Genomic DNA, 144,179 nt, shown 5'->3' on the forward strand with positions numbered 1-144,179 from the left:
TATTGTCAGAAGTATAGTCAGTTTGAAAAAAATCTCAGGAATACATTTCTAGCTGTTAGCATGTTATTTTGCCCTCAATTTCAGGTCATTAATATTGAGCTTCTAAACTTTCCCTATCATTTATTTTGTTCTTTGATTTCTATATACTTATTTTCAAAGTTTGTAATGTGATATAATATGATGTAATTCCAGTGAAATATAAAGAGTTCATCAAAACTTTGTCTTGCTTTCCTTACCTGTCACCAAGCTATACTAAGTGAAAGATATTAAATAATTGCTGAAGTATGTTTGGAGGCTAATAGACAAGAATTACTATGTTCCTCACTTTCTAAGTTCCTAGATGTGCCGCTGAATATGAAACCATGGTGGCTGCCAATACTTACAACTATTTAGAAATACAGAATTCCCCGCCATCCAGTGTTTAGGACTCCATATATTCCCTGCCGAAAGCACAAGTTCAGTTCCTGGTTGGGGAACTAAGATCCCACAAAACAGGTAACACAGTCAATAAATTAAAAACAGGAATAATAAATAAAATAGAGATACAGACAGATAAGACTATAAAAGGATATTTTGAGGTCATGCACGGACTGCTCAAATTTTTTACATTCACTTTTGTAAACCCAAGAAATTTGATTCTAACCTTACTCACATGGTTTTTCCATCTTCCAACTCTACCTTCTTTGGTCTCTTGATTCCAATTTTATTTATAAAATAATGTGTGTGGGAGAAGGCATCTTACATCCTGCACTATCTCAGACAGAATTTCTATTGAACAGAATTTTTGATATAATCCAAGCTTCATAGAGGCTGTAAACTGTAGAGGAGCACATGGTTACCTATTGCTTTATGACATGTTGTCACCCTAAACACAGATGGTTAAACACCTATTTAACTGAACTGCATTTTTCGGTGATTCAGAAATTGGGGAAAGTACAACAGAAGCAATGACTCTATTTAATGTTTCAGGTCTCAACTGAGATGACTTTATCAACAGATGAATGAAATAATTTGTTAAAATTCAGTGTATTTGTATGGCAAATATTCTCAGAATAATAAAAATAAAAAGACACATATAATGTGTTATGACTGTATGGCAGTCTCTTTGAGCTATTCTTATATTAGGAGGCAGGGCAGTGACAAACAGGAATTGTGAGTTTTAAGTAATCTTCCTGATTTTATGTCCAAATCAGTGATAGACTTCTGTTTATTGATATTATTCCTCAGCCCTATTTATAGGAAATTTTCTCAAGAAAAAATTCCTCCAGGTTTTTCTCTAATGAGTAACTCTGGGAACTGATCTCTAAGGCCAAAATGATTTCTTCCTCAAAATCCTTCTGGTTACAAGACAGATAAAGATTGATAATGCTCGGCTTCTAAAGTTCATTATGTTTACCTGGTCTCATCAGTGTATTCCAAGGCCCTGGCTTCTTTGCTCTTTCCCATCTACTCACCAATATCACTGGATAGAATGGATAATTCCAAGGTCATTGTTTATAGAGATTGGGGTAGCCAGAAGCAAGTGTTGAAGATGTCATTTGGCAAATGGAGTAATGAGATCAGCTTTCAAAGTGGACGATAGAAAGTTCAAGTTCTGCACTTGGTGGACTGCATAAGGTTGACAGTCTGTTTGATTTGTGTATCTCTTTCCAATGCAGTATGTAAACTAAGCCAGCTGAAAGAAAATATCTAAATGGTTAAGACAGCTACTGTATGTAGAACTATCTAGTTGGAAGTTAAAGAGATAAGCCAGAGTTAGGAAAATAAGTTGAAATTAAAAGTATAACTTGAGAGTTTTCTGTTTATAGATATATAAAGCACAGAACTAGAAGACAGAGAAGAGGAGATGCACAAAAGTGGATAATAAGGAGGAAGAGCACTAACCAGCCAAGGAGACAGGAAAGGAGTCAACATGGTGGCTCTCCTGAATGCAGTTTTTTTTTTTTAATTGGAGTATATTGCTTTACAGTGTTGTGTTAGTTTCTGCTGTACAGCAACATGAATCAGCTACATGTATACACTTATCTTTTCAAAATTTGTTTCAGATGCCGATGGCATGGATGCTGATGGCATGGACATTAGTAATAGGGGGTAGACACAGTGAGCCTGTTAAGCTGCTGATGAAATTAATAATTAAGAAATTATTAATGTGATGAATATATTATGAACTTCGGCAAAATGAAACACAGTTGAAAGGTGGACAAAGTAGATTGCATTTGTAATGGTAATTAGAAAGCTTGGATAGATGTTGGATTGCATATAGATATTCCTTGGATGAAGCAGATACAATACTACTACTAAAGCAGAGAGCAAGAAGTGAAGAAGACACACACTGGAGATATTGGAGATATCAGCTTCATTCTCCTAGGGAGAAGTGTGAGGTCTGAGATACCAAAATAAAAGAAAATATTTGAGTGTTAATACCAACAGTAGGAGAGTCCTGGTGGTCCAGTGGTTAAGAATCTGCCTGCCAATGCAGGGGACACAGGTTTGATTACTGGTCTGGGAAGATCTTATATGCTGCTGAGCAGCTAATTCCGTGCACCGCAAGTCTTGATCCCAAGCTCTAGAGCCTGCGAACCACAACTACTGAAGCCCCCATCCTCTAGAGTCCATGCTCTGCAACCCGAGACGCCACGACAGTGAGGAGCCCGTGCACCAAAATTAGGGAGTAGCCTGGGCTCACCACAGCTGAAGAAAGGCCGTGCATAGCAGTGAAGACTCACTGCGGCCAAAAGTAAACAAAATTTTTTTAAAAAAACACCAACAGTGAAGAGTCAGACTCAGAAGGAACAAAAGCAATACCGCTTCTCATCATTCCTCTCTTTTGTATTCCTTAGAACCACAGTAATAAACGAGTAGAATACCTAAATGACAATCATCTTTCTGTGCAGATCAATAGCATGTGACCGGCGCTCATTCCTTAACTGTCATTGCCCAATTTCCTTCCATTTTATATAGAATATTCCCAGAACTGTCCCCAAGATGAGAAGTTGTATCCATAGCTCTGTCACAGGAAGTGAAAGATAATTTTAGAGAGTGCAATACTAAGTGAAGTAAGTCAGAGAAGGAGAAATATCACATGACATCCTTTGTATGTGGACTCTCAAAGGAAATGATACACATGAACTTAATTGTGGGACAGAAAAAGACCCACAAACCTAGAAAGTGAACTTACAGGTACCAGGGGAAGGGATAGTTAAGGACTTTGGTATTGTCATGTACACACTGCTATATTTAAAATGTATAACCAACAAGAACCCATTGTATAGCACATGGAACTCTCTCAGTGTTATGTGCTGGCCAGGATGCAAGGGGAATTTGGAAGGGAAGAACGGATACATTTCCATGTATGACCTGAGTCTCTTCACTCTTCTTGTGAAACTACCACAACATTGTTAATTGGCTATATGCCAATTAAAAATAGAAGGCTTAAAGTTTGGGGGAAAAAAAAGAAAATGTAGGCCATTGAGACCTATACAGTCTGTGATTCTTAAACTAAGAAAGAAGTACAGTAAGGAAAGAAAATAGGAAAGATGGGAAAAACAAAAATAGAACTCAAGATAGGACTTCCCCAAGGAGAATTCTGTCATACTGCAGGTATAGAAAGATCCTCCCAAACCCCAGGGACATTCTCTCTCAGGGTTTGTCTGAAGATCTGTGCAACATAAAAGACAGGCAGAATTTCAGAAAGAAGAGGTTTGGGAAGATGAAGAGCTTATATACTCAGTCTCAATATAAGTTGTCACTTCAAGTATATTTTTACTCTTTATTTTTCTTAATGTTTTTCTACTATTTATTTTACAGGAGTGTCAACATGGTAAGCTTTCTTAGCGGTGAATTTGAACACTCAAACAGGTAGGAGAATGAGCCAGGAGACAAGCTGGGGTGTTGCATTTATTGTCTATCTTCTTGCGAGTATTCAAGTTGAATGCTCAGGATTCAGGGCTAGTTTCCTATCTTATGATGGACTCCCCATTGTGTTTGTGGAATATGAAGGCTCTTTACTATGTACATTTTTATTGCCTTTCTCTAAGTGTTCTCCAGAGTAAATATGTGATTTTTAAATATTCAGGATGCAGTGAAATAAATCATTTGGTACATAAAGTCTGTTTACTATTATCTTTAGATGTTAGGAAATGGTTCTCTTCCCCAAGGATTTTTTAAACAGTTTTGTTTTGAGGGTAGAGAACCAAAAATGATGTCTGGCATATCATGCCTCTCTTAACCGGGAGTGATAAAGTTTAATATTATACAAAACATACATGGTTATTGAGGAAAGCTACTCTGAACACCTGGAAGCCAGGCTTCAATAAAGGTGAATTAATGGTTAGATATTTACTCAAAATTTTTTCTAGCTATAATGGTGAGAATCCCAGGGGATTGCTAGAAATGTTCCCTACTCAATTCACTTTTGAATTCTAGTCATATCAAATCGTTTTGTTCTCCTTTCAAGGATTTCCCAAACTTAAAATGTTTCCTTTTTATAGAAAGCATTCCACGGTTTGCATCTCTATTTCAATTTCCTTAGAGCTCTTACTGTTCTTTCCTTGTTGATTGCTCTTAAGTAAATCAAATGAGTTCTTACTTTGTTAAGAAAAAGCAGCGAAGTGGAGTATTTAAAAATTTACCCTCTGTTAGATCTTAGGATGATAAAACACAAGTGTTGTTAGAGAAGATGGTAGGCTGGCAACATGCTCTGAATCCCTGGAAGAAAGAAAAATATTGATAAATCTAACTTTTAAAAAGTATTTGAGTAACGGCCGACAAACACCATGTAACTTTAATATTTAATAATCTAGAGTCCAAATATTGTACAACCTGTGATGCTGGGACTATTTAAATAACAATGCTCTCTCTCAAAATATTATTGTCTGGGTGAGAAAATTCTCAGCAGGATAACTCTGGTTCCCATCAGAGATCGCATTCCATATATTATTTTGTCTTTTCTTTCAAGTGATGCTGAATCGAACCTCAGTCACTGAATTTCTCCTCCTGCCAGTGACAGACATCCAAGTACTGCAGCCTGTTCTCTTTGTGGTTTTCCTTGCAATTTACATTGTCAACCTGGCTGCGAATGGAGCCATCCTGAGGGTTGTCATCTCTGATCCAAGACTCCATTCTCCTATGTATTTTTTCCTGGGAAACCTGTCATGTCTGGATATCTGCTTCTCCACAGCGAGTCTGCCAAAGATGATGGAGAACATCCTCTCTACACACAAAGCAATTTCTTTCTCGGGATGCATAAGCCAGCTTCATTTCTTCCACTTCATGGGCAGCACTGAGTCCATGTTGCTGGCCGTGATGGGCTTTGACCGCTTTGTGGCTATCTGCAAACCACTTCAGTATACTCTTATCATGAATCCTCAAGTCTGTATCCAGATGGCTGTCACTGTCTGGATCATTGGTTTTTTCCATGCCCTGCTGCACTCAGTAATGACCTCTCGCTTAAACTTCTGTGGTTCCAACCATATTCATCACATCCTCTGTGATGTTAAGCCATTGCTGGAGTTGGCCTGTGGGAACACTGAGCTCAACCAGTGGCTGATAAACACTGTCACAGGCACCATTGCCACGGGTTCATGCTTTCTAACATTCCTGTCCTATTTCTATATTATTATCTATCTTTTCTTCAACACCCATTCTTGCAGCATGCTTCATAAGGCACTATCTACTTGTGCCTCCCACTTCTTGGTAGTTGTTACTTTCTTCGTCCCTGGTGTTTTTGTTTACATTCATCCTGCCTCAAGTAGCTCCATGGACCAGGATCAGATCAGTGCCATTATGTACAGTGTGGTCACTCCTGTGCTAAATCCACTGATCTATACTTTGAGGAACAAGGAAGTAAAGGGGGCCTTGAGGAGGGTGATGTGAAGGAGGCTCTTCCTTGAAGATATCTGAAGAACTCTTCGGAGGCATAAATAAACAGGTAATGAGAAACTGGAGATAGCGAGTTTATACTTCTCAAATTCTTTACTCTTTGCGAAACAGAGTGCACGTGTGCTAAGTTGCTTCAGTTGTGTCTGACTCTTTGCAATGCTTAGACTGTACCTTATCGGGCTCCTTTGTCCATGGGATTCTCCAGGCAAGAATACTGGAGTGGGTAGCCATTTCCTCCTCCAGGGGGTCTCCCGGCTCAGGGATTGAACCCACGTCTCTTATGTCTCCTGCATTAGCAGGTGGGTTCTTTACCACTAGTCCCACCTGAGAAGCCTCTAAAACAGAAGGAATAGTATAAAGAAAAAATAAATGAAAAAGCTCAGTAAGTTGTGTTCAACAGCGCATTTCTAGGGAATATAACGGAAATTTGAATAAATGTACACTATTCATGGAATCTTAAAGTTGAATTTGTTTGGGACATATTGGTTGATACAACTGATCTGTCATGTTTGTGCTCTTAAATAAAATCAGGTACAGAAATTTGGCTCAGTTACTCATACATTGTATAGCTGGAAAGTGCTTAGGCCAGTTTATTTGTGTGTTTCCTGCAAGTTAACATATTATAATGTGAACAATAAAATTATTTTGTTATTATATTTTAAGGATTTGAATTTAGGATCATGGGCACAAATGGAAAAGTAAATATTAACTCACACATGAGTGAAAGGACATTTTTAATCAGTATGTCGTGATTTCTTTTTCTCTAAGCAGGGAGGCAAGTAATTAAAACAAATATTGCTGTTAGTTCTAGTTAACAGAGGTACAGTAACCAATGGTTTATCTAAAGAGTTTTGTGAACTCTGACTGCAGTGATGTATTATAAGTCAACTTACAACCTGTCAATGATTCCTGTAAAATATTGTCAAAAGGATAGTCAGTTTGAAAAAAATCTCAGGAATACATTTCTAGCTGTTAGCATGTTATTTTGCCCTCAATTTTTGGTCATGAATATTGAGTTTCTAAACTTTCCCTATCATTTATTTTGTTCTTTGATTTCTATACTTATTTTCACAGATTGTAATGTGAATAATATGATGTAATTCCAGTGAAATATACAGAATTCCTCAAAAATTTGTCTTGCTTTCCTTACCTGTCACCAAGCTATACTAAGTGAAAGATATTAAATAATTGCTGAAGTATGTTTGGAGGCTAACAGACAAGAATTACTATGTTCCTCACTTTCTAAGTTCCTAGATGTGCCGCTGAATATGAAACCATGGTGGCTGCCAATATTTACAACTGTTTAGAGATACAGAATTCCCCAGGGTCCAGTGTTTAGGACTCCATATTTTCCCTCTCGAAGGCACAGGTTCAATTCCTGGTTGGGGAACTAAGATCCCACAAAACAGGTAACACAGTCAATAAATTAAAAGTAGGAATAATAAATAAATAAAGTAGAGATACAGACAGATAAGACAAGGCTATAAAAGGATATTTTGAGGTCACGCACGGACTGCTCAAATTTTTTACATTCACTTTTGTAAACCTAAGAAATTTCGTTCTAACCTTACTCACATGATTCTTCCATCTTCCAACTCTACCTTCTTTGGTCTCTTGATTCCAATTTTGTTTATAAAAGAATGTGTGTGGGAGAAGGCATCTTACATCCTGCACTATCTCAGACAGAATTTCTATTGAACAGAATTTTTTACATAATCCAAGCTTCATAGAGGCTGTAAACTGTAGAGGAGCACATGGTTACCTATTGCTTTGTGACACACTGTCACCCTAAACACAGATGGTTAAACACCTATTTAATTAAACTGCATTATTCGATAATTCAGAAATTGGGGAAAGTACAACAGAAAAGCACTGACTCTTTTTAATGTTTCAGGTCTCAACTGAGATGACATTATCAACAGATGAATGAAATAATCTGTTAGAATTCAATGTTATTTGTATGACAAATGTTCTCAGAACAATGAAAATAAAAAGACACATATAATGTGTTATGACTGTATGGCAGTCTCTTCGAGGTATTCTTATATAAGGAGACAGGGCAGTGATGAAACAGAAGTTGTGAGTTTTAAGTAATCTTCCTGATTTTATGTCCAAATCAGTGATAGATTTCTGTTTATTGATTTTTATTCCTCAGCCTTATCTATAGGAAATTTTCTCAAGAAAAAATTCATCCAGGTTTTCGGCTAATGAGTAACTCTGGAAACTAATCTCTAAGGCCAAACTGATTTCTTCCTCAAAATCTTTCTGGTCACAAGACAGATAAAGATTGATAATGCTACATTATTTTTACCTGGTCTCATCAGTGTATTCCAAAGCCCTGGCTTCTTTGCTCTTTCCCATCTACTCACCAATATCATTGGAGAGAATGGATAATTCCAAGGCCATTGTTTAATAGAGATTAGGGTAGCCAGAATCAAGTGTTGAAGACGTCATTTGGCAAATGGAGTAATGAGATCAGCTTTCAAAGTGGAAGATAGAGAGTGCAAGTTCTGCACTTGGTGGACTGCATAAGGTTGACAGTCTATTTGATTTGTGTATCTCTTTCCAGTGTAGTATGTAAATCAAGCCAGCTGAAAGAAAATATCTAAATGGTAAAGACAGTTACTGTAGAACTGTCTAGTTGGAAGTTAAAGAGATAAGCCAGAGTTAGGAAAATAATTTGAAATTAAAAGTATAATTTGAGAGTTATCTGTTTATAGATATATAAAGCACAGAACTAGAAGACAGAGAAGAGGAGATGCACAAAAGTGGATAATAAGGAGGAAGAGCACTAACCCGCCAAGGAGACAGGAAAGGAGTCAACATGGTGGCTCTCCTGAATGCAGATTTTTTTTTTCTTTTTGGAGTATAATTGCTTTACAATGTTGTGTTAGTTTCTGCTGTACAGCAACATGAATCAGCTATACGTATACTCTTATCTTTTCAAAATTTGTTTCAGATGCCGATGGCATGGATGCTGATGGCATGGACATTAGTAATAGAGGTAGACACAGTGAGCCTGTTAAGCTGCTGATGAAATTAATAATTAAGAAATTATCAATGTGATGGATATATTATGACCTTTGGTAAAAAAAAAAAAAAACACAATTGAAAGGTGGACAAAGTAGATTGCATTTGTAATGGTAATTAGAAAGCTTGGATAGATGTTGGATTGCATATAGATATTCCTTGGATGAAGCAGATACAATACTACTACTAAAGCAGAGAGCAAGAAGTGAAGAAGACACACACTGGAGATATCAGCCTCATTCTCCTAGGGAGAAGTGTGAGGTCTGGGATACCAAAATAAAAGAAAATATTTGAGTGTTAATACCAACAGTAGGAGAGTCCTGGTGGTCCAGTGGTTAAGAATCTGCCTGCCAATGCAGGGGAACACAGGTTTGATTACTGGTCTGGGAAGATCTTATATGCTGCTGAGCAGCTAATTCCGTGCACCGCAAGTCTTGATCCCAAGCTCTAGAGCCTGCGAACCACAACTACTGAAGCCCCCATCCTCTAGAGTCCATGCTCTGCAACCCGAAATGCCACCACAATGAGAAGCCCATGCACCACAATTAGGGAGTAGCCTGGGCTCACCACAGCTGGAGAAAGGCCATGCATAGCAGTGAAGACTCAGTGCGGCCAAGCATAAACAAATAAAATTAAAAAAAAAAAAAAAAACAACAGTGATGTGTCAGACTCAGAAGGAACAAAAGCAATATCACTTCTCCTCATTCCTCTTTTTTGCATTCAATAGAACCACAGTACTAAATGAGTAGAATACCTAAACAACAGTCATCTTTCTGTGCAGATCAATAGGATGTGACTGGCGCTCATTCCTTAACTGTCATTGCCCAATTTCCTTCCATTTTATAAAGAATTCTCCCAGAGCAGTCTCCAAGATGAGATAGTGTATCCATACCTCTGTCACAGGAAGTGAAAGATAATTTTAGAGAGTGCAATATTAAGTGAAGTCAGTCAGAGAAGGAGCAATATCATATGACATCCTTTGTATATGGACTCTCAAAGGAAATGATACACATGAACTTACATGTGGGACAGAAAAAGACTCACAGACTTAGAAAATGAACTTATGGGTGCCAGGGGAAGGGATAGTTAAGGACTTTGGTATGGTCATGTACACACTGCTATATTTAAAATGTATAACCAACAAGAACCCATTGTATAGCACATGGAACTCTCTCAGTGTTATGTGCTGGCCAGGATGCAAGGGGAATTTGGAAGGGAAGAATGGATACATTTCCATCTATGACCTGAGTCTCTTCACTCTTCATGTGAAACTACCACAACATTGTTAATTGGCTATACTCCAATTAAAAATAGAAGGTTTAAAGTTTGGGGAAAAAAAGAAAATGTAGGCCATTGAGATTTATACTGTCTGTGATTCTTAAACTAAGAAAGAAGTACAGTAAGGAAAGAAAATAGGAAAGACGGGAAAAACAAAAATAGAACTCAAGATAGGACTTCCCCAAGGAGAATTCTGTCATACTGCAGGTATAGAAAGATCCTCCCAAACCCCAGGGACATTCTCTCTCAGGGTTTGTCTGAAGATCTGTGCAACATAAAAGACAGAATTTCAGAAAGAAGAGGTTTGGGAACATGAAGAGCTTATATACTTAGTCCCAATATAAGTTGTCACTTCAAATATATTTTTACTCTTTATTTTTCTTAATGTTTTTCGATTATTTACTCTATAGGAGTGTCCACCTGGTAAGCTTTCTTAGCGGTGAATTTGAACACTCAAACAGGTAGGAGAATGAGCCAGGAGAAAAGCTGGGGTGTTGCACTTATTGTCTATCTTCTTGCGAGTATTCAAGTTGAATGCCCAAGATTCAGGGCTAGTTTCCTATCTTATGATGGACTCCCCGTTGTGTTTTTGGATTATGAAGGCTCTTTACTACATACATTTTTATTGCCTTTCTCTAAGTGCTCTCCAGAGTAAATATGTGATTTTTAAATATTCAGGATGCAGTGAAATAAATCATTTGGTACATAAAGTCTGTTTACTATTATCTTTAGATGTTAGGAAATGGTTCTCTTCCCCAAGGATTTTTTAAACAGTTTTGTTTTGAGGGTAGAGAACTAAAAATGATGTTTGGCATATCATGCCTCTCTTAAGCAGGAGTGATAAAGTTTAATAATATACAAACATACATGGTTATCCAGGAAAGCTACTCTGAATACCTGGAAGCCAGGCTTCAATAAAGGTGAATTAACGGTTAGATATTTACTCAAAATTTTTTCTAGCTATAATGGTGAGAATCCCAGGGGATTGCTAGAAATGTTTCCTACTCAATTCACTTTTTAATTCTAGTCACATCAAATCATTTTCTTCTCCTTTCAAGGATTTCCCAAAGTTAAAATGTTTCCTTTTTTTTTTTTTTTTTTTTGACAATGGGACTTTATTTATTTTTTTGAATGTACCTTCTTTTTTTTTTTTACTTTAGTATATTAGGAACTCATGTACACCTGTGGTGGATTCATGTCAATGTATGACAAAACCAATACAGTATTGTAAAGTAAAATGTTCCCTTTTTATAGAAAGCATTCCACGGTTTGCATCTCTATTTCAATTTCCTTAGAGCTCTTACTGTTCTCTCATTGTTGACTGCTCTTAAGTAAATCAAATGAGTTCTTACTTTGTTAAGAAAAAGCAGCAAAGTGAAGTTTTTAAAAATTTACTCTCTATTAGATCTTAGGATGATAAACACAAGTGTTATTAGAGAAGATGATAGGCTGGCAACATGCTCTGAATCCCTGGAAGAAAGAAAAATATTGATAAATCTAACTTTTAAAAAGTGTTTGAGTAACGGTCCACAAACACCATGTAACTTTAATATTTAATAATCTAGTGGTCCAAATATCGTACAACCTGTGATGCTGGGACTATTTAAATAGCAATGCTCTCTCTCAAAATATTATTGTCTGGGTGAGAAAATTCTCAGCAGGAGGACTCCGGTTCACATCAGAGATAGCATTCCATACCTTACTTGCTCTTTTTTTTCAAGTGATGCTGAATCGAACCTCAGTCACTGAATTTCTCCTCCTGCCAGTGACAGACATCCAAGTACTGCAGCCTGTTCTCTTTGTGGTTTTCCTTGCAATTTACATTGTCAATCTGGCTGCGAATGGAGCCATCCTGAGGGTTGTCATCTCTGATCCAAGACTCCATTCTCCTATGTATTTTTTCCTGGGAAACCTGTCATGTCTGGATATCTGCTTCTCCACAGCGAGTCTGCCAAAGATGATGGAGAACGTCCTCTCTACACACAAAGCAATTTCTTTCTCGGGATGCATAAGCCAGCTTCATTTCTTTCACTTCATGGGCAGCACAGAGGCCATGTTGCTGGCCGTGATGGGCTTTGACCGCTTTGTGGCTATCTGCAAACCACTTCATTATACTCTGATCATGAATCCTCAAGTCTGTATCCAGATGGCTGTCACTGTCTGGATCATTGGTTTTTACCATGCCCTGCTGCACTCAGTAATGACCTCTCGCTTAAACTTCTGTGGTTCCAACTGTATCCATCACTTCCTCTGTGATGTTAAGCCATTGTTGGAGTTGGCCTGTGGGAACACTGAGCTCAACCAGTGGCTGGTCAATACTGTCACAGGCACCATTGCCACGGGTTCATGCTTTCTAACATTCCTGTCCTATTTCTATATTATTATCTATCTTTTCTTCAAGACCCACTCTTGCAGCATGCTTCATAAAGCACTGTCTACGTGTGCCTCCCATTTCTTGGTAGTTGTTCTTTTCCACGTCCCTGGTGTTTTTGTTTACATTCATCCTGCCTCAAGTAGCTCCATGGACCAGGATCAGATCAGTGCCATTATGTACAATGTGGTCACTCCTATGCTAAATCCACTGATCTATACTTTGAGGAACAAGGAAGTAAAGAGGGCCTTGAGGAGGGTGATTTCAAGGAGTCAGTGACTAGAAGAAGTCTAGAGAACTCTTCTCAGGCATAAATCAATAGGCAATGAGGAACTGGAAATATGGAATTATACTGCTTGTCAGAGTGTTTACTATCTGTGAAACAAAAGGAACTGTATTAAAGAATAAAAAATGGAAAAGTCCAGTAAGTCATGTTAAATAACGCATTCCTACATAATATAAGGAAAATTTGAATAAATGGGACACTGTCCATTGAATTTTATTGTTCAATTTGTTTTGGAGATATCAGTTGATAAAAATGACTTGTTATCTATTTTTTGTGTTCTTGAATAATATCAGATACAGAAATTTGCCTCAAGTACTCATACATTGTATACTTGGATAATGCTTAAGTATGTTTACCTATGTGTTCCCTGCAAGTTAACATATCATAATGTGAATAATATAATTATACTGTTTCAGGGACTTCTCTGGTGGCCCAGTGGTTAAGACTCCAAGCTTCTAGTGCAGAAGATACAGGTTCAGGCCCTAGTCAGGAAACTATGATCCCACATGTTGCATGGCACAGCCAAAATATAAAATAATTTTTAAAAATCATTACACTTTAAACTGTTTTCTTAAACTGGTACACATTAAGGACTTTAATTTAGGGTCATGGACTCCACAAGAAAGTCAATGTAAATTCACATATGAGTTAAAGGACATTTTTAAGCAGTATGTCATGATTTCTTTTTCTCTAAGCAGAGAGGCAATTTATTAAAATAAATAGTAGTCTGAGTTCTAATTTATACAGATAGTGTAACTAATGGTTTAGCTAAAGAGTTTATGAACTCTGACCCCAAAGATATTTAATAATTCAATTGAATAACCTGTCCAGGATTACTGTAAAATATTGTTCAAAGTGGAGTCCGCTTGTAAAAATCTCAGGAATACCTTTCTAGTTCATTATTATGTGATTTTCCCTTCAATTTCTGATCATGGAAAATTGAGTTTCAAAATTCTTCCTTTTTATTTAGTTTTTTCATTCCTACACTTATTTTCACAGACTGTAACATGGTATATTATGATGTAATACCAATGAAATATGCTGCAGCTGCTGCTGCTAAGTCGCTTGAGTCGTGTCCGACTCTGGGCGATCCCATAGACGGTGACCCACCAGGATCCCCCATCCCTGGGATTCTCCAGGCAAGAACGCTGGAGTGGGTTGCCATTTCCTTCTCCAATACATGAAAGTGAAAAGGGAAAATGAAGCCACTAAGTCGTGTCCAACTTTTAGCGACCCCAAGGACTGCAGCCCACCAGGCTCCTCCATCCATGGGATTTTCCAGGCAGGAGTACCGGAGTGGGGTGTCATTGCCTCCTCTGATGAAATATGAAGAATTGATAAACATTTTTTGTCTTGTTTTTCTTATCTGTCACCAAACTTATACCAAGTAAAAACTATTAAATAGTAGTTGCAGAAGTATTTTTGGAGCTAACTGACAAGAATTACTATGTTCCTCACTTTCTAAATTCCTAGCAATGCCACTGGACCTGAAACCATGGTGGGGCAGCGCCTAAAACTACTGAGAGATGCAGAATGATGCAGCAGCTCAGCGGTGAGGAGCCTGCACTTTCCCTCTCGAGGGTCCGGGCTCAGTCACTGGTTGGGAAACTAAGATCCCACAAGCCAGGCAGCACAGCCAATAAGTAAATACAGTGAACAGAGTACAGACAAATAAGACTGTAAAAGAATCTTTTGAGCTGATAGACCATTCAAATTGTTTACATTCACATTTGTAAATCCAAAGGATTTGGTTCTGATCTTACTCACGTTTCTTTTGTCTTCCAACTCTACCTTCTTTGGCCTCTTAATTTCAGTTTTGTTAATAAAAGAATGTATGTAAGGGGAAGATATCTTACACTCTGGACTGTCTCAAAATTTCTGTGAACAAACTTTTTGACGTTATCCAACCTACATAGAGGCTGTAAACTATAGAGGAGCACATGATTAGCTATGGCTGCATGATACACTGTCACCCTAAACACAGAAGGTTAAACACTTATTTAATTAAACTGCATTATTTTGTGATCCAGAAATCGGGAAGAGTACAGCAGGGAAGTACTGACTCTGTTTAATGATGTTACAGGTCTCAACTGAGATGACTTTATTTATAGATGTATGAAAATAATTTAATCAACTGCAATATATTTTCATGACAGAAATTCTCAGAGCAATAAAAATGAAAGGACATATGTAACAGTTTATGCCTCTTCCAACTATTCTTACTTAAGGAAACAAGGCAGTAATGAGGAAGAATTCGTGAAGTTTTAAGGAATCTTTCTAATTTTATATCCAAATCAATATTCAGCTTCTGCTTAATTGTTGATTTTATTCCACAACCCTATCTATAGGAAATTTTCTCAAGAAAAATTTTCTCCAGCTTTTTCTCTAATGAGTAACTGTGGGAACAACTGAGATCTAGTTTCTTAGCAAGTTTAATAACTTTTATCTTTTTAAAATTGAATTATGGTTTATTTACAAAATTATCCTACTATCAAGTGTACAGCATAGTCATTCATTATTTTTACAGATCATGCTCCATTAAAAGTTATTACAGGATAATGGCTATAATTCTGTCTGCTACACAGTGTATCCTTGTTGCTTCTCTCTTTTCTTTTTTAATGGATAAGCAACAAGGATACATTGTATAGACAGAGAATTGTATTATTATATACCTTTCCTTTTTCTTTTTATTTATTTCTATTTATTTATTATTTTGTAAGGCTTCCTTCATAGCTCAGTTGGTAAAGAATGCGCCTGCAATGCAGGAGACCCTGGTTTTACCCCTGGGTTGGGAAGATCTGCTGGAGAAGGGATAGGCTACCCACTCCAATATTCTCAGGCTTCGATTGTAGCTCAGCTGTTAAACAATCTGCAAACGATGCAGGAGACCAGGGTTCAATCTCTGGGTTGGGGAAGATCCCCTGGAGAAGGGAAAGGCTACCAACTCCAATATTCTGGCCTGGAGAATTCCATGGACTATATAGTCCATGGGGTCACAAAGAGTCGGACACGACTGAGCAGCTTTCACTTTTTTTTTTAAGTTTTATTTTTATTGGAGTATAGCCGACTAACAATGTCATGTAGGTTTCAGGTAGACAGGCAAAGGGACTCAGCCATACATATATCTGTGTTCATTCTTCCCCAAACTCTCCTCCCATTCAGGCTACCACATAGCACTGAGCAGCGATCCATGTGGTAGAGATCCGTCTCTCTCTCTGTCTGGCCCAGTTATATTTCTTTGCACTTTGCTGACATGGACAACCTGCTTTTGACTGCCATGGCTATTGACTGCTACACTGCCATTGGCCATCCCCTGCACTATACACTCCTAATGACTCCTTGCAGATGTGGACTGCTGGTGGGTGGGTCATGGGGAGAGGCCCACTCTGACTCATTGACCCAAAGCTTGATGCTAACTTATCATTCTATACTAATCTAGAGATGCCTCACTTTTTTGTGATTTTAAACCTCTCTTAAGGCTTTCCTGCTCTGATGCCTCACCTCAGTGAGGACCTGATGATGGTTCTGACAGAACTCTGAGGAATCAGCCCTCTCTGCTGCATCATAAGCTCTTATGCCTATATTTTCCTTGCTGTAGCTCAGATCCCATCAGCACAGGGCAAAAAGAAAGCCCTGACCACATGCACCTCCCACCTCTCCATGGTCATCCTCTTCTATGGCTCGGTCTTTGCCACCTACCTGAAGTCCCCAGGCCACTGGGGAGTGGAAGAAATGAAGCTGGCTTATGCATCTGAAGAAACTTTGTGAGTAGAGAGGGAGTCTTCCAGCAATTTTGGCATCCCTTTCAAGATGTAAAGATTGTCAAGGAAGGACAGAAATACAAACATGTGAAATCAGAACAATAACTTAAACAATGAGCACACAATAATTATTCATTTATATTATATTCATGGCATACTATAACAAGCAATTACTGTGATGAATATATAATGAACTGCAATGCAACAAGAATGAACTGTGATAGGTGGACAAAGTACATGGCATTTACAACAATAATTAGAATGCTTGGATCCATGTCAGATTGCATATAGGTATTTCTTGGATGAAGCAGAAAGAATATTGTTACCTTACTACTGCTGCTGCTGCTAAGTCGCTTCAGTCATGTCCAACTCTGTGCGATCCCACAGACGGCAGCCCACCAGGCTCCCCCGTCCCTGGGTTTCTCCAGGCAAGAACACTTGAGTGGGCTGCTGTTTCCTTCTCCAATGAATGAAAGTGAAAAGTGAAAGGGAACTTGCTCAGTCGTGTCCGACTCTTTGCAGCCTCATGGACTGCAGCCTACCAGGCTCCTCCATCCATGGAATCTTCCCTGCAAGAGTACTGGAGTGGGGTGCCATAAGGGTACAGCAATAAGTGAAGATACACATTGGAGAGACCAGCCTCAGTCTCCTAGAGATAAATGTGAGCTTTGAGGATACCAAAATTAAAGAAAATATTTAGATGTTACTACCAGAGGTGAATAGTCAGATTTAGAAGGCACCAAAGCAATACTACTTCTTCCTATTCCTCTTTTTGGTTTTCCATAGAATCACAGCAATAAATGAGTATACTATTTTAATGATGATCAATTTTCTGTATGGATCAATGGGATATGACTGGCCCTCATTCCTTAACTGTCCTTGCCCAATTTCCTTCCATTTTTCCATGCAAGTCCTCAACATGAGAAAGTGTATCCAAATCTCTGTCCCAGGAAATGAAAGGTAATTAAAGAAATCCTGAGGCCCTTGAAAACTGTACTGTCTGTGGTTATGAAACTAAGAAAGAAACAGAGTAAGGAAGGAAAATAAAGGAAAACCTGGAACTCAAGATAGAAATTCCCCAAGGAGAATTCTCTTATATTGCAGGTATAGAAAGGTAACTTGTTTATTCTTTCAGTAATCCCCCCAAACGCCAGGGACACTCTCTCTCAGGCTTTGAATATCTAAAGATCTGTGGATCATAAAAGACAGGCAGAATTTCAGAAAGAAGAGGTTTCAGAAGATGAAGAGCTTATGCTGTAAGTCCAGTATAAACTATCACATCAAATATTTTTCTAGTCTTTATTTTTCAAAAATTTTTCTACTAGTTACTTTTCAGAAGTGTCAATCTGATAAGCCTTCTTAGTTGTGAATTTGAACACTCAATAAACAGGTAGGAGAATGAACCAGGAGACAGGCTGGGGAGTTGCCCATATCCTCTGTCTTCTTGCCTGTATTCAATGTACAAGTCAAGGATTTAGACCTGTTTCCTATCTTACCATGAACCTTGTCTTTGGGGATTATGAAGACTCTGTTGCCTGCATTTTTATTGCCATATCTCTAGATAGTCTCCAAAGTAAATAAGTAATCAATAAATATTCAAGATGCAATGAAATAAATATTTGGTACAGAAAATCTCATTGCTATTTTCTTTAGATGTTAGGGAAAGATTTTGTCCCCAAGTGATTTTTTTAATGTAATTTTGTTTTGCAAGTAGTGAATCAAAAACGATGTTTGACATATGAGTATCTTGATCAGGAGTGATAAAGTTTAACAGTATACAAAATATACATGGCTATCAAAGAAGGCTACTCTGAATTCCTGAAGCCATATTTACAAAAAAGATGTGCAGCGTCCAGCACAGCAGGTGAGAAAGACCTGAAACCCGGGGTTGGCGGGGGTGGGAGGAGCGCGTAATGAAAGATAGATATATATAATTTGGCAAGCTGGAAGTCAGGGGGTCTTCCTGCTCTCCACGGCAGGAAGACAAAATATCTCCTTTTAGCTCTCACTTTTATTGGCAGAAGTCACATGTGATCATTCAGTTCAGTTCAGTTCAGTCGCTCAGTCGTGTCCGACTCTTTGCAACCCCATGAATCGCAGCACGCCAGGCCTCCCTGTCCATTACCAACACCAGGAGTTCACTCAAACTCACGTCCATCGAGTCCGTGATGCCATCCAGCCATCTCATCCTGTCGTCCCCTTCTCCTCCTGCCCCTAGTCCCTCCCAGAGTCTTTTCCAATGAGTCAACTCTTCGCATGAGGTGGCCAAAGTACTGGAGTTTCAGCTTCAGCATCATTCCCTCCAAAGAAATCCCAGGGCTGATCTGCTTCAGAATGGACTGGTTGGATCTCCTTGCAGTCCATGCGATCATTAGGAAATAGCTATACTGGGGGGTTTGACCAGCGCACCATCAAGAGGGAATAAAATTAAGGCTCTGCTGTTAATCAGGAACATCTTGCTTTGTTTCCATGAGGACGGACACAGGGGCAGCCAGTGAAGCGCAGCAGAGAGCACATCCAGCTCCACATTGCCCACTGGGCATGCTTACTAGGGCAATCTCGGGGGGGGGGGGGGGGGGGGGGGGGCGCGGTGTGCCGCACACTCCTGTCATGGGGCAGGTTCTGATATCTGCCCTGCCAGGCTGCAACAAAGATGTAATAAAGGTTAGATAATTTCTCAAAATTTTCTCTAGCTACAAACGTGATAATCCCATGGAATCTCTGGAAATGTTCCCTAGTTGACTCACTTTTTTATTTTAGTCAAATCAAATCTTTCTCCTTTCATAGATTTCCCAGACTTTGAATGATTCCTTTTTATAGCAAGTGCTCCAATGTCTGCATCTCAATTCAGATTTCCTTATAGCTCTTATTATTCTCTCATTGTCTATTTTTCTTAAGTAAAAACTTCAGATGGTTTCTTCCTAGGTCAAGAGATAGCACTGTGGTGGAGTGCTTAAAAATTTACCTGCTTTTGGAGTTGATTTAGGATGATAAAAGGCAAGTTGTATCAGAGAAGATGATAATCTGGCTAAATCCTAGATGAAAGACAAATATCAATGATAAATCTAATTCTTAAAATGTTTGAGTAACAGTCCATAACGAACACATGACCTTATTTAAATAGCAATGTTTCTCAAAATTTTATTGTCTAGATGGGAAAATCCTCAGCTGTGGGACTCTGTTCCCATCAGGGACTGCATTCCATATGTTATTTTGTCTTTTCTTTCAAGTGATGCTGAATCAAACCTCAGTCACTGAATTTCTCCTCCTGGGAGTGACAGACATTCAAGTACTGCAGCCTGTTCTCTTTGTGGTCTTCCCTGCAACTTACATTGTTAATGTGGCTGGGAATGGAGTCATCTGATGGTTGTCATCTCTGATTCAAGACTTCATTCTCCTATGTATTTTTTCCTGGGAAACCTGTCATGTCTAGATATCTGCAACTCCAGGGTGACTCTGCTAAAGATGCTGGAGAACTTCCTCTCTACACACAAAGCAGTTTCTTTCTTGGGATGCATAAGCCAGCTTCATTTCTTCCACTTCCTGGGCATGTTGCCGGCCATGATGGGTTTTGACCGCTTTGTGACTCTCTGCAAACCACTTGGTTAGTCATCAGGTCTGTGTCCAGATGGCTATCACTGTCTGGATTATTGGTTTTTTCCATGCCCTGCTGCACTCAGTAATGACTTCTAGCTTAAACTTCTGTGGTTCCAACCATATCCAACACTTCTTCTGTCATATTAAGCCATTGTTGGAGTTGGCCAATGAGTGCCTGCTCAATACTGTCACGGGGACATTTGCCATTGGCCCATTTTTTCTAACACTTCTATCCTATGCCTACGTTATTATCTATCTTTTTTTCAAGACCCACTCTTGCAGCATGCTCCATAAAGCACTGTCTACTTGTGTCTCCCACTTCATGGTAGTTGTTCTTTTCTACGCTCCCGTAGTTTTCACTTATATTCATCCTGCCACAGGTAGCTCTGTGGAGCAGGAACGGATCATTGCCATTATGTACAGCGTGGTCACCCCTGTATTAAATCCACTGATCTATACTTTGAGGAATAAGGAAGTGAAGGGGGCCTTGAGGAGAGGGATCTGGAGAAGACTCTGACCTGAAGTCGAGAGAAATCTTCTGAGGCATAAAGGGGTAAAAAGAAAATTGATATGTGAAGTCATACTGCTTTTCTAATTGTTTACCATTTGTAAAAACAGAAGGAAGTATATAAAGGAAATGTAAGTGGGTAAGTCCAGTACATTTTGTTAAATAATGCATTTCTAGATAATAAAATGGAAACTTAAACAAACAGACATGGAATCTTAATGCTGAATCTGTTTCAGGGATATCAGTTGATGAAACTGATTTGTTATTTATTCTTTCGTGTTCTGAATAAAACTAGTTACAGAAATTTATCTTAGTTACCCATGTACTCTGTAGTTGAATAGTATTAAGATCTGTTTACCTGTGTGTTCCCTATAAGTTTACATATCAAAATGTGGACAATAAAAGATTTTTGCTGTAATATTTTAAGGTATTGAATTAATGGCCCTGATAACTAAACCAGAAAAATAAATGGTAACTCACATATGAGCCAAAGGATATTTTTAAGTGATAAATCATATATGTCATGATTTGTTTTTCTCCAATCCGGAAGCAAGTAAGTAATGAAAGCAAAAAAATATTTTGAGTATAATTAATAGAGATAAAATAACCAATGGTTTATCTAAAGAATTTTGTGAACTCTGGCTCTAAATATGTTTTATAAGTCAGTTGGACCACCTGTCAAAGATAATTGTAAAATATTGTTATAAGTAATATTGTTATAGCAATATAAGTAATACTTATAACAATATAAGTAATATTGTTATAATCGCAAAATATTTACAATTAATTAAAATTAAAATTGTAATATTTGTAATTAAAATTATACTATTGTTATAAGTATAACAATATAAGTAATACTTATAACAATATAAGTAATATTGCTATAATTGTAAAATATTTTATAAGTTTAAAAAAAAATCTCAGGTATATCTTCCTTGCCCATTGGTATATTTTCCCCTCAATTTTGGGGCTCTTGAAAATTGAGTTTCAAGACTTTCCCTTTTAATATATTTTCTTTTTTATTTCTATATTTACTTTCACAGATTACAGTGTGATATAATATCATGTAATATCAGTGAAATATGAAGAACTCATCCAAAATTTCTCTTGTTTTCCTTACCTGTCATCAAGCTTATACTAAGTGAAAACTATTAAATAGTAACTGCTGAAGTATTTTCGGAGTTAATAGACAAGAATTACTATGTTCCTCACTTTCTAAGTTCTTAGAAGTGTCGCTGGACCTGAAACCATGGGGAGTGCCAGCACTTACAACTATTAGAGATACAGGATTCCCTGGTGTCCCTGGAGTGCTTAGGACTATGCACTTCCACTGCCAAGGGCTGGGGTTCAATCCCTGGTTAGGGAACTAAGATTCCACAAGATGGGCAGCACAACCACAGATAAATAATAATAATAATAAATAAGTAAAATAGAGATATATGCAGGTTAGAATATTGGAGAATATTTTGAGGTTATGGACTGATCGTTCACACTGTTTACGTTCACTTTTGTAGATCCAAAGAATTTGGTCCTAATCTTACTCACATGGTTCTCCAACTCTACCTTCTTTGGTCCAGTTTTGTTCTAGTGACAAAACAGTGACAATTCCAGTTTTGTTTATAAAAGAAAGTGTATGGGGAGAAGGCATCTTAACCCTGAACTATCTCAGACCAGAATTTCTATGGATCAGAATTTTTTACATAATCTAACCTTCATGGAGACTAAACTATAGAGGAGCACATGGTTACCTACCACTGCATGACACACTCTTACCCAAAACACAGACGTTTAGACACATTCAATTAAGCTGCATTATTCTGTGGTTCAGAAATTGGGAAGAGTACAGTAGGGAGGCACTAACTCCATTTAATATATTTCAGGTCTCAACTGAGATGACTTTATCAGTAGATGTATGAAAATAATTTTATAAACTTCAATATGTTTTATGACAAAAGTTCAGAGCACTGAAAATAAAAGGACACATATGATCTATTGCAGCTGCATATCAGTCTCTTCAAGTTATTCTTACATAAGGAGACAGAGCAATAGTAGAAGTTTTGCTATTAAGTAATTTTACTAAGTTAATTCCAAATCAATATCAGGCTTCTGTTTAATTGTTAATTTTCATCCTCAACCCTATCTATAGGAAACTTTCTCCACAGAAAATTCCTCGAGGTTTTTCACTAATGAGTAACTTTGGGAACTGAGTCTCTAAGGCCAGAAAGATTTCTTTTGTGGCCAAACACTTTCTGGTCCAAGAGAAATGAAGATTGATAATGCTCAGCTCCTAAATGCATTGTCTTTAGCTGGTACATCAGAGTATTCCAAGGCCCTAAAATTCTCTCTTCTTTCCCATCCACCTACCAGTAACATTGGATAGAATGAATATTTCTAAGGTCATCACTTATGGAGTAAAGATTAGAGAAACCGGAGGCAGGGGTTGAAGATGTCATGTGTCAAATGGAGTAATGGGATCAGATTTCAAGTGGACCTATAGAGTTCAAGTTCTGTACTTGGTGGGCTACGTAACATAGAAAGTCTCTTTTGATTTGTGTATCCATTTCCAAGGCAGTATATAAATCAACCAGCTGAAAGAGCATATCTTAAATGGTAAAACTGCTATGGTAGAAATGTTTAGTTGGAAATTAAATATATATGTCTAGAGTTAGAAAAATAAGTTGAAATTAAAGTTATACTTTGAGAGCTATGTGTTTATAGATATATGAATCACAGAAGACAGAAAGGAGGAGAGGCACAAAACTGAATAAAAGGAGGAGCAGCAAGCTGCCAAGGAGACTCAAAACAAGTCTGCAATGGAAAGTGAGAGCTGGGTGGGTATTCTGAAAGCAAGGTTTTCTTGGTTTTTGTTTTTGTTTTAAGTGTTTGACGTAAGAAAAAAGCATCAAGTCTGTTAAGTGTTACTGAGAGGTCAAGTAATTTAAAGACTGATAATTGAACTTTGACATTGACAAGAGTGAATTCAGTGGAATGGTGAGACCAAATGTTTGATTGAATTAAGTTCAAGAGAAGATTAAAGGCAAATGGTTTGAAAAGTAATTGGCAATAAGTAGTGGAGACACTGAGCTTTTTTAAGACTGCTTAAAAATCAGAGAAGTGGGCCATCATCTGAAGAAGGCTACAGGAACTCACCAGGTTTAGGGTGTGCTCTATCTGAGGCCAAAATTTTAAAGATGGTTAGAAAACCCTCATTACTTTGAGATGTTAAAACAGTATTTAGGTAATTTCAGTATTGAGCCACACTTGTCTTGAGACCTAAGGTAAACCATATATTCTCTAGAGTTCTAAATATATATACATATATATAATAGTATAATTCTCTCATTTATACTAAAATTGAGAGATGGATATAATATAAACCTAGAGGTGGATATAATAACAGTGAGACTATTCAGTAATAGTCAAGGAGACATAACCTGAGACATCTGAAATGTGAAAATTACAGCCTTGTCTGAGCTGAAGAAGTAATAGTCTAAAGCGGTAAGTGAATAAGGAAATGGCAACCCACTCCTGTATTCTTGCCTGGAAAATCCCATGGACAGAGGAACCTGGCGGGCTAGAGTCCATGGGGTCCCAAAGAGTGGGACACAACTGAGTGACTGAACTGAAAGAGATAAAGGAGTACAAGAAGACTTAATCTTGTAAAGTGGGGAATCTTTCAGTTCTCCATGAGAAAGGATAGAGAAAATGAAAGCAAAAAAGAGCAATACAGATGATAAAAGAATATATTTTGCTATATTTGAATTCTACATAGCACATTAATGACATCCGCATCATCTGCTGCGGGGAATAATAGAAAAGCACATTCTCATGTCCCACCTCAGAACTCTTCAATCAGAACTTCTGGGTGGATCCCAGGAACCTGGGACTTCACTGACTCAGCAAATGATCCTTAAGCATGCTAAGGTTTCAGAATCTCTGTTCTCACGTATTTAAAAATGCTTGCAGCCATAAAATTAAAAGATGCTTACTCCTTGGAAGAAAAGTTATGACCAACCTAGATAGTATATTCAAAAGCAAAGACATTACTTCGCCGACTAAGGTCCATCTAGTCAAGGCTATGGTTTTTCCTGTGGTCATGTATGGATGTGAGAGTTGGACTGTGAAGAAATCTGAGCACCAAAGAATTGATGCTTTTGAAGTGTGGCCTTGGAGAAGACTCTTGAGAGTCCCTTGGACTGCAAGGAGATCCAACCAGTCCAATCTGAAGGAGATCAACCCTGGGATTTCTTTGGAGGGAATGATGCTAAAGCTGAAGCTCCAGTACTTTGGCTACCTCATGAGAAGAGTTGACTCATTGGAAAAGACTCTGATGCTGGGAGGGATTGGAAGCAGGAGGAGAAGGGGACGACAGAATGAGATGGCTGGATGGCATCACGGACTCGATGGACTTGAGTCTGTGTGAACTCCGGGAGATGGTGATGGACAGGGAGGCCTGGTGTGCTGCGATTCATGGGGTTGCAAAGAGTCGGACACGACTGAGCGACTGAACTGAACTGAACTGAACTGGCTTGTAGAAGAAAAGTGTTAAGTCTCTTTATCCTGAGTCAGTTAACACTGGAACATTTAAAGTTTACATTTAAAGAAACAAGGGAGAAATGATATATCAGTGGAAAAGAAAATGTAACTGTGCCTATCACAAGATTCCTTATAAGGCTTTGATTATAGATGCCACGCACTGCAAAAATGTTGAAGAGCATCTACCTTACACAACTCATTATTAGCAGACACAAATAAAACTTTTATTCAGGTGTAATTGATTATTTCCAAGAAGCAGAGTATAGTTCATCTCTTCACAGTAGTTGAAGAGCATTTTCTCCTCTACTCACACATGAGAAATACATAGATGGCTTCATGTTTTGAGAGCAACTACTGAACAATAATCCTGGGAAACAACCATATACCCATGACCTAGGTGGTGCTTAAAATAGTTTAAAGAACCCTCATCCCTACTGGGCTTCCCAGGGGACACTAGTAGTAAAGAACCTGCCTGCAAATGCAGAAGATATAATGTATCTTCAATCCCTAGGTCAGGAAGACCTCCTGGAAGGCATGACAACCCACTCTGGTATTCTTGCCTGGAGAATCCCATGGACAGAGGAGCCTGGCATGCTACAATCCATAGGACTGCAAAGAGTCAGACATGACTGAGCGACTTAGCACGCATGCACTCATGCATGGTCCCTAGTCCCAGGAATTTATACTATAATTGAGAAAAGGAGAATGAATGCTGCTGAGTAATGGAAAATCCTATCTTACTGATAGGAGGATGAAGATGCAGAAGTTCTTGATAAAGAGGCACCAGTGGATATGTGATGCAACATGAAAGAAGATATTAGAAAGATGTAAACCAGGGAGAATCAGGCCCAAAGAAGAAAGCCCTAAAATTTATGGCAGATGCTGACAGCTTGGAACTTAGCAACTAGAGGTAGAGACAGTGAAGCCTGTTAGCTGCTGATGAAACTAACTGGGAATGAGTTGACTAGCAAAAGCTAAAAATGAATGACAATTTAAAAAGTGAGAAAGAGTCTGAAGTGAAGGACATTTCATAGGAAATAAAACTTATCGTACTTGGTCTCAACCTGATGAAGGAATTAGATGAATCAATGTTTCCAACCCATGTTACCAGCACAGCTTTTATAGGAAAGAAATTTTATTCTTGAAATGGAGAAATACTTTTGGGGGAAGACAACCCATCATCCTCTCCTACCTTCATTTACCATTTATTTCATTTTCTGACATACACCATACTTTGTATTCCAAGCACTGGAGAGGAAAATCTGATTCAATCTCAGCCATAATGAACCTATCATTTTGTTAGGGAGACCAACATTAACTAAATAACTTCAATATTTGAATAAATGTGATTACATCCTCCATATTGCAATTGCAGTAAACCGCCAGGGTGCCATGAGAACACAGAATAGGAAGCATTGTCTTAGACAAAGAGGCAGTGGAGGACTTTCCTAAGAAAGTTAGAGGTTAGAAGGATGAGCAAGAACTGACTTAAAGCAGAGAATGAACGTGCTGTATGTAAGGTGGTGCAGTGCAGCCAGTGTTGCTGGGGAACAGATGATGAGTGGACAGTGAGACACCTCGAGGTCAAAACCAAATGAGCTTTCTAGACGTGACAGGGTATTTTTCATAACAGCAATGGTTCTCTGGAGATTCATTTTTTTAATTTAATTGAAGTATGGTTGATTTACAATATTGTTTTAAATTCTGCTGTACAGCATAGTGACTCAGTTATACATCTTTTATTTTTCATGTTTTTTTCCATTATGGTTTATCAGAGAATATTGAATATGTTCCATGTCCCATATAGTAGGATCTTGCTGTTTATCCATCCTATACATAATACTTTGCTTTGCTAATCCTAAATGCCCAATACTTACCTCCTCCACCTGTTTCCTCCTCTTCCCCCTCCCCCTTGGCAACAACAAGTCTGCTCTTTTTTGTCCCTGCTTTTAGGAGACTTTAGTTCCCTAACCAAGGATTGATCCCTGGCCATGGCAGGCAGTGAGAGCAATGAGTCCTAACTACCGGGCTGCCAGGGAACTCCCACAAGCCTGTTCTCTAGTTCTGTGAATCTGTTTCTGTTTCATAGATATGTTCCTTTGTGCCATGTTTTAGACTCCATATATAACTGATATCATGTGGTATTTGTCTTTCCGTTTCTGATTCACTTCACTTAGTATGATCATCTCTAGGTCAATCTATGTTGCTGCAAATAGCATTATTTCATTTTTTAATGACTGAGTAATATTCTATTGCAATAACCTCAGATATGCAGATGACACCACCCGTATGGCAGAAAGTGAAGAGGAACTAAAAAGGCTCTTGAAGAAAGTGAAAGAGGAAAGTGAAAAAGTTGACTTAAAGCTCAACATTCAGAAAACTAAGATCATGGCATCTGGTCCCATCACTTCATGGGAAATAGATGGGGAAACAATAAAAACAGTGGTAGACTTTATTTTGGGGGGCTCCAAAATCGCTGCAAATGCTGATTGCTGCCATGAAATTAAAAGACGCTTACTCCTTGGAAAGAAAGTTATGAGCAACCTAAATAGCATATTAAAAAGCAGAGATATTACTGTGCCAACAAAGGTCCATCTAGTCAAGGCTATGGTTTTTCCTGTGGTCATGTATGGATGTGAGAGTTGGACTGTGAAGAAATCTGAGCACCAAAGAATTGATGCTTTTGAACTGTGGAGTTGGAGAAGACTCTTGAGAGTCCCTTGGACTGCAAGGAGATCCAACTAGTCCATTCTAAAGGAGACCAGTCCCGGGTGTTCATTGGAAGGGCTGATGCTAAAGCAGAAACTCCAGTACTTTGGCCACCTCATGCGAAGAGTTGACTCATTGGAAAAGACTCTGCTGCTGGGAGGGATTGGGGGTAGGAGGAAAAGGGGACAACAGAGGATGAGATGGCTGGATGGCATCACTGACTCGATGGACATGAGTTTGAATAAATTCCGGGAGTTGGTGATTGACAGGGAGGCCTGGTGTGCTAGGATTCATGGGGTCGCAAAGAGTCAGAAATGACTGAGCAACTGAACTGAATTGAACTGAATATTCCATTGTGTTCCATGTTTACAACATCTTCTTTCTCCATTCATCTGTCACTAGGTATTTAGGTTTTTCCATGGCTTTGTTATTGTAAATAGTGTTTCTATGAACATAGGGGTACATGTGACTTTTTTCATCATAGTTTTGTCTGGGTATATGCCCAGAAGTGAAACTGCTGGGTCATATGGCAACTCTACTTTTAGTTTCTGGAGGAACCTCCATACTGTTTTCCACAGTGGATGCAGCAATTTGCATTCCCACCAACAGTATAAGAGGGTTGCTTTTGCTCCATGTTCTACCCAGCATTTATTATTTTGTATACTTTTTAATGGTGGGCATTCTTACTCATGTAAGGTGGTACCTCATTGTAGTTTTGATTTGCATTTCTCTAATAATTAGCAATGCTGAGCATCTTTTCATGCACCTACTGGCCATTTATAGGTAGAATCCCATTTTTTACACAATGAAGTGACATGATGAGATCTTCTTTTTTGAAAAGACCATAGTATGGAGAATGTATTGGATGGGGGCATGATCCTTGTGAAAACAACTAGGAGGATACTGACTCTGTAGGTGGTTAGGTATTTATTGAGACCTTTCTATGTGCCAGGCATTAAGCTAAGTACTGAAACACAGCCTGTGCCTTGAAAGACTCATGGTCTTGTGAAGAAAACAGATTAACAAGCAAGTAGTTAAATCACCAATTATACAAAGTATCATTAAGAAAACTCTTCACACTTTAATACCTCCAGGAAATCTCTGTTGTTTCTCTTATTCTCTTGCCTTGATGTTTCCTTAATTTGACCATCTTTTGTGAGGTACACCTCTTGTCTTCCCCACTGGTATTTTGTTTATCCATTCTTTCCATTGGTGGTATAAGTAAAACCTATTGCCAAGAGAAAGGATCCAAGGTTTTGTCCATCTGTAGCTAACTAAGTGAATCCTCTTTATGCTGATTCTTTTCCTGTAGCCCATCAAGACCTGAAATGAACTGCAGCAAGAACCCTGACTTTGTCCTCTCAGGACTGTCCAGTGACCCAGACAAGCCACAGGTCCTCTTTGGTTTCTTCCTGGCCCTCTACTTATTGAGTCTCTTAGGAAACTCGCTACTGCTGCTGGAGATTGGTGCTGAAATCCACCTCCACAGCCCCATGTACATCTTCCTCAGCCAGCTCTCCCTGGTCAACCTCTGCTCCACTACCACCACAGCCCCCAAAATACTGGAGACTTTGTGGACCACAATTATCAATCTTCTTCTCTGAGTGTCTAGCCCAATTATATTTCTTCGCAGTTTTTGCTGATACAGACAACCTGCTTTTGACTGCCATGGCTATCGACCGCTACGCTGCCATCTGCCATCCCCTGCACTATGCACTCCTAATGACTCCTTGCAGAGAGATGTGCACTGCTGGTGGGTGGGTCATGGGGAGTGGCCTACTCTATCTCTCTTGTCCATGCCTTGTTGCTATCCTAGCTCTCATTTTATACTAATCAAGAAATTCCCCACTTTTTCTGTTATTTCGGACCACTCTTTAGACTTTCCTGCTCTGATACCCACCTCAGTGAGGACCTGATGATGGTTCTGACAGGAATCGGCGCTCTCCTCTGCATCATAAGCTCCTATGCCCATATTTTCCTTGCTGTATCTCGGGTCCCATCAGCACAGGGGAAAAAGAAAGCCCTGGCCACATGCAGTCCCCACCTGTCCACGGTCATCCTCTTTTACAACTCGGTCTTTGCCACCTACCTGAAGTCCCCGTCAGCTCCTCATGCCTCTAGGGAGCTGGGTGCTGCTATCATGTATGCCCTGGTAACCCCGACTCTCAATCCTTTTATGTATAGTCTAAGAAATAAGGAAGTGGAGAGATCCCTGAAAAAGGTTCTGGGCATAGAGAGTTCATAGCATTAGGAATAATTCCAAGAAACACGTGTTTTAGGGAAAAGAAAAATCACACTCTTCACCACCACACAGATAAAGTGAGTCAGTTAACACCAAGGCTTTCACATGTCACACTGTGTGATAAGGTATATAGGATATAATACTACATAGAAATTTGGAGAACTAGCTTCCAGGTCCCACTCTAGGGGCAAGCTTCTATATGTATTCCAGCTATAGGTATATATATTAATTGTTATCTATATTATTATCTCAAAATATTATATCAGTTATATGTAAAAGTGAAAGTGAAGTCATGTCCAACTCCTTGAGACCCCATGGACTGTAGCATACCAGGCTTCTCCATCCATGGGATTTTCCAGGCAAGGATACTGGAATGGGTTGCCATTTCTTTCTCCAGGAGATCTTCCTGACCCAGGGATTGAATCTGAGTCTCCCAAATTGTAGGCAGAAGCTTTACCATCTGAGCCACCAGGGAAGTCAAAGGAAGTATAATATACATTACACTATATTATATAATTAAGTATATTATATATATATAATATTCTTTAGAGTTGATTTGATGAGCTGCTCTTTAAATTGCCTTCTAAAGATAATACTATTGAGATGTCATCATCTATTCCCATCATTACCAACATTTTGCTCACTATTGCCATTTGTATCACCAGTTTAATAATGAAGATCATCACCATCAGCTTTAGCCAATATCATCTTTTTGTCATCAGAGTCACCATACAAATTACCATCTTCAGTTCTCTCCCCACCAGTAACACCAGTATCATCACACAAGTAAGTGAATAGAAACTGGTCCTATGCACTTTTTCCCCTTTTAATGCCTTATTTTTCAGAATGTTCTATTAATTTGTGTTTTTGTGCAATCTTGATAATTGTGGGAAATATCATCATGGCATGTTGGATAAAAATGTCTTCATAAATTTGAAAGTGTAATAAATATTTGTCCTGGGGATACAAGATTACATAACTTACACAGCACAATATATATGGGCTCCCTAGGTGGTGCAGTAGTAAAGAATCTGCCTGCACAATATATACACAATGTCTAAAGTTTTCTTTAAAATTTTCCAGGAAAAACAAAAGGCATGGTAGATAGTAGGCACAATACTGGCAAAACATTGACATCAAAGCTGGATGACAGGTGCATAAGGGTCTGTTACATCACCAACTCTACCTCTCTGAATGTTTGACATTTTCTACAACAGAAAGCTAAAATGACAGTCCCAAGATCTCCATCTATTCCTCCCCCTTACTTGCCCCCTCTGATAACCATAAATTCATTCTCTACGTCTGTGAGTTTCTCTCTGTTTTGTAAATAAGTTCATTCGCATCTTTTTTAGGCTGTATGCAATATTATATGATATTTGTCTTTGCTGACTTACTTCACTCAGGATAATAATCCCCAGATCCATCCATTTTGCTGCAAATGGCGTTATTTCATTCCTTTCAATGACTGGGTAATATTCCATTGAATGTATGTTCCACTTCACCTTTATCCATTCATCAGTCAATGGACAGATGGGATTGACATGTACATACTGCTATATTTAAAATAGATAACCAACAAAGACCTGCAGTAAAAAAAAAGATAAAAATAAAGCAAAAAGTTAAAATGAATAAGTGAAGTGCATTCAGCTTTAAATATTTTTAAAATCTCCGTATACTTAGACATTGCAATCAAACCACGAAGAACACATTAAATTAAATTTTGGAAATAAACAGTGCTTGTGAAAGAATGGAATACAACTGATGGAATACAACAGTGAAAGAATGGAATACAACTGAAAATTCCCAATGACAAAAGAATATTTAAGAATGTCGTTTTTAGCCATATTATAAAGCCCCAAAGAATAAAACATTGAATTGGCCACAAAGTTCATTCAGTTTTTGTTTTTTTTTTTCTGCCAAACCAGTGTGTATTTGTTGATCTAGAAAGAGAATTGTCCTAACAGTTTTCACTGGAAAATCCAATTATAAACTTAATGACCCAACTTCTGTTATTTATACATATACATAGAATGCAATTCTGATGTCGTAAAACAATGCTATAAATAAACAGCATTTCTAGATTTCTTTTAGTGATACTATTTGTTTGTGGTTTATATAAAATATTCATGACCTATTCAATAGAGAAATAATAGAATTTAAAATTTAAAAAAATTCATCTAACACTTAAAAATTGCCATACTTGCCTCACTTTTAGAAGAACCATGGAAAGATTAGAGGGGAACAAGAGAAAAAACAAAGATATGCTTTTTCAAATATTCTTGGAAGACTTCTCAATGGAGAAATCTGCACTTCCAAAAGAAAATATCAACCCCATCCTTTGTAAGCCAAGTGTGTCAGTTTCCTTATGAGAGCTGCCTCCTCAGTGCTTAATGAGCCAACTTGCTGCAAAGAGGGTAGATTCGAGGGTTGAAGATGGTGGTGACCATCAAATAGAGCAGGGTAATATGGTTTTTCCAGTGGTCATGTATGGATGCGAGAGTTGGACTGTAAAGAAAGCTGAGCACTGAAGAACTGATGCTTTTGAACTGTGGTGTTGGAGAAGACTCTTGAGAGTCCCTTGGACTGCAAGGAAATCCAACCAGTCCATTCTGAAGGAGATCAGCCCTGGGATTTCTTTGGAAGGAATGATGCTGAAGCTGAAACTCCAGTACTTTGGCCACCTCATGCGAAGAGTTGACTCATTGGAAAAGGCTCTGATGCTGGGAGGGTTTGGGGGCAGGAGGAGAAGGGGACAACAGAGGATGAGATGGCTGGATGGCATCACTGACTCGATGGACGAGTTTGAGTGAACTCCGGGAGTTGGTGATGGACAGGGAGGCCTGGCATGCTGCGATTCATGGGGTCGCAAAGAGTTGGACATGACTGAGCGACTGAACTGAATAACCTGAATGGGGATGAGAATCAGAGACTGTAATGTAAATGACCATGAGAATTTCACAGCATGTGAACATTATAGCTAGGTAAGAGGACCATGAGGGTGAGCCTTTCTCTTGCTGACCACAGCAAGAACTGCCAATACAATCACTACAATCCAGGCATAAAATATCAGAATCAGTCCAAAAGGAATAGTGAGATAACCACACAATGAATGAATGAATGTTGTCACCTGGACCACTCACTTTAGGATCTGAGCAGGCCAGTCTTAAAAAAGGCATGAAGTCACAGTAAAATTGGCTAATGTGATTGGGCCGCTGGACCTCTGCTAGGCCATCAGGCCCACAACCTAGCCATATACCATGAAGCCAAAGAGCCAGGCTATGCCCACCAGCCCCAAGTACTGTCTGGGAGTGAGTGGCAGCAAGGGTAACGATTATTCAGTAGTGATTATATTCCTTGACCACCAGTCAGGAGCATCCAGTTGTCCCTAGAGAGCCAAAAATAAAGAACTGGGTCAAGGAACCAGTCATAGAGATGAATGCCTTCTGCAGGAAGTCCTCCAGCACTTTTGGCATCACTTTATACATACAGAAGAAAGGAAGGAAATATAAATACATAGACTCAGAAACATCACTTACACAATGAGCACACAATCATTGCTATTCACTTGTATTATATTCATAGCATATACTAGAACAAGAAATTATTAATGTGATGAATATACAATGAACTTCTGCATAGTAAAAATAAAAGTGATTTGCAATAGAAAGATGGACAAAGTACATGGCATTTACGATTGGAATTAAAGCTTGGATAGATGTCAGAACACATATAGATATCCTTTGGATAAGGCAGATAGAATATTTTTACCTAAAGGGTATATCAAGAAGTAAAGATATACAATGAGAGACCAGCTTCATTCTCCTAGAGGGAAATGTGAGCTTGCTGCTGCTGCTAAGTCACTTCAATCGTGTCTGACTCTGTGCGACCCCATAGACGGCAGCCCACCAGGCTCTCCTGTCCCTGGGATTCTCTAGGCAAGAATACTGGAGTGGGTTGCCATTTCCTTCTCCAATGCATGAAAGTGAAAAGTGAAAGTGAAGTCTCTCAGTCGTGTCCAACTCTTCGAGACCCCATGGACTGCAGCCTACCAGGCTCTGCCGTCCATGGGATTTTCCAGGCAGGAGTACTGGAGTGGGGTGCCATCACTTGGGAATTCCAAAACTAAAGGAAATAATTTCGTGTTAATACCAACATTGAAAAGTCAGATGATCCAGAGAGATGATCTGGGGTGGGAGATGGGAGGGCTGTTCAGGATTGGGAACACATGTACACCCGTGGCTTATTCATGTCAATGTATGGCAAAACCAATACAGTATTGTAAACCAAAATAAAGTAAAAATAAAAATTAAAAAAAAAAGAAAAGAAGCAAAGCACTACTACTTTTCCCTATTCCTCTATTTTCCATAGAGCCACAGTAATAAATGAGGGGAATATTTAAAGATAATCATCTTTCTGTATGGATTAAAGAAATATGACTGACCCTCATGCCTTAAATGTCATTGCCCAATTTCCTTCCATTTTATAGCTTTTCCAAGGAAGGTCCCAAGATGAGAAAGTATATCCATACCTCTGTCCCAGGAAATGAAAGATAATTTAAGAAATTTTGAGGCCACTGAGAATTGTACTGCCTGTGGTTCTGAAACTAAGAAAGAAACAGGAAAGAAAAGAGGAGAAATGAGAAAAATGGAACTCAAGATAGGAATTCCCCAAGGAGAATTCTCTTCTATTGCAGGTATAGAAAGGTAACTTGTTTATTCTTACAACACTCCTTTCAAACCCAGGGGACACCCTCTCTCAGAGTTTATATATCTAAAGAACCATGGATCATTAACAAAAGGAAGCATTTCAGAAAGAAGAGGTTTGAAATATGAAGCACTTATACTGTTATCGCAATATAAACTATCACTTCAAACATTTTTCTACTCTTTATTTTTCATAGTTTTCTACTGTTTATTTTTCAGAAGTGTAAACCTGGTCAACTTTCTTAACTATAAATTTGAACACTGAATCAAATAGGAGAATGAAACAGACTCAAAGTTGCCCATAGTCTCTGATTTCTTGTTAGTGTTAAATTTACATACCAAGGACTTAGAGTTGATCTCCTATTTAATGATGGACATTGTATTTGTGGATTCTGAAGGCTCTCTACTACCTACATTTTAGTGCCATACTCTAAAATATTCTTCAAAGTAAATGAGTAGTCTCTAAAGATGTAGTGAAATAAATTACTTAGTACAGAAAGTTTGATTGCTGTTTTCTTTAAACGTTAGGAAAAGGTTTTTTTCCCCAAAAAGAATTTTTGATACACTTTTATTTGTGGGTAGAGAACCAAAAATAACCTTTGGCATATCATGTGTATCTTAAGCAGGAGTGATAAAGTTTAAGGTGATAAGGTGAAGTCGCTCAGTCGTGTCCGACTCTTTGCGACCCCGTGGACTGTACCCTACTAGGCTTCGCCGTCCATGGGATTTTCCAGGCAAGAATATTGGAGTGGATTGCCATTTCCTTCTCCAGGGGATCTTCCCAACCCAGGGATCGAACCCGGGTCTCCCGCATTAGAGGCAGACGCTTTAACCTCTGAGCCATATACAAAATCCACATGGTTATTAAGGAAAGCTACTCTGAATTCTTTGGTGCCAGCCTTCAGTCAAGGTGTAATAAAGGTGAGATAATTACTCAAAATATTCTCTAGCTATAAAGATGAATGTCCCATGGGATCCCTAGAAATGTTTCCTAGTTAATTCATTTTTTAATTGAGGTCACATCAAATCTTTTTCTTCTCCATTCACGAGTTTCCCAAACTTTGTGAACATGCTCAGTTATGTCCGACTCTTTGCAACCCCATAGACTGTAGCCCTCTAGACTACCCTGTTCACAGAATTTTCCAGGCAAGAATATTGGAGAGAGTTGCCATTTCCTCCTCCAGGGGATCTTCATGACCCAGGAGTTGAATTCATGTATCTTGCATTTATAGGTTGCTTCTTTACCATTGAGCCACCAGGTAAGCCACAAAACAACAATGTTCTCCCTCAAAATATTATTGTCTAGATGGGAAATCCTCAGCTGGGGAAATCCTCAGCTGCAGAATTCTGGTTGCCATGAGAGATATCATTTCACTGAATTTCTCCTCCTAGGAATGACAGACATCCAAGTACTGCAGCCTGTTCTCTTTGTGGTTTTCCTTGCAATTTACATTGTCAATGTGACTGGGAATGGAGTCATCATGATGGTTGTCCTCTCTGATTCAAGACTCCATTCTCCTATGTATTTTTTCCTGGGAAACCTGTCATGTCTAAATATCTGCTACTCCACAGTGACTCTGCCAAAGATGCTGGAGAACTTCCTCTCTACCCACAAAGCAATTTCTTTCTTGGGATGCATAAGCCAGCTTCATTTCTTCCACTTCGTAGGCAGCATAGAGGCCATGTTGTTGGCCGTGATGGGCTTTGACCGCTTTGTGGCTATCTGCAAACCACTTCGTTATACTCTTATCATGAATCATCAGGTCTGTACCCAGATTGCTGTCACTATCTGGATCACTGGGTTTTCCCATTCTCTACTGCACTCAGTAATGACCTCTCACTCAAACTTCTGTGGTTCCAACTGCATTCATCATTTCTTCTGTGATGTTAAGCCATTGCTGGAGTTGGCCTGTGGAAACACTGACCTCAATGAATGGCTACTTCATTCTGTGACAGGGACCATTGCCATAAGCCCATTCTCTCTAACCCTTCTCTCCTATTTCTCAAGATAACGAATTCCCTGAGGAGAATTTTTTTATATTGCAAGGAAAGAAAGGTAACATGTTAATTTTTATAATAATCTTCACAAACCCATGGGACACTCTCTCTTAGGGATGATATGTTTAAAGATCCGTGAATCATAAAAATGGTCAGAATTTCAGCAAGAAGAGGTTTAAGAAGATGTAGAGCTTATACTGTAATCCCAATATAAAGCATCACGTCAAATATTTTTCTACTCTTTATTTTTCAAGTTTTTTTATACCATTTACTTTTCAGGAGTGTCAACCAAATAATCCTTCTTAACTGTGAATTTGAATACTCAACCAGGTAGGAAAATGAACTAGGAGACAAGCTGGAGAGTTGTCCATATTATCTGTCTTCTTGCCTGTACTCAATTTACAAGCCAAGGATTTAGACTTGTTTCTTATCTTATAATGAACCTTGTGTTTGTAGATTATGAAGGTTCTTTACTGCCTCCAATTTTATTGCCATATCTCTAGATAATCTCAAAAGTAGATATGTAATCTCCAAACATTTATGATGCAGTGAAATAAATCATTTAGTACAGAAAGTTTCATTGCTATTTTTTTAATGTTAGGAAAAGGGTTTTTCTACAAATGAATTTTTGATACGATTTTGTTTTGTGTAGAGAACCAAAAATAATATCTGGCATGACAATTATATCTTAAGCAGGAGTGACAGAGTTTAACAATTTACAAAATATACTTGGCTATTAAGGAAAATTAGTAATAATTATTAATTTCCCTGATGTGGGAAAAATTGAAGGTGGGAGGAGAAGGGGATGACAGAGGATGAGATAATTGGATGGTATCACTGGCTCAATGGACATGAGTTTGAGTAAACTTTGGGAGTTGGTGATGGACAGGGAGGCCTGATGTGCTGCAGTCCATGGGGTTGCAAAGAGTTGGACACAAGTGAGTGACTGAACTGGACTGATTAAGGAAAATTACTCTGAATCCCTTGAAGCCAGTCTTTCATAAAGGTGTAATAAAAGTTAGATAATTTCTCAAATCTTTATCTAGTTCTAAAGCCTAGAATCCCACAGGATCCCTAGAAATGTCCCCTAATTCATCTTCTTATTTTAGTCACTTAAAATCTTTTGTCTCTCCTCTCAGGGATTTTCCAAACTTCAAATGATTTCCTTTTTATAGGGAGCACTTTAATGTTTGCATCTCTATTCAGATTCTTATAGCTCTTATTATTCTCTCATTGTCTATTTTTCTGAAGTGAAACCCTTCAAGTGGTTTCCTACTAAGTCAAGAGACAGCAGTGAGGAGTGCTTAAAAGTTTACCCTCTGTTAGAGCTGACTTGGGATGACAAAAGGGAAGTTGTATCAGAATGTTGAAGTTCACAGCCAGATAAGATGGTAGGCTGGCAACATGCTCTGAATCTCTGGGTGAAGGAAAAAATAATAATGATAAACCTAATGAAGAAAAAATGTGGTTAGGAAACAGTCCATTACCAACATGTAACCTTAATATTTATGAAGTTAATGGTCCAAATATTATACAACTTCTGGTGCTGTAAATGTTTAAAATAAAAATACTCTCCCTCAAAATACAGTGTCTAGGTAGGAAAATCCTCAGCAGGAGGCCTTTGGTTCTAATGAAAGTGAAAGTGGCTCAGCCATGTCCAGCTCTTTGAATTCTCCTGGCCAGAATACTGGAGTGGGTAGCTATTCTCTTCTCCAGGGACTCTTCCTAACCCAGGGATCCAACCCAGGTCTCCCACATTGCAGGTGGATTCTTTACCAGCTGAGCAACCAGGGAAGCCCATAGGAGATAGCATTTCATTTTTGTTTTTTCTTTTAAGTGATGCTGAATCAATCTTCAGTCACTGAATTTTTCCTCCTGGGAGTGACAGACATCCAAGTACTGCAGCCGGTTCTCTTTGGAGTTTTCCTTATAATTTACTTTCTCAATTTGGCTGGAAATTGAGCCATCCTGATGGTTGTCATCTCTGATTCAAGACTCCATTCTCCTATGTATTTTTTCCTGGGAAACCTGTCATGTCTAGATATCTGCTACTCCACGGTGACTCTGCCAAAGATGCTGGAGAACTTTCTGTCAACACACAAAGCAATTTCTTTCTCAGAATGCATAAGCCAGCTTCATTTCCTCCACTTTCTGGGTAGTACAGAGGCCATGCTGGTGCCCGTGATGGCCTTTGACCACTTTGTGTCTATCTGCAAACCACTTCATTACACTCTTATCATGAGTCATCAGGTCTGTACCCAGATGGCTGTCACTATCTGGATCATTGGGTTTTTCCATGCCCTGCTGCACTCAGTAATGACATCTCCCTTAAACTTCTGTGGTTCCAACCACAGCCATCACTTCTTCTGTGATGTTAAGCCATTGCTCAAGCTGGCCTGTGGGAACACTGAGTTCAACCAGTGGCTGCTCAATAATGTCACGGGGACTTTTGCCATGGGCTCATTCTTTCTAACCCTTCTCTCCTATTTCTACATTATTATTTATCTTTTCTTCAAGACCCATTCTTGTAGCCTGCTTCATAAAGCACTGTCCACTTGTGCCTCTCACTTCATGGTAGTTGTTCTTTTATTTGGGCCTGTTTTTTTCATTCACATTCATCGTGCCTCGGGTAGCACCATGGACCGGGAATGATACATTGCCATTATGTACAGTGTGGTCACTCCCGTACTAAATCCACTGATCTATACTTTGAGGAACAAGGAAGTGAAGGAGGCATTGAGGAGGGTGATCAGAAGGAACCTCTAACTTGAAGAAGTCTATGATATCTTCTGAAGCATAAACAGGCAATGAGACAGTTGAGATGTGAAATTATATTGCTTTTCAAATTGTTTATCAAATATATAAATACATATAGATAGATAGATATAGATACATACATACATACATACATACATATATATATATATATATATATATACGCACATGCTAAATCACTTCTGTCATGTCTGACTCTGTGACCCTTTGAATTGTAGCCCTCCAGGCTCCTCTGTCCATGGGATTTTCCAGGCAAGAATCCTGGAGTGCATTGCCATTTCCTCCTCCAGGGGATCTTCCTGACTCACAAACTGAATCCACGTCTCTTACATCTCTTGCATTGCCAGGAGGGTTCTTTACCACTAGTGCCACCTGGGAAGCCCATCTATGCATGTGTACCTGGAAAAGACTTGTCTAGTGTTCAACAATGCATTCTTAGGTAATAGAAAGGAAATGTGAGCAAATGAAACATCAACCATGGAAGTCTAATGCTGAGTTTGTTTTTGAGATACCAGTGATAAAATAGATTTGCTATATATCTCAACAAACTCTTCTCTGGATTTATAGAAATTTGCCTCTATTGCCCGTGTAACGTGTACAGTTTTTTAAGCCTGTCTAAATGACCCCTCCAGATTAGCACATTTTAATGTGAGAAGTAAAATTACTATGCTTTCAGATTTTGAGAATTTTAATTGAGGACATAATTACTCAGTTAGAAAATTAAATGTTAACTCACCTTTTAACATACTATTTAAGGGGAATTTTTAAGAGGTACGTCATTTCTTGTTATCCAAGCAGGGAGACAAAATAATAAATAAAATTATATTGTAATCATGAATAAACAGAAAATAACCAGTAATTTAACTTCAAATAATTTCAATATTTTTAGAACTCAATGGTCAAACTCTCAATTACTATGAAGTGTTATTAAAAATGGAGGCAGGTCGAAAAGACATCTCAAGAACATCTATCTTATTTGTGGTTTATTTTTTTTTCTCAACTTCTGGTCATGGAAAATGTTGATTTACAGAATTTTTTCTACTCTTTTGTTTTGCTTTTATATTCTACCCTTATTTCAACAAACTGTAAAGCAGTGTGACTTGATGTAATATAAGAGAAATATTAAGAATAAATAAATTATTATATTCTTTCACTTCTCTGTTCTTGGTCTTATACTTAGTGGCTTTAACTGGTAACATTTTCATTATCAGAGCAGCTTTCATGGTTGGCAGTCTCTGTTTACCCATATATTTCTTCCTGAAACATCTCTCCTTCTTGGACCTATGCTCTGTTTCTGTGACTGTACCGAGGTTCATTTGCGACTTGACTATGCACAGCAGCGATATTCCCCTCTGGGAACGCGTATCGCAGTGCTGTGCTTTCCCTCTCTGTGGTTCTGCTGCGATGGCCATGCTCACAGTGATGCCTTATGATCGCTGCGTGGCCGTCTGTCTGCCTTCCTCTGCGCTCTGAAATCATCATGAATGAATGTCAACATCTGTACTCATGAAATCTTAGTCATTTGGATCAGTGGGGTCATCTCTGAAGTTATGCATACATTTGCTACTTTCTCCATCACTTCTATGGTGCCAATATCATTTACAAACTCTTCTGTGATATCTCCCAGTTCCTAAAACTCACTTGTTCCAATGAGTATGTCAGTAAGCTGGGGGTTACTGGCTTCCTGTCTTTGATGGCATTTCTTTGCTTCATTTCCATTTGATTCACCCACCCACCCACACACACACACACACACACACACACACACACACAGTCTCTGTTGTGTTGAGGATCCCATCTGCTGAGGGCAGAGCAAAGGCCTCTTCCACCTGCTGGTCCACCAGCTATCATCTAATTTGTTTGTCTCTGCTGGTGTCTTTTGAGTTTCTAAAGCCACATACTGACTCTCCAACTGCATTAGACTTTACTTGAAAGTGAAAGTCGCTCAGTTATGTCTGTCTTCTTGTGACCCCACGGACTAATATAGTCATTGGAGTTCTCTAGGCCCAAAAACTGTAGTGGATAGCCTTTCCCTTCTCCAGGAGATCTTCCCAATCCAAGGATCAAACCCCAATCTCCCACATTGCGGGCAGATTCTTTACCAGCTGAACCACAAGGGAAGCCCAAGAATATTGGAGCAAGTAGCCTATCCCTTCTCCAGTGGATCTTCCTGACTCAGGAATCGAACCATTCTCCTTCATTGCAGGCAAATTCTTTACCAACTGAGAGAAGCCTACTATTTTTATATTGTTTTTTATAATATTTTGCTTCCAACACTTAATCTGATGATCTAAAGCCTGAGAAACAAAGCCATGAAGGCAGCTCTAATAGTTTTCAAGAAAAAAAAGCCTACCTCTTTTGCTGAGTCACATCTATTCATCCTCACTGAGAAACAAATCAAAATATATTGGAAAAATATGGCAGAGTCAGTCAAGAACTTAAAGCTTAAATATAACTCATTATAAGGAAAGTCATACCAATGGACTGTCTCTGAGCAATAACATATACATAGAGTTATCTAAAAACTATTCTTGTAAATACAGTAGATTTAAATCTCACTGTACAATGCCAAGTATGGTGAAAATATAAAATTTTTTAACTGTGAAGACTCCAACTTAATTATCCTTTCTGACTCATTTCTTTTTTTCTCTCTCTCTCTTTTGGTTTTCCTGTTTAATTTTTTTTATTTTCACTTTGACTCATACTTTATCTCAGGTTATTATTATCTCCTATGCTTTCTTTGCTTGGTACACATCTGTCTTTTCCTTCACTTTTAATTTTTTTGGGTTCCTTTGCTTTAGTCAAGACTCTTATTAAATAATGTATAGACAGACTTTGGTTCTGTTTCAGCTCAAGGGTCCCTCTTCAGTAATAAGGTAATTCCTTCAAAATTTCTGTACCACATGTTGTCTAATTTTTATTCCATTGTTTACTGTGCTTCTAATCTCTTATTTTCTTATTGTTGTCTTTGTCATATGTCATTCACCTTTGTCATATGTTCTTTTTCTTAGAGGACAATGATTGTAAGGGCATCTGTAGAATGCTTTCTGGCTCATTTCTGTCAAAGAAGAGAACAACTCATTCTTTTTTCTGAGTTACAATTAAGTTTGGAATATTATACAGTACGTAAGCACGAAAGAGAACCATCTGGCCCTCAATGTTTTCGTCTGTTTCCACCTAATGTTCTATTAATCTTACAGGGCTTCAGCTGGTAAGACACATGGTCACCAGGGAAAAGTCTGGTTATATCATTTGTGTTGCATCCTTGTCTTTCATGTGAGTGAGAAGGTGAAAAAATACAAACAATACATGACTCATAAAATGCTTATAGGAATAAATACAAGCACAATTAAACTAATATGTTTTTTAAAAGTACATTTGAAAAATAAACAAAAAAAAACATGTCAATATAATATACAGTGACCAAAATGTAAAAGAATGGATGGTATAAGTATAAGCAGCAGCTAAAATGCAAGAAAAGGCAGAAGAAGCTAGCTGACAGATTCAAGAATTTCTCACAGAATGAGAAAAAACATTTTTTAAAAAAGCATGTAAAAGAGCTTAGTTTTCATAAAAGATATGAAAAAATATTCTATATCTGTCTAATAATGGTTCCAGAAAGATCTACTTTCCATGCAATTGAGGGAATGTGTGACAGGCAATATTCAGAGAAATAACTTTAAAGGCTTTTTTCCCAGAATTCATAGAAATGTAGATCATCAGGTTTCAGAAGCACAACAAAAATTGGCAAGTACAAGTAAAATGAATATAAATGTAGTTATATCATTCTGAACCTATAAAAAAATGAAAACAGAAATTTTAAAAATCTTAAAACAGAAAAAATATTTTAAAATACCAATGTTATAGCCTAGAAGCTTTATTATTTTACCTTTTCTGTTTAGTTCCATAATCCAGTGGAAAACAATATTTGTGATGGCATAAGGTGGATGTCATTGTTCACTTTACTTATCGATATCCAATTCACTACAATAATTAATTGGAAACAAACTTTTCCCCCCAAAGAATTTCAGTTGGTGCCTTTGTAAAAAGTTTAGTAATTGTATATGTATGGGAGTCTCTTATCTGTTCAATTGATTTATGTATTTATGTTTATTCTATTAAGCTCTATTAATTATTGCAGCTATACAGTTTTTTATATTAAGTCTGTAAGTTTTCTTACTCTGCTTCTTCACATCTTACGGTCTACTCCAAGTCTTTTGCTGCTTATCCACATGTTTTAGAAACAAGCTTTTAATTAAAAAAAAAAAAAAAACAATTATGGTGTTGACTGAAGTACATTGATTCCATAGATCAAACTGAACAATCTTCTTTAAAAGTTTGCATCTTTTAATTTATATAAACAGGGTAATTTATGAACAGGGTATTTTTTCTGCATTTCTTTAGGTTTTTAAAAATTCTGTCAGAAAAGATGTATAATTTTGAACATAGTAATTTCAGACATCTTTTATTTGCTTTATCTTTATGTATTTGATGATATTTTAAGTTGTGATTTTAAAAATTTAATTGTCTAATTTTTGTGATCAGTATATAGAAATCCAGTAGATTTTTGTACATTAACCTTATATTCATTGATCTTCCATATATACATGTACTTTCTAATAGATCTTTATAGATTCTTTTAAATTTCTATTATACATTGTTATCTGTGAATGAAGAGCTTTATTTCTTAATGTCCAAAATTTAAAACTTTCATTTCTTTTCTTTGCTATTGGGCTGGTAGGGTCATATTAGGATCTAATTATGGTTCAGTTATTCCTAACAATGTAATCATGAGCAAATGGCTTATTTTTTCTGAAACTTTTGTTTTCTCTGTAACACATGGATGTGATACTTAACCTTGAGAAACAATTGAAATGATGTTTGTGATCTGTTGCACAGATCTTTGCAACGATCTACTATTTTGTCCCATAAATAGTAGATTCTAGTGGAAAAAATATAGTCAGATTCTGAATACTGTAATATTGTAATGGTGATTAAGTCACTTTACTACTAAAAGATAAAAGTATCTCAAATGGCTCTAGAAGAGTGATGTCACCAAGATGGCAACATAGATTGTTCTCAACTTTACTCCCTCTCTCAAAAAGAACAACCAATGAGTATTCATGGATAAGACATCACTGAGAAAATTATGGACCATGGAATTGAGGCCAAAGCACCACAGAGGCCAAGACAAACTGCATTAGAACGGTGAGAGGAATAACTACCTGCTGAATGCACTGACTCTCCCCCAGGTCAGTGGAGTAGGTTTGAACAATCTTGAGAAAGAACAACAAAGCTGGACATATTACTCTCCCTGATTTCAAATATTACAAACCTATAGTAGTCAAAGCAATATGATAGTGGCATAAAAATGGATGCATAGATCAATGAAACCAAGGAGAGTACCAGAAATAAGGGGTTAAGTTCTAGACAATTAGATGTGGAAATTTTTCTCCAGGAAAATAGCATCATTACTTACCAAAACTAATGCAGCTCCAACAGTTGACCTTGAGGATAAAAATCATATACTAAGGACAGAGAGTTTTACGCCATAATGACTCACCACATTCTCACCAGACTACCTACCTGGACTTCATTTACATCAGAGAAGAATGAACTTCTACTTGTTTATAAGTCCATATTGGCAGTCTTTAATGGCTGAATGTGATTCCTTTATGAACTCAAGAAATGATATACCACAAACCTTGTTATTAAAATGATAAATATCAGACTAGAAACAAGGAAAACTTAAGAGGTTGGGACAAAAGTTCTCATTTAGATAGAATTAAAATTGAGATGCTTGTCAGATATCCAAGGGTAGATGACATGTGGATAGTCTTAATATTTCAGTCTCTCTATACAAAAGACAGAAAAAAGATTGCTCAAAATATGTGAATATATATATGCATATATATATATATACATATATTAAGGGTTATGAAATGTTATGGTCATATGTTCACCTCTTCAAAATAATCTGACTTAAGGAAGCAGAGCAGTAACCAGAGAGAAATTATGAGTTTTAGTCTTTCTGATTTTACTTCCAAGTTATTCTTAATAGCAGACCTCTCTTAATTATTGACTTTATTCCTCAGCACCATTTATAGCCAACTTTTTCTATGGAAAATTCCTCAAGATTTGCCATTAATGAGTAACTCTAGGAACAGTCTCCAAGGACAAGAAAGATTCCTAATACTAACCAACCCTTTCCAATCCCGAGACATGAATATTGTTAATACTCAGCTCCTGAGCTACATCTTTGCTAGCTATGAACATCACCTCACCAATGCAGGCAAAGAATTCTGGAATCTCTGGACTATCCTACTTGCTTAATAAGAGCACTGGATAGAAGACATATATCAAATGATAGAACACATAGATCAACTCATGGGTTGAAGATTATGAACGCCAGTAGATAAGTGTGGAAGGTAGCATTTGACAAATAGAGTAACAGGCTCAGACTTCAGAGTGGAACATAGTGGATGAAAGTTCTGTGCTTGAAGTCTACATCTGTATCTGTTTCTAAATCCATATGTAAATCAGTTGAGCTGTAAGAAATGTCTGAGACAGTAAAACTTCCAACAGACATTCATACGGACATATCTAATAGGAAGTTAAATATACGAGTCTAGAGTTTAGAAAAGAAGATGGATTGGAAGATATCTAGTTAAATGTTCTCTTTTAACTAGTTATCTAGTTATGACAGAAATAGACTCACACACTTAGAGAACAAACTTACGGTTGCTGGAGGGGAGGGATAGTTAGAGTGGGATGGACATGTACACACTGCTGTATTTAAAATGGATAATTAACAAGGGCCTACTGTATCGCACATAGAACTCTGCTCAATGTTATGTGGCAGCTTAGATGGGAGAGGAGTTTGGGGGAGAATGGATACATGTATATGTCTAACCCTCTCCAGTCAGCCTATTGCTCTTAACATTCCATTGAAATCACTCTCATCGATGTCAAAGTTCAATTTTCAGTCCTTAAGTTACTTGATCTCTCAATAAGACTTTTCCCATCTGACTTCTCTTACTTCAAATACTCTTTATTGCTGGCTTTCAGGACATCCTTACAGTCTCCTAGGTATGCCATGATCTCACTCATGGCTCCTTGGTCTCTTTGTCTGGCTCCTCCTCTTTCTTATTATTCATTTTTGGACCTATTCTTTTATTTATAGTTTCAGACTTCAAATGTCTATAAACAGATGGCTTTTTAACTTTTAATTTTGTTTTACTGTATAGCCAGTTAACAATGTTTGTGATAGTTTCAGGTAAACAGCTTGACTGAAGATGGTTTATAAAAAGGATGGAAGGTAAAATAACAAATTTGGAGAGTAATGGACAATACGTGATGGAGACGAGTAGCTTTTTGAAGGATCTGTCATAAAGAGTGGAGAAGTGGAGGAGTAGCTGAAGAAGGCTGAGGGGAAACAATAGGATATTAGGGTATTGTCCATCTGAGGCTGAGATTTTAGACAGTTAGGACGTCACGATTTTAGATAATTAGGACCTCATATATTTTCGATGCTGAAATATGATTCTGATAACCTCAGTTTTAAACCACTCCTGGTCTATCTGAGACCCAACACAAATGATTATTTTTCAGATGAATTATCAGGAGGTGGATATAAAAGCAGAAAGGTTATTCAAGCAAAAGTATCAGGAAGATTCAACCTGGGAAAGGATGTAAAAATGTGAGCAGTATGGTCAAAGAGAACATGTGCTCAACTTCTTGACTGTTGGTTTAAAGAAATTAAATATATATATGATGCTACACTCAGTGAATTTATAATATAATTGATACAAGAAAATCTATATGTCATAAACATTAAAAAAAATCTTAAGCTAATATTCAATTAAGGACTAGATTATCCTGTGTGTATATCAGTGTGTGAAAGCATATGTGAGAATATTCATGAAGTTATGACATGATCAGCTCAAGGAGAAAGGAGACTAAACAGTGATAAAAAGTAGAAAACCCACTTATTGGTAAGTGGGTACAAAGATAGAAATTCTCAATAACCAGACACAGACAGGTATAAGTGATGCATTTTGTGTGCATGCTCATTTGCTCAGTTTTGTCCTACTTTGTGACCCCATGGAATGTATAGCCTTCCAGGCTCCTCCATCCATGGAATTTTCCAGGCAAGAATACCAGAGCGAGTTGCCATTCCCTTCTCCAGGGGATCTTTCCAACCCAGTGATGCAACCAGCACCTCTTATGTCTCCTGCATTGGCAGGTGGGTTCTTTACCATTAGTACCACCTGGAAAGTGATGGATTAGAAAATAAGACATTAGAGATATTTGAGTAAGGGAGAGTCAGGCCAAAACCAGGAAGCTATACATCTTCTGAAATCAATAATGCTGGTAAAGCTGCTGATGAAACAACTGGGAGCGAGTTGTTGAAAGTACAAAGACGGTAACTGTGAAAAAGTTGAGAAAAAGACAAAAATGAGGATCATTTTGTAGTTTAAAAAAAAAGTGTTATACTACTAATATGGATTTTAGGGATGAAATAAAAAGATGAATCAGTGATTCTAGTCTTATTAGGAGAATATTTGGAGGAAAAACTTTTGTTCATAAAATATTGAAATGGAAGGAAGAACTTTTCAGCAATTGGGGAAAAACACATATGACCCTCTCTGGTCCTTGTTATCAATTAATTTATTTATTATTCATCCTGTGACAAACACTGCTTCATGGATGCTGACACTGGGGACACAAGGGAGAAGAAAACCAGATACAGTTTTTGCCTTAATGCACTTTATGGCCCCATGAAAGAGTTCAACACTAACTAAATATCTTAAATAAATATTTTAACAAAATAAATATGAACAGCATTGTCCATATGACACCTAAAGCAATTCTATGAAGGTGCTACATGTGGTAGCATATGAAAAGTAAGTTTGACTTAATCAAAGAGGCAAGAGAAAACTTTCCTAAGAAAGTCACTAATTGATCTGAGACTATGAAACGATGAACAGGAGTTGACTCAGAATGAAGCAAAGGGACATAGTGCACAGGAAGAAATGCAACGCAGCCAGAGTGGCTAGCGAGCAGAGAATGAGGGGACTGTAGTGTAAGGTGAAGCTGCTGAGACATCACGAGGTCAAGACAGACTGAGCTTTGTTAGATAGGGTGGGGATTTTTGTTCCTTCACAGGCCCAAAGGTTCTCCAGACATCTGTTTTTAAGCAAATAACAGACATGATCAGAGTCTGTTTTTTGAAAAGATCACTCTGGCGGCAGTGTGGAGAATATATTGAATGAGGCAAGAGTGGGACTATTCAAGCAGCTCAGAAGTTAGCAGGACTCAAGTCAGTAACAATAACTTAAACTAGAGTAGTGACTGTGTAGACAGATGGGTAGGAGCGTTCACCAAGCTCCTATGATGTGCCAAGCACTAAGCTAAGTACTGAGATGCAGTCTTTGCCTTAGTAGCCTTATGTTCTTGTAATAAAAACTGATTCATAAACAAGTACCTATGCCATCCAATAATACGAAGACTAAGAGAACTCTTTCACCCTAAAAAGACTCCAGGAAGCTCCGGGTGTTCCCTTCATTCCCTCATCTTTGTGCCTCCTCACTTAGATCATCCTTCAGAAAGTGCAAATTCTGACCCTCTCATTGCTGATTGTTTCTTTTCTTCATTCCTCATATTTGTGGTATAAGGAAACCAACTGATAAGAGAACCATCTTAAGGCAAAAACTGTATCTGGTTTTCTTGCCCCTTGTATCACCAGTGTCAGCATCCATGAAGCAGTGTTTGTCACAAGATGAATAATAAATAAATTAATTGATAGCTACAATACACTTCAGTAGCTAACTGTAGTGAATCCTCTTCATGCTGATTCTTTTCTTGTAACCCATCAAGACCTGAAATGAACTGCAGCAAGAACCCTGACTTTGTCCTCTCAGGACTGTCCAGTGACCCAGGCAAGCCACAGCTCCTCTTCGGTCTCTTCCTGGCCCTCTACTTGCTGAGTCTCTTAGGAAACTCGCTACTGCTGCTGGCTATTGGTGCTGACATCCATTTCCACACTCCCATGTACTTCTTCCTCAGCCAGCTCTCCCTGGTCGACCTCTGCTTCACTACCACCACAGCCCCCAAAATGCTGGAGACTTTGTGGATCAGCAATGGATTGATCTCTTTCTCTGAGTACTTGGCCCAGTGATACTTCTTTGAAGTTTTTGCTGATATGGACAACCTGCTTTTGACTGCCATGGCTATTGACCGCTACGCTGCCACCTGCCACCCCCTGCACTCTGCACTCCTAATGACTCCTTGCAGATGTGCACTGCTGGTGGATGGGTCACAGGGAGTGGCCCACTCTGTCTCTCTTGTCCATGCCCTGTTGCTATCCCCGCTCTCATTCTATACTAATCAAGAAATTCTCCACCTCTTCTGTGATTTTGGACCACTCTTTAGACTTTCCTGCTCTGATACCCACCTCAATGAGGACCTGATGATGGTTCTGACAGGACTCTTAAGAATCAGCCCTCTCCTCTGCATCATAAGCTCCTATGCCCAGATTTTCCTTGCTGTATCTCGGGTTCCATCAGCACAGGGGAAAAACAAAGCCCTGGCCACATGCAGCCCCCACCTCTCCACAGCTCGGTCTTTGCCACCTACCTGAAGTCCCCGTCAGCTCCTCATGCTTCTGGAGAGCTGGGTGCTGCTGTCATGTATACCCTGGTAACCCCCACTCTCAATCCTTTCATTTATAGTCTAAGAAATAAGGAAGTGAAGAGATCCCTGAAAAGGATTCTGGGCATAGAGAGTTCATGGCATTCGGAATAATTTCAAGAAACAAGTGTTTTGGGGGAAAAAATAATCACATTCTTCACCACCACAGTGATAAAGTGAGTCAGTTAACACAAAGGCTTTCACATGTCACATTGTATGATAAGGTATATTGGATATAACACTACATAGAAATTTGGAGAACTAGCTTCCAGGTCCCAGTCTAGGGGCAAGCTTGTATATGTATTCCAGCTATAGGTATATATATTATTTGTTATCTATATTATTATCTCAAAATATTATATCAGTAATATGTCAAAGTGAAAGTGAAGTCATGTCCAACACTTTGCCACCCCATGGACTGTAGCATACCAGGTTTCTCCGTCCATGGGATTTTCCAGGCAAAAATACTGGAGTGGGTTGCCATTTCCTTCTCCGGGAGATCTTCCTGACCCAGGGATTGAAACCGGATCTCCCGAATTGTAGGCAGACACTTAACCATCTGAGCCACCAGGGAAGTCAAAGGAAGTATAATATACATTACATTATATTATATAATTAAGTATATTATATAATTAAGTATATTATATATATATATAATATTCTTTAGAGTTGATTGGATGAGCTGCTCTTTAAATTAGCTTGTAAAGATAATACTATTGAGATGTCATCATCTATTCCCATCATTACCAACATTTTGATCACTATTGCCATTTCTATCACCAGTTTAATAATGAAGATCATCACCATCAGCTTTAGTCAATATCATCTTTTTGTCAGCAGAGTCACCTTACAAATTACCTTCTTCAGTTCTCTCCCCATCTCCCTCTTAGTATCATCATAAGTAAGAGAATAGAAACTGGTCCTATGCACTCTTTCCCCTTTTAATGCCTTATTTTTCAGAATGTTCTATTAATTTGTGTTTTTGTGCTTTCTTGATATTTGTGGGAAATAGCATCATGGCATGGTGGATAAAAATGTCTTCATAAATTTGAAAGTGTAATAAATATTTGTCCTGGGAATACAAGATTACATAATTTATATAGCACAATATATATGGGCTCCCTAGGTGGTGCAGTAGTAAAGAATCTGCCTGCACAATATATACACAATGTCTAAAATTTTCTTTAAAATTTTCCAGAAAAAAAGAAAGGCATGGTAGATAGTAGGCACAATACTGGCAAAACATTGACATCAAAGCTGGATGACAGGTGCATAAGGGTCTATTACACTACCAACTCTACTTCTCTGAATGTTTGACATTTTCTACAATAAAAAGTTAAAATGACAATCCCAAGCTCCCCATCTATTCCTCCCCCTTACTTGCCCCCTCTGATAACCATAAATGCATTCTCTAAGTCTGTGAGTTTCTCTCTGTTTTGTAAATAAGTTCATTTGCATCTTTTTTTAGGCTGTATGAGATATTATATGATATTTGTCTTTTCTGACTTACTTCACTTAGTATGATAATCCCCAGTTCCATCCATTTTTCTGCAAATGGCATTATTTCATTCCTTTCAATGACTGGGTAATATTCCATTGAATTTATGTTCCACTTCACCTTTATCCATTCATCAGTCAATGGACAGAAGGGATTGACATGTACACACCATTATATTTAAAATAGATAACCAACAAAGACGTACAGTAAAAAGATAAAACTAAAGCAAAAAGTTAAAATGAATAAGTGAAGTGCATTCAGCTTTAAATATTTTTAAAATATCCATATACTTGGACATTGCAATCAATCCACGAAGAGTACATTAAAGTAAATTCTGGAAATAAACAATGCTTGTGAAAGAATGGAATACAGCTAGTGGAATACAACAGTGAAAGAGTGGAATACAACTAAAAATTCCCAATGACAAAAGAATATTTAAGAATGTCATGTTTAGCCATATTATAAAGCCCAAAAGAATAAAACATTGAATTGGCCACAAAGTTCATTCAGTTTTTTTTTCTGTCAAACCAGTATGTATTTGTTGATCTTGAAAAAGAATTGTCCTAACAGTTTTCACTGGAAAATCCGATTATAAACTTAATGATCCAACTTCTGTTATTTATACATATGCATAGAATGCAATTCTGATGTCATAAAACAATACTATAAATAAACAGTATTTCTAGGTTTCTTTTAGTGATACTATTTGTGTTTATTTTTCTATATAAAATATTTATGACCTATTTAATAGAGAAATAATAGAATTTAAAATTTAAAAAAATTTAATCTAACACAAAAATTGCCATACTTGCCTCACTTTAAGGAACCATAGAAAGATTAGAGGGGAACAAGAGAATAGACAAAGATATGTTTTTTCAAACATTCTTGGAAGACTTCTCAGTGGAGAAATCTGCACTCCCAAAAGAAAATATCAACACCCTCCTTTGTAAGTCAACTGTGTCTATTTCCTTATGAGAGCTGCCTCCTCACTGCTTAATGAGCCAACTTGCTCCAAAGAGGGTAGATCAGAGGATTCAAGATAGTGGTGACCATCAAATTGAGCAGGGTAATAACCTGAATGGGGATGAGCAGCAGAGACTGTAATGTAAATGACCATGAGAATTTCACAGCATGTGAACATTATAGCTAGGTAAGAGGACCATGTGGGTGAGCCTTTCTCCTGCTGACCACAGCAAGAACCGCTAACGCAATAACTACAATCCAGGTATAAGGTATCAGAATCAGTCCAAAAGGAATAGTGAGATAACCACACAATGAATGAATCAATGTTGTCACCTGGACCACTCATTCTAGGATCTGAGCAGGCCAGTCTTAACAAAGGCGTGAAGTCACAGTAAAATTGGCTAATGTGGTTGGGCCACTAGACCTCTGCTGGGCCATCAAGGCCACAACCTACCATATACCATGAAGCCAAAGAGCCAGGCTATGCCCACCAGCCCCAAGTACTGTCTGGGAGTGAGTGGCAGCGAGAGTAACAATTATTCAGTAGTGATTATATTCTTTGACCACCAATCAGGAGCATCCAGTTGTCCCTAGAGAGCCAAAAATAAAGAACTGGGTCAAGGAACCAGTCATAGAGATGAATGCCTTCTGCAGGAAGTCCTCCAGCACTTTTGGCATCACTTTATACATACAGAAGAAAGGAAGGAAATATAAATACATAGACTCAGAAACATCACTTACACAATGAGCACACAATCATTGCTATTCACTTGTATTATATTCATAGCATATACTAGAACAAGAAATTATTAATGTGATGAATATACAATGAACTTCTACATAGCAAAAAAAAAATGTGATTTGCAATAGAAAGATGGACAAAGGACATGGCATTTACAATTGGAATTAAAGCTTGGATAGATGTCAGAACACATATAGATATCCCTCGGGTAAGGCAGATAGAATATTTTTACCTAAAGGGTATATCAAGAAGTAAAGATACACAATGAGAGACCAGGTTCATTCTCCTTGAGGGAAATGTGAGCTTAGGAATTCCAAAATTAAAGGAAATAATTTAGTGTTAATACAAACAGTAAAAAGTCAGATTGAAAAGAATTTTTCCGTAGAGCCACATTAGCAAATGAGGGGAATATTGAAAGATAATCATCTTTCTGTATGGATTAAAGAAATATGACTGACCCTCATGCCTTAAATGTCATAGCCCAATTTCCTCCCATTTTATAGTTTCTCCAAGGAAGGTCCCAAGATGAGAAAGTATATCCATACCTCTGTCCCAGGAAATGAAAGATAATTTAAGAAAATCTGAAGCCACTGAGAACTGTACTGACTGTGGTTCTGAAACTAAGAAAGAAACAGGAAAGAAAAGAGGAGAAATGAGAAAAATGGAACTCAAGATAGGAATTCCCCAAGGAGAATTCTCTTCTATTGCAGGTATAGAAAGGTAACTTGTTTATTCTTACAATACTCCTCTCAAACCCAGGGGACTCTCTCTCTCAGAGTTTATATATCTAAAGAACCATGGATCATAAACAAAAGGAAGAATTTTAGAAAGAAGAGGTTTTGGAATATGAAGAGCTTATACTATAATCCCAATATAAACTATCACTTCAAACATTTTTCTACTCTTTATTTTTCATAGTTTTCTACTGTTTATTTTTCTTCTGAAAAAGGTAAGAGTAAACCTGGTCAACTTTCTTAACTATAGTCTCTGATTTCTTGTTAATGTTAAATTTACATACCAAGGACTTAGAGTTGATTTCCTATTTAATGATGGACATTGTATTTGTGGATTATGAACGCTCTCTACTGCCTACATTTTAGTGCCATACCTATAAACATTCATCAAAGTAAATGAGTAATCTCTAAAGATGGAGTGAAATAAATTATTTAGTACAGAAAGTCTGATTGCTGTTTTCTTTAAACGTTAGGAAAACGTTTTTTCCCCCAAATGAATTTTTGATACAATTTTGTTTTGTGGGTAGAGAACCAAAAATAACCTTTGGCATATCATGTGTATCTTAAGCAGGAGTGATAACAATTAACAATATACACAATACACATGGTTATAAGGAAAGCTACTCTGAATCCTTTGGTGCCAGCCTTCAGTCAAGGTGTAATAAAGGTGAGATAATTACTCAAAATATTCTCTAGCTATAAAGATGAATGTCCCATGGGATCCCTAGAAATGTTTCCTAGTTAAGTCACTTTTTTATTGAGGTCACATCAAATCTTTTCCTTCTGCACTCATGGGTTTCCCAGACTTTGTGTATGTTCTCAGTTATGTCCAACTCTTTGAAACCCCATAGACTGTAGCCCTCTAGACTCCCCTGTTCACAGAATTTTCCAGGCAAGAATACTGGAGAGAGTTGCCATTTCCTCCTCCAGGGGATCTTCCTGACCCAAGAGTTGAATCCATGTCTCTTGCATTTATAGGTTGCTTCTTTACCACTGAGCCACCAGGTAAGCCCCAAAACAACAATGTTCTCCCTCAAAATATTATTGTCTAGATGGGAAATCCTCAGCTGCAGGATTCTGGTTCCCATGAGAGATATCATTTCATGTCTTATTTTGTCTTTTCTTTCAAGTGATGCTGAATCAAACCTCAGTCACTGAATTTCTCCTCCTGCCAGTGACAGACATCCAAGTACTGCAGCCTGTTCTCTTTGTGGTTTTCCTTGCAATTTACATTGTCAATGTGGCTGCGAATGGAGCTATCCTGGTTGTCATCTCTGATTCAAGACTCCATTTCCCTATGTATTTTTTCCTGGGAAACCTGTCATGTCTAGATATCTGCTACTCCACGGTGACTCTGCCAAAGATGCTGGAGAACTTCCTGTCTACCAACAAAGCAATTTCTTTCTCGGGATGCATAAGCCAGCTTCATTTCCTCCACTTCCTAGGCAGCACAGAGGCCATGTTGTTGGTCGTGATGGCCTTTGACCGCTTTGTGGCTATCTGCAAACCACTTCGTTACACTCTTATCATGAATCATCATGACTGTACCCAGACGGCTGTCACTATCTGGATCGCTGGGTTTTTCCATGCCCTGCTGCACTCAGTAATGACCTCTCGCTTAAACTTCTGTGGTCCCAAACATATCCATCACTTCTTCTGTGATGTTAAGCCATTGCTGGAGTTGGCCTGTGGAAACACTGACCTCAATGAATGGCTACTTCATTCTGTGACAGGGACCATTGCCATGGGCTCATTCTCTCTAACCCTTCTCTCCTATTTCTATATCATTATCTATCTTTTCTTCAAGACCCATTCTTGCAGCATGCTTCATAAAGCACTGTCCACGTGTGCCTCCCACTTCATGGTAGTTGTTCTTTTCTATGCTCCTGTTGTTTTCACTTACATTCGTCCTGCCTCAGGTAGCTCCATGGACCAAGAACGGATCATTGCCATTATGTACAGTGTGATCACTCCTGTACTAAATCCACTGATCTATACTTTGAGGAACAAGGAAATAGAGGGGGCTTTGATGAGGGTGATCAGAAGGAGACTCTGACCCTAAGAAATCTAGAGAATTCTTCCAAGGCATCAGTAAAAAGGCCATGAGAAAGTTGAGATGTGAAATTATACTGCTTTTCTAATTGCTTACTATTTGTGAAACAGAAGGCATTATAAAGAAAAATAAATGGGAAAGTCCAGTCTGGTTGTGTTAACAGTGTGCGACTAGGTAATATAAGGGAAACTTGAACAAATAGGACACTATCCACAAAACCTTTTTTTTTTTTGGCTGTGCTGAGTCTTCATCACTGTGGCAGCCTTTTCTCTGGTTTCGGTGAGTGGGGTTTCTCTCTATTCATGGTGCTCAGGTGTCTCCCTGCAGTGGCTTCTCCTGTTGTGGCAAGTGGGCTTAACTGCTCCATGGAATGTGGGATCTTCCCGGATCAGGGATCAAACCAGTGTCTCCTGCATTGGCAGGCAGATTCTTTACCACTGGCCACTAGGGAAGCCCCCTTGAAATCTTAAGGTTGAATTTGTGTGGGGGATATAAGTTGATAAAACTATTTGTTTATGTATTCTTGTATGTTCTTGAATAAAATCAGATACAGAAATTTGCCTCAAATATGCATATATTGTATAGTTGGATAATATTAAGGCTTGTTAACCTGCATGTTTCCTGTAAATTAACATATTAGAAGGTGAAAATAAAATTATTATGAAGTTTTATTTTAAGAATTTGAGTGTAGGGCTATGGTTACTCAACTAGAAAAATAAACGTTAACTCATATATGAGTTAAGGGAAATTCTTAAGCAGTATATCATGATTTCTTTTTCTCCAAACAAGGAAGCAAGTAAGTAATTAAAACAAATAATGCTTTGAATACTAATTAACAGAGATAAATTGTGAACTCTGACTCCAAAGATGCTTTATAATTCAATCGGACAATCTGTCAAAGATTACCATAAAATATTGCTAAAAATGTAGGCAGCATGAAAAAAAATCTCAGGAATATCTTTCTTGCTCACTGATATGTTATTTCCCCCTCAATTTCTGGTCATAGAAAATTGAGCTTCTAAATTCTTCCTTATTATTTATTTTGTTTTTGGTTTCTATACTTATTTTCTCAGATTGTAATGTCATAGAATATGATATAATACCAGTGAAATATGAAGAATTCATCAAATTTGTTTTCCTTATCTATCACCAAATTTATACTAAGTGAAAGCTATCAAATAGTAATTTAGGTCAATTCAGTCACTTAGTCGTATCCAACTCTTTGCTACTCCATGGACTGCAACAAGCTAGGCTTCCCTGTCCATCACCAACTCCCGAAGCTTGCTCAAACTCATGTCCATCGAGTCAGTGATGCCATCCAACCATCTCATCCTCTGTTGTCCCCTTCTCCTCCTGCCCTCATTCTTTCCCAGCTTCAGGGTCTTTTCCAATGAATCGGTTCTTCGCATCAGGTGGCCAAAGTGTTGGAGTTTCAGCTTCAGCATCAGTCCTTCCAATGAATATTCAGGGCTGATTTCCTTTAGGATGAACTGATTGGATCTCCTTGCAGTCCAAGAGACTCTCAAGAGTCTTCTCCAACACAACAGTTCAAAAGCATCAATTATTCGGTGCTCAGCTTTCTTTGCTGAACTATTTTTGGAGCTAATAGACAAGAATTACTATGTTCCTCACTTTGTATGTTCCATGAAGTGTCACTGGACCTGAAACCATGGTGGATACCAGTATTTCCAACTATTTAAAGATATAGAATTCCATGGTGTCCAGTGGTTAGCATTCTGCACTTTCGCTGCCAAGGGCCTACGTTCAACCCCTTGTCGATGAACTAAGATCCCACAAGCCAGGCAGTGCAACCAATAAATAAATAAATAAGACTACTAAACAAATAATAGAAATACAGACTGAAAAGAAGTTATAAAAGAATATTTTGAGTTCATAAACAGACTATTCAAATTGTTTACATCCACTTTTGTAAAGCAAAGAATTTGGTTCTAACCTAGCTCACATAGTTCTTCCATCTTCCTACTCTACCTTTTTTGGTCTCTCTTTTTTTTAAATATAAATGTATTTATTTTAATTGGAGGTTAATTACTTTACAATATTGTATTGGTTTTGCCATAATTCCCATTTTGTTTATTAAAAAAATGTGTGGGGAGAAGGCATTTTATACCCTGAACTATCTCAGACTAGAATTTCTATTGATCAAAATTTTTTAATGTAATCCAAAATACATGGATATTATCACCCTGATTATTCAACTTATTTGCAGAGTACATCATGTGAAATGGTGGGCTGGATGAAGCACAAGCTGGAATCAAGATTTCCGGGGGAAATATCAATAACCTCAGATGCGTATATGACACCATCCTTATAGCAGAAAGTAAAGAAGAACTAAAGAGCCTCTTGATGAAAGTGAAAGAAGAGAGTGAGAAACTTGCCTTAAAACTCAACATTCAAGAAACTAAGAAAATAGCATCCAGTCCCATCACTTCATGGCAAATAGATGGGGAAACAATGGAAACAGTAAAAGATTTTATTTTGAGGGCCTCCAAAATCACTGCACATGGTGACTGCAGCCATGAAGTTAAAAGACACTTGCTTCTTGGAAGAAAATCTATTACCAATCTAGGCAGCATATTAAAAATCAGAGACACAACTTTGCCAACAAAGGTCTGTCTAGTCAAAGCTATGGTTTTTCCAGTAGTCATGTATGGATGTGAGAGTTGGACTATAAAGAAAGCTGAGTGTCAAAGAATTGATGCTTTTAAACTGTGGTGTTGAAGAAGACCCTTGAGAGTCCCTGTGACTGCAGGGAGATCAAGCCTGTCAATACTAGCGGAAATCAGTCCTGAATATTCATTGGAAAGACTGATGCTGAAGCTGAAACTCCAATACTTTGGCCACCTGATGTGAAGAACTGACTCATTGGAAAAGACCCTGATGGTGGGAAAGATTGAAGTCAGGAGGAGAAGGGGATGACAGAGGATGAAATAATTGGATGGCATGGATAAGCTCTAGGAGTTGGTGATTGACAGGGAAGCCTGGCGTGCTGCAGTGCATAGGGTTGCAAACAGTCGGACATGATGGAGCAACTGAACTGACTGAACATACATGGAGGCTGTAAGTTATAGAAGAGCACACAGTTACCTATTTCTGCCTGCCACAGTAAAGCACAGATGGGTAAACACTTATTTAATTAAATTGCATTATTCAGTGATTCAGAAATTGGTAAGAGTACAGCAGAGAAGTACTGACGCTGTTTAATGTTTCAAGTCTCAACTGAGATGATTTTATCAACAGGTGTATGAAACAATTCATTAAATTTCAGTATATTTGTATGACAAAAGTTCTCAGAAAAATAAAAACAAAAGGACACACATAACGTGTTATGGCTGTATCTTAGTCTTTTCAAACTGTTCTTATATAAGGAGAGAGGGCAGTGACTAGACAAAATTGTGGGTTTTAAGTCATCTTTCTAATTCTACATCCAAATCAATGGTAGACTTCTGTTTAATTGTTGATTTCATTCCTCAACCCTTTCTGTAGGAAATTTTCTCAACAGAAAATTCCTCCAGGTTTTTTTCTAATGAGTAATTTTGGAAACTGTCTCTAAGGCCAAAATGATTTCTTCTGCTGCTAAAATCTTTCTGATCCCAAAAGAGATAAATATTGATAATGCTCAGCTTCTAAACTACATTATCTTTGCCCAGTCTCATCAATGTATGCCAAGGCCCTGGATTCTTTGTTCTTTCCCATCCACTCACCAATATCATTGGATAGAATGAATATATTTCTAAGGTCACCGTTTATAGAGATTAGGGAAGCCAGAGGCAGGAGTTGAAGACATCATTTGGCAAATGGAGTAATGGGATCAGCCTTCCAAGTGGACCATAGAGAGTTCAAGTTCTGCACTTGATGGACTGCATAACGTTTTGTGTATCTGTTTCCAATGTGGTACATAAATCAAGCCATCTGTAAGAAAATATATTAAAATGTTAAATTGCTACTGTAGAACTGTGTAGTTGGGAGTTAAATATGTAAGTCTAGAGTTAGGAAAATAAGTTGAAATTAAAGGTATAATTGGAGAATTATATCTTTATATATCTATAAACAGAGGAAGAACTAGAAGACAGAGTAGAGGAGATGCACAAAAGTGGATAATAAGGAGGAAGAGCAGTAACCAGCCAAGTAACCTGGAAAGGAGTCAACACGGTGGGTCTCCTGAATGCAGGTTTTTTTTAATTAAAATGTAATTGCTTTACAATGTGTTTTAATTAGAATATAATTGCTTTACAGTGGACTTCTCTGGTGGCTCAGAGGGTAAAGCATCTGCCTGCAATGCAGCAGACCCGGGTTCAATCCCTGGGTCAGGAAGATTCCATGGAGAAGGAAATGGCAACCCACTCCAGTATACTTGCCTGGAAATTCCGATGGATGGAGGAGCATTGTTGGCTACTGTCCATGGGGTTGCAAAGAGTCGGACATGACTGAGCAACCTCACTTTCACTTTCTTTCACAATGTTGTGTTAGTTTCTGCTGTACACAAATGTGAATAAGCTATATGTATGCACATATCCCCTCAAAATTTGTTTCAGATGCTGATGGCATGCATGCCAATGGCATGGATTTTAGTTACTAGAGATTAGAAACAGTGAAGCATGTTAAGCTGCTGATGAAACGTGAACCTAACTGGAAGTGAGTTGGTTAGAGAAAGCTCAAAAAGGACAACAATTTAAAAGGTGAGAAAGGGTCTGAAATGAAGGACATTTAATAGGAAATAAAATTTCTAGCCATTGGTCTAAACTTGATGGATGAAGGAATTAGATGGATCAATATTCCCAACTCATGTTACTAGGACAATAAATTGTTGATAAAAGTTTTATTCTTAAAATGGAAGAGGACTTTTGGGGGAAGACAATGTATCATCCTCTCCTGCTTTCACTTTTCATTAACCAAGTTATTCATTTTCTGACAAATGCCGTATTTAGCATTCCAAGTACTAGAGATACACAAAAGAGGAAAACCTTGTTAGGGAGACCAACATTAACTAAATAACTTAAATATTTAAACAAAATAAATGTGATTACATCCTCCATATTACAACTTCAGCAATTGACCAAGAGCCTAGAAAGGAAGGGTTGTCTTTGTCAAAGAAGCCATGGAAGACTTTCCTAAGAAAGTCACCAATAGAGCCAAGGTTAGAAGGTTGAGCAAGAGCTGACTCAGAGCGATGAGAAGGAACGTGCTCCATACAAGGCAATGCAGCACAGACAGTGTTGCTGGGAGCAGACGATAATGGACTGTGGTGCGAGACGAAGCTGGTGACATAAAGCTCAAAACCAAATGAGCTTTGTCAGACATGGTAGGGTTTTTCATATATAAGTGATATCATATGGTAATTATCTCTTTCTGATTTACTTCGCTTTTGTTGCTGTTTAGTCTCTCAGTCATGTCTGACACTTTGCAACCCCATGAACTGCAGCATGCCAGGCTTCCCTGTCCTTCACTATGTCCCAGAGTCCACTCATACTTATGTCCATTGAGTCGGTGATGCCATCCAATCATCTCATCCTTACTTCACCTAGTATGATAATATATATAAGTTTATATAACACATCTTCTTTCTCCATTCATCTGTCCATGGACTTTTAGGTTGTGTCTATGTTTTGGCTATTGTAAATAGTGCTGCTGCTATGAACATAGAGGTGCATGTATCTTTTTGAATCATAGCATTGTCTGAGTATATGCCCAGGAGTAGAAATGCTGAATCATACACTTGATAGAAACTCTTAATTTTTTGAGAAACCTTCAGATGGTTTTCCATAGTGGTTATACCAGCTTACATTCCCATCTACAATGTAGGACAATTCTCTTTTCCCCATACCCTCCTCAGAATTTGTTATTGTAGACTTTTTAATGATGGCCATTCTGACCAGTGTGAGGTGATACCTCATTATATTTTTGATTTGCATTCCTCTAATAATTATAGTAATTTCAGGTGTACAGCACAGGAATTCAGTATTTTTACAGATTATGCTTCATTAAAAGTTATTTCAGGAAAATGGCTATAATTCTTTGTGCTACACAATATATACTTGTTGCTTATCTATTTTATTTCTTCATTTTCTTTTTTTAAACTTTTTATTTTATATTGGACTATAGCCAATTAACAATGTTGTAATAGTTTTAGGTGGACAGGAAACAGACTCAGCCATACATACACTTTCGTCTGTTCTTCCCCAAACTCTCATCCCATCCAGGCTGCCACATATTATTGAGCAGAGTTCCATGGGTAGAGACCAAGTTTTAAATAAAGAAGTGACATGATAAGATTTTATTTTTTATAAAAAAAGATCACTCTGACCACAGTATGGAGAACGTATTGGATAGGGCAAGATCCATGTTAAAATAGTTAGGAGGATAACGGTTCTCCAGCCAATCACAAACCTTGAACTAGAATAGTCACTGTGACGGTTGGGGGGAGTATTTATTGAGCCCCTTCTATGTGCCAGGCACTGAGCTAAGTACTGAAATGTTGTTTCTGCCTTGAAAGACTCGTGGTCTTGAGAAGAAAACAGATTCACAAGCAAGTAGTTAAGTACCAATCACACAAATTTTTATTAAGAAAACTCTTTTATGCCTCATAACTCCAGGATGGCTCTCTGGTTTCTTTCATTCTCTTCCTTGATGTCTCCTTAATTTGACCATCTTTGTGAGGTACAACCCTTGTCCTCCCCATTGCTATTTTAGTTGTTTATCCATTCCTCCTATTGGTGGTATAAATAAAACCCTTTGCCAAGAGAAAGGATCCAAGGTTCTAGCTAACTGTAGTGAATCCTCTTCGTGCTGATTCTTTTCTTGTAACCCATCAAGACCTGAAATGAACTGCAGCAAGAACCCTGACTTTGTCCTCTCAGGACTGTCCAGTGACCCAGACAAGCCACAGCTCCTCTTTGGTCTCTTCCTGGCCCTCTACTTGCTGAGTCTCTTAGGAAACTTGCTACTGCTGCTGGCTATTGGTGCTGACATCCACCTCCACACCCCCATGACCTTCTTCCTCAGCCAGCTCTCCCTGGTCGACCTCTGCTTCACTACCACCTCAGCCCCCAAAATGCTGGAGACTTTGTGGACCAGTAATGGACTGATCTCCTTCTCTGAGTGCCTGGCCCAGTTATATTTCTTCACAGTTTTTGCTGATATGGACAACCTGCTTTTGACTGCCATGGCTATCGACCACTACGCTCCATCTGCCATCCCCTGCACTACCCACTCCTAATGACTTTTTGCAGATATGCACTGCTGGTGGGTGGGTCATGGGGAGTGGCCCACTCTGTCTCTCTCGTCCATGCCCTGTTGCTATCCCCACTCTCATTCTATACTAATCAAGAAATTCCCCACTTCTTCTGTGATTTTGGACCACTCTTTAGACTTTCCTGCTCTGATACCCACCTCAGTGAGGACCTGATGATGGTTCTGACAGGACTGTTAGGAATCAGCCCTCTCCTCTGCATCATAAGCTCCTATGCCCATGTTTCCCTTGCTGTATCTCGGGTCCCATCAGCACAGGGGACAAAGAGCCCTGGCCACATGCAGCTCCCACCTCTCCACGGTCATCCTCTTCTACAGCTCGGTCTTTGCCACCCACCTGAAGTCCCTGTCAGCTTCTCATGCCTCTGGGGAGCTGGGTGCTGCTGTCATGTATGCCCTGGTAACCCCCACTCTCAACCCTTTCATTTATAGTCTAAGAAATAAGGACATGAAGAGTTCCCTGAAAGGTGTTCATGGCATTAGGAATAATTCAAAGAAACAAGTGCCTTGGGAAAAAAAAAACAAACAAACACTCTTCACTACCACACTGATAAAGTGAGTCAGTTAACACCAAGGCCATTGCACAGTATGATATGCTATAGTGTAAAGAACACTAAATAGAAATTAGAACTAGTTTCTAGAACCCTCTTTAACTGCTAGATTTAGGCTTATATATTATCTATATCATTATATCAAAATATATCAGTAATATGGCAAAGTGAAATTGTTAGTCACTTAGCTGTGTCTGACTCTTTGTGACCCCATGGACTGTAGCCCATCAGGCTCCTCTTGTCCATGGAATTCTCCAGGCAAGAATACTGGAGTGAGTTGCCATTCCCTTCTCCACAGGATCTTTCTAACCCAAGGATCAAATCTGGGTTTCCTGCATTTGCAGGCAAATTCTTTGCAGTCTGAGCCACTAGAGAAGCCCATTTCAGGTTGTGGTGGTTTAGTCGCTAAGCCATGTGGGACTGTTGCAACCCCATGGACTGTAGCCCTCCAGGCTCCTCTGTCTACGATATTCTCCAGGCAAGAATTCTGACTTTGGTTGCCATTTCCTTCTCATATATTTGAGTACCTTATATATTATGTTATAATATATATAATTAGGTATATTAGCTAAAAATAGTATACTTGAGTGGATTGGATGAGCTGTTCTTTAAAGTTGACTTACAACACTAATAGTATTGAAACTTAGTCATCTGTTCTCATCCTCACCACCATTTTAACCATCATTTCCATGGCTATCATTAGTTTAATAATGAAGATTCTCACCATCAGCCTTACTATAGTAGTATCATCTTTTTGTCATTAGCATCACCTTACAAATTACCATCTTCAGTTCTTTCCCCATCAACACTGCCAGTACCATCACCATGAATAAGAGAATGGAAACTGGTTCTATGCATTTTTTTCACTTTTAATGCCTCATTTTTCAAAATCTTCTACTTTGTATTTTCGTGCTATGTTGATAATTGTGGGAAATATCATAATGGCATGGTGGATATGTTTTATAAAAATGTCTTCATAAAATTGAGAATATAATAAATATTTACATTTGGAATACATGATTACATAGTTTATATAACATAATATACATACACAATGTCTAAAACTTTCTTTCAATTATTCCAGAGAAAAAGGAATGCTAGATATTTGCACAATATTGGCAAAATGTTGATGTCAAAGCACGATGATAGCTACAGTAAAGTTTTTACACCACTGTCTGTATTTTTCTGAATGTTTAAATTTTCTACATTAAACATTAAAATGAAAAAGTAAAGTTCATTCAGCTTTAAATATTTTTTTAAAATATCAATGTCTTTAGATACAGCAATCAATCCATAAAGAATGTATCAAGGTAAATTCTGAATATAAGTAATACATTTATAGGAAAAGAATTGACTACAACTAAAAATTCCCAATGATAAATGTTTATTTATTTGGAATTCTCCAGACCAGAATACCGGAGTGGGTAGCCTTTCCCTTCTCCAGGGTATCTTCCCAATCCAGGGATCAAACCCAGGTCTCCTGCATTGCAGGCAGATTCTCTACCACCTGAGGACACTAATTTAAGAAAGCATTACAATATCAAACAACAATGCAAAAACCGTGATTATTTTTGCACCAAAGATACAGCAGGGCTTCCCCAATGGCCTAGCAGATAAAGAACCTGCCTGCAAAGCAGGGAACACAGGTTTGAGCCCTAGGTCGGGAAGACCCCTGGAGGAGGGCATGACAACCCACTCCAGTATTCTTGCTGGGAAAATCCCATGGACAGAGGAGGCTGCGGAATCCAATGAGGCCTGAAGGGTCAGATGTGACTTGAGCAACTGAACACAAAAGATACAGCAAGAAGTGAAGATACTTTGGAGAGACCAGCCTCATTCTCCTAGAGAGAAATATAAATTTGGGGGATCCCAAAATTAAAGAAAATATTTTAACGTTATTACTAATAGTGAAGAGTCCGATTTAGAAAGAACAAAAGCAATACTACTTCTCCCTCTTCCTATTTTTTGTTTTTCTTAGAATCATAGTAATAAATTAGTAGAATATTTAAAAGATAATCATCTTTCTGTATGGATCCATGGGATATGACTGGCCCTCATTCCTTAACTGTCATTGCCCAATTTCCCAGCATTTTATACAAAGTTTTTCCAGGCAAGTCTCCAAGATGAGAAAGTATATCCATATCTCTGTCCCAGAAAATGAAAGGTAATTTAAGAATTCCTGAGGCCCTTGAAACTGTACTGTCTATGGTTCTGAAACTGAGAAAGAAACATAATAAGGAAAGAAAATAGGACCAATGAAAAACATGGAACTCAAGATAGGAATTCTCCAAGGAGAATTCTCTTATATTGCAGGTATAGAAAGGTAATTTGTTTATTCTTTCAATAATCCTCCCAAACCCCAGGGATACTCTCTCGCAGGGTTTGTATACCTAAAGATCTGTGGATCATAAAAGACAGGCAAAATTTTAGAAAAAAGAGGTTTCAGAAGATGAAGATCTTATACTGTAATTCCAAAATAAATGATCACATCAAATACTTTTCTACTCTATTTTTTCATAATTTTTTCTACTATTTACTTTTCAGGAATGTCAACCTGAGAAGAAGTCTTAGCTGTGAATTTGAACAGTCAATCAGGTAGGAGAATGAACCAGGTGATGGGCTGGAGAGTTGCCCATATTCTCTGTCTTCCTCCCTGTATTAAATTTACATGCCAAGGATTTAGAGCTGAATTCCTATCTTATGATGGATATTGTGTTTGTGGATTTTGAAGACTTTTTACAAGCTACATTTTTATTGCCATATCTCTAGATATTTTTCAAAGTAAATATATACTTGATAAATATTCAGGATGCAGTGGGATAAGTATTTAGTACAGAAAGTCTCATTGCTCTTTTCTTTAAATGTTAGGAAAAAGTTTTTTACCCCAAGTGAATTTTTGATACAATTTTGTTTTGTGAGTAGAGAACCAAAAACAGTGCTTGGCATATGTGTTTCATAAGCAGGAATGATAAAGTTTAACCATATACAATATATATATGGCTATTGAGGAAAGTTACTCTGAATTCCTTAAAGCCAGCCTTCAACAAACGTGTATTAACAATAAATAATTTCTCAAAATTCTCATTACATTTAAGGTGATGATCTCATGGGATTTCTAGAAATGTTCCCTACTTAATTCACTTTTTTATTCTAGTCACATCATATCTTTGTCTTCTCCTTTCATGGCCTTCCCAAATATTGAATGATTCCTTTTAATAGAAAGCACTCTAATGTTTACATCTCCATTCAGAGTTCTTTATAGCTCTTATTATTCCCTCACTGTTCATTTTTCTTAGGTTAAAAACCCTTCAAATGATTTTGTACTAAGTCAAGAGACAGTAAGTGTGGTGGAGAGCTTAATAATTTACCCACTGTTAGAACTTAGGATGATAAAAAACAAGTCTTTATCAGAAAATACGGTAGGCTGCCAATTTGCTCTGAATCCTTGAAAAAAAGAAAAGATTTTCTCTTGAAAAATGTGTGTGTGTGTATAAATATATATACACATATATATACATATATATATTTGAAAAGATATGTCAAATAAAAAACAAAAGTGTTTGAGGAACAGTCCATAAACAGCATATAATGTGAATATTTAATAATCTAGTGGCCCAAATATTGTATAATCTGTGATGCTGAGACTACTTGAAACATCTCTGCTCTCCCTCAAAATATTATTGTCTAGATAGGAAAATCCTCAGCTGTGGGACATTGGTGCCCACCAGAGATAGCATTCCAAATGTTATTTTGTCTTTTCTTTCGAGTGATGCTGAATCAAACCTCAGTCACTGAATTTCTCCTCCTGGGACTGACAGACATCCAAGAGCTGCAGCCTGTTCTCTTTGTGGTTTTCCTTGCAATTTACATTGTCAGCTTGACTGGAAATGGAGCCATCCTGAGGGTTGTCATCTCTGATTCAAGACTCCATTCTCCTATGTATTTTTTCCTGGGAAACCTGTCATGTCTGGATATCTGCTACTCCACGGTGACTCTGCCAAAGATGCTGCAGAACTTCCTCTCTACACACAAAGCAATTTCTTTCTTGGGGTGCATAAGCCAGCTTCATTTTTTCCATTTCCTGGGCAGCACTGAGTCCATGTTGCTGGCCGTGATGGCCTTTGACCGCTTTGTGGCTATCTGCAAACCACTTCATTATACTCTTATCATGAATCATCAAGTCTGTATCCAGATGGCTGTCACTGTCTGGATCATTGGTTTCTTCTATGCCCTGCTGCACTCAGTAATGACCTCTCGCTTAAACTTCTGCGGTTCCAACCATATCCATCACTTCTTCTGTGATGTTAAGCCATTGCTGGAGTTGGCCTGTGGAAACACTGAGCTCAATGAGTGGCTGCTCAATACTGTCTCAGGCACCATTGCCATGGGCTCATTCTTTCTTACATTCCTGTCCTATTTCTATATTATTATCTATCTTTTCTTCAAGACCCATTCTTGCAGCATGCTTCATAAAGCACTGTCTACATGTGCCTCCCATTTCTTGGTAGTTGTTCTTTTCTTTGTCCCTGTTGTTTTTGTTTACATTCATCCTGCCTCAAGTAGCTCCATGGACCAGGATCAGATCATTGCCATTATGTACAGTGTGGTCACTCCAGTACTAAATCCACTGATCTATACTTTGAGGAACAAGGAAGTAAAGGAGGCCTTGAGGAGGGTAATGTGAAGGAGGCTCCTACTTGAAGATACCTGAAGAACTCTTCAGAGTCATAAATAAACAGGTAATGAGAAACTGGAGATAGTGAGTTTATACTTCTTCTCTAATTGTTTAATCTTTGTAAAACAGAGTGCATGTGTGCTAAGTTGCTTCAGTTGTGTCTGACTCTTTGCAACCCTTGGACTGTAGCTTATCAGGCTCCTTTGTCCATGGGATTCTCCAGGCAAGAATACTGGAGTGGGTAGCCATTTCCTCCTCTGCGGGTCTTCCCAACTCAGGGATTGAACTCACGTCTCTTATGTCTCCTGCATTAGCAGGTGGGTTCTTTACCACTAGTCCCACCTGAGAAGCCTCTAAAACAGAGGGAATAGTATAAAGAAAAAATACATGAAAAACCCAGTAAGTTGTGTTCAACAGTGCATTTCTAGGGAATATAAGGGAAATTTGAATAAATGTATACTATTCATGGAATCTTAAAGTTGAATTTGTTTGGGACATATTGGTTGATACAACTGATCTGTCATGTTTGTGCTCTTAAATAAAATCAGGTACAGAAATTTGCCTCAGTTACTCATACATTGTATAGCTGGAAAGTGCTTAGGCCAGTTTATCTGTGTGTTTCCTGCAAGTTAACATATTATAATGTGAACAATAAAATTATTATGCCATTATATTTTAAGGATTTGAATTTAGAATCATGGGCTCAAATGGAAAAGTAAATGTTAACTTACACATGAGTGAAAGGACATTGTTAATCAGTATGTCATGATTTCTTTTTCTCTAAGCAGGGAGGCAAGAATTAAAACAAATATAACTGTTAGTTCTAGTTAACAGAGGTAAAGTAACCACTGGTTTATCTAAAGAGTTTTGTGAACTCTAACTGCAAAGATGTATTATAAGTCAAATGACAACCTGTCAAAGATTCCTGTAAAATATTGTTAAAAGTACAGTCAGTTTGAAAAAAAAAATCAGGAATACATTTTTAGCTTTTAACATGTTATTTTCCCCTCAATTTTTGGTTATGAATATTGAGTTTCAAAACTTTCCCTATCATTTATTTTGTTCTTTGATTTTTATACTGATTTTCACAGATTGTAATGTGACATCAGTTCAGTTCAGTTCACTCAGTTCAGTCGTTCAGTCATGTCCGACTCTTTGCAACCCCATGAACTGCAGCATGCCACGCCTCCCTGTCCATCAACAACTTCCGGAGTTCACTCAAACTCATGTCGATCAAGTCGGTGATGCCATCCAGCCACCTCATCCTCTGTCAGCCCCTTCTCCTACTGCCCCCAATCCCTCCCAGCATCAGAGTCTTTTCCAATGAGTCAACACTTCGCATGAGGTGGCCAAAGTACTGGAGTTTCAAATTTAGTATCATTCCTTCCAAAGAACACCCAGGACTGGTCTCCTTTAGAATGGACTGGTTGGATCTCCTTGCAGTCCAAGGGACTCTCAAGAGTCTTCTCCAACACCACAGTTCAAAAGCATCAATTCTTTGGCGCTCAGCTTTCTTCACAGTCCAACTCTCATATCCATACACGACCACAGGAAAAACCATAGCCTTGACTAGATGGACCTTTGTTGGCAAAGTAATGTCTCTGCTTTTGAATATGCTGTCTAGGTTGGTCATAACTTTCCTTCCAAGGAGTAAGCGTCTTTTAATTTCATGGCTGCAATCGCCATCTGCAGTCATTTGGGAGCCCCCCAAAATAAAGTCTGACACTGTTTCCTCTGTTTCCCCGTCTATTTCCCATGAAGATATGGTACTGGATGCCATGATCTTGATTTTCTGAATGTTGAGCTTTAAGCCAACTTTTTCACTCTCCTCTTTCACTTTCATCAAGAGGCTTTTTAGCTCCTCTTCACTTTCTGCCATAAGAGTGGTGTCATCTGCATATCTGAGGTTGTTGATATTTCTCCTGGCAATCTTAATTTCAGCTTGTGCTTCTTCCAGCCCAGAAATATAAAGAATTCATCAAAAATTCATCTTTCTTTCCTTACCTGTCACTACACTATTCTGAGTGAAAGTTATTAAATAGTAATTGCTGAATTATCTTTGGAGGTTAATAGACAAGAATTACTATGTTCCTCACTTTCTAAGTTCCTAGGTGGGCCACTGAATCTGAAACCTTGGTGGGTGCCAATACTTACAACTATTTAGAGATACAGAATTCCCCGGGGTCCAGTGTTTAGGACTCCATATTTTCCCTGCCAAAAACAAAGGTTCAGTTCCTGGTTGGGGAACTAAGACCCCACAAAACAGGTAACAGAGTCAATAAATAAAAGGTAGGAATAATAAATAAATAAAAGAGAGATACAGACAGATAAGACAAGACTATAAAAGGATATTCTGAGATCACAGACAAGCTGCTCAAATTTTTTACATTCACTTTTGTAAACCCAAGAAATTTGGTTCTAACTTTACTCACATGGTTCTTCCATCTTCCAACTCTACCTTCTTTGGTCTCTTGATTCCAATTTTGTTTATAAAAGAATGTGTGTGGGAGAAGGCATCTTACGTCCTCCACTATCTCAGACAGAATTTCTATTGAACAGAATTTTTGACATAATCCAAGCTTCATAGAGGCTGTAAACTGTAGAGGAGCACATGGTTACCTATTGCTTTGTGACATGCTGTCACCCTAAAGACAGATGGTTAAATACCTATTTAATTAAACTGCATTATTCGATAATTCAGAAATTGGGGAAAGTACAACAGACAAGCACTGACTCTTTTTAATGTTTCAGGTCTCAACTGAGATGACATTATCAACAGATGAATGAAATAATCTGTTAAAATTCAATGTATTTATATGACAAATTTCTCAGAATAATAAAAATAAAAAGACACATATAATGTATTATGACTGTATGGCAGTCTCTTCGAGCTATTCTTATATAAGGAGACAGGGCAGTGATGAAACAGAAATTGTGAGTTTTAAGTAATCTTCCTGATTTTATGTCCAAATCAGTGATAGATTTCTGTTTATTGATTTTTATTCCTCAGCCCTATCTATAGGAAATTTTCTCAAGAAAAAATTCCTCCAGGTTTTCGGCTAATGAGAAACCCTGGAAACTAATCTCTAAGGCCAAACTGATTTCTTCCTCAAAATCTTTCTGGTCACAAGACAGATAAAGATTGATAATGCTACATTATTTTTACCTGGTCTCATCAGTGTATTCCAAGGCCCTGGCTTCTTTGCTCTTTCCCATCTACTCACCAATATCACTGGATAGAATGGACAATTCCAAGGTCATTGTTTATAGAGATTAGGGTAGCCAGAAGCAAGTGTTGAAGATGTCATTTGGCAAATGGAGTAATGAGATCAGCTTTCAAAGTGGATGATAGAAAGTTCAAGTTCTGCACTTGGTGGACTCCATAGGGTTGACAGTCTATTTGATTTGTGTATCTCTTTCCAGTGTAGTATGTAAATCAAGCCAGCTGAAAGAAAATATCTAAATGGTTAAGACAGCTACTGTAGAACTGTCTAGTTGGAAGTTAAAGACATAAGCCAGAGTTAGGAAAATAAGTTGAAATTAAAAGTATAATTTGAGAGTTATCTGTTTATAGATATATAAAGCACAGAACTAGAAGACAGAGAAGAGGAGATGCACAAAAGTGGATAATAAGGAGGAAGAGCACTAACCCGCCAAGGAGACAGGAAAGGAGTCAACATGGTGGCTCTCCTGAATGCAGATTTTTTTTTTTTTTTAGTATAATTGCTTTACAATGTTGTGTTAGTTTCTGCTGTACAGCAACATGAATCAGCTATACGTATACTCTTATCTTTTCAAAATTTGTTTCAGATGCCGATGGCATGGATGCTGATGGCATGGACATTAGTAATAGAGGGTAGACACAGTGACCCTGTTAAGCTGCTGATGAAATTAATAATTAAGAAATTATTAATGTGATGGATATATTATGACCTTTGGTAAAAATGAAACACAATTGAAAGGTGGACAAAGTAGATTGCATTTGTAATGGTAATTAGAAAGCTTGGATAGATGTTGGATTGCATATAGATATTCCTTGGATGAAGCAGATACAATACTACTACTAAAGCAGAGAGCAAGAAGTGAAGAAGACACACACTGGAGATATCAGCCTCATTCTCCTAGGGAGAAGTGTGAGGTCTGGGATACCAAAATAAAAGAAAATATTTGAGTGTTAATACCAACAGTAGGAGAGTCCTGGTGGTCCAGTGGTTAAGAATCTGCCTGCCAATGCAGGGGACACAGGTTTGATTACTGGTCTGGGAAGATCTTATATGCTGCTGAGCAGCTAATCCCGTGCACCGCGACTCTTGATCCCAAGCTCTAGAGCCTGCGAACCACAACTACTGAAGCCCCCATCCTCTAGAGTCCATGCTCTGCAACCCGAGACGCCATGACAGTGAGGAGCCCGTGCACCAAAATTAGGGAGTAGCCTGGGCTCACCACAGCTGGAGAAAGGCCGTGCATAGCAGTGAAGACTCACTGCGGACAAACATAAACAAATAAAATTAAAAAAAAAAAAAACCAACAGTGAAGAGTCAGACTTAGAAGGAACAAAAGCAATACCGCTTCTCCTCATTCCTCTTTTTTGCATTCAATAGAACCACAGCACTAAATGAGTAGAATACCTAAACAACAGTCATCTTTCTGTGCAGATCAATAGCATGTGACTGGTGCTCATTCCTTAACTGTCATTGCTCAATTTCCTTCCATTTTATATAGAATTCTCCCAGAGCAGTCTCCAAGGTGAGATAGTGTATCCATACCTCTGTCACAGGAAGTGAAAGATAATTTTAGAGAGTGCAATACTAAGGGAAGTAAGTCAGAGAAGGAGCAATATCATATGACATCCTTTGTATGTGGACTCTCAAAGGAAATGATACACATGAACTTAATTGTGGGACAGAAAAAGACTCACAGACTTAGAAAATGAACTTATGGGTGCCAGGGGAAGGGATAGTTAAGGACTTTGGTATGGTCGTGTACACACTGCTCTATTTAAAATGTATAACCAACAAGAACCCATTGTATAGCACATGGAACTCTCTCAGTGTTATGTGCTGGCCAGGATGCAAGGGGAATTTGGAAGGGAAGAATGGATACATTTCCATCTATGACCTGAGTCTCTTCACTCTTCATGTGAAGCTACCACAACATTGTTAATTGGCTATACTCCAATTAAAAATAGAAAGTTTAAAGTTTGGGGGAAAATAAGAAAATGTAGGCCATTGAGACCTATACAGTCTGTGATTCTTAAACTAAGAAAGAAGTACAGTAAGGAAAGAAAATAGGAAAGATGGGAAAAACAAAAATAGAACTCAAGATAGGACTTCCCCAAGGAGAATTCTGTCATACTGCAGGTATAGAAAGATCCTCCCAAACCCCAGGGACATTCTCTCTCAGGGTTTGTCTGAAGATCTGTGGAACATAAAAGACAGACAGAATTTCAGAAAGAAGAGGTTTTGGAAGATGAAGAGCGTATATACTTGGTCCCAATATAAGTTGTCACTTCAAATATATTTTTACTCTTTATTTTTCTTAATGTTTTTCTATTATTTACTTTACAGGAGTGTCAACCTGGTAAGCTTTCTTAGCAGTGAATTTGAACACTCAAACAGGTAGGAGAATGAGCCAGGAGAAAAGCTGGGGTGTTGCACTTATTGTCTATCTTCTTGTGAGTATTAAAGTTGATTGCCCAGGATTCAGGGCTAGTTTCCTATTTTATGATGGACTCCCCTTTGAGTTTGTAGATTACGAAGGCTCTTTACTGTGTACATTTTTATTGCCTTTCTCTAATGTTCTCCAGAGTAAATATGTGATTTTTAAATATTCAGGATGCAGTGAAATAAATCATTTGGTACTATAAAGCTTGATTACTATTATCTTTAGATGTTAGGAAACAGTTCTCTTCCCCAAGGATTTTTTAAACAGTTTTGTTTTGAGGGTAGAGAACTAAAAATGATGTTTGGCATATCATGCCTCTCTTAAGCAGGAGTGATAAAGTTTAATAATATACAAAACATACATGGTTATCCAGGAAAGCTACTCTGAATACCTGGAAGCTAGCCTTCAATAAAGGTGAAATAATGGTTAGATATTTACTCAAAATTTTTTCTAACTATAATGGTGAGAAGCCCAGGGGATTGCTAGAAATGTTCCCTACTCAATTCACTTTTGAATTCTAGTCACATCAAATCGTTTTCTTCTCCTTTCAAGGATTTCCCAAACTTAAAATGTTTCCTTTTTATAGAAAGCATTCCATGGTTTGCACCTCTATTTCAATTTCCTTAGAGCTCTTACTGTTCTCTCCTTGTTGATTGCTCTTAAGTAAATCAAATGAGTTCTTACTTTGTTAAGAAAAAGCAGCGAAGCGGAGTATTTAAAAATTTACTCTCTGTTAGATCTTAGTATGATAAAACGCAAGTGTTATTAGAGAAGATGGTAGGCTGGCAACATGCCCTGAATCCGTGGAAGAAAGAAAAATATTGATAAATCTAGTTTTTAAAAAGTGTTTGAGTAACGGTCCACAAACACCATGTAACTTTAATATTTAATAATCTAGTGGTGTAAAACTCTCACTCTTTGCAGATGACATGATCCTCTACATAGAAAACCCTAAAGACTCAACCAGAAAATTACTAGAGCTAATCAATGAATATAGTAAAGTTGCAGGATATAAAATCAACACACAGAAATCCCTTGCATTCCTATACACTAATAATGAGAAAGCAGAAAGAGAAATTAAGGAAACAATTCCATTCACCATTGCAATGAAAAGAATAAAATACTTAGGAATATATCTACCCAAAGAAACTAAAGACCTATATATAGAAAACTATAAAACACTGATGAAAGTAATCATAGAGGACACTAATAGATGGAGAAATATACCATGTTCATGGATCAGAAGAATCAATATAGTGAAAATGAGTATACTACCCAAAGCAATCTACAGATTCAATGCAATCCCTATCAGGCTACCAGCGGTATTTTCCACAGAACTAGAACAAATAATTTCAAGATTTGTATGGAAATACAAAAAACTCGAATAGCCTAAGCAATCTTGAGAAAGAAGAATGGAACTGGAGGAATCAACTTGCCTGACTTCAGGCTCTACTACAAAGCCACAGTCATCAAGACAGTATGGTGCTGGCACAAAGACAGACATATAGATCAATGGAACAAAACAGAAAGCCCAGAGATAAATCCACACACATATGGACACCTTATCTTTGACAAAGGAGGCAAGAATATACAATGGAGTAAAGACAATCTCTTTAACAAGTGGTGCTGGGAAAACTGGTCAACTACTTGTAAAAGAATGAAACTAGATCACTTTCTATCACCACACACAAAAATAAACTCAAAATGGATTAAAGATCTAAATGTAAGACCAGAAACAATAACACTCCTAGAGGAGAACATAGGCAAAACACTCTCCGACATAAATCACAGCAGGATCCTCTATGATCCACCTCCCAGAATACTGGAAATAAAAGCAAAAATAAACAAATGGGATCTAATTAAAATTAAAAGCTTCTGCACAACAAAGGAAACTATAAGCAAGGTGAAAAGACAGCCTTCGTAATGGGAGAAAACAATAGCAAATGAAGCAACTGACAAACAACTAGTCTCAAAAATATACCAGCAACTTATGCAGCTCAACTCCAGAAAAATAAACGACCCAATCAAAAAATGGGGTCAAAGAACTAAATAGACATTTCTCCAAAGAAGACATATGGATGGCTAACAAACACATGAAAAGATGCTCAACATCACTCATGATCAGAGAAATGCAAATCAAGACCACAATGAGGTACCATTACACACCAATCAGAATGGCTGCGATCCAAAAGTCTACAAGCAATAAATGCTGGAGAGGGTGTGGAGAAGAGGGAACCATCTTTCACTGTTGGTGGGAATGAAAACTAGTACAACCACTATGGAGAACAGTGTGGAGATTCCTTAAAAAATTGCAAATAAAACTGCCTTATGACCCAGCAATCCCACTGCTGAGCATACACACCGAGGAAACCAGAATTGAAAGAGACACATGTACCCTGATGTTCATTCTAGCACTGTTTATAATAGCCAGGACATAGAAGCAACCTAGATGTCCATCAGCAGATGAATGGATAAGAAAGTGGTGGTACATATACACAATGGAGTATTACTCAGCCATTAAAAAGAATACATTTAAATCAGTTCTGAGATGGATGAAACTGGAGCCAATTATACAGAGTGAAGTAACCCAGAAAGAAAAACACAAATACAGTATACTAACATATATGGAATTTAGAAAGATGGTAATGATGACCCTGTAAGCGAGACAGCAAAAGAGACACAGGTGTATAGAATGGACTTTTGGACTCTGAGGGAGAGGGAGAGGATGGGATGATTTGGGAGAATGGCATTGAAACATGTATACCATCATGTAAGAAATGAATCACCGGTCTATGTTCAATACAGGATACAGATGCTTGGGGCTGGTGCACGGGGATGATCCAGAGAGATGAAATGGGGTGGGAGGTGGGAGGGTGGTTCATGTTTGGGAACTCATGTACACCCATGGCGGATTCATGTCGATGTATGGCAAAACCAAAACAGTATTGTAAAGTAAAATAAACTAAAAATAAAAAAATTTTAAAGAAAAAATAATAATATTTAATAATCTAGAGTCCAAATATTGTACAACCTGTGATGCTGGGACTATTTAAATAGCAATGCTCTCTCAAAATATTATTGTCTGGGTGAGAAAATTCTCAGCAGGAGGACTCCGGTTCCCATCAGAGATCACATTCCATATGTTATTTTGTCTTTTCTTTCAGGTGATGCTGAATCGAACATCAGTCACTGAATTTCTCCTCCTGCCAGTGACAGACATCCAAGTACTGCAGCCTGTTCTATTTGTGGTTTTCCTTGCAATTTACATTGTCACCCTGGCTGCGAATGGAGCCATCCTGATGGCTGTCATCTCTGATCCAAGACTCCATTCTCCTATGTATTTTTTCCTGGGAAACCTGTCATGTCTGGATATCTGCTTCTCCACAGCGAGTCTGCCAAAGATGCTGGAGAACTTCCTCTCTACACACAAAGCAATTTCTTTCTCTGGATGCATAAGCCAGCTTCATTTCTTTCACTTCATGGGCAGCACAGAGGCCATGTTGCTGGCTGTGATGGGCTTTGACCGCTTTGTGGCTATCTGCAAACCACTTCAGTATACTCTTATCATGAATCATCAAGTCTGTATCCAGATGGCTGTCACTGTCTGGATCATTGGTTTTTTCCATGCCCTGCTGCACTCAGTAATGACCTCTCGCTTAAACTTCTGTGGTTCCAACCATATTCATCACATCCTCTGTGATGTTAAGCCATTGCTGGAGTTGGCCTGTGGGAACACTGAGCTCAACCAGTGGCTGATAAACACTGTCACAGGCACCATTGCCACGGGTTCATGCTTTCTAACATTCCTGTCCTATTTCTATATTATTATCTATCTTTTCTTCAACACCCATTCTTGCAGCATGCTTCATAAGGCACTGTCTACTTGTGCCTCCCACTTCTTGGTAGTTGTTACTTTCTTCGTCCCTGTTGTTTTTGTTTACATTCATCCTGCCTCAAGTAGCTCCATGGACCAGGATCAGATCAGTGCCATTATGTACAGTGTGGTCACTCCTGTGCTAAATCCACTGATCTATACTTTGAGGAACAAGGAAGTAAAGAGGGCCTTGAGGGTGATTTCAAGGAGTCAATGACTTGAAGAAGTCTAGAGAACTCTTCTCAGGCATAAATCAACAGGCAATGAGGAACTGGAGATATGGAATTATACTGCTTGTCAGAGTGTTTACTATCTGTGAAACAAAAGGAACTGTATTAAAGAATAATAAATGGAAAAGTCCAGTAAGTCATGTTAAAAAATGCATTCCTACATAATATAAGGAAAACTTGAATAAATGGGATGCTGACCATTGAATTTTATTGTTCAATTTGTTTTGGACATATCAGTTGATAAAAATGATTTGTTATCTATTTTTTGTGTTCTTGAATAAAATCAGATACAGAAATTTGCCTCAATTACTCACACATTGTATAGTTGGATAGTACTTAAGTGTGTTTACCTATGTGTTCCCTGCAAGTTAACATATCATAATGTGAATAATATAATTATACTCTTTCAGGGACTTCTCTGGTGGCCCAGTGGTTAAGAATCCAAGCTTCTAGTATATAAGATACAGGTTCAGTCCCTAGTCAGGAAACTAAGATCCCACATGTTGCATGGCACAGCAAAAGACAAATAATTTTTTAAATTATTACACTTTAAATTAAACTGTTTTCTTAAACTGCTACCCTTTAAGGATTTTAAGTTAGGGCCGTGGACTCTACAAGAAAGTCAATGTAAACTCACAAATGAATTAAAAGACATTTTTAAGCAGTATGTCATGATTTCTTTTTCTCTAAGCAGAGAGGCAAGTAATTAAAATAAATAGTAGTCTGAGTTCAAATTAATACACATAGTGTAACTAATGGTTTAGCTAAAGAGTTTATGAACTCTGACCCCAAAGATATTTAATAATTCAATTGAATTCAAAGATTACTGTAAAATATTGCTCAAAGTGGAGTCCGCTTGAAAAAATCCAGGAATATCTTTTTAGTTCATTATGAAGTTATTTTCCCTTCAATTCCTGGTCATGGAAAATTGAGTTTCAAAATTCTTCCTTTTTATTTATTTTTTTTATTTCTACACTTATTTTCACAGACTGTAACATGATATATTATGATGTAATACCAATGAAATATGCTGATGCTGCTGCTGCTAAGTTGCTTCAGTCGTGTCTGACTCTGTGCAACCCCATAGACGGTGGCCCACCAGGATCCCCCATCCCTGGGATTCTCCAGGCAAGAACGCTGGAGTGGGTTGCCATTTCCTTCTCCAATACATGAAAGGGAAAAGGGAAAATGAAGCCGCTCAGTCGTGTCCAACTCTTACTGACCCCAAGGACTGCAGCCTACCAGGCTCCTCCACCCATGGGATTTTCCAGGCAGGAGTACTGGAGTGGGTTGCCATTGCCTCCTCTGATGAAATATGAAGGATTCATAAACATTTTTTCTGTTGTTTTTCTCATCTGTCACCAAACTTATACCAAGTGAAAACTATTACATAGTAATTGCAGAAGTATTTTTGGAGCTAATTGACAAGAATTACTATGTTCCTCCCTTTCTAAAGTCCTAGCAATGCCACTGGACCTAAACCATGGTGGGGCAGGGCCTAAAACTACTGAGAGATGCAGAATGATGCAGCAGCTCAGCGGTGAGGAGCCTGTACTTTCCCTCTTGAGGGTCCGGGCTCAGTCACTGGTTGGGAAACTAAGATCCCACAAGCCAGGCAGCACAGGAAATAAGTAAATACAGTAAATAGAGTACAGACAAATAAGACTGTAAAAGAATATTTTGAGCTGATAGACAGACCATTCAAATCGTTTACATTCACTTTTGTAAATCCAAAGGATTTGGTTCTGATCTTACTCACATGTTTCTTCTATCTTCCAACTCTACCTTCTTTGGCCTCTTTATTTCAGTTTTGTTAATAAAAGAATGTATGTAGGGGGAAGATATCTTACACTCTGGACTGTCTCAGAATTTCTGTTGAACAAAATTTTTGACATAATCCAACCTACATAGAGGCTGTAAACTATAGAGGAGCACATGATTACCTATCCTGCATGATACACTGTCACCCTACACACAGAAGGTTAAACACTTATTTAATTAAACTGCATTATTTTGTGATCCAAAAATCGGGAAGAGTACAGCAGGGAAGTACTGACTCTGTTTAATGATGTTACAGGTCTCAACTGAGATGACTTTGTGTATAGATGTATGAAAATAATTTAATCAACTGCAATATATTTTCATGACAGAAATTCTCAGAGCAATAAAAATGAAAGGACATATGTAACAGTTTACACCTGTGTGTCAGTCTCTTCCAACTATTCTTACTTAAGGAGACAGGGCAGTAATTAGGCAGAAATTGTGAAGTTTTAAGGAATCTTTCTAACTTTATTTCCAAATCAATATTCAGCTTCTGCTTAATTGTTGATTTTATTCCTCAACCCTATCTATAGGAAATTTTCTCAAGAAAAATTTTCTCCAGGTTTTTCTCTAATGAGTAACTGTGGGAACAACAGAGATCTAGTTTCTTAGCAAGCTTAATAACTTTTATCTTTTTTAAATTGAATTATGGTTTATTTACAATATTATCCTACTATCAAGTGTACAGCATAGTCATTCATTATTTTTACAGATCATGCTCCATTAAAAGTTATTACAGGATAATGGCTATAATTCTTTCTGCTACACAGTGTATCCTTGTTGCTTATCTCTCTTCTTTTTTAAGGGATAAGCAATAAGGATACATTATGTAGCTAGAGAATTATATTATTATATGCCTTTCATTTTTCTTTTTATTTATTTCTATTTATTTATCATTTTTTAAGGCTTCCTTCATAGCTCAGTTGGTAAAGAATGCACCTGCAATGCAGGAGACCCTGGTTTTACCCTTGGGTTGGGAAGATCTGCTGGAGAAGGGAAAGGCTACCCACTCCAGTATTCTGGCCTGGAGAATTCCATGGACTATATAGTCCATGGGGTTGCAAAGGGTCAGACACGACTGAGCAACTTTCACTTCTTTTTTTAAAGTTTTATTTTTGTAGGACTATAGCCGACTAACAATGTTATGTAGGTTTCAGGTAGACAGCAAAGGGACTCAGCCATACATATATCTGTATTCATTCTTCCCCAAACTCTCCTCCCATTCAGGCTACCACGTAACACTGAGCAGCGATCCATGTGGTAGAGATCAGTCTCTCTCTCTGTCTGGCCAGGTTATATTTCTTTGCAGTTTGCTGACATGGACAACCTGCTTTTGACTGCCATGGCAATCGACTGCTACACTTCCATCTGCCATCCTCTGCACTATACACTCCTAATGACTCTTTGCAGATGTGGACTGCTGGTGGGTGGATCATGGAGAGAGGCCCACTCTGACTCTTTGACCCATACCTTGATGCTAACTTATCATTCTATACTAATCTAGAGATGCCTCACTTTCTGTGTGATTTTAAACCTCTCTTAAGGGTTTCCTGCTCTGATGCCCACCTCAGTGAAGACCTAATGATGGTTCTGACAGGACTCTGAGGTATCGGCCCTCTCCTCTGCATCATAAGCTCTTATGCCCATATTTCCCTTGCTGTAGCTCAGGTCCCATCAGCACAGGGCAAAAAGAAAGCCACCACCTCTCCACGGTCATCCTCTTCTATAGCTCAGTCTTTGCCACCTACCTGAAGTCCCCATGCCACTGGGGAGTGGAAGAAATGAAGCTGGCTTACGCATCTGAAGAAACTTTGTGAGTAGAGAGGGAGTCTTCCAGCAATTTTGGCATCCCTCTCAACATGTAGAGATTGTCAAGGAAGGACAGAAATATGAACATGTGAAATCAGAACAATAACTTAAACAATGAGTACACAATAATTATTTATTTTATTATATTCATGGCATACTATAACAAGCAATTATTGTGATGAATATATAATGAACTGCAATGCAACATAAATGAACTGTAATAGATGGACAAAGTACGTGGCATTTACAACAATAATTAGAATGCTTAGATCCATGTCAGATTGCATATAGGTATTCCTTGGATGAAGCAGAAAGAATATTGTTACCTAAAGGGTACAGCAATAAGTGAGCATACACATTGGGGAGACCAGCCTCAGTCTCCTAGAGATAAATGTGAGCTTTGGGGATCCCAAAATTAAAGAAAATTTTTAAAAGTTACTACCAGCGGCAAATAGTGAGATTTAGAAGGCACCAAAGCAATACTACTTCTTCCTATTCCTCTTTTTTGTTTTCCATAGAATCACAGTAATAAATGAGTATAATATTTTAATGATGATCAATTTTCTGTATGTATCAATGGGATATGACTGGCCCTCATTCCATAACTGCCATTGCCCGATTTCCTTCCATTTTTCCATGCAAGTTCTCAACATGAGAAAGTGTGTCCAAATCTCTGTCCCAGGAAGTGAAAGGTAATTAAAGAAATCTTGAGGCCCTTGAGATCTGTACTGTCTGTGGTTATGAAACTAGAAAGAAACAGAGTAAGGAAGGAAAATAAAGGAAAACCTGGAACTCAAGATGGAAATTCCCCAAGGAGAATTCTCTTATATTGCAGGTATAGAAAGGTAACTTGTTTATTCTTTCAATAATCCTCCCAAACCCCAGGGATACTCTCTCTCAGGCTTTGACTATCTAAAGATCTGTGGATCGTAAAAGACAGGCAGAATTTCAGAAAGAAGAGGTTTCAGAAGATGAAGAGCTTATGCTGTAAGTCCAGTATAAACTATCACATCAAATATTTTTCTAGTCTTTATTTTTCAAAAATTTTTCTACTAGTTACTTTTCAGAAGTGTCAATCTGATAAGTCTTCTTAGCTATGAATTTGAACACTCAATAATCAGGTAGGAGAATGAACCAGGAGACAGGCTGGGGAGTTGCCCATATCCTCTGTCTTCTTGCCTGTATTCAATGTACAAGTCAAGGATTTAGACCTGTTTCCTATCTTACCATGAACCTTGTCTTTGTGGATTATGAAGACTCTTTGTTGCCTGCATTTTTATTGCCATATCTCTAGATAGTCTCCAAAGTAAATAAGTAATCAATAAATATTCAAGATGCACGAAATAAATATTTGGTACAGAAAATCTCATTGTTATTTTCTTTAGATGTTAGGGGAAAATTCTGTCCCCAAGTGATTTTTTTAATGTAATTTTGTTTTGCAAGTAGAGAACCAAAAACGATGTTTGATATATGTGTATCTTGATCAAGAGTGATAAAGTTTAACAGTATACAAAATAGACATGGCTATCAAGGAAGGCAACTCTGAATTCCTGAAGCCATATTTACAAAAAAGATGTGCAGCGTCGAGCACAGACGGTGAGAATGACCTGAAACCCGGGGGTAGAGGGGGGCGCGTAATGAAACATAGATATACATAATTTGGCAAGCGAGAAGTCAGGGGACCTTCTTGCTCGCCATGGCAGGAAGACAAAATGGCTCCTTTCAGCCCTCACTTTTATTGGCAGAAGTCACATGAGATCATTCAGTTCAGTTCAGTTCAGTTCGCTTGCTCAGTCTTGTCCGACTCTTTGCGACCCCATGAAACGCAGCACGCCAGGCTTTCCTGTCCATCACCAACTCCCTGAGTTCACTCAGACTCACGTCCATCAAGTCAGTGATGCCATCCAGCCATCTCATCCTCTGTCGTCCCCTTCTCCTCCTGCCCCCAATCCCTCCCAGCATCAGAGTCTTTGCCAATGAGTCAACTCTTCGCATGAGGTGGCCAAAGTACTGGAGTTTCAGCTTCAGCATCATTTCCTCCAAAGAAATCCCAGGGCTGATCTCCTTCAGAATGGACTGGTTGGATCTCCTTGCAGTCCATGAGATCATTAGGAAATAGCTATACTGGGCAGTTTGATCAGCGCACCATCAAGAAGGAGTAAAATTAAGGCTCTGTTGTTAATCAGGAACATCTTGCTTTGTTTCCATGAGGACGGACACAGGGGCAGCCAGTGAAGCTGACAGACAGCAAGTTCAGCTCCACATATGCCCGTTGGGCATGCTTACTAGGACAATGTAGGGGGGCGCGGTTTGCCACACACTCCTGTCATGGGGCAGGTTCTGATCCCTGCCTTGCCAGGCTGTAACAAAGATGTAATTAAGGTTAGATATTTTCCCAAAATTTTCTCTAGCTACAAAAGTGATAATCCCATGGGATCTCTGGAAATGTTCCCTAGACATTTTCTGGGAATGTTCCTGGGAATCTGGAAATGATTCACTTTTTTATTGTATTCAAATCAAATCTTTCTCCTTTCATAGATTTCCCAGACTTTGAATGATTCCTTTTTATAGCAAGTGCTCCAATGTCTGCCTCTCTATTCAGATTTCCTTATAGCTCTTATTATTCTCTCATTATCTATTTTTCTTAAGTAAAAACTTCAGATGGTTTCTTCCTAGGTCAAGAGATAGCACTGTGGTGGAGTGCTTAAAAATTTACCTGCTTTTGGAGTGGATTTAGGATGATAAAAGGCAACTTGTATCAGAGAAGATGATAATCTGGCCAAATCCTGGAAGAAAGACAAATATTAATGATAAATCTAATTCTTAAAATGTTTCAGTAACAGTCCATAACCAACACGTGACCTTATTTAAATAGCAATGTTCCTCAAAATATTATTGTCTAGATGGGAAAATCCTCAGCTGTGGGACTCTGTTCCCATCAGAGATTGCATTCCATATGTTATTTTGTCTTTTCTTTCAAGTGATGCTGAATCAAACCTCAGTCACTGAATTTCTCCTCCTGGGAGTGATAGACATCCAAGTACTGCAGCCTGTTCTCTTTGTGGTTTTCCTTGCAACTTACATTATCAATGTGCCTGGGAATGCAGCCACCCTGATGGTTGTCATCTCTGATTCAAGACTCTATTGTCCTATGTATTTTTTCCTGGGAAACCTGTCATGTCTAGATATCTGCTACTCCATGGTGACTCTGCCAAAGATGCTGGAGAACTTCCTCTCTACACACAAAGCAATTTCTTTCTTGGGATGCATAAGCCAGCTTCATTTCTTCCACTTCCTGGGCAGCGCAGAGTCCCTGTTGCTGACCGTGATGGCCTTTGACCCATTTGTGGCTATCTGCAAACTACTTCATTACCCTTTTATCATGAGTCATCAGGTCTGTGTCCAGATGGCTGTCACTCTCTGGATTATTGGGTTTTTCCATGCCCTGCTGCACTCAGTAATGACCTCTCTCTTAAACTTCTGTGGTTCCAACTATATCCATCACTTCTTCTGTGATGTTAAGCCATTGTTGGAGTTGGCCTGTGGGAGCACTGAGCTCAATGAGTGGCTGCTCAATACTGTCATGGGGACCTTTGCCATTGGCCCATTTTTTCTAACACTTCTATCCTATGCCTACATTATTATCTATCTTTTTTTCAAGACCCACTCTTGCAGCATGCTCCATAAAGCACTGTCTACTTGTGTCTCCCACTTCATGGTAGTTGTTCTTTTCTACGCTCCCGTAGTTTTCACTTATATTCGTCCTGCCACAGGGAGCTCTGTGGAGCAGGAACGGATCATTGCCATTATGTACAGCATGGTCACTCCTGTACTAAATTCACTGATCTATACTTTGAGGAACAAGGAAGTGAAGGGGGCCTTGAGGAGAGGGATCAGGAGAAGACTCTGACCTGAAGTCGAGAGAATTCTTCTGAGGCATAAAGGGGCAAAGAGAAAATTGACATGTGCAGTCATACTGCTTTTCTAATTGTTTACCATTTGTAAAAACAGAAGGAAGTATATAAATGAAATGTAAGTGGGCAAGTCCAGTATATTTTGTTAAATAATGCATTTCTAGATAATATAATGGAAACTTAAACAAACAGACGTGGAATCTTAATGCTGAATCTGTTGGGGGATATCAATTGATGAAACTGATTTGTTATGTATTCTTTTGTGTTCTTGAATAAAATTAGATACAGAAATTTGTCTTAGTTACCCATGAACTCTTTAATTGAATAGTATTTAGGTCTGTTTACGTGTGTGTTCCCTGTAAGTTTATATATTAAAATATGAACAATAATATCTTATGCTGTAATATTTTAAGGTATTGAATTAATGGCCCTGATTACTCAACTGGAAAAATAAATGGTAACTCACATATGAGCTAAAGGATATTTTTAAGGATAAATAATATATGTCATGATTTGTTTTTCTCCAATCTGGAAGCAAGTAAGTAATTAAAGCAAAAAATATTTTGAGTATTAATTAACAGAGATAAAATAACCAATGGTTTATCTAAAGAATTTTGTGCACTCTGACTCCAAATATGTTTTATAAGTCAATTGGACTATCTGTCAAAGATAGTTGTAAAATATTGTTATAAGTGGAGGCAGTTTAAAAAAAAATCTCAGGAATAACTTTCTTGCCCACTGGTATATTTTATCCTCAATTTTGGGGCTCTTGAAAATTCAGTTTCAAGACTTTTCCTTTTAATATATTTTCTTTTTTATTTCTATATTTACTTTCACAGATTACAGTGTGATATAATATCATGTAATATCAGTGAAATATGAAGAATTCATCCAAAATTTCTCTTGTTTTCCTTACCTGTCATCAAGCTTATACTAAGTGAAAACTATTACACAGTAACTGCTGAAGTATTTTTGGAGGTAATAGACAAGAATTACTATGTTCCTCACTTTCTAAGTTCTTAGAAGTGTCACTGGACCTGAAACCATGGGGAGTGCCAGCACTTACAACTATTAGAGATACAGGATTCCCTGGTGTCCCTGCAGTGGTTAGGACTATGCACTTCCACTGCCAAGGGCTGGGGTTCAATCCCTGGTTAGGGAACTAAGATTCCACAAGATGGGCAGCACAACCACAGATAAATAATAATAATAACAAATAAGTAAAACAGAGATATATACAGGTAAGAATATAGGAGGATATTTTGAGGTTATGGACTGATCGTTCACACTGTTTACATTCACTTTTGTAGATCCAAAGAATTTGGTCCTAATCTTACTCACATGGTTTGGTCCAGTTTTGTTCTAGTTACAAAACAGTGACGATTCCAGTTTTGTTTATAAAAGAAAGTGTATGGGAGAAGGCATCTTAACCCTGAACTACCTCAGACCAGAATTTCTATGGATCAGAATTTTTTACATAATCTAACCTTCATGGAAACTAAACTATAGAGGAGCGCATGGTTACCTACCACTGCATGACACACTATTACCGAAAACACAGACGTTTAGACACATTTAATTAAGCTGCATTATTCTGTGGTTCAGAAATTGGGAAGAGTACAATAGGGAGGCACTAACTCCATTTAATATATTTCAGGTCTCAACTAAGATGACTTTATCAATAGATGTATGAAAATAATTTTATAAACTTCAATATGTTTTATGACAAAAGTTCAGAGCACTGAAAATAAAAGGACACATATGACATATTATAGCTGTATATCAGTCTCTTCAAGTTACTCTTATATAAGGAGACAGACCAGTGAATAGTAAAAGTTTTGCATTTTAAGTAATTTTTCTAAGTTACTTCCAAATCAATGTTAGGCTTTTGTTTAATTGTTAATTTCCATCCTCAACCCTATCTATAGGAAACTTTCCCAACAGAAAATTCCTCTAGGTTTTTCACTAATGAATAACTTTGGGAACTGAGTCTCTAAGGCCAGAAAGATTTATTTTGTAGCCAAACACTTTCTGGTCCCAAGAGAAATGAAGATTGATAATGCTCAGCTCCTAAATGCATTGTCTTTAGCTGGTACATCAGAATATTCCAAGGCCCTCAAATTCTTTGTTCTTTCCCATCTACCTACCAATGACATTGGATAGAACAAATATTTCTAAGGTCATCACTTACGGAGTAAAGATTAGAGAAACCAGAGGCATGGGTTGAAGATGTCATGTGCCAAATGGAGTAATGGGATCAGCTTTCAAAGTGGACCTAGAGAGTTCAAGTTCTGTACTTGTGGGCTACATAACATAGAAAGTCTCTTTTGATTTGTGTATCCATTTCCAAGGCAGTATATAAATCAAACCAGCTGAAAGAGCATATCTTAAATGGTAAAACTGCTATGGTAGAAATGTTTAGTTGGAAATTAAATATATATGTCTAGAGTTATAAAAATAAGTTGAAATTAAAGGTATCATTTGAGAGTTATGTGTTTATAGATATATGAAGCATAAAAGACCGAAAGAGGAGAGGTACAAAAGTGAATAAGAAGAAGGAAGAGCAGCAAGCAGCCAGTGAGGCTGAAAACAAGTCTGCACTGGAAAGTGAGAGCTGGGTGGGTATTCTGAAAGCAAGGTTTTTTTGTTTGGGGGTTTGTTTGTTTTTTTTAATGTTTGAGGTAAGAAAAAAAAGCATCAAGCCTGTTAAGTGTTACTGAGAGGTCAAGTAATTTAAAGACTGAGAATTGAACTTTGACATTGACAAGAGCGAATTCAGTGGAATGGTAAGACCAAACGTTTGATTGAACTCAGTTCAAGAGAAGATTAAAGGCAAATGGTTTGAAAAGTAATTGGCAATAAGTAGTGGAGACCTGGCGTGCTGCGATTCACGGGGTCGCAAAGAGTCGGACACGACTGAGCGACTGAACTGAACTGAGTGGAGACACTGAGCTTTTGACGACTTTGCTCTAAAATCAGAGAAGAGGGCCATCATCTGGAGAAGGCTACAGGAACTCACCAGGTTTAGGGTATGCTCTATCTGAGGCTAAACTTTTAAAGATGGTTAGAAAACCCTCATTACTTTGAGGTGTTAAAACAGTATTTAGGTAATTTCAATATTGAGCCACACTTGTCTTGAGACCTAAGGTAAACCATATACTCTCTAGAGTTCTAAATATATGTACATATATATAATAGTATAATTCTATCATTTATACTATAATTGAGAGATGGATATAAAATATAAACCTAGAGGTGGGTATAGTAACAGTGAGGCTATTCAGTAATAGTCAAGGAGGCATAACCTGAGAGATTTGGAATGTGAGAATTACAGCCCTGTCTGAGCTGAAGAAGTAATATTCTAAAGCGGTAAGTGGAGAGGGTAATGTCAACCCACTCCTGTATTCTTGCCTGGAAAATCCCATGGACAGAGGAACCTGGCGGGCTAGAGTCCATGGGGTCCCAAAGAGTAGGACACAACTGAGTGACTGAACTGAAAGAGATAAAGGAGTACAGAAAGACTTAATCTTGTAAAAAGTGGGAAATCTTTCAGTTCTCAATGAGAAAGGATAGAGAAGATAAAAGCAAAAAAGAGCAATACAGATGATAAAAGAATATATTTTGCTATATTTGAATTCTACACAGCACATAAATGACATCCACATGATCTGATGTTGGAGAATGATAGAAAAGCAAATTCTCATGTCCCACCTCAGAACTCTTCAATCAGAACCTCTGGGTGGATCCTAGGAATCTGGGACTTCACTGACTCAGCAAATGTTCCTTAAGCATGCTAAGGTTTCAGAATCTCTGTTCTAACGTATTTAAAAATGCTTGGCTTGAAAAAGGAAAGTGTTAAGTCTCTTTATCCTGAGTCAGTTAACATTGGAACATTTAAAGTTTGTTAGAATAAAGGGAGAAATGATGCTATCAGTGGAAAAGAAAATGTAACTGTGCCTATCACAAGATTCCTTATAAGGCTTTGATTATGGATGGCACAGACTGCAAAAATGTTGAAGAGCATCTACCTTACACAACTCATTATTAGCAGACACAAATAAAACTTTTATTCAGGTGTAATTGATTATTTCCAAGAAGCAGAGTATAGTTCATCTCTTCAGGGTAGTTGACACAAAGGGCATTTTCTCCTCTACTCACACATGAGAAATACATAGATGTCCTCATGTTTTGAGAGCAACTACTGAACAATAATCCTGGGAAACAACCATATACTCATGACCTAGGTGGTGCTTAAAATAGTATAAAGAACCCTCATCCCTACTGGGCTTCCCAGGGGACACTAGTAGTAAAGAACCTGCCTGCAAATGCAGAAGATATAATGTATCTTCAATCCCTAGGTCAGGAAGACCTCCTGGAGGGCATGACAACCCACTCTGATATTCTTGCCTGGAGAATCCCATGGACAGAGGAGCCTGGCAGGCTACAATCCATAGGACTGCAAAGAGTCAGACACGACTGAGTGACTTAGAATCCATGCACTCATGCATGGTCCCTAGTCCCAGGAATTTATACTATAATTGAGAAAAGGAGAATGAATGCTGCTGAGTAATGGAAAATCCTATCTTATTGATAGGAGGATGCAGACACAGAAGTTCTTGATAAAGGGGCACCAGTGGATATGTGATGCAACACGAAAGAAGATATTAGAAAAATGTAAACCAGGCAGAATCAGGCCCAAAGAAGAAAGCCCTAAAATTTATGGCAGATGCTAACAGCTTGGATCTTAGCAACTAGAGGTAGAGACAGTGAAGCCTATTAGCTGCTGGTGAAACTAACCGGGAATGAGTTGACTAGAGAAAGCTCAATAAGAATGACAATTTCAAAAAGTGAGAAAGAGTCTGAAATGAAGGACATTTCATAGGAAATAAAACTCACCATACTTGGTCTCAACTTCATGAAGGAATTAGATGAATCAATGTTTCCAACCCATGTTACCAGGACAGTTTTTGTAGGAAAGAAATTTTATTCTTGAAATGGAGAAATACTTTTGGGGGAAGACAACCCATCATCCTCTCCTACCTTCACTTACCATTTATTTCATTATCTGACATATATCATACTTTGTATTCCAAGCACTGGAGAGGAAAACGTGATTCAATCTCAACCATAATGATCATAGCATTTTGTTAGGGAGACCAACATTAACTAAATAACTTCAATATTTGAATAAATGTGATTACATCCTCCATATTGCAATTGCAGTAAACTACCAAGGTGCCATGAGAACACAGAAAAGGAAGCATTGTCTTAGACAAAGAGGCAATGGAGGACTTTCCTAAGAAAGTTAGAGGTTAGAAGGATGAGCAAGAACTGACTTAAAGCAGAGAATGAACGTGCTGTATGTAAGGTGGTGCAGTGCAGCCAGTGTTGCTGGGGAACAGACGATGAGTGGACAGTGAGACACCTCGAGGTCAAAACCAAATGAGCTTTCTAGATGTGACAGGGTATTTTTCATAACAGCAATGGTTCTCTGGAGATTCATTTTTTTTAATTTAATTAAAGTATCATTGATTTACAGTATTGTTTTAATTTCTGCTGTACAAAATAGTGACTCAGTCATACATCTTTTATTTTTCATGTTCTTTTCCATTATGGTTTATCAGAGAATATTGAATATGTTCCATGTACCATATAGTAGGATCTTGCTGTTTATCCATCCTATACATAATACTTTGCTTTGCTAATCCTAAATGCCCAATACTTACCTCCTCCACCTGTTTCCTCCTCTTCCCCCTCCCGCTTGGCAACCACAAGTCTGCTCTTTTTAGTTCCCTGACCAGGGATTGATCCCCAGCCATGGCAGGCAGTGAGAGCAATGAGTCTTAACTACTGGGCTGCCAGGGAACTCCCACAAGCCTGTTCTCTAGTTCTGTGAGTCTGTTTCTGTTTCATAGATACGTTCATTTGTGCCATTTTTTAGATTCCACATATAACTGATATCATGTGGTATTCGTCTTTCCCTTTCTGATTTACTTCACTTAGTATGATCATCTCTAGGTCAATCTATGTTGCTGCAAATAGCATTATTTCATTTTTTTAATGACTGAGTAATATTCCATTGCAATAACCTCAGATATGCAGATGACACCACCCTTATGGCAGAAAGGGAAGAGGAACTAAAAAGCCTCATGAGGAAAGTGAAAGAGGAGAGTGAAAGAGTTGGCTTAAAGCTCAACATTCAGAAAACGAAGATCATGGCATCTGGTCCCATCACTTCATGAGAAATAGATGGGGAAACAGTGGCAGACTTTATTTTGGGGGGCTCCAAAATCGCTGCAGATGGTGACTGCAGCCATGAAATTAAAAGACGCTTACTCCTTGGAAGGAAAGTTATGACCAACCTAGATAGCATATTCAAAAGCAGAGACATTACTTTGCCGACAAAGGTCCATCTAGTTAAGGCTACGGTTTTTCCAGTGGTCATGTATGGATGTGACAGTTGGACTGTGAAGAAAGCTGAGCACCAAAGAATTGATGCTTTTGAACTGTGGTGTTGGAGAAGACTCTTGAGAGTCCCTTGGACTGCAAGGAGATCCAACCAGTCCATTCTAAAAGAGACCAGTCCTGGGTGTTCAGTGGAAGGGCTGATGCTAAAGCTGAAACTCCAATACTTTGGCCACCTCATGCGAAGAGTTGACTCATTGGAAAAGACCCTGATGCTGGGAGGGATTGGAGACAGGAGGAGAAGGGGATGACCGAGGATGAGATGGCTGGATGGCATCACTGACTCGATGGACATGAGTTTGAGTAAATTTCGGGAGTTAGTGATGGACAGGGAGGCCTGGTGTCCTACGATTCATGGGGTCACAAAGAGTCAGACACAACTGAGTGACTGAACTGGACTGAGCGACTGAACTGAACTGAACTGAATATTCCATTGTGTTCCATGTTTACATCTTCTTTCTCCATTCATCTGTCAATAAGTATTTAGGTTTTTCCATGTCTTTGTTATTGTAAATAGTGTTGCTATGAACATAAAGGTACATGTGACTTTTTTATCATAGTTTTGTCTGGGTATATGCCCAGAAGTGCTGAGAAGGCAATGGCACCCCACTCCAGTACTCTTGACTGGAAAATCCCATGGACGGAGGAGCCTGGTAGGCTGCAGTCCAAGGGGTCGCTAAGAGTAGGACATGACTGAGCGACTTCACTTTCACTTTTCACTTTCATGCATTGGAGAAGGAAACGGCACCCGACTCCAGTGTTCTTGCCTGGAGAATGCCAGGGACCGGGGAGCCTGGTGGGCTGCCGTCTATGGGGTTGCACAGAGTCGGACACGACTAAGGGACTTAGCAGCATGCCTAGAAGTGAAACTGCTGGGTCATATGGCAACTCTACTTTTAGTTTTTGGAGGAACCTCCATACTGTTTTCCACAGTGGATGCAACAATTTACATTCCCACCAACAGTGTAAGAGGGTTGCTTTTGCTCCATGTTCTACCCAGCATTTACTATTTTGTAAACTTTTTAATGGTGGGCATTCTTAGTCATGTAAGGTGGTACCTCATTGTAGTTTTGATTTGCATTTCTCTAATAATTAGCAATGCTGAGCATCTTTACATGCACCTACTGGCCATTTGTATGTAGAGACCCATTTTTTACACAATGAAGTGACATGATGAGATCTTCTTTTTTGAAAAGACCATAGTATGGAGAATGTATGGGATGGGGGCATGATCCTTGTGAAAACAGTTAGGAGGATACTGACTGTGTAGGTGGGTAGGTATTTATTGAGCCCCTTCTATGTGCCAGGCATTAAGCCAAGTACTGAAACACAGCCTGTGCCTTGAAAGACTCACGGTCTTGTGAAGAAAACAGATTAACAAGCAAGTAGTTAAAATCACCAATTATACAAAGTATCATTAAGAAAACTCTTTACACTTTAATACCTCCAGGAAATCTCTGTTGTTTCTCTCATTCTCTTCCCTTGATGTTTCCTTAATTTGACCATCTTTTGTGAGGTACACTTCTTGTCTTCCCCACTGGTATTTTGTTTGTCCATTCTTCCCATTGGTGGTATAAGTAAAACCTATTGCCAAGAGAAAGGATCCAAGGTTTTATCCATCTGTAGCTAACTAAGTGAATCCTATTTATGCTGATTCTTTTCCTGTAGCCCATCAAGACCTGAAATGAATTGCAGCAAGAACCCTGACTTTGTCCTCTCAGGACTGTCCAGTGACCCAGACAAGCCACAGCTCCTCTTTGGTCTCTTCCTGACCCTCTACTTGCTGAGTCTCTTAGGAAACTCACTACTGCTGCTGGCTATTGGTGCTGACATCCACCTCCACAGCCCCATGTACTTCTTCCTCAGCCAGCTCTCGCTGGTCGACCTCTTCTCCACTACCACCACAGCCCCCAAAATGCTGGAGACTTTGTAGACCAGCAACGGATCGATCTCCTTCTCTGAGTGTCTAGCCCAATTATATTTCTTCGCAGTTTTTGCTAACATGGACAACCTGCTTTTGACTGCCATGGCTATCGACCACTACGCTGCCATCTGCCATCCCCTGCACTATGCACTCCTAATGACTCCTTGCAGATGTGCACTGCTGGTGGGTGGGGCATGGGGAGTGGCCCACTCCAACTCTTTGATCCAGACCTTGATGCTAACTCGACTATCATTCCATACTAATCTAGAGATTCCTCACTTTTTTTGTGATTTCAAACCACTCTTAAGGTTTTCCTGCTCTGATACCCACCTCAATGAGGACCTGATGATTGTTCTGACAGGACTCTTAGGAATCGGCCCTCTCCTCTGCATCATAAACTCCTATGCCCATATTTTCCTTGCTGTATCTCGGGTCCCATCAGCACAGGGGAAAAAGAAAGCCCTGGCCACATGCAGCTCCCACCTCTCCACGGTCATCCTCTTCTACAGCTCGGTCTTTGCCACCTACCTGAAGTCCCTGTCAGCTTCTCATGCCTCTGTGGAGCTGGGTGCTGCTGTCAGGTATGCCCTGGTAACCCCCAGTCTCAATCCTTTCATTTATAGTCTAAGAAATAAGGAAGTGAAGAGTTCCCTGAAAAGGATTCTGAGTATGAAAAGTTCTTGGGATTAATGATAATCTCCATAAAAAAGCATTTGGAAAAAAATCTCTCCCCACTTCACCACCACATTTACAAAGTGCATCAGTTAACATCAAGATTCACACAGAGTATTACATAGACAACTGGAAATAAAACTGATATAGAAACCAGGACAACTTCCATATTTAGGGAATATTTCACCCAGGGAATTCCCAAGGTTGTGAATCAACACATGAGCAATCCCACTCACCAAGAAAGCAGAAATCAAGAGTTTGAAACATGGGGTACCTCAGGCAACTAAAAGTTGTAGGATAAGGCACAAGAGAAGAGGGATCTTTGTAGAAGATATCCAAAAATAGTTTGGGGGAAACAGATGCTGTGGCTGACTTCAAGGTATGAATGGAAAGACCATTTTAGACTTATCAGAAAGAAGCTGCTATAGGATTGAAATAAAACACACAAGAAGTGGAGCAGGGCTTGGAGAAGGGCAGTACCAGGAAAGTGGGCTGCTCTGCACACCTTATCAATACCCTTGTTATCAAACTATCACTCTTAAAGTCCAAGTCTTAAGAGTAAAAACCACATCCTTGAGTACACTAGACCTGACTGAACACAGGCTAAATCCAAAACCCTGACCATGCTACCAGGAAGAGAGAATTTGGAGGCTGAGTCATATCACAAAAGAGAGTGACACCTTGGGCTTTCCACAAATCCATACTCCCAGAGCATAAAACCAGGCCTACTTGATTCAAGATGATCTTCAAGGTCAAGATGACCTTCCATGACTTGACATGTCTGCTAGAACAAAAACCAGTCTTCTTCTAAAGAAAGTAAGAGAATCCAGAGTTTCCTCAACAATCTATATTCAATCAAAAAATTATTAGTCATAGAAATAATTGGTAAAATCTGATCAATATTCAAGAGACAAAGAAGTAAATAAAAACTAAATTTGATGTGGCCCAGATATAGGAATCCACAGACAAGTGTTTTACAACAGCTACAAATACATTCAAAACATTAAAAGAAAATATATGTTCAAATAATTAAATCATTAATCAGCAACTTTCGTCAACTTTTATCACCTAAAGATATTAGGTGAAAATCTGATTGAAAACTGAATAATACATGGATCAGACAGATGCCGCCTGAACCCTCTGGTCAATAATATAAATAGCACCACTAAAAATGGGACAAGCAATCATTGTGCACCTCATGATATGGTGCAGTAGAAATCACAGGAGCTCTATGATATTCTGCTAAAAAGCTAACCCAGATCCAATCAAGATTCTATCTTAATATTAGTTTTGTAGTTTAAGTGCTTGATAATTACCCTTTTGATTGTAATGTAAGTGTTTGACATTAAACTTCTGATTGCTAGGCATTTATTCCAAACACATTTATCTCAAATAAATGTATAGTCAACTATACATCTAGATAAAGAGCTGGGCCACCCCACCCATGAAGTTCTTCTTTTAGAAAAACCTGGATGACCTCCATTAACTGACCACTTGAGTTACTCTGCTTTTCCCGCCCATGCTTTAATTCCTGTTCTCATGTTTTATATTCACCTATAAAGAGTGAACCTATGAAACCCTAGGCACCCCCCACCCTTGACCCTAATAATAGCAGAGCCTCCATCTCTCTTTCTTTCTTTCTCTCTCCCTAAATTCTCTTTGTGTGGCCCCAAGTGTGCCATGTAACCTCCAAGACCTATGAATAACAAACCTTTTTTTTTTCAGGGCTTTCCTGGTGGCTCAGATAGTAAAGAATCTGCCTACAATGCAGGAGACCTGGGTTTGATCCCTGGATTGGGAAGATCCCCTGGAGAAGGGAACAGCTACCTACTCCAGTATTCTGGCCTGGAGAAGTCCATGGACAGAGGAGCCTGGCAGTCTACAGAACTTTGAAAAAACAAGGTTTGTTTTTTCAAAGTTCTATCATGATTGTTGCTGAGGAGCATCCTGCAATCATAATAAGAACCACAAGGGTCAGCCCAGCCACATCATTGGCCTTGATCAGAGAAATGTCTGTGGGGTCAGCCCAAGTGAGTGCCCAAGGCATTCTTAACTGATGGCATCACAATACCATCAACAGGCTGAGACCGACACAAAACAATTTTATATAAAATACAAGATATAGGGATAGACACCAAACAAAACCATAAGTCAGCAGAAAGTTTAATGTAGAATATAAACTCTTCTACAGATAAAGAGATTTCTCCAATAAGTCAAAGGCATGAAAAAAAGGAGAGAGAGAGAGAGAAGAAAGACTGCTATGAAATAAGAGACTAAGAAATACAAGATACAAGAACTTTGTTTACATCCTAATTTTAAGAATTTACTTAAAGATAATTAGAGAAATTTGAACCCAGTCTGTGTATTAGATGCCATTGGAGTAGTATTTTTAAATATTGTAGCATCAGGTTTGGCACTTTTTTTCTTTAAATGCCTTTATCAGTCAGCGAGCATACCAAATACAGTAGACCCTTGAACAACACCAAGGTTAAGGGCAATGAACCACTGAGAAGGTGAAAATCCACCCATAACTTTGAGTTGATCCTCCATACACATGGTTCCTCTGTATATATGAAGTTCCCTATCCACAGATTCAACCAGCCACAAATCCTGTACTGCTGCAGTTTTTACTATTGCAAATGTCTGCCTTTCAGTGGACCTATGCAGTTCAAACCCATGTTGTTCAAGGATGAAATGTACTTGCACACAGAATACAATTTATACAACACACACAACACAATACTTATACAACTGAAATTTGCCCTAAAATTTTCCAAAAAAAGAAAAAAGAAGAAGCTTTAGGCAGTAGAAATAGGATGCGAAACGTTGATATTGATGCTAGATGATGGCTATATGAGGTTCATTTTAATGTTTTATCTACTTTTTTGTACATTTGAAATTTTCTACAATAAAATAGCTAAACAATTAAAATGCATTCAGCTTTAAACTTATTTTAATATGCTTTTCCTTAAACTCAGCAATTCAACTCCTAAGAATTTATTGTAGGAAAATCTAAATGTGAACTATATTTGTATGGCGAACTAAGAGCTTTCACAATAGATTACTAAATCATGTTTAGCTATGCTAAAAATCTCACAAGAATAAATAAGTACATATTGGTCAAAATAAAAAGAGGTTTAAGACATAGCCATCAATGAAAACTAGATTACAAACTTCCATGATTCAACTTGTGTTATATATATAATACAGGTAGCCAAGATCTCTAGATTTGTTTTGTGTTGCTATTTTTGTATAGCTATTTACTATAGGAAATATTGACAGCCTATTTAATAAAGAAATAATAAAATATTAAAGTAAAATGTTTTAATAAGCACTTAAAAGTTATTGTTCTACAATACCCATTTTTAGTATAACTATTAAACTTATCACAGAGGGAAATGTCAAAACAGAACAGTTATTCCTACCCAACCAATCCTGGAAGACATCCCAAAGTCCAAATAACATCTTTACCACCATGCCCCGTCAATCAATTGTTTCAGTTTGCTTAACATACAGAAGCCTCCATAGTGCCTGTTGAACTTCCTTATTCCTCAGAGTATAAATCACAGGATTGAAAAGAGGACTGACCACAGTGTAGAGCAGGGCAAAGACCTTAGAGAGGAGCTGGGAGTGGACAGCAGAGGGTGCGATGTACAAAACCATGAGAGAGCCATAGAATGTGGACACTACAGCTAGGTGGGAGGAGCACGTGGAGAAAGCCTTCCTTCTGCTGGCCCCAGCAGGAACTCTCAGCACAGCCACCACGATCCGGCCATAAGATGTCAGAATCAGTCCAAAGGGAACAGTGAGGCAGACCACAGACAGAATGAATGTTGTCATCTGAGCTACACTGGGATCTGAGCAGGCCAGGCTCATCAAAGGCATGAAGTCACAGTAAAAGTGGTCAATGTGGTTGGGGCCACAGAATCTCAGTTGGGCCATGAGGGCTACAACCAATCCATCTACCATAAAGCCAGAGAGCCAGGCTATGACCACCAGCCCCAAACACCACCTGGGTCCCATCAGGAGAGGGTAGCGGAGGGGGTAGCAGATGGCCAGGTAGCGATCATATGCCATGACAGCCAGTAGGAAGCACTCAGCAGTGGCTAAAGAACCAAAGATAAAGAACTGGAGCAAGCAACCAGCCACAGAGATGGCTGCCTCCTGCAAGAAGCCCTCCAACATTTTGGGCACCACTGAGGAAGTGTAGAGGATCTCCAGGAAGGACAGATTAGCCAGGAAGAAATACATGGGTGTGTGGAGCCTCTGAGAGCTAACCACCGCCACAATGATTAGCATGTTCCCTAGGATGATGGATGCGTAGATGACAGTGACCACAATAAAGAGAAGGAGATGCAGCTCAGCTCTGACATAGAAACCAAGAAGGACAAATTCAGTAATAGTTTGGTTTCGTATGGAGGCCATTTCCATGAAGATCATCCAAGTTTCTGCAGTGATTAAGTGACAGATTCTAGTGCATCTTTGCATCTTCTACACCAAGCCTGAGATAAGTAGAGCTAAAATGAAAAAGATAAAGGTGAGTCTCAAAAACAAGAATCTTTAACACATGTTGTCCTCTTCTCTCCCCTTTTTAGTTGCTTACTGCTTTTCCAACTCCTGTCCTCCGCTGCATTCCTGAACTGTGCACATATTCAAGACTCAAGAAAGTTGATCCAAACTCACATTCCAGTCTTTAGAAACCTTAACCTATTAGTTCAATCTAATATTTTTATGATATAATACATTCTACCTTCTCAATCTCTATAACCAGTCACAGAGCCTTCCTTGTGAGCAACAGTATAATGCCATTCAAATGTCTGCTTTGTGTCCTATCACAGCTTACATCAGCGTGATTTTTTTTAATTCTCTTTTGTCTTTCCTGAGCACCATCAGCTCCATTGTGAGTGGTTTGAAAATTCTGCCTGATACTCAAGTTTGCTGTATTGTAGTCATCTTTATCTTAACACTGTCTCTTATTCCTCTAGCACCTTATCAATTGTTGCTTGGGAAATTCTTATATAGTCCCTCTTCGCTATCCCACCATTAGTGTCATGACCTCTTTAGCACAATTTTGGCCTCACAGTCTCTAGATTCCCCTCTCCCTTACCAAAATAATCTTCTTCTAATTTCATACAAGATTTTATACTACAAACATGACAAATAATAAGATTGAGGAATGTACAGATGCCACGTGAGTAGAGAGAAACTCAACCCAGACTAGGATCTGAGGGAGTGTAATAATCAAGGTCAGAGAGGTTCCCTGAGGAAGTAATTGTAGGTGAAAAGTCTTGAAGAGCAAGAGTCAGCCAGGCAAAGGATAGGAGAGTGAGTTCAGCATTCTAGGCAGGAGAGACACAATGGAAAACAAAGATATGTAACTGAGTGAAGAGCTGAAAATGCACCTGAGTACCTGCAAGGAAGATCTCATATGCTATCCAAAGGGATGTGTGTGTGTTTATTAAAGATGAGAATGCAGCAAATGATTGGAAGCAGAGGGGAAAAGTATAGGAAAAAATGCAGCTATTCCTGTGTGTGTGTGTGTGTGTGTGTTATCACAGAATCAGCTAGCAGAGTCTGTGAAAATATGGTTGTCATACACAAGACAGTTCTTGGGAATGTTTTAAAAATTTACTCAGGTACTTCCATAGAGGTCCAGTGGTTAAGACTGTGCACTTCCACCACAGGGGCACGGCTTTGATCCCTGGTCAGGGAACTAAGATCCTGCCTGCTATGCAGCCAAGAACTCTCAGAGGGAGAGTGTGGGATGATTTGGGAGAATGGCATTGAGACATGTATACTATCATGTAAGAATCGAATCACCAGTCTATGTCCGATGCAGGATATAGCATGCTTGGGGCTGGTGCATGGGGATGACCCAGAGGGATGTTGTGGGGAGGGAGGTGGGAGGGGGGTTCATGTTTGGGATCATGTCAATGTATGGCAAAACCAATACAGTATTGTAAAGTAAAATAAAGTTAAAAAAATAAAAAAATAAAAATTCACTCACATGAAAACTATTTTCAAGTCATAGCACAATCCTGGCTTTTCAGATCACCACATTTCACTCTATTTTTCAAGGGGTTGGGGAAGTGGGGAGAAAGAAGGAAAACAGAAGATAAAAGGAAGTGAGGATTATAGAGAAATGGGAAAGTTTTAGTGGAAGACGTTGCAACACTGGAATTCCAGAGGGCAACTGGGATTTCTTCAAATCCCTTTGAAAAACAGACTTTTGACTCTCTGGGTTAAAGAAAATGTGTTTATGATCAGAGGAGAAAATTCCATAAATACCAATTCTTTACTTATATTTTAAAGAATCCTTGAACTAAGCTGTGAACAATTGTACAAAAATAAGAAACTCACCTGCAAGCACTTCCAAAGGAAAAAAATTGTGAAAAGCAGACTATGTGCTAAGATAAAGAGTTCAGATTATTGAAGTTTCCCAACTTCAACTCCTCCCTTCTTGAGCTCAACCTGAAATAATGTAGGACATTGAATGGAAATGTCACACCTGTCACCTTCCACTCCCCAGAGCCATTCTCTCTTCCATCCATCTCCTTTTCTAGGTCCCCAATTCCTTTGGCTTTTCCTTGTTGTAGGTCCTTCCCTTTATCACAAAAGAGGGCTGACAATTGCCAAGAGGGGAGGGGCCCCTGAGAACCAATTACAGATTGACTGGAGAGCAACCTTAAATGAAAAGGAAATATCAGCCCCCTGAGATACTTGTCTTTCTCCAGAGGAGGTTCCTGAACTGTTGGCTTGACCAAAAGTAGAGCAGAAACCGAGGGTTATATGGAAACCCACCTTTTCATCTCCATGGGGGCTAATGTTCTCTGCTAAGCTCTCAATCCTTCTACCCTACACCCAGCTTTCATACCTTTCACCATCCCAGAAAAGTATTTCAGTTGAGACAGCCCTTGAGGAGTAGTTTACGTGGCTTATCAAGGCCTTGCCAATGCTGGGCCTGATTCAAGGGGAAGGAAGCTGGCATATTATTACAAAGTAACATCTACATGATTATATGGCCTTTCAGTGTCCTCCGTGCCCAAATGCCTGCCTGACAGCTCATCTCCTACTATTCCCTTCTGCAAATTCTCCACAGATACCAGGCTGATCTATTGACTTCTCATCCCCAGCAGTGTGTTCAGTCACTTCACTGTCATCCATCTGAGTCAAACCCTTACTTCATTCCCATTGCTTTTCTAACAGACCAACAGGGAAAGCCCCCTTCTTTGAACTCCTGTAAGGTCCACTGTCTACAGCCAACAGTAAATGCCACCTACATTTTTTTTAATTCTATAGCTTAAATCGTAACTATATTACACCCTAACTGCAACAATTCAAATAAAATAGTAATCTCAAAAAAAAATTAAGATTCTCTCTTTCTTCCCCTCAAACATTCCACACAACTGAGGAAATCATTGTGAAATGTTGGTGTCTGTATTTAAATACCTTTCCATTTACTTATAAAAACATATGCAGACATAATGTGGGTGTTCAGTTGCTCAGTCATATCTGACCCTTTGTGACCCCATGGACTATCTGTAGCCCACTTGCTTCCTCTACCCTTGAAATTTTCCAGGCAAGAATGCTAGATCAGGTTGACATTTCCTACTCCAGAGGATCTTCCCAACCCAAAGCTCAAATCCGTGTCTGTTGTGTCTCCTGAACTGACAGGTGGATTCTTTACCAAAGTGCCACTTGGTTAGCTGTAGTATCCAATGATTATTTCCAATGGTGCCAAAGAATTCCATGATATTTGTCAAACAGAAAAAATAAAGTACAAAACAGTATGCTTAGTATGTTCCCATTTGTGTAAAAAGCATAAAATAAACCACTCATAGCTGTTTATATGGGCATAGTCAAGAAAGTGAGACAGGCCTAGTAGCTGGGACCTTTTGCTATAGTGCTGCAAAGCTTGCACCTTGGCACACCTCTCTTCCAGCTACAAAATACAAAGAAACTATATGAATCTAAAGATAACTGTGGGCCTGGGAGAGTTCTGGACCAAAAGATACAAAAGACTAAAGACCCAACTGCCATTTCTGAAGAGCTAGGAGCAAAAACTGGGTGTTGGTAGCAAAAGCAGGGTACTGAGGATGCCCCCCTGCCCTTAACAATACAAAATGGTATTCAAACCATCTAAGCCACCCCTCTGGCCCCATTCCTCTTCCCACCCTCAGCCTCACCTCATGTAAGGAAGGAGCTCACCCTTCCTCTGTAGCAAGCAATCGAATCTGTTACTTGTTTTCACTCCTTCATGCAGGGAGTGAAGGAGCCCCAGTGAAGTCTTGCCTGAATTTCTTGTTTGGCTTCTAGTCAATTTCTATTGACTGGGGAAAGTCAAGAACCCTGGTGGGTATCAAAACTACTCTATCTGTACCTGGATTCTAGGTAAGGGTATCAGTGGTTTCGGGTGATAGAAAGATATAATATTCATTGCGTACATTTTTTAAAAATTGCTGTGTAAAAACTTTACTGTTTAAATTTTTATGTTTACCAGTTATCCTCTAAACAGCTCTTTAAATTCATTTTTTGTTTATCAAATTCCAAAAGTAATAGATTCATACTGTAACAAATGAAAACATGATGGGTCCTCCATGTCACTAGGCTATTTCACAAACCAGAGCCCAGTTCTCTTATCTGGTTATTGTTAATAGTTCCCCAATCCCTTCCCTTGCATCTTAAAAAATTTGCACCCAAGGAGTCTTTAACAACAGGATTTCATGGACCTAACTGGAAATATTGTTTTATCCCATACCTTCCAAAACTTCTTGAGGATCAGAGATTCAATTTTACACAAAAGAGATGGTATTCTATCCAGCCAGATTTTAGCAAGACAAATCATAGTCTTTTGTGGTTTCTATTAGAAATTTAGCCTTCTTCTTCACTAGACTCAAGCTAGAAATAAGTAATACTCAGGGCAAGTAGTGTATCCTATTCATCTTTGTTCCAGAGGTACATTGTAGTTGTTTCATAAATGGGTAGCAAAACAATGAATAGAAATGCCTTCATGGATGCCTAAATGAAAAACATGGGTATTTGACTCATAATCCTTGGCCTTCTGAAAATGTCTTAAAGTTTCAGCTGGGAAGAAAACACCAAAGATTGCAAGAGGAGATAAGATTAGAATAGTCAATATTCATAATTTCTGTATTCAGTATTTGTCAAAATGCTTGCTCTCTAAAATTTATTTGTAATCCCAAAATCAATATTTTCAGTACTTTTCTACTTGTGCACATGGCGAAAAATTGAGTCAGCTGATAAACATGTTGCCAGCTTAGGGTGAACAAGATAAAGTTTTGCCCTCTTGTTTCAGTTCTATGCTATAAGTAAGTGGCCTTTTCATGGTATATTTAGTGCCACGTTTTTCACAGTTTGGGGTGTTTTTTGGTGATCTCACTGGTCCCTAACTGTAGTACAAAAGTGCTGTCTAATTTCCCAAGGGCAAAAAGACTGTGATGGGCCTTACAGAGAAAAATGCATGTATTAGATAAGCTCTTTTCAGCCATGAGTTACAGTGCTATTGGCTGTGAGTTCAGGGTTAATGAATGACATATATGTAGTGTCTTTAAGCAGAAGCACACTTAAAACAAGACTATACGTTGATCAGTTGACAAAAAGGTGACCAAGAGCTTGTAAGAATATAACCCTGAATTTCCCCTAGAGCAAAAATAAGCATTTGATACTCACAAACAACTTCAGTGTTCAAGGAAATTTTATATAAAAAGCATAACTATTGCAAATAGCAAGAAATTGTTGCATCTCACTTTTTTTAAATTAAGTCTTTATTGAACTTGTGACAAAATGGCTTCTGTTTTATGTTTTGGTTTTTTGGCCAGGAGGCATGTGGGATCTTAGCTCCTGGACCAGGAATCAAACCCACACCCCCTTCACTGGAAGGCAAAGTCTTAACCACTGGACTACTAAAGAAGTCCCTGTAATCTCATTTAAAAATGAGAAATCTAAACATCTATCCTACTCAAACTATTCCAGAAAATTGCAGAGGAAGGTAAACTCCCAACCTCATTCTATGAGGCCATATCACCCTAATACCAAAACCAGACAAAGATGCCACAAAAAAAGAAAACTACAGGCCAATATCACTTATGAACATAGATGCAAAAATTCACAACAAAATTCTAGCAAACAGAATCCAACAACATCATACATGATGACCAAGTGGGCTTTATCCAGGGATGCAAGGATTCTTCAATATTTGCAAATCAATCAATGTGATACACCACATTAACAAATTGAAAAATAAAAACCACATATTATCTCAATAGATGCAGAGAAAGCCTTTGATAAAAGTCAACACCCATTTATGATAAAAACTCTCCAGAAAGCAGGCATAGAATGAACATATCTCAACACAATAAAAGCCATACATGATAAACCCACAGCAAACATTATCCTCAATGGCAAAAAATTGAAAGCATTTCCACTAAAGTCAGGAGCAAGACAAGGATGCTCACTCTCACCGCTACTATTCAACATAGTTTTGGAAGTTTTAGCCACAGTAATCATAGAAGAAAAAGAAATAAAAGAAAATCAGATTGGGAAAAAAAAGAATAAAATTCCCACTGTTTGCAGATGACATGATCCTTTACATAGAAAACCCTAAAACCACCAGAAAATTACTAGCACTAATTAATTTTCAGGATATAAAATTAATACACAGAAATCCCTTGCATTCCTATACACTAACAATGAGAAAACAGAAAGAGAAATTAAGGAAACAATACCATTCACCATTGCAATGAAAAGAATAAAATACTTAGGAGTAAATCTACCTAAAGAAACAAAAGACCTATATATAGTAAACTATAAAACACTGATAAAAGAAATCAAAGATAACACAAATAGTTGGAGAAATATACCATGTTCATGGATCAGAAGAATCAATATAGTGAAAATGAGTATACTACCCAAAACAGTCTATAAATTCAATGCATCCCTATCAAGCTACCAATGGCATTTTTCACAGAACTAAAACAAATAATTTCACAATCTGTACAGAATTACAAAATACCTCAAATAACCAAAGCAACCTTGAGAAAGAAGAATGGGATTGGAGGAATCAACCTGCCTGACTTCAGGCTCTACTACAAAGCTACAGTCATCAAGACAGTATGGTACTGGCACAAGACAGAAATATAGATCAATGGAACAAAATAGAAAGCCCAGAGATAAATCCACGCATCTATGGACACCTTATCTTTGACAAAGGAGGCAAAAATATACAATGGAGAAAAGACAATCTCTTTAACAAGTGGTGCTGGGAAAACTGGTCAACCACTTGTAAAAGAATGAAACTAGAACACTTTCTAACACCATACACAAAAAAACAAACTCAAAATGGATTAAAGATCTAAATGTAAGACCAAAAATTATAAAACTCCTGGAGGAAAATATAGGCAAAACACTCTCTGACATAAATCATAGCAAGGTCCTCTATGATCCACCCCCCAGTGTAATGGAAATAAACAAATGGATCTAATTAAACTTAAAAGCTTTTGCACAACAAAGGAAACTATAAGCAAGGTAAAAAGACAGCCTTCAGAATGGGAGAAAATAATAGCAAATGAAGCAACTGACAAAGAGTTAATCTCAAAAATATACAAGCAGCTCATGCAACTTAATACCAGAAAAATTAATAACCCAATCAAAAAATGGGCCAAAGAACTAAACAGACATTTCTCCAAAAACATACAGATGCCTAACAAACACATGAAAAAATGCTCAACATCACTCATTATCAGAGAAATGCAAATCAAAACCACAATGAGGTACCATCTCATGCCAGTCAGAATGGCTGCTATCAAAGTCTACAGACAATAAATGCTGGAGAGGGTGTGGAGAAAAGGGAACCCTCTTACACTGTTGCTGGGAATGCATATTAGTACAACCACTGTGGAGAACAGTGTGGAGATTCCTTAAGAAACTGGAAATAGAACTGCCATACAACCCAGCAATCCCACAGCTAGGCATACACACTGAGGAAACCAGAATTGAAACAGACACATGTACCCCAATGTTCATCGCAGCACTGTTTACAATAGCTAGGACCTGGAAGCAACCTAGATGTCCATTGGCAGACAAATGGATAAGAAAGCTGTGGTACATATACACAATGGAATATTACTCAGTTATTAAAAAGAATGCATTTGAGTCAGTTATAATGAGGTGGATGAAGCTGGAGCCTATTATACAGAGTGAAGCAAGTCAGAAAGAAAAGCACCAATACAGTATATTAACACATATGTATGGAATTTAGAAAGATGGTAATGATAACCCCATATGCAAGATAGCAAAGGAGACACAATAAGAAAACAAGAAACACATGGAAAGCAAGGAGGAGGACAAGGCATCAAATAAGCTTTGGGGGACTTTCCAGTATTAAAAAGTTGTTGTTGTTGTCATTTAGGAACGAAGTCGTCCTCATGGACTGTATCTGCCAGGCTCCTCTTTCCATGGGATTTCCCAGGCAAGAATACTGAAGTGGGTTGCCATTTCCTTCTCCAGGGTATCAAACCCCACTCTCCTTCTTGACAGGCAGATTCTTTAACACTAAGCCACCTGGGAAACCCATGTCCAACAGGAAGAGAGAATTTGGAGTCTGAGTCATGTCACACAAGAGAGTGACACCTTAGTCTTTCCACAAACGCATACTACCAAAGCATAAAACCAAGCCCCCTTGATTCAAGATAATCATCTATTTCAAGATGATCCTCCCTGACTTGAAGCCTCTCCTAGAACAAAAACCAATCTTCTTCTTCCAGATCCAATTAGGCTTCTATCTTAATATTAGTTTGTAGTGTTAAGTGCCTGATAATTACCTTTTTTATTGTAATGCAAGTGCCTAACATTAAGCTTTTGATTGACAAGCATTTATTTCAAACGCATTTACCTCAAATAAACATATAGTCAATTACACATTTAAATAAAGAGCTGGGCCACCCCACCCATGAATTCCCCTTTTAGAAAACCTTGGATGACCTCCATGAACTGAGCACTTGAGTGACCCTGCTTTTCCCTCCCATGCTTTAATTTCTCCTCTTGTGTTTTATTTTCATTGATAAAGAGTGAACCCATGACACCCTAGACATCCCACCCTTGATCCCAATAATGGCAGGGTCCCAGATCCATGCTCTCTCTCTCCCTAAATTCTTTTTGTGTGGCCCCAGGTGTTCATATAACCTCCAGGACCTATAAGTAATAAACCTTGTTTTTTCAAATTTCCACAATGATTGTTGCTGAGATGCATCCTGCAATCATAATAAGAACCACAAGGGTCAGCCCAGCCACAGCATTAGCCTTGGTCAGAGAAATGACTGTAGGGAGAGCCCAAGTGAGTGCCTCAGGCATTCTTAGCTGATGGCATCACTACACTATCAATAGACTGAGATTGACACAAAACAAGTTTATATAAAATACAAGATATAAGGGTAGACACCAAACAAAACCATAAGTCAGCAGAAAGTCTAATGTAAAATATAAACCATTCTACAGTGAGCTTAATTTCCCCAATAAGTCAAAAGTGTGAAAAAAAAAAAAAAGAGAGAGAGAGAGGAGAAGGACTGCTATAAAATAAAGGACTTAAAAACACAAGAAGATAGTGTGAACCTTGTTTACATCCTGATTTTAAGAATTTACTTAAAGATAATTGGAGATATTTGAACATAGTCTGAGTATTAGATGCCATTGGGGAAGTATTTTTAAATATCATAACATCAAGGTTGGCATGTTTTTTTCTTTAAATGCCTTCATCGATAAAACATACTGAGTACACTTGATTCTTGAACAACACCAAGGTCAGGGGTAATAACCCACTGAGAAATTGAAAATCCACCTATAACTTTGAGTTGGCTCTCTGTACACATGGTTCCCCTGTACATATGAGGTTCCCTATCTATGGATTCAGCCAGTCGTAAATCCTGTACTTCTGTATTTACTACTAAAAAAAAAAAAGTCGGCCTTTAAGTGAAACTGTGCAGTTCAAATCCATGTTGTTCAAGGATTAAATGTATTTACACATGGAAAACATAGCTACACTACTCACATAACACAATACTTAACACATCTGAAATTTGCTCTAAAATGTTTCAGAGAAAAAGGAGCTATAGGCAGTAGAAATAGGATTGGCAAATATTGATATTGATGCTAGATGATGGCTGTATGGGATTCATTATAGTGTTCTATCTACTTTTGTGTATATTTGAAATTTTCTACAGTAAAGTAGTTAAACAATTAAATGCATTCAGCTTTAATTTTTAATATGCTTTCCCTTTAACCTAACAATTCAACTCCTAAGAATTTATTGCAGGAAAATCTAAATGTGAACTATATTTGCATGGTGAAAAAATTAAAAATGACTATGAGCTTTCACAGAGACCACCTAATTCATGCTTAGCTATGCTGAAAATCTCTGAAGAATAAATACATACATATTGGTTAAAATAAAAAGAGGATCAAGACATAGTCATCAATGAAAAACCACATTACAAACTTCCATGATTCAACTTCTCTCCAGGTTTGTTTTGCATTGTTGTTTTTGTGTATTTATTTCCTATAGGAAGTATTCAAAGCCTATTTGGTAAAGAAATTATAAAATATTAAAGTAAAAAATTTAAAGCACTTAAAAATTATTGCTCTACAATATTCATTTTTAGTATGGGTACAGTAACTATAAAACTTTTCACAGAGAGAAATGTCAAAATAGGACAAAGTTACTTCTACCCAACCAATCCCAAAGTCCAATTAACATCTTTACCACCATCCCCCTTCAATCATTTCAGCTTGTTTAACATACAGAAGCATCCACAGTGCCTGCTGAACTTCCTTATTCCTCAGGGTATAAATCACAGGATTGAAGAAAGGGGTGATCACAGTGTAGAGCAGGGCAAAGACCTTGGTGAGGAGCTGGGAGTGGACAGCAGAGGGTGCAGTGTATAAGACCATGAGAGAGCCATAGAATGTGGACACTACAGCTAGGTGGGAGGAGCACGTGGAGAAAGCCTTCCTTCTGCTGGCCCCAGCAGGAACTCTCAGCACAGCCACCACGATCCGGCCGTAAGATGTCAGAATCAGTCCAAAGGGAACAGTGAGGCAGGCCACAGACAGAATGAATGTTGTCATCTGGGCTACACTGGGATCTGAGCAGGCCAGGCTCATCAAAGGCATGAAGTCACAGTAAAAGTGGTCAATGTGGTTGGGGCCACAGAATCTCAGTTGGGCCATGAGGGCTATAATCACTACACCTACCAGAAAGCCAGAGAGCCAGGCTATGACCACCAGCCCCAAACACCACCTGGGTCCCATCAGGAGAGGGTAGCGGAGGGGGTAGCAGATGGCCAGGTAGCGATCATATGCCATGACAGCCAGTAGGAAGCACTCAGCAGTGGCTAAAGAACCAAAGATAAAGAACTGGAGCAAGCAACCAGCCACAGAGATGGCTGCCTCCTGCAAGAAGCCCTCCAACATTTTGGGCACCACTGAGGAAGTATAGAGGATCTCCAGGAAGGACAGATTAGCCAGGAAGAAATACATGGGTGTGTGGAGCCTCTGAGAGCTAACCACCGCCACAATGATTAGCATGTTCCCTAGGATGATGGATGCGTAGATGACAGTGACCACAATAAAGAGAAGGAGATGCAGCTCAGCTCTGACATAGAAACCAAGAAGGACAAATTCAGTAATAGTTTGGTTTCCCATGGAGGCCATTTCCATGAAGATCATCCAAGTTTCTGCAGTGATTAAGTGACAGATTCTAGTGCATCTTTGCATCTTCTACACCAAGCCTGAGATAAGTAGAGCTAAAATGAAAAAGATAAAGGTGAGTCTCAAAATCAAGAATCATTAACACACGTCTTCGTCTGTCCCCTTTTTAGTTGCTTTTCCAACTCCTGTCCTCTGCTGCATTCCTTAATTGTGCACATATTCAAGACTCAAGAAGTTTGATCAATGATTCAGACTCACAATTTCCAGTCTTCAGAGACCTTAACCTATTAGTTCAATCTAACATTTTTATTAGAGAAGGAAATCCCAACCCACTCCAGTATACTTGTCTGGAGAATCCCATGGTCAGAGAAATCTGGCAGGCTACAGTCCACAGGGTCACAAGAGTCGAACACGACTTAGCAACTAAACCACCAGCAATGTTTTTATGATTCACTAAATTCTACTTTCCCAATCTCTGTAACCAGTCATAGAGCCTTCCTCATGAGCAACAGTGTAATGTCCTTCAAATGCCTGCTTTGTGTCCTATCACAGCTTACAATCAGCTTGTTATAGGAAAAGAAAAAAAAAAAAAAAAACCTGTTTTATCTTCCTTGATCACAACCAACTTCACTGTGAGCAGTTTGGAAATTCTTCCTGATACCCAAGCTTACTATGTTGCAGTCATCTTTCTTAACACTGTCTCTTCATTCCTCAAGCACCTTATCAATTTTTACTTGTAAAATTCCTATGTATTCTCTCTTCATTAGTCTTACAACCTCATCTTAGCACCATTATAACCTTATAGTCTCTAGATTGCCCTCTCCCTTAAAAATAATGTTCTTTAAATTCTAATTTCATACAAGATTTTATAATACAAATGTAGTAAATAATATGATTGATGAAAGTATAGGTGCTGTGTGAATAGAGAGAAAACCAACTCAAACTAGGAACTGAGAGAGTGTGAGAATCAAGGTCAGAGAGGCTCCCTGAGGAAGTAATTATAGGTAAAACGTCTTGAAGAACAAGAGTCAGCCAGGCAAAGGATAAGAGAGTGAGCATAGCATTCTAGGCAGGAGAGACATAATGGAAAGCAAAGACGTATAACTGAGTGAAAAGCTGAAAATGCACCTGAGTACCTGCAAGGAAGATCTCATATGCTATCCAAAGGGATGTGTGTGTGTTTATTAAAAATAAGAATACATCAAATGATTGGAAGCAGAGGGAAATGGTACAGCAAAAATGCAGATATTTGTTCGCACATGTGTGTGTGTTTGTGTGTGTGTGTGTGTGTGTGTGTGTGTGTCACAGAATCTGCTAGCAGAAGGTATGAAAAATATGATTGTCAACTCCACAATAAGACTGTTATTGGGAGTGTTTTAAAAGTTCAGTCAGGATCTTCCCTGGTGGTCCAGTGATTAAGATTCCAAGCTTCCACTGTTTGGAGGACAGTGGACACTGGGGACACAGGTTGAATCCCTGGTTGGAGAACTAAGATCCCACATGCTGCCTGGGGAAAAAAAATAATAATAAAATTAAGCTTAAAAAAATTCACTCACAGGAAAACTATTTTCAAGTCATAATATAATCCTAGCTTTTCAGATCACCACATTTCCACTCTATTTTTTAAGGGGTTGGGGAAGTGGGGAGAAAGAAGAAGGAAAAGAGAAGATAGAAGGATGTGAGGATTATAGACAAATGGGAAAGTTTTAGTGGAAGACGTTGCAACACTAGGATTCCAGAGGAAGATTGTGGGATTTCTTCAAATGACTTTGAAAAACTGACTTTTTGACTCTCTGGGTTAAATGAAATGTGTTACTGATCAGAGGAAACAACTCCATAAATACCAATTCTTTAGCTTTTTATAAAAAGTCTGTGAACTAAGCTGTGAACAATGCAAAAATAGGAAACTTACCTGCAATAACCCTTCTAAAGGTAAAAATCATGAAAAGCAGAATATGTGCTAAGATCTTCCAAAGAGTTCAGATTATTGAAGTTTCCCAATTTCAACTCCTCCCTTGAACTCAACCTGAAATAATGTAGGACATTGATTAGAAATGTGACACTTTTCACCCTCCACTCCCCAGAGTCATTGTCTCTTCCACTCTCCATCTCCTTTTCTAGTTCCCTGATTCCTTTGGCTTTTCATTGTAGATCCTTCCCTTTATCACAAAAGAGGGCTGACAATTGCCAAGAGGGGAGGGGCCCCTGAGAACCAATTACAACCTGACTGGAGAACAACCTTAAATAAAAATGAAATATCAGTCCCCTGAGATATTTGTCTTTCTCCAGAGGAGGTTCCTGAACTGTTGGCTTGACCAAAAGTAGAGCAGAAACCAAGGGTTATATGAAAACCCACCTTTCCATCTCCATGGGGGCTAGTGCTCTCCACTAAGCATCCCATCACCCATTCCCAGGCTCCTTCCCCAGAACTTATCACAAAACTCTCTTAAGTTCTCTACAGCATCCCTAAACCACCATGCCCAAGAGTGGTCCTCCCAGAAGACTGCTCTCAACCCTTCCACCCCACACCCAGCTTTCAGACCTTTCACCATCCCAAAAAGTATTTCAATTGAGAGAGCCCTGAGGAATATTTCATGTGGATTTTCAAAGCCTTGCCAATATTGGGCCTAATTTAAGGGGAAGGAAGCTGACATGTTATTACAAAGTAACATCTACATGATTTAAAGGCCCTTCAGTGTCCTCCATGTCCAAATGCCTACCTGACAGCTCCTCTCCCATTGTTCCCTTCTGTGAATTCTCCACAGATACCAGGCTGATCTATTGACTTCTCATCCCCAGCAGTGTGTTCAGTCACTTCACTGTCATCCATCTGAGTCAAACCCTTACTTCATTCCCATTTTTTTCCTAACAGACCAACAGAGAAAGCCCCTTTCTCTGAACTACTGTATGGTCCACTATCTACAGCCAACAGTTAATGCCACTACTTTTTTTTAATTCAATAGCTTAAATCATAGATATAATGCACCCTAACTATAACAATTCAAATAAAATAGCAATCTCTAAAGAAAATGAATATTCTCTCTTTCTCCCCCCAGAACACTCCACCTACCTTGATGAGACCATTGTTTAAATATTGGCATCTGTCTTTACATACTTTTCCCTTTACTTATAAAAACATTTGCAAACATAATGCCTCAGCACGCAGATTCTTTGCCATTGCATCACCTGGGAAACCCTAATATCCTATGATTATTTCCAACGGTGCCAAAGAGCTCTACGATATTTGTTAAACAGAAAAAAATCAAGTACAAAATAGTATGCTTAGTGTGTTCCATTCCCACTTGTACAAAAAAGTAAAATAAACCACTCACATCTGTTTCTGTGGACATAATCAAGAAATTGAGACAGCACTGAGACCTGGGATCCTTTGCTGCAATACTGCAAAGCTTACACCTGGACACATCTCTCTTCCAGCTACAAAATACAAAGAAATTATATGGGACAAAATGTAACTGTGTGCATGCGCAGTTGGGGCAAATTCTAGACCAAAAGGTACAAAAGTCCCAACTGCCATTTTTGAAGAGCTGGAAGCAAAAACTAGGTATTGGGAGCAAAAACAGGGTACTCCAACCCGAGCTCTGGACACACTCCTTGTTGTTCAGTCACTATATAGTGTCCAGCTCTTTGTGGCCCCCTGCACTGTAGCACACCAGGCTCCTACACTATCTTCTAACATTTTCTCAAATTCATGTCCATTGAGAGGATCCATTATTTAATTAGCATCAACTAACTAAGATGATTAGATGAGATCTAACCATCTAATCCTCTGCTGTTCTCTCTCCTTTTGCCTTCAGTCTTTCCCAGCATCAGGATCTTTTCCAATGAGCCGGCTCTTCACATCAGGTGGCCAAAGTACTGGAGCTTCAGCTTCAGCAACATTCCTTCCAGTGAATAATCAGGGCTAATTTCCTTTAAGATTGACTGGCTTGATCTCCTGGCAGTATAAGGGACTCTCAAGTTTCTCCAGCAACACTATTTGAAAGAATCAATTCTTTGGTGCTCAACCTTCCTTATGGACCAACTCTCACATCCGTACATGACTATTGGGAAAACACTGCTACCCTCACCCATGTAAGGAATGAGCTCGCCCCTCCACTGGAACAAGCAAGGGAACGTGTTACTTGCTTTCTCTCCCTCCTGCAGCTGGCACAGGAGCCCCAATAAAGCCTTGCCTGAATTTCTTGTCTGGTCTGTAGTCAGTTTCTATTGACTGTGGAAGGCCAAGAACCTGGTTAGCATCAAAACTACTAATTCTTGCTATTGGGGATTTGGGGTGATAGACATGATTTTCGTTTCATACCTTTTTTGTTTTTTTTCCATATAAAAACTTTGCTATGTTTAAATTTTTTATGTGTTTGCCAATTACCATACAAATTGCTCTTTAAATTTATTTTCTATTTATTGCCTTCAACAGCCAAGATCAAAACCCTGGCCTGGTCACTGCTCTCTCTGCTATATGCTTACTTCCTACAACACAATAGGAAAAGAAAAACCACACAAGGGAAATGAGGAGGAGGACAAGGCATCAGACAAGCTTTGGGGGATTTTCCAGTACCAAAAAGTGTTGACCCTAATGCAGCAGTGAATTGAAAACCCTATAGAATGAAACAACAGCATATTCATTGTAATGATTATTCAAACTTGATGGGACTTTTCCTGTCCTGTCACAAACTATACTTGGGAGAATTTCCTCAAGCCCTCATTAGTGAATTAAGGCAAGTTGCTGTTACCTTTCCCCTCCTTAACTCTCTTTACTCCCACAGAGGAAGGTCTTCCCTAAAGCCTGAAAAGAAATGTTTGTGTTCAACAAAAGCATAAGAACTGGGCACTGGGGACTTCCCTGGTGATCCAGTGACTAAGACTCCAGGCTCCCAGTGCAGAGGGTCCAGGTTCTATTCCTGGTCAGGGAACAAGACCCTACATGCTGCAACTAAGACCCAGTGCACCCAAATAAATATATTGTTGCTGTTGTTTGGTCGTTCAGTCATGTCTGACTCTTTGAGGCCCCCTAGACTGTGGCTCACCAGGCTCCTCTGTCTATGAGATTTCCCAGTCAAGAATACTGGAGTAGGTTGCCATTCCTTCTCCAGGGGATCTTCCTGACCCAGTGCTCAAACCTGCATCTCCTGCATTGCAGGAAGTTTCTTTACCATTGAGCCACCAGGGAACCCCAAATAAATAAACAAACATAAAAAAAATATAACCTTAAACAAAAAGAGGTGGGCATTGGACACACTCCCAATTACTAATGGTCATTACTGACTGTACAGGACTCTGTGTGGGGAGTGATCTTCTTCAGTGGCTCTAGATTGAACAATATGACATCAAGAAATTCTGGAACCAACAGCCTCAGAGCTGACATTCCAGAGAGCAGAAGAGGAAACCTGGTCCCCATCAGCCTGGTCCGTACACAGAGAGGCAGATGTGGTCCTTCTACAGGGAACTGTCTGCACTGGCAGGGCTTTCTGACTCTAAGAGAAAAGTGTGACTGCTGGGCTCCTGACACCAATCATTTCTGTGAGTCACCTTGGGATGTGTGTGTCTCAGGGAGTACAGTTCCCCTGAGGAAAAGAGACACACACCAACAACACTACAGGGCAATCACCTCAGAGCATGGAGGCTCAAAAACTGGAAAATAAACTAAAGGTGCTTCTGAAGATTCCATGGTTTTCCAGAGACCCTGATCCCCTAAGAAAGACATGCTTCTGAAAAGGGAGCTGGGAGAAGAAGACACAGGGAGCTCCTCTCCAACACCTTCTCTCTCAGTTGGACTTTGTTACTGTTTTTCCTAAGACAAAAGCTGCACCCTACCTCTTTGTCCCACAGAACCAATGGATGCATCTTTCTGGTCCTCTTTCCCATCGTTGGTGAGTGCTATCTACTCCTGCCCTGATGCCTAAGGTAGTGAGGGTCAGTGTCTTTATTCATGTAAAAAGAATTAGGAATGGAAAGTTAGAATGTAATTAATGATAGTGAGTCAGATCTGCTCTCTTAGTCAGAATTCAGTTGCATTATCCCTATTTTAAAGGCTTCCGCAGTGGCTGAAAGAATCTGCCTGCAATGCAGAAGCTGCAAGAGGCTTGAGTTCCATCCCTGTATGGGGAAGATCCCCTGGAGGAGGGCATGGCAACCCACTCCAGTGTTCTTGCCTGGAGAATGGACAGAAGAGCCTGGAGGGCTACAGTCCATGGGGTCGCAAAGAGTCGGACAGGACTGAAGTGACTTAGCAAGAGAAAGGATAGGGGAAGGAAGGAAGGAAAACCTAAACTGAAAATAGCCGGGATAGGACATTCCAAAAGTAACCTGGAGCTTCACTGAATAGCAGAATGGTGCAGAGTATTTCTCCCCCTCTTTAGAACTAGAGAATAAATGTCCAGAGTGATGGATGGAGGAGAGAAAAGTATTCTTTATCAGCTGCTGAAGTAGGGAGAGAGATAGAGAAGGTGGAGCACCTAGAGTTGTTCATTTCTGAATCATACTCGGCTTCTCAGGGACAGCTGAACAACCCACTGTTTGACCTCTACCTGATATTTTGTAAAGACTGACAGTTTTCATGTATATCCCTCTGACTCAACTTTGTCCATAACTTCAGAAAGGGCAGTCACACAGTCAATGGCTCTCATTCAGTGATATCTGAAAATTTATTTTCAATAAAATTATATATTTGCCTGTTTTTGAAATTAATAAATGAAGGTAAGAAAAGGAATATTTATAATGGTTTTCAAGAGTTTTCAATGACATTTTTTGTGTCATTGAGTTTTAAATGACATTTTGAAAATGGTTTTCAAGACATTTTCCAAGAGCTCATTTAGTTAGGATTAGAGATGATTTGTCCAAAGTTTCAGAGGAAACCTGGACGCAGAAAATTAAATGAATTCTTTAAGATAACCAAATGAGAGATGATAGATGCCATTTCTTAATTCCTGGACCAAATTCTAGGCATAAATATTGTGATACCAGCAACTACAAGCACAGCCTCTTGGTGGTGGGAGGAAGGGGACCACTACTTATTTGACCACAAAGTTTATGGAAGCATAGAGTCTGTTTTACTCCCCCTATACATTCTCACTCATTCCCATCCTGGAAAATAAAATACAGTAAGGAATATCATAGATTTATACAAGGAAAAACAATAGTATTGTGAACACTGGTTCCAGGGTACAAAGATAAAATATAAATATGCTGCTGTCAGTTCTGTTGTTCAGAATCCAGCATGGATGAAAAGAGATGAGATTGTTCCAAACCCCTTCCTCTCTGGGCTGTGGAACACTTATTGTAGGTGAAGTTTATTGCATCAGAATTTCCAGGTCCAGATGCCATTCTTCTGAACTGTATAGCTCTCTGAACAGTAAGAATTCAGGATTATTTCACTAGTCCCTGGACTAGAACATTTGGCTGAGACTTCATAAATGAATCAAAAAGAATGATGGCTGTTTTACGAAACACAGGAGAGGATGCCAAGCATGAGCAAAGGCACAGTGACAGAAAGGAATCTAGGGTTTGGGGCCAAATAGGGAAAGCTGCCTAAAATGGCCCCCAACCTTTAGACTCTCTAAATGTTAAGTGTGCATCAGTGATTGCTGATATATGTATATAGTACTAAGAAGACTCAATGTATCGATTGTAAATGTACAGCAGTTATATTTTTATGGTTACTGCCATACACCGGGCTCTGTTTACTGCCTCCCTTTCCACTGGGTCACCAACTGCCTAACGACCCCTGAGTTAGATTCCCTGATTTGTTGATCATGTTTATGTTTCAAAGTGTTCTCTGGCTATTAAGACATTTACTTTTCCTTTGCTTCTATTAGGGTGAAACTTGGCACACAAATCCCTGTTAGTTTTTGTTCCAATCACGTTTTCATATCAATGTGCCTTTTTAATAACCCCAGCCAACAGCCAGTCCTAGATTTGCTCTACTAGCTCTACTAGCAGTAAAAGGGAGAGAGCCCGGTCTGTTCACATGACCCCTCCCCCGTATCTACTTTTTCTGGTCGGGCAGATAAGGAAGAAGAGGATCAATATGCTGGTAAGGCTGTATCCTCTTCTTGGTTGGAACTTTGGCTCAAGCCAAAGTAATTTAAACAGAAGTCGAGCAGCTCCCTTAAGCCTTGGCCATCCACTCAGGTTCATCTTGCCAGTTGACTCCCAACTGAAAGCCTCATACGAAATTCCTGATGCCCCAAACTCTTTGCCCGATGACCCAGTATGGGCCCAAATGCATCAGCTCTCTATAACCCTGACTCTGGAGCCTGTACCTACACATGGATTCGTCTTCATTCCACTGGGAAATCAGTAATTCAAGGAAGCAAGATCTAGTTCTTCTCTGCCCAGAGGTCTCACCGCATCACCTCTCCCAAAGCTCCTCCCCTAGCCCCATCAGTATCTGCTGGTGGGTGAGCATCCACTGAGGAAATCAGAAGTCAGTGTCTTTTCTCTGCAGGTCTCGCTTTTCCTTCAGGGAAAGAAGGGAGTTGACTTAGGAAAGAAGACTGTTGGAAGGTCAGAGATGGAGACAGCCTGTCCATGCAAGCAAGCCCTGCCTTCCCCACAAAAATGACCCACCCCTTCCTCCTAGCCCTCACCTTAAGCAAAGTGAAAGTGAAGTCGCTCAGTTGTGTCCGACTCTTTGCGACCCCATAGACTGTAGCCTATTAGGCTCCTCAGTCCATGGAATTTCCCAGTCAAGAGTACTGGAGTGGGGTGCCATTTCCTTCTCCATGGGATCGAACCCAGGTCTCCTGCATTGTGGGCAGAAGCTTTACAGTCTGAGCCACCAGGGAAGCTCCACCTTAACCAAAGCCCTAGGGAACTCCTCAGTGTTCAGTTCATGCCTCCGTGCATTTGCAAGCACCCTGCTCTTTGATGCCTAAAAACTCCTTTGTATTCATAAAGACTGATGTTGAATTTGACCTTCTCTGTGAAACATTTCTCTGCTTCTAAAAAGTCAGATCCTTCAACTGCAGTGGTTTCCTTAAGGTCCTTTGACTAGCCCATGTTTATAACACTTACCAAAATACTTCATGATACATCTGTTTATATCTAGATTTCTACTATTAGACATGAGCTCCTTGAAGTCAGAGCTCAATGGTATTCATAGATAAGTAAAAATTTGGGGCTGGAGAGAGTAGAGAGGAAGAGTTCTTTCTTCTGACATAAGTCTCTCAGCAGTTCTTACTGGGAGAAAACAGACACAGAAAGTTTGTATTTAGAATGAGCTCTGGGGAAATAGGAAAAATCCTACCGGCAAACTTAAAAACACACTTTCTAAGACAGGTGGTATAGAACACATGTTGCAGGGTCTGCAAAAGAATGCCAAGCCAAGGAATTGGAACCTGATATATAGTATTATAGAAATCACTGTGCCATAGGCAAAAGAATCATGGAATGAAAACTGTGTCCAGGAAAATCCATCTGGCAGGGAATTCTGGACACTTTGGAAGAGAAAGAAGCCGGGTAACAATTAGCAAGCAGCTTTGATGGTGTATCTATTCATTCCTCCACCTGACACTTAGTTTTTACTGCTCTGTCTTCCATGCTGTATCCTAGGTTTTGAGAATAAAACCTTGCATAATGTAGAGCTCCCAACTTCAAGGAGCTGAGGTTTAATAGTAGAAAAATAGACATAAACAGATATATCACAAGGCACTTTAGTAAGTATTGACACGGGGGCAGAGAGAGAGGGGAAGAAGGGAGTCATTGAACACGAATCCATATTTGCAGCATGGGAAAGCTGATGGGTGGTAGCGTCATGAACAAAGGAGATGGTACTAAGCCTGAACCAGGAGATGGTAGTGGAAGAATGGAAATTAAAGGATGAAGAGTTCAGAAATTTCTTCTTATGGTTTCAAGTGTGCATTTGTCTTTGCATGTGTGTGTTTGTGTATGTGTGTATAAATACATAAGTGAAAATAAAATATTTTAAAAGTTAACATTCCAATATAAATAATGTTTCTCACACTGAGTGGAAAATATTCAGATGATTCTTAATTTCTTTTTAATATTTTTCAATTTTTTCTAGTTTTTCTTAACTAACTCAATGCATTTCTTTTTTAATATTTATTTATTTATTCAGCTATGCCAGGACTTGGTTGCAGCCTAAAGGATCTTTATCAACTAACTTATTTCTGACATCAAAATAAAATAAATATTTTAATACCAAAATAAAATATCCCTCTTGATACTGAAAGTGTATTTATTATAAAGTGGTGACACAAAAATTTACATTTAAGAAGTCACTGGTAATCTGACATCTTGGGCATATATATCAGATCATATTGAATATTAGATTTTGCATCATACCTTTACATTGTGTCAAAACAATTTTTCATGTATTTTTTTATTTCATGTATTTTAATGTATAGCATAATTAATCTTACTCCTAATGTTGAATATATTTGATATTTCCATTTTTAGAGCACTTCAAATGAAGAAACCTGCAAGATGTGGAAAATATGTAAAACTCACGTCTCAATAATGTCAGTGCTATCACCTTCATCCATCCCAATGAACTTCAGCTATGCAAACCTGAGCATACTCTGAGCCTTGCTTTTGTGATCAGTTTGGATTTAAGCACATATCTATAACAGTTGTTTCCTTTCAAGGATCTTAGTTCAGTTCAGTTCAGTTCAAGGATCTTAACCCATCCCCACATTCCCATCTGGAAATCCAAGCCTACATTTACTCTTCACGTTAAACTATATTCCACTCCTTACCCTTCACTGAGCAAGAAGATCTCTCTTACTCTGCCTTTGATTCTCAGAATCAGAGTCTTCATGAAGGGCCTCTATCCAGTCTTGTGCTGGAATCTGTACAAAGGGAAATACACTCACTACTCCCCACCTCCTGAGATCTGATGGCAAGACAGCTACTGTCCAGAGCAGGCAGACAGAAGATCAGTAAAATCCCATATCTTCTGCAAGTCTGAAGGTTAAAGATTCTTGGGATCAGAGAGCTCAGGGATACACACTAACCAATCCTTGGAAATATTAAGTTAAATAATATGAACTTCCTGGTCTGAAGTCCAAAAAAGTTGATATCTACAATTATATGCAATTCAACCTATGCTTGGGGACAGCGTGGCTCCATGTTCACTCTAGTTAGAGCCACAGCTGAGTCCTCTCCTCTAATCATTCTAAAGAGAATTCCTGGGAAATGTGGCATTTTAGGACCTATTTCAATCAGAAGAAAGAGAGAGCGTCTTGAATATTTAGTAACCCTACTTTTGAACAAGTAGACTACTCTCTGCTTTGGAGAAGCTCTGAGGCAGTCAAAGAGTGAATTAAAAGGAATACTGGGAGTGTGTGGAGTCCAGATGGTGGGATAAAGCTGGAGAGAAAACCATGTAACTTAAGACATCTCAAGATCTTCATCTGTCTTCTCCATGCCCAGCTGACCCACGAGGCTGAATGGAGAGAGCCAACCGCACCTTGGTCACTCAATTTATCTTCATGAGATTTTCCAACTCTCCACGTCTGCAGCTGCTCTTCTTCTCCCTCTTCCTCCTGGTCTACCTCTTATCCCTGGTGGGCAATGGGCTCATTGTGCTCATTGTGGCCCTGGACAGGAGCCTCCACACTCCCATGTACTTCTTTATCTGCAACCTCTCCTTGGTAGAGCTCTGGTACACCACAGTCACCGTGCCCAAAATGCTGGCCAACTTTCTCAGTTCCCAAGGGGTCATCTCAGTTCCCAGCTGCATCACCCAGTACTACTTCTTCTTCTCTTTGGCTGCCACAGAACTCTTCTTTCTCACCACCATGGCCTATGACCGCTATGCGGCCATCTGCAGACCGCTCCACTACCCACTGCTGCTCAGCCCTCAAACGTGTGGTACCCTGGCTGGCATCTGTTGGTGTGTGGGATTCCTCTGCCCCATGTTGCCTTCATTCCTCCTTACACAGATCTCCTTCTGCACCCCCAACCAGATCAACCACTTCTTCTGTGACGCTGACCAGATTTTCCGCCTTTCTTGCACAGACACATACGCCATCCAAGCTGTGGGCTATGCTTTTAGCACTGTCATTATCCTAGGGGCCCTGCTCTTTACCATGGCTTCCTATGCCCACATCCTGGCCACAATTCTAGCCATGGCCTCAGCTGCTGCTCGGCAGAAGGCCTTTTCCACGTGCACAGCTCATCTTTCCGTAGTCACCATCTACTTTGGCACACTCATATTCATGTATGTCCGCCCCGCGGTTAAGTATGAGTCAAGTATCAACAAGATTGTGGCTATTTTCTACTCAGTCATCACTCCCCTTCTCAATCCTCTCATCTACACACTCCGTAACAAGGATGTCAAGGAAGCTCTGCAAGTCTTGGTGTCCCGGATGAAAAAGGTCTACCGCTCCAGCAGGGAGAAAAAGTGATGGAGCCACAGGAGAAGCAGAGAAAGCAAAGCTGGCGGGATATCCAGCAGAAAATAACTCCTAATCATTGACTTTCACCTGTGCAAGGCAGCTTTTTTAATCATTAAGCTTAGCTTTTTATTTATTTTTTAATTTTTGGTTGCACTGTGTTTGTTACTTCACGAAGCCTTTCTCTAGTTGCAACAAGTAGGGGTTGCTCTTGCCAGCGCACTGGCTTCTCACGGCACTGGCTTCTCTCATTCTGGAGCACAGGCTCTAGGCGCAGGAGCCTGAGTGGTTGCAGTGCATGGGCTCAGTAGTTGCTCGCAGGCTCTAGAGCTCAGGCTCAGTAGTTCTGCCACACCCACTTTAGTTGCCCCAGCCATGAGGAATCTTCCCAGAACAGGGATTGAACAAGTGTCCCTGCACTGGTAGGCGGACTCCCATCCACTGTATGACCAGGGAAGTCCAATCATTAAGTCTATATATTTGCTCTGGGAAGTTATCCATGGCACATGTTAAGTGAAACAGTTGCTCCTTCTGCCAACCAGTGTGTCCATGTTTGCCTGTTCCTTCCATTTCTCAGCATCTCCAGAGGAGTGAACACTCTCATGTTCATACAAGTGCTGGGAAATCGCACATGGTTTGTAGTCTGTACATCTGGGTTGGACATCCAGCTCCCTCACTTGCTATCAGGCAGGTAACCAAAGAACATCAAATCCTTTTTAGTTCTCTCAGAGAGAAGTTCTGATGTTCAGTAGACTTAATTACATGCAAAGCAGTGAATGAAGAAATGATGCAAAGCTGAAGAATTGATGTTTTTGAACTGTGGTGCTGGAGAAGACTCTTGAGAGTCCCTTGGACTGGAAAGAGATCCAACCAGTCCATCGTAAAGGAAATCAGTCCTGAATATTCATTGGAAGTACTGATGTTGAAGCTGAAACTCCAATACTCTGGCCACGTGATGTGAACCGACTCATTGGAAAAGACCCTAAAGCTGGAAAAGATTGAAGGCGGGAGGAGAAGGGGACAACAGAGGATGAGATGGTTGGATGGCATCACTGACGCAATGGACATGAGTTTGAGTAGGCTCCAGGAGTTGGTGATGGACAGGGAAGCCTGGTGTGCTGCAGTCCATGGGGTTGCAAAGAGTCAGACATGGCTGAGTAACTGAACTGAAAGAAGTGAACAAATGCTGGTTTATTAGATTAGATTGGCATGTAGTTTTCTTTCCTTGTAGTGCTGTTATGCGCTGGACTGTGTGTGACCACATCTCTCACCCCCAGAAAAATTCATGTGTTGAAGCCCTAATGACCAATGCCTCAGAATGAGGCTGTATCTGGAGACAGCACCTTTAAAGAGATGATTAAAGATAAATGAGGTACCTGGAATGGGGCCTAATCCAATATGACTACTAGTATCCTTTTAAGAAGAGGCAACTAGGACACAGATACACAGAGGGAAAACCAGTGTCATAATACATAGGAGAAGACAGACTTCTATAAGCAATGAGAGTAGACTCAAGAAACTAACCTTGCCAACACTCGGATCTCCAGACTCCAGAACTGTGAGATAATGAATCTCTTTCTTAATCCATACCATCTGTGATACTTTGTTATGGCACCCCAAATAAACTTTGCCTGTTATTTTCTTTTTTATTGAAGTTTAATTGATTCAAAATGTTATGTTAGTTTCAGGTACACAGTAAAATGATTCATGTATTCTTTTTCAGATTCTTTTCCCTTAAAGGTTATTACAAAATAGTGAGTACAGTTCCTTGTGCTATACAATAGATTCTTTATAGGTTATCTATTTTACATACAATAGTGGGTATCAGTTCAGTTCACTTCAGTTCAGTCGCTCGGTCGTGTCCAACTCTTTGCAACCCCATAAATCGCAGCACGCCAGGCCTCCCTGTCCATCACCAACTCCCGGAGTTCACTCAGACTCACATCCATCCAGTCAGTGATGCCATCCAGCCATCTTATTCTCTGTCGTCCCCTTCTCCTCCTGCCCCCCATCCCTCCCATCATCAGAGTCTTTTCCAATGAGTCAACTCTTCTCATGAGGTGGCCAAAGTACTGAAGTTTCAGCTTCAGCATCATTCTCTCCAAAGAAATCCCAGGGCTGATCTCCTTCAGAATGGACTGGTTGGATCTCCTTGCAGTTCAAGGGACTCTCAAGAGTCTTCTCTGACACCATAGTTCAAAAGCATCAATTCTTCAGCGCTCAGCTTTCTTCACAGTCCAACCCTCACATCCATATATGACCACAGGAAAAACCATAGCCTTGAGTAGACGGACCTTTGTTGGCAAAATAATGTCTCTGCTTTTGAATATACTATCTAGGTTGGTCATGACTTTTCTTCCAAGGAGTAAGCGTCTTTTAATTTCATGGCTACAGTCACCATCTGCAGTGATTTTGGAGCCCAAAAAAATAAAGTCTGACACTGTTTCCTCTGTTTCCCCATCTATTTTCCATGAAGTGATGGGACCAGATGCCATGATCTTCGTTTTCTGAATGTTGAGCTTTAAGCCAACTTTTTCACTCTCCTCTTTCACTTTCATCAAGAGGCTTTTTCGTTCCTCTTCACTTTCTGCCATAAGGGTGGTGTCATCTGCATATCTGAGGTGATTGATATTTCCCCCAGCAATCTGGATTCCAGCTTGTGCTTCTTCCAGCCCAGCATTTCTCATGATGTACTCTGCATATAAGTCAAATAAGCAGAGTGACAATATACAGCCTTGACATACTCTTTCCTATTTGGAACCAGTCTGTTGTTCCATGTCCAGTTCTAACTGTTGCTTCCTGACCTACATATAGGTTTCTTAAAAGGCAGGTCATGTGGTCTGGTATTCCCATCTCTTTCAGGTTTTTCCACAGTTTATTGTGATCCACACAGTCAAAGGCTTTGGCATAGTCAATAAAGCAGAAATAGATGTTTTTTCTGGAACTCTCTTGCTTTTTCCATGATCCAGCAGATGTTGGCAATTTGACCTCTGGTTCCTCTGCCTTTTCTAAAACCAGCTTGAACATCAGGAATTTCATGGTTCACATATTGCTGAAGCCTGGCTTGGAGAATTTTGAGCGTTTCTTTACTAGCGTGTGAGATGAGTGCAATTGTGCGGTAGTTTGAGCATTCTTTGGCATTGCCTTTCTTTGGGATTGGAATGAAAACTGACCTTTCATTTGCTGGCATATTGAGTGCAGCACTTTCACAGCATCATCTTTCAGGATTTGAAATAGCTCAACTGGAATTCCATCATCTCCACTAGCTTTGTTCGTAGTGATACTTTCTAAGGCCATATGTTAATAGAAAACTCCTAATTTTCCCTCCCCTCCTTTCCCCTTTGGTAACCATAAGTCTGTTTTCTATGTCTTTGGGTGTATTTCTATTTTGTATAGAAGTTCATTTGTATCATTTTTTTAATTCCACATATAAGCAATATTATATAATATTTGTCTTTGTCTGGTTTACTTTACTTAGCATGATAATCTCTAGGGTCCATCCATGTTGCTGCAAATGGCATTATTTCATCCCTTTTTTGGCTAAGTAATATTCCTCTGTGTGTGTGTGTGTGTGTGTGTGTGTGTGTGTGTACTACATCTCCTATGTCCATTGATCTGTTGATGGACACTTAGGTTTCCTCCATTTCTTGACAATTATAAATAATGCTGCTATGATCATGGGTGCATATATCTTTTTAGTGTTTTGATTCAGTTTGGTTTGGATATATACCCAGGAGTGGAACTGCTGAGTTATTTGTAGTTTTTTGAGAAACCTCTGTACTGTTTTCCATAATGGCTGCACCAGTACATTCTCACCAACAGTGTACAAGGGTTCTCTTTCTCCATATCCTCACCAACATTTGCTGTTTGTCTTCTTTTTGATTACAGCCATTCCAATAGATGTGAGGTGATAGGTCATTGTGTTTCAGGTTTGCATTTCCCTGATAATCAGCAATATTAAGCATCTTTTCATGTGCCTGATGGCCATCTGTATTTCCTCTTTGGGAAAAATGTCTCTCCAGTTCATCTGCCCATTTTTTAATTGGGTTAGAGTTTTGATGTTATGGGAGAGCTAAGAAAAACAATAGCCCTGGACATTTTCTCAGATATGCTCTTGACAGGTCACCCTACAATTTCTGCAACCTAAGAAACAGACTTTAAAATAACACATTAATTGGTTGTGTGAAGAGCACTTCCCTTTGGAAAGTCAAATATGCTTGGAGACTCAGGTCCTCAGAGACATGAAAGAGAAACCAAATTGAACAGTACCTTCCTCAGGAGGGATCCACTGTGTAGACAAAGGAGAAAATAAGCAAGTCATCCAAGGCCATCTGCCTTTATCACTGGCTGTTTCTTCAAATAAAAAGAAAGAATTTTGATAGCATCTCCTGAAAAACACTGAAAGAGCCACTAAGGTGGAATGAACCAAGGACTCTCGAACTGCAAAAAGACCTCAGTGTGTGAGCTTGTATTTTTAATAGATGTTCTTGAATATGGTTTTATGTTTGCAAAGAATTTAGATTTATGCTTCTATTATATATCTTGGTGTATTTATATTTCTAGGTTTAATGGATTTTCACATTCATTGTTATTTGTAGTGATATTTGTGTGTATATACAATACATAATTTATTTGTGATCTTAGCTGACTCTAGCATCTGAGGATATTGGGCTATTTTTCTGTGCTTATGTTTAGAAATGTAATATGTTAGCATGTGGATCTGTGAAGTTTACACGTGTGGTTTAGATTTTTGCATACATATTAAGATAAATAGAGATGAAGTTTGAGGGCTGTAAAATGCAGAAATAAGCAACCAGGTAGGACCCTGTCATCTCCTTCCTGAGTATCTTTAAAAACTAGAGCAATTCTCACTCCTTTGTATAATTAACAGTTTAACTGCCTATAGGAGAGAGAATCTTTCCAATTTCTTCTCTCCCCTTTGAAAACCATGAAATTTATCTCATTGCCATTAGATAGGAAACTGACAGGAAAAAAAAAAAATAGAGGAAGGTTGAGTGGATTTGGTAACTGAAGAAAGAGCTGAAGTTGGTGGGGGGAGTGGGGAAACTATGTGAAAATTGTGTGAGAGGGGAGACAAACTGAGAGGCATGGAAAAAGGAACCATGTGAAAGAAGGAAAGTAAAAGACAGATACAGAAGGACTCAAAAAGGAAAAAACACAAAGAAAATTCCGACTAAACTGGGATTTTTCATGCCCTCCCTGAACGTGGAACACATCTAACTTTGAGGAGGGAAATATCTGCTGGGAGGGAAAATTCTGTCCCCAGCACTGTGGGAAGGATGAGCAAGGGAAAAAAGAGTAAAAAAGAGGCTAGAATGATCCAGCCCTCATCCCTGGAGCAACTGAAAACAGAATTCAGTGTGTTGTTATGAAAGGTGGGCACCACCAGGGAGAAGTCAGGTGAGGGAGTTAGGCACAGAGAGCACCATTCACCCAGGGTTCCAAGAGCCAGCAAGAGTCTAATATGGATTCAAGGCTGTGCTGCCTCAAAGGCCATGAAAGCCTAAAAGACAGAAGCTCCAACGCTTTGCTCAGATACAAGAAGAGGTCATCTTTTTTAAAATTTCAAATTTTGAAACAAGGTTTATTTATTTTTAATTGTTGGCCAGACCCTGTGTCACGTGAGATCTTAGTTCCCCTACCAGGCATGGAACCCGCATCCCCTGCACTGGAAGGAGGAGTCTTAACCATCTGACCGACAGAGAAGTCCCAACAAGACTCCATCTTTGCCCACCTCACGATTTCATAATTGCAACTTTCCCTCACCATTTCTTTCGTCCTTCATCACAAGGGATTTGCGCAGGATGCCTACGAACACCTCCATGGTGACCGAATTCACTCTTGTCGGCTTCTCCCGCCTGACCAGCCTCCAGGGCTTACTCTTCTCCTTCTTTCTCACCGTCTACCTGCTCACCGTGGCTGGCAACCTCCTCATCGTGGTGCTGCTCTCCGCTGACGCTGCCCTCCGGACCCCCATGTACTTCTTCCTTCGAAACCTCTCAACCCTAGAGATCGGCTACACGTCTGTCACGGTCCCCCTGCTGCTTCACCACCTCCTCACCGGTCAGCGCCACATCCCTCGCTCTGGTTGTGCTCTCCAGATGTTCTTCTTTCTCCTTTTTGGTGCCACAGAGTGTTGCCTCCTGGCAGCCATGGCCTATGACCGCTATGCCGCCATATGCCAACCCCTTCGCTACCCACTGCTGCTGAGCCAACGGACGTGCCTGTGTCTAGCTGGGTCAGCGTGGGCCTGTGGGGCACTGGTGGGCCTGGGCCACACCTCCTTTGTCTTCTCCTTGCCCTTCTGTGGCCCCAAGGCCATCCCACACTTCCTCTGTGAGATCCAGGCTGTCCTGCAGCTGGTATGTGGCAACACCTCTCTCAACGAACTACAGATTATCCTGGCCGCTGCTCTCCTCATCCTCTGTCCCTTTGGCCTCATCCTGGGTTCCTGTGGGCGTATCATGGCTACGATCTTCCAGATCCCGTCTGCTGCTGGCCGCCTCAAAGCCTTCTCCACCTGCTCCTCCCACCTGGTGGTGGTGTCCCTTTTCTATGGCACCGCCATCTTTATCTACATCCGGCCTAAGGCCAGCTATGATCCCGCCAGTGACCCTCTTGTCTCCCTCTTCTATGCTGTAGTCACCCCCATCCTCAATCCCATCATCTACAGCCTCCGGAACGCTGATGTCAAGGCTGCCCTAAAGAGAATCATCCAGAAAATGGGGCCGGCAGAGATTTGACAAAGGGTCGCTGGTGATGACCCCCATCCCCAGTCAGCCCCAAATCACCAACGATCAAAGGGAGAGGAGGCATGGTTCTTGGGAGAGGGCAGCTTGTCAAGAAGAAAATGTTACCTTAAAGAACTACTGGAATCAAACGCCTCCTCCGACTTCAGCAACCCATGCACGCACTCGAACGCTAACACTATTCTGCCTTCTCCTAAGAAACAGGAAATATTTAGGATGGAGGATTAACTTTACAAGCAGACAAGCTGATAATTGGGAAAACGTTACAAACTGTCATCCTCACCAAGGAAGGTAATAAAATTTCCAACCAGAGTAATGATCCTTGAAGTTATTTGACATTTGTACATTTTAAGTACATTTATTCTGAGTGGTCCTGCTGGTTAGTACTTAGCACACATAATTATACCTAAGTAAATCCATCACCAGACAGAAAAGCCCTTAAGAAGAGAGAGCAATGAAAAAAGTTTCAATAAAGGTAAGTTCTTATGAGAATCGGGCTTCCCTGGTGGCTCAGATGATAAAGAATCTGTCTGCAATGCAGAAGACCTGGGTTCCATTCCTGGGTTGGGATGATCACCTGGAGAAGGGAATAGCTACCCACTCCGGGAGTAGTTAAGAGAATAGATTATAATGTCTGTAATTCAAGACCATAATTTTTCCAGGTGATTACCTGTGTGATAACAGGAGAACTATATCATCACTCTAAGCCTTAATCTATTTATCCATAAAATTTGCATAACAATAGAGTATTTCTTTGGGTTTGTTGAGGATTTATAGACTTGTTAAATAGCCAAGTTCAATGTCTCACACAAAATAGTGTCTCCATAAATGGTTTTATTAGAGAGCCAGACAGATCTGTCTAGAGGATAATATCCATTGCACATTGGGCACCTTTGCTGGGAGAGACAAGGCTCTTCTTGGAGTGTCAGGACCTCCTGCACCAAGATTCAAAGGAGTGGAGGAAGAGACTCCACACCCATCACAGACATAAAGACAACCAGGCCACTATAGAGCAGATATAATGGCAAAGTACAGAAGAGTCAGAGACACACAGAACAAAAATATAAGATGGGCTGAGACCATCAGAAACCATGTCTCGGGGGCAAATATTCAGTCACTATTAAAAATCTAATCCATACTCGTTTTCTTATATGCAATACTTTATTCAGTTTTACAAGCATTTACTGAAGGCCTTCCATACGCCCACTGCTCTGCTTGGCACTGTGGTGAATACCAGAGAAATACAGGGTGGTGATTTTGCCCAGATGGTGCTTGCTAGCTAGTTGAGGAAATAATGCTCACTCCCGTGAATCTGGGCCTCCCTGGCGGCTCAGCTGATAAAGAATCCACCTGCAATGTGGGAGACCTGGGTTCAATCCCTGGGTTGGGAAGATCCCTTGGTAAAGGGAAAGGCTACCCACTCCAGTATTCTGGCCTGGAGAATTTCATAATATAGTCCATGGGGTTGCAAAGAGTTAGACATGCTGTTGGACACACACACACACGCATGCACGCACACACTTGTGAAACCATTCCCACATGCATGACATGAAAGAATTCAAGCCCTTCAAAAGTTTTCTCATGTCCTGTTTCAATTTCTCCCTTCTACCCCTCCACACATTGCTCATTCCCAAGCAACCTCTGATCAGCTTTCTGTGGCTATAGATTATTTTGCCTTTTCTAGAGTTTTATATAAATGGAATTACAAAGTATGTACTCTTTTATGACTTCTTTCATTCAGCACAATTAACTTGAAAGTCATCTATGTTGTGTGAATCAACAGCTAATTTCTTTTTATTGCTGTGTTATTCCATTATACAAACATACAACAAACTATTTATCCATTAACCTATTGGTGGAAATCTGGGTTGTTTTCAGCTTCTGGTTATTACAAATAAAGCTGCTCTGAACACTATGCACAAGTCTTTGTCTGCTTTTATTTCTCATCAGTTAATATTTAGGTGTGGAATAGCTGGATCATACAGAAAGTGTTTAACTTTTTAAGAAACTAATTAATCACTTTGCCCTGCTTGCATGACAACTAGTAAACTTAAAGCCAAATTTGTAAGCCATCTCCAGGTACATTCCCTCACAGTACCCTTTTTAATATTCACCTGATATCTGACATCACCTTAGTTTTTCTATTCTGCCATTTTCTTTGTTCCGTCTACCTCATCCTTACTTTGTGGATAATATGTAAGGCTTGTTAAAGTTTTTCTACAACAAGATCTAGGGTCATGAGCATAGAAAAGACAACAGAGAGGAGGGCTGAAAGGAAAAGGGCTGACTCAAATGAGCTCTATGTCAGGTTCAAGCTCCACTATTCCATGTCAATTTCCCTGAGGACTTTCTGCTTCTTGTGGCTAATTCTTGGATAAAGAACCAAAAAGAAGATCTGGTAAACGCTCCCTCCCCACTGTTGCTACCAAGGCATCTTTAACTACATTGTGTATGTGTGTTAGTCACTCAGTTGTGTCCAACTCTCTGCAATTCCATGGCTCCTCACCAGGATCCTCTGTCCATGGTTCTTCAGTCAAGAATACGGGAGTGGGTAGCCATTACCTTCTCTGGGGCATCTTCTGACCCAGGGATCGAATCTGGGTCTCCTGCATTGCAGGTGGACACTTTAACCATCTGAGCCACCAGGGAAGCTTGAATCTTGTCCAATACAAACTGTCCCCTTGGTCACCATGCCAAATACCACTCAAAATAGACAGCAAGTCTCTAAATTCTGAACTATGACCCCAGATATAAGAGAATTCACATTTCTGTTTATTCACGTGGAGATTTCTAGCAGAGAGCAGACAAGCATATGTTCATTTGGAAAGAAGGAAAAGATACAGGGAGGAGCCAGTTATCAGAGAGATCTCTGGGTGGCCGATGTCCACTTTCACCCAAGGTTAAGGAATCTACTGACAAATCCGAATCTGCTCCCCAAATCCAATGTGGCTTCTGCCCCATCTTTCTGATGGATGCTCATCATATCTGGGAGCTATATCTAGGCAACCAGTATCTCACCAAGAAAATGTCATCTGAGGTTATTGTCTCACACAGGCCATAGCCCTGTGTCTGGATGAGATCTCCCAAAGAGGGAAGTCTCATCAGCATCTATGGTATTATTAGGAGGCAGTCCCAACATCGTGGTGGATTTGCACCAGACACATGCACTAAAAACAGTAACACAACTGCCTGACAAGGTACCTGAAGCACACTTTTAAAGGCTCATAAAAGCCCTTCCCTTTGAATCACAGGCAATTTTTACTTCAGGAATTTCTGAAAACGTTATCATTTTTCATTCACAGGTTAATGTAGAGCTCTAAGAGCAAGACACTTCAGAACATGAAACTTAGACATATAGAGAGGCCAAACAAAAACAAAGGGTCTGGGAACTTCCCTTGTGGTCCAGTGGTTAAGACTCTGTACTTCCACTGCAAGCAGGTACAGATTCCATTCCTGGCCAGGGAACTAAGATTCCGCATGTCCCCCAGCCAAAATGTTAAGTAAATAAAATAAAAGGAAGAGTCTGAAAAGGTGGCCAAGTCCGAGTCTGTCCATGTCCCAGTGTGCCCTGGTCAACCGTAGGGCTTCTCCTGGGTAAGCCAGTCTTCATCTGGGCTCTCTCATTTCCTTGCACTTCTCTGAGCTTTTCGAACTAATGAGACAACAGACAAGTTTATAACGCGCCCTCTTGTGGTCAGGGACTGGTACAGATTACAATCTCCATCTCTTCAATACAGACTGTACAGACTGGAACACTTTGATTACCTTTGGTTTGGATTTGGGTGGGAACGTGCAGAGATGGAGCTGAGGGCTCTATACTACTGCCTTTTCACTAAACTAGAATAGAGGTTCTTAAAATGCAGTCTCCTAACCAGCAGGAACGACATCTCTCAGGAACATAGACATGTAAAATTCTCAGGGGCCTCCCCAGACCTACTGAATCAGGAATTCTGTGGGTAAAATCCATCTTAAAGACTAAAATTAGTATCCTAGACCTTAGCTCAAGGGATACTTGCTACATTATTTCAGGATCGGGTCTTGCTCTCCAGAATTCTGGAGATGATGCAGTTCTCTATTATGACCACAGGGTGGCATACCAATCCTGACATCCTGAAATTCAGTTGCTCAGTCCGACTCTGCCAAGGACAGTCCCCATGGAAGGCAGCACATCAGGTTTCTGTCTTCCACTATTTGCCGGAGTTTGTTCAACTCATGTCCATTAAGTGGATGATGCCATCCAACCATCTCACCCTCTGTCATCCCCTTCTCCTGCCTACAATCTTTCCAGCATCAGGGTCTTTTCCAATGAGTTGGCTCTTCGCATCAGGTGGCCAAAGTATCGGGAGTTTCAGCTTCAGCATCAGTCCTTCCAATGAATATTTAGGATTGATTTCCTTTAGGATTCACTGGTTTGATCTCTTTCCACTCCAAGGGACTCTCAAGAGTCTCCTCCAGCGCCACAGTTCAAAGGCATCAATTCTTCAGCGCTCAGTATTTTTTATTGCCCAGTTTTCACATCTGTACATGACTACCAAAAAACCATAGCTTTGACTATGTGGACCTTTGTTGGCAAAGTACTCTCTCTGATTTTTAATATGCTGTCTAGATTGGTCATGGAGAAGGTAATGGCACCCCACTCCAGTACTCTTGCCTGGAAAATCCCATGGATGGAGGAGCCTGGTGAGCTGCCGTCTATGGGATCGCACAGAGTCAGACATGACTGAAGTGACTTAGCAGCAGCAGATTGGTCATAGCTTTTCTTCCAAGAAGCAAGTGTCTTTTAATTTCATGACTGCAGCCACTGTCTGTAGTGATTTGAAGCCCAAGAAAATAGTCTGTCACTGTTTCCATTGTTTCCCCATCTATTTGCCATGAAGTGATGGGACCGGATGCCATGATCTTCGTTTTTTGAATGTTGAGCTTTAAGCCAGCTTTTTCACTCTCCTCCTTCACCTTCATCAAAAGGCTCTTTAATTCCTCTTCCCTTTCTGCCATTAGGGTGGTGTCATCTGCATATCTGAGGTGATTGATGTTTCTCCCAGCAATATTGATTCCAGCTTGTGCTTCATCCAGTCCAGCATTTCCCATGATGTGCTCTGCATATAAGTTAAATAAGCAGGGTGACAATATACAGCCTTGACGTGCTCCTTTCCCATTTTGAACCAGTCCGTTGTTCTATGTGCAGTTCTAACAGTTGCTTCTTGACCTGCATACAGGTTTCACATGAGGCAGATAAGGTGGTCTAGTGTTCCCATCACTTTAAGAATTTTCCACAGTTTGTTGTGATCCATACAGCCAAAGGCTTTGTCATAGTCAATGAGGCACAGGCAGATTTTTCTGGAATTTTTTTGCTTTTTCTATGATACAGTGGATGTTGACAATTTGATCTCTGGTTCCTCTGCCTTTTCTAAATTCAGCTTGTACTTCTGGAAGTTCTTGCCTCACATACTGTTGAAGTCTAACTTGAAGGATTTTGAGCACGACCTTCCTAGGATGTGAAATGAGTACAATTGTGTGGTAATTAGAATATTCTTAGGCATTGCCTTTCTTTGGGATTGGAATGAAAACACCTTTTCCAGTCCAGTGGCCACTATGGAGTTTTCTAAATTTGCTGGCACATTGAGTGCAGCACTTTCAGAGCATCATCTTTTAGGATTTGAAATAGCTCAGCTGGAATTCCATCTCCTCCATTAGCTTTATTCATACCGATGCTTCCTAAGGCCCATTTGACTATGCACTCCAGGATGTCTGGCTCTAGGTGAGTGATCACACCATTGTGGTTATCTGGGTCATGAAGATCTTTTTTGTATAGTTCTTCTGTGTATTGTTGCCATCTCGTCTTAAAATCTTCTGCTTCTGTTAGGTCCATACCATTTCTGTCCTTTATTGTGCCTAGCAGGAGGGCCGAGAGGAGCTACTCCATGTTCAAGGTCAGCAGGGGTGGTGGTGAGGAGATACCCCTCGTCCAAGGTAAGAAGCAGCAGCTGTGCTTTGCTGGAGCAGCCGTGAAGAGATACCCTACGCACAAGGTAAGAGAAACCCAAGTAAGACGGTAGGTGTTGCAAGAGGGCATCAGAGGGCAGACACACTGAAACCATACTCACAGAAAACTAGCCAATCTGATCACACGGACCACAGCCTTGTCTAACTCAATGAAACTAAGCCATGCCCCGTGGGGCCACTCAAGACGGGCGGGTCATGGTGGAGAGGTCTGACAGAATGTGGTCCACTGGAGAAGGGAATAACAAACCACTTCAGTATTCTTGCCTTGAGAAACCCATGAACAGTATGAAAAGGCAAAATGTTAGGATACTGAAAGAGGAACTCCCCACATCAGTAGGTGCCCAACACACTACTGGAGATCAGTGGAGAAATAACTCCAGAAAGAATGAAGGGATGGAGCCAAAGCAAAAACAATACCCAGTTGTGGATGTGACTGGTGATAAAAGCAAGGTCCAATGCTGTAAAGAGCAAAATTGCATAGGAACCTGGAATGTTAGGTCCATGAATCAAGGCAAATTGGAAGTGGTCAAACGGGAGATGGCAAGAGTGAACATCAACATTCTAGGAATCAGTGAACTAAAATGGATTGAAATGGGTGAATTTAACTCAGATGACCATTATATCTACTACTGCAGGCAGGAACCCCTTAGAAGAAATGGAGTAGCCATCATGGTCAACAAGAGAGTCCAAAATGCAGTACTTGGATGCAATCTCAAAAATGACAGAATGATCTCTGTTCATTTCCAAGGCAAACAATTCAGTATCACAGTAATCCAAGCCTATGCCTGAAACAGTAACATGAAGAAGCTGAAGTTGAATGGTTCTATGAAGACCTACGAGATGTTTTAGAACTAACACCCAGAAAAGATGTCCTTTTCATTATAGGGGACTGGAATGCAAAAGTAGGAAGTCAAGAAACACCTGGAGTAACAGGCAAATTTGGCCTTGGAATATGGAATGAAGCAGGACAAAGGCTAATAGAGTTTTGCCAAGAGAACTACTGGTCATAGCAAACACCCTCTTCCAACAACACAAGAGAATACTCTAAACATGGACATCACCAAATGGTCAACACCGAAATCAGATTGATTATATTCTTTGCAGCCAAAGATGGAGAAGCTCTCTACAGTCAGCAAGAACAAGACCGGGAGCTGACTGTGGCTCAGATCATGAACTCCTTATTGCCAAATTCAGACTTAAATTGAAGAAAGTAGGGAAAACCACTTGACCATTCAGGTATGACCTAAATCAAATCCCTTATGATTATACAGTGGAAGTGACAAATAGATTCAAGGGACTAGATCTGATAGCTAGAGTGCCTGATGAACTATGGAATGAAGTTCGTGACCTTGTACAGGAGACAGGGATCAAGACCATCCCCGTGGAAAAGAAATGCAAAAAAGCAAAATGGCTGTCTGAGGAGGCCTTACAAATAGCTATGAAAAGAAGAGGAGTGAAAAGCAAAGGAGAAAAGGAAAGATATAAGCATCTGAATGCAGAGTTCCAAAGAATAGCAAGGAGAAATAAGGAAGCCTTCCTCAGTGATCAATGCAAAGAAATAGAGGAAAAGAACAGAATGGGAAAGACTAGAGATCTCTTCAAGAAAATTAGAGATACCAAGGGAATATTTCATGCAAAGATGGGCTTGATAAAGGACAGAAATGGTATGGACTTAACAGAAGCAGAAGATATCAAGAAGAGGTGGCAAAAATACACAGAAGAACTGTACGAAAAAGATCTTCACGACCAAGATAAGCACAATGGTGTGATCACTCACCTAGAGCCAGACATCCTGGAATGTGAAGTCAAGTGGGCCTTAGGAAACATCACTATGAACAAAGCTAGTGGAGGTGATGGAATTCCAGTTGAGCTGTTTCAAATCCTGAAAGATGATGCTGTGACAGTGTTGCACTCAATATGCCATCAAGTTTGGAAAACTCAGCAGTGGCCACAGGACTGGAAAAGGTCAGTTTTCATTCCAATCCGAAAGAAAGGCAATGCCAAAGAATGCTCAAACTACTGTACAATTGCACTCATCTCACATGATAGTAAAGTAATGCTCAAAATTCTCCAAGCCAAGCTTCAGCAATACATGAACCATGAACTTCCAGATGTTCAAGCTGGTTTTAGAAAAGGCAGAGGAGCCAGAGGTCAAATTGCCAACATCCGCTGGATCATGGAAAAAGCAAGAGAGTTCCAGAAAAACATCTATTTCTGCTTTATTGACTATGCCAAAGCCTTTGACTGTGTGGATCACAACAAACTGTGGAAAATTCTGAGAGAGATGGGAATACCCGACCACCTGACCTGCCTCTTGAGAAATCTGTATGCAGGTCAAGAAGCAACAGTTAGAACTGGACATGGAACAACAGACTGGTTCCAAATAGGAAAAGGAGGACGTCAAGGCTGTATATTGTCACTCTGCTTATTTAACTTATATGCAGAGTACATCATGAGAAACATTGGACTGGAAGAAACACAAGCTGGAATCCAGATTGCCGGGAGAAATATCAATCACCTCAGATATGCAGATGACACCACCCTTATGGCAGAAAGTGAAGAGGAACTAACAAGCCTCTTGATGAAAGTGAAAGACGAGAGTGAAAAAGTTGGCTTAAAGCTCAACATTCAGAAAATGAAGATCATGGCATCCAGTCCCATCACTTCATGGGAAATAGATGAGGAAACAGAGGAAACAGTGTCAGACTTTATTTTTGGGGGCTTCAAAATCACTGCAGATGGTACTGCAGCCATGAAATTAAAAAACGCTTACTCCTTGGAAAGAAAGTCATGACCAACCTAGATAGTATATTCAAAAGCAGAGACATTTCTTTGCCAACAAAGGTCCGTCTAGTCAAGGCTATGGTTTTTCCTGTGGTCATGTATGGATGTGAGAGTTGGACTGTGAAGAAAGCTGAGTGCCGAAGAATTGATGCTTTTGAAATGTGGTGTTGGAGAAGACTCTTGAGAGTCCCTTGGACTGCAAGGAGATCCAACCAGTCCATTCTGAAGTAGATCAGTCCTGGGTGTTCATTGGAAGGACTGATGTTAAAGCTGAAACTCCAGTACTTTGGCCACCTCATGCAAAGAGTTGACTCATTGGAGAAGACTCTGATGCTGGGAGGGATTAGGGGCAGGAGAAGAAGGGGACGACAGAGGATGAGATGGCTGGATGGCATCACCGACTTGATGGACATGAGTTTGAGTGAACTCTGGGAGTTGGTGATGGACAAGGAGGCCTGGCGTGCTGCGATTCATGGGGTGGCAAAGAGTGGGACACAACTGAGCAACTGAACTAAACTTGCATGCAATGTTCCCTTGGTATCTCTACTTTTTTTGAAGAGCGCTCTAGTCTTTCCCATTCTATTGTTTTCCTCTATTTCTTTGCATCTCTCCTTGCTATTCTTTGGAACTGCTGATATTTTGACCTAAAGTGTATAGTATGCAATGACATAGGGAAAGGCCTCTGCCCAGAACTTGATAGGCTCCAGGAAAGTTCAGAAAAATTAGAAAATCAAAATGAAAGTATTTTTAAACCAGTTGCCAAGAATGCACAGGAAACTGGGGCTAGTCAAATAATTCATCTAGAAAGAGAAGTGCTGGCTTCCACCAACCACAAGCTTAAAAATAATTTTTTTCCAGCAAAAAAACAGCTGATTGAAGGGAAAAGTCAGTGCGCAGGGAAACATACAGGAATTACCAACCTCCTGGAAGTGCATCCAGTAGAATTTGGTGATAACTTTCAGCTCCATAAAGTCTGATTTTCAGTTAGAGGACTGAGCAAAGAATGGTATTGCTACCCTCACCATATCACCTCTGACACCTCTTCAACCGGAAAACATCAAGTGTTGAGAGGAAACCAGGCCGCTAACTTTCCACCACCACCTCCCCTGTGTTTGACTTCTACCCCCTGTTTTGAGTTCTGTGGAAACAAAAAATGTTGCTTGTTTGGCCTTTTTAATTGCTAGTCACACAGACTCCCACCACATCCTGCCCTAATGCAACACTTCGGCAGAAAGCTGCACCAGTGAAGCAGAGTACAATTCTAAAGAAAACAACACAATCCCGTAACACCAAAATTCAGAACTCTGAAAACTGAAGATTTGGGTGAGGGAGGAGGAGCAAGTTCACCATGGGGTGGTACAAATGAGGACACTTGGGCTGCAGGGCTCAGGTCATTTAGGAGGTGAAATTATTTCAGGGGACCTCTTCAAAAGGGGGCCACCTGTTCCTCCCTCTTTATCTTCTACCATGAGACAGACCAGGGGCTCCAACAAGTGAGAGTAAAAACCTTAGAAAATAAGTTAGATGAGAAAATTCTACAGACAGTTTTAACCTGAGCACATACCACCTGCCCCATACCTTCTGCTCCAGGATCATTCCCTGAGGACCCAGGGATTAGCTGTGTGATGCTCTCTAGGATTTCTTATACTTCTGAGATAGGGGCAGGGAAGAAACTGAAGAGGCAGGAAGGACTGAGGCCTGCTTAGAAACCCTACTTAGTAACAACCAACCCCAGAGATTTGCCTGAAGGCCACTCAGTTCAGTTTAGTTAGTCATGTCCAACTCTTTGCAACCCCATGGACTGCAGCACACCAGTCTTCCCTGTCCATCACCAACTCCCAGAGCCTACTCAAACTCATGTCCATCAAGTCAGTGATGCCATCCAACCATCTCATCCTCTGTCATTCCATTTTCCTCCCGCCTTCAATCTTTCCCAGCATCAGGGTCTTTTCCAATGAGTCAGTTCTTCACAACAGGTGGCCAAAGTATTGGAGTTTCAGCTTCAGCATCAGGCCTTCCAATGAATATTTAGTACTGATTTCCTTTAGGATGGACTAGTTGGATCTCCTTCAGTCTAAGAGACTTTCAAGAATCTTCTCCAACACCACAGTTCAAAAGCATCAATTCTTCAGCGCTCAGCTTTCTTTGTAGTTCAACTCTCACATCCATACATGACTACTGGAAAAACCATAGCTTTGACTAGATGGACCTTTGTTGGCAAAGTAATGTCTCTGCTTTTTAATATGCTGTCTAGGTTGGTCATAGCTTTTCTTCTAAGGAGCAAGTGTCTTTTAATTTCATGGGTGCAGTCATCATCTGCAGTGATTTTCGAGCCCCCCAAAAGCAAACTCTCTCATTGTTTCCATTGTTTTCTCATCAATCTGCCATGAAGTTGAAGGAGGAAACAGAACAGGCTCTATCTTTAAAACAGGACTCCATCCTGGGCTGGACTGTGGACTTTGAGCTATATACTCAGTATCTATGGAAACAGCATACCAACCGGAAAACCAGGCCCCCAGAAGGAAGAGCCCCAGAGCTCTCCGTAGCCTAAAAGAATACCTTAATTATCTGGGTAACCGAATAGAACCATACATTCTATTATGCTTATTGGGGTATGACCACAGGCCTATTGAGAGTTGTCCAGTGTTAGCTACCTAGCCTTAAAGCATATGAATCACGGGTTAACTTTGATTGATCTTTCTTTTTCCTTTGTTCAGACTCAGTTCAGTTCAGTCCAGTTCACTCGCTCAGTCATGTCCGACTCTTTGCGACCCCATGAATCACAGCACACCAGGCCTCCCTGTCCATCACCATCTCCCGGAGTTCACTCACACTCACGTCCATCGAGTCCGTGATGCCATCCAGCCATCTCATCCTCGGTCGTCCCCTTCTCCTCCTGCCCCCAATCTCTCCCAGGATCAGAGTCTTTTCCAATGAGTCAACTCTTCGCATGAGGTGGCCAAAGTATTGGAGCTTCAGCTTTAGCATCATTCCCTCCAAAGAAATCCCCGGGCTGATCTCCTTCAGAATGGACTGGTTGGATCTCCTTGCAGTCCAAGGGACCCTCAAGAGTCTTCTCCAACACCACAGTTCAAACACATCCATTCTTCGGCACTCAGCCTTCTTCACAGTCCAACTCTCACATCCATACATGACCACAGGAAAAACCATAGCCTTGACTAGACGGACCTTAGTCGGCAAAGTAATGTCTCTGCTTTTAAATATACTATCTAGGTTGGTCATAACTTTTCTTCCAAGGAGTAAGCGTCTTTTAATTTCATGGCTGCAGTCACCATCTGCAGTGATTTTGGAGCCCCCAGAAAAAAAGTCTGACACTGTATCCCCATCTATTTCCCATGAAGTGATGGGACCAGATGCCATGATCTTCATTTTCTGAATGTTGAGCTTTAAGCCAACTTTTTCGCTCTCCTCTTTCACTTTCATTAAGAGGCTTTTTAGTTCCTCTTCACTTTCTGCCATAAGGGTGGTGTCATGTTCATATATGAGGTGATTGATATTTCTCCCAGCAATCTTGATTCCAGCTTGTGCTTCTTCCAGTCTAGCGTTTCTCATGATGTACTCTACATATAAGTTAAATAAGCAGGGTGACAATATACAGCCTTGACGTCCTCCTTTTCCTATTTGGAACCAGTCTGTTGTTCCATGTCCAGTTCTAACTGTTGCTTCCTGACCTGCATACAGATTTCTCAAGAGGCAGGTTAGGTGGTCTGGTATTCCCATCTCTTTCAGAATTTTCCAGTTTATTGTTCAGACTAGTTTCAGGGAATTTGGGGAGAAGGGTTTGTGCATGTACACTTAGGGTATATAAGGTTTTCACAAAAACTGTTTGGGGTCCTTGGCTAAGAGGGGACTCTGCCTTGGGCCCGCCGGTGTAATAAACTGCACTCCACTATCTGCATTGTCCTTCTGAGTGAGTTTGTTTCCCGGAACGCGTGGCTACAACAAAGTGATGGGACCTGATGCCATGATTTTAGTTTTCTGAATGTTGAGTTTTAAGCCAACATTTTCACTTTCTTCTTTCACTTTCCTCAAGAGGCTCTTTAGTTCTTCTTCACTCTGAGAAAAGGCAAAAACCCTAGTTGGTGTTGTTCAGTAGTTCAGACGTGTCTGACTCCTTGCGACCCCATCACTGCAGCACGCCAGGCTTCCTTGTCCTTCACCATCTCCCAGAGCTTGCTCAAACTCATGTCTGTTGAGTCGGTGCTGCCATCCAACCATCACCTTATATCATCCCTTCTCTTCCTGCCTTCAATCTTTCCCCAGCATCAGGGTCTTTCCCAGTATGTCGATTGTTCGCATCAGGTGGCCAAAGGCTTGCAGCTTCTGGACGTGATGAGGTTGGTTTTGGGACTAAAGCTCCTGCCGCCCCCACCTCGCACCCCCGCACCCCGGTCGGTCGCGCAGCCTTAGGGCTTCTCGCGCATATGGACCCTGCGATGCGCGACCATCTGCTGAAGCCCTGGTCGTAGCCATCCCCAGCCACAGATGCGGGGCGAGGTGCGAGCTCCGTGCCATCCCGCCACTTGTCTTGCCGGGCTTCCCGCCGGTGGGGACCCGCCTGTGCGGAGTGAGGTTTGCGCGGTGGCTGAAACAGTTGGTACAGTCCGCGCACTTGTGGGGCCTCTTGCACCGTGAATGCGCCGGTGCCGGGTCTTAGCCAAGGTGGAAACACTTGTCGAAACTCACTGCCGCGGTAGGGCTGCTGGCCCCTGTGGATTCGCTGGTGCGCGAGCATGATGAGACGCGGCCACAGCTGCGGGTGTACTGCGGACAGGGCAGCTCAGCGGCGTGCGTGCACTGCTGGTGTCCCGTGTCCTCAGCAACTCTAGAGATTTGAGGCCAAAGCGCTCCGTGGACGGCGCGCAGCAGAAAAGAGCCTCCCCGTGGTGCCTGCAGCAGTGGCACGTCGGATCTGAGCTCCAGCTCAGGCTCTGATTGAGCTGTGGACCCTGGAAACGCTTCTCGCCCCTGGGGCTGCGCTTTTGGCAGTTCCGTTTGAAAGGGTGGCTGACGCCCTTCCCCCGCCCCGGGCACTGGTAAGACTTGCGCGGGTCTGGAGCAGAAAAGGGTCATCAAGGAGAGTCGATGGCAGTGCAAAGGGTCAGTTCCTTGCCCTCGAGGGCACCAGTAGAAAACCTTGTCAGAAGGCTCCTCGGAGACCTCATCCCCACTGGGCAGGGCTGGGGGAAGAGTCCCTGCCTCACAGATCTCCTGGGCCGGGAAGGGATTTCATGATGTCCCCTGTAGGGGAAAGCAGAAGCCAGGGTTCGAGATGGGTGGAAA

At 39.5% G+C, this 144,179-nt stretch overlaps 12 protein-coding genes and 8 pseudogenes across 12 annotated transcripts; 17 read left to right on the forward strand and 3 right to left on the reverse strand.

Moving 5' to 3' along the window:
• The first annotated feature begins 4,938 nt into the window (after positions 1-4,938).
• LOC128056284 (olfactory receptor 12D1-like) lies at positions 4,939-5,874 on the forward strand. Its single transcript, XM_052648995.1, has one exon. It carries the CDS (start codon positions 4,960-4,962, stop codon positions 5,872-5,874), a length of 915 nt encoding a protein of 304 aa, XP_052504955.1. The 5' UTR covers positions 4,939-4,959.
• A 6,019-nt stretch (positions 5,875-11,893) lies between these two features.
• On the forward strand, positions 11,894-12,838 carry LOC128056273 (olfactory receptor 12D1-like). Its single transcript, XM_052648984.1, has one exon. It carries the CDS (start codon positions 11,912-11,914, stop codon positions 12,836-12,838), a length of 927 nt encoding a protein of 308 aa, XP_052504944.1. The 5' UTR covers positions 11,894-11,911.
• A 1,540-nt stretch (positions 12,839-14,378) lies between these two features.
• On the forward strand, positions 14,379-16,613 carry LOC128055577 (putative olfactory receptor 1F2; annotated as a pseudogene).
• Positions 16,614-19,811: 3,198 nt separating this feature from the next.
• LOC128056230 (olfactory receptor 12D1-like) lies at positions 19,812-20,720 on the forward strand (annotated as a pseudogene).
• Positions 20,721-29,284: 8,564 nt separating this feature from the next.
• On the forward strand, positions 29,285-30,201 carry LOC128056601 (olfactory receptor 1361-like; annotated as a pseudogene).
• Positions 30,202-36,178: 5,977 nt separating this feature from the next.
• Positions 36,179-37,362, forward strand: LOC128055578 (olfactory receptor 12D1-like). The gene is made up of 3 exons (XM_052648185.1): positions 36,179-36,905; positions 37,154-37,229; positions 37,356-37,362. The coding sequence occupies exons 1-3, from the start codon at positions 36,179-36,181 to the stop codon at positions 37,360-37,362; spliced, it is 810 nt and encodes a 269-aa protein (XP_052504145.1).
• Positions 37,363-38,870: 1,508 nt separating this feature from the next.
• LOC128056279 (olfactory receptor 12D1-like) lies at positions 38,871-39,551 on the forward strand. The gene has a single exon (XM_052648990.1). It carries the CDS (start codon positions 38,871-38,873, stop codon positions 39,549-39,551), a length of 681 nt encoding a protein of 226 aa, XP_052504950.1.
• A 10,009-nt stretch (positions 39,552-49,560) lies between these two features.
• Positions 49,561-50,480, forward strand: LOC128055579 (olfactory receptor 1361-like; annotated as a pseudogene).
• Positions 50,481-52,825: 2,345 nt separating this feature from the next.
• Positions 52,826-53,505, reverse strand: LOC128055581 (olfactory receptor 11A1-like; annotated as a pseudogene).
• Positions 53,506-55,414: 1,909 nt separating this feature from the next.
• On the forward strand, positions 55,415-56,359 carry LOC128056263 (olfactory receptor 12D1-like). The gene has a single exon (XM_052648976.1). The coding sequence runs from the start codon at positions 55,436-55,438 to the stop codon at positions 56,357-56,359; it is 924 nt and encodes a 307-aa protein (XP_052504936.1). The 5' UTR covers positions 55,415-55,435.
• Positions 56,360-63,194: 6,835 nt separating this feature from the next.
• Positions 63,195-64,181, forward strand: LOC128055582 (olfactory receptor 1361-like; annotated as a pseudogene).
• Positions 64,182-67,915: 3,734 nt separating this feature from the next.
• Positions 67,916-68,857, forward strand: LOC128056276 (olfactory receptor 12D2-like). Its single transcript, XM_052648987.1, has one exon. It carries the CDS (start codon positions 67,916-67,918, stop codon positions 68,855-68,857), a length of 942 nt encoding a protein of 313 aa, XP_052504947.1.
• An 8,795-nt stretch (positions 68,858-77,652) lies between these two features.
• Positions 77,653-81,018, forward strand: LOC128055583 (olfactory receptor 12D2-like). The gene is made up of 2 exons (XM_052648186.1): positions 77,653-78,582; positions 80,971-81,018. The coding sequence occupies exons 1-2, from the start codon at positions 77,653-77,655 to the stop codon at positions 81,016-81,018; spliced, it is 978 nt and encodes a 325-aa protein (XP_052504146.1).
• A 558-nt stretch (positions 81,019-81,576) lies between these two features.
• Positions 81,577-82,254, forward strand: LOC128055584 (putative olfactory receptor 1F2; annotated as a pseudogene).
• A 2,948-nt stretch (positions 82,255-85,202) lies between these two features.
• Positions 85,203-86,156, forward strand: LOC128056278 (olfactory receptor 12D2-like). Its single transcript, XM_052648989.1, has one exon. The coding sequence runs from the start codon at positions 85,203-85,205 to the stop codon at positions 86,154-86,156; it is 954 nt and encodes a 317-aa protein (XP_052504949.1).
• An 8,153-nt stretch (positions 86,157-94,309) lies between these two features.
• On the forward strand, positions 94,310-95,239 carry LOC128056622 (olfactory receptor 1361-like; annotated as a pseudogene).
• Positions 95,240-98,704: 3,465 nt separating this feature from the next.
• On the reverse strand, positions 98,705-99,652 carry LOC128056838 (olfactory receptor 11A1-like). The gene has a single exon (XM_052649649.1). The coding sequence runs from the start codon at positions 99,650-99,652 to the stop codon at positions 98,705-98,707; it is 948 nt and encodes a 315-aa protein (XP_052505609.1).
• Positions 99,653-109,990: 10,338 nt separating this feature from the next.
• On the reverse strand, positions 109,991-110,950 carry LOC128056841 (olfactory receptor 11A1-like). The gene has a single exon (XM_052649652.1). The coding sequence runs from the start codon at positions 110,948-110,950 to the stop codon at positions 109,991-109,993; it is 960 nt and encodes a 319-aa protein (XP_052505612.1).
• An 11,420-nt stretch (positions 110,951-122,370) lies between these two features.
• Positions 122,371-123,330, forward strand: LOC128055585 (olfactory receptor 6Q1-like). Its single transcript, XM_052648188.1, has one exon. The coding sequence runs from the start codon at positions 122,371-122,373 to the stop codon at positions 123,328-123,330; it is 960 nt and encodes a 319-aa protein (XP_052504148.1).
• A 5,813-nt stretch (positions 123,331-129,143) lies between these two features.
• On the forward strand, positions 129,144-130,082 carry LOC128056918 (olfactory receptor 10C1-like). Its single transcript, XM_052649744.1, has one exon. It carries the CDS (start codon positions 129,144-129,146, stop codon positions 130,080-130,082), a length of 939 nt encoding a protein of 312 aa, XP_052505704.1.
• The last annotated feature ends 14,097 nt before the right edge of the window (positions 130,083-144,179 follow it).

The sequence above is a fragment of the Budorcas taxicolor genome, chromosome 11 (assembly GCF_023091745.1).
Source record: "Budorcas taxicolor isolate Tak-1 chromosome 11, Takin1.1, whole genome shotgun sequence".
Lineage (NCBI taxonomy): Eukaryota > Metazoa > Chordata > Mammalia > Artiodactyla > Bovidae > Budorcas > Budorcas taxicolor.

What these genes read in the sequence shown, in the direction of transcription:
- LOC128056918 (XM_052649744.1), top strand. Translation starts at nt 129,144, where the DNA reads ATGCCTACGAACACCTCCATGGTGACCGAATTCACTCTTGTCGGCTTC.
- LOC128056263 (XM_052648976.1), top strand. Translation starts at nt 55,436, where the DNA reads ATGCTGAATCAAACCTCAGTCACTGAATTTCTCCTCCTGCCAGTGACA.
- LOC128056841 (XM_052649652.1), bottom strand. Translation starts at nt 110,950, where the DNA reads ATGGAAATGGCCTCCATGGGAAACCAAACTATTACTGAATTTGTCCTT.
- LOC128055578 (XM_052648185.1), top strand. Translation starts at nt 36,179, where the DNA reads ATGTTCTCCCTCAAAATATTATTGTCTAGATGGGAAATCCTCAGCTGG. An exon ending in AACCCTTCTCTCCTATTTCT is followed by an intron (nt 36,906 to 37,153) that starts CAAGATAACGAA and finishes TTATTTTTCAAG; the next exon opens with TTTTTTTATACCATTTACTT.
- LOC128056838 (XM_052649649.1), bottom strand. Translation starts at nt 99,652, where the DNA reads ATGGAAATGGCCTCCATACGAAACCAAACTATTACTGAATTTGTCCTT.
- LOC128056278 (XM_052648989.1), top strand. Translation starts at nt 85,203, where the DNA reads ATGTTATTTTGTCTTTTCTTTCAAGTGATGCTGAATCAAACCTCAGTC.
- LOC128055583 (XM_052648186.1), top strand. Translation starts at nt 77,653, where the DNA reads ATGTTATTTTGTCTTTTCTTTCAGGTGATGCTGAATCGAACATCAGTC. An exon ending in AAGTAAAGAGGGCCTTGAGG is followed by an intron (nt 78,583 to 80,970) that starts GTGATTTCAAGG and finishes CCCTATCTATAG; the next exon opens with GAAATTTTCTCAAGAAAAAT.
- LOC128055585 (XM_052648188.1), top strand. Translation starts at nt 122,371, where the DNA reads ATGGAGAGAGCCAACCGCACCTTGGTCACTCAATTTATCTTCATGAGA.
- LOC128056284 (XM_052648995.1), top strand. Translation starts at nt 4,960, where the DNA reads ATGCTGAATCGAACCTCAGTCACTGAATTTCTCCTCCTGCCAGTGACA.
- LOC128056276 (XM_052648987.1), top strand. Translation starts at nt 67,916, where the DNA reads ATGTTATTTTGTCTTTTCTTTCGAGTGATGCTGAATCAAACCTCAGTC.
- LOC128056279 (XM_052648990.1), top strand. Translation starts at nt 38,871, where the DNA reads ATGGTTGTCATCTCTGATTCAAGACTCCATTCTCCTATGTATTTTTTC.
- LOC128056273 (XM_052648984.1), top strand. Translation starts at nt 11,912, where the DNA reads ATGCTGAATCGAACCTCAGTCACTGAATTTCTCCTCCTGCCAGTGACA.